At 41.1% G+C, this 144,179-nt stretch overlaps 3 protein-coding genes across 3 annotated transcripts; 1 reads left to right on the top strand and 2 right to left on the bottom strand.

Annotated features, from left to right (window-relative positions):
• Positions 1-34,573: 34,573 nt before the first annotated feature.
• Positions 34,574-38,007, bottom strand: LOC147897418 (putative metal-nicotianamine transporter YSL6). The gene is made up of 7 exons (XM_087379941.1): positions 37,370-38,007; positions 36,960-37,126; positions 36,749-36,846; positions 36,418-36,555; positions 36,105-36,297; positions 35,866-35,989; positions 34,574-35,707 (listed from the first exon to the last, which is right to left on the bottom strand). Exons 1-7 carry the CDS (start codon positions 37,839-37,841, stop codon positions 34,740-34,742), a joined length of 2,160 nt encoding a protein of 719 aa, XP_087236067.1. The 5' UTR covers positions 37,842-38,007; the 3' UTR covers positions 34,574-34,739.
• Positions 37,844-123,871, top strand: LOC147897417 (GDSL esterase/lipase At3g48460-like). Its single transcript, XM_087380874.1, has 4 exons — positions 37,844-37,939; positions 122,959-123,033; positions 123,236-123,500; positions 123,630-123,871. Exons 1-4 carry the CDS (start codon positions 37,844-37,846, stop codon positions 123,869-123,871), a joined length of 678 nt encoding a protein of 225 aa, XP_087237000.1.
• A 5,748-nt stretch (positions 123,872-129,619) lies between these two features.
• Positions 129,620-132,193, bottom strand: LOC147897416 (pentatricopeptide repeat-containing protein At4g38010-like). The gene has a single exon (XM_087380488.1). The coding sequence runs from the start codon at positions 131,818-131,820 to the stop codon at positions 129,754-129,756; it is 2,067 nt and encodes a 688-aa protein (XP_087236614.1). The 5' UTR covers positions 131,821-132,193; the 3' UTR covers positions 129,620-129,753.
• Positions 132,194-144,179: the final 11,986 nt, after the last annotated feature.

Below are 144,179 nucleotides of genomic sequence, written 5' to 3'. Positions count from 1 at the left end.
AGTGATGTAACAACAAGAATTGATGATATTAGTGATAATGATCATGTTGTTCCCACCGGAATGGAGGGCAATGATGGTAGAGCATATAAGACTTGTGACGTTAGTCCTGATGTTCTTACTCGCATGGAGCATCTAGATGTCATAATATCTAATTGTGAAGGAGAAATAGTTTAACCACACAATTCAAGAGGCATTGACAACATATTGACATATTCAATGAACTTGTCTACAGATTTCCATTTCCAAGATATTATAAAGCATCAAATAAGTCCCAAGGCTACTCAGCATTTGTTGCTTCTTCACACTCACCCATTGAATCTTACAACTGGGAAGTGCAAGACATTATTTACAAAAAGAAAGTATGTGAGTGTGAAGAGGCAACAAATCATGGCACCAATTGCAGAACCAAGATACATGTAATGTTATCCAAGGAAAATATGGAAAGGACTCTTATGCGAGTTTGTTGAATGAAGTTTGCATTAGAAAAATTGCAAAAGATGATTGTGTGGCCATGCACCTTGGTATTTGGATTAAGACAAGGTGTAATAGACATAACCCTTTTCTTTAAAATTTTTCTTTCTTTCTTCATCAAGGTGATCATGATTTTATGTTGAGTCTCTTTAAAACCTAGCTTAAAACCCATGATTAATGAGAGAGCCATTTGTGGTCGAGAATATCAATGGTTACCTAGACTATCACATGGCACATATAGGACCATCTACATAGAGGTGAAAGACAAAGTAGTTGTAATTCATTGAAATTATATCGTTCAAGATTTTCTTGCTTTCTTCATCAAGGTGATCATGATTTGAGTTCAAGTCTCTTTAAACCTAGATGAAAACCCATGATTGATGGGAGTGCCATTTGCGATCGAGAATATCAATGGTTGCCTAGACTATCACATGGCATATACCATCTAGGTAGAGGTGAAAGACAAAGTGGTTTATGTAATTCATGGAAATTATTACAATCTTAAATGCCATGGAAGCACTATAAATACAACTACAACATTAAAGAAAATCCTTGATGACCATGCATTGCCATAGCCATCTTCACCAAACAATGCTAGATGGAAGTGTGGAATGTCGATAGCATCTTTCTTTGGGAATAACAAAGAGTGTTGTCTGAAAAACTATTAATAAAAATTTACAAGACAGAGACGAGAGCATGATTTCAAGGTCAACCTTCTATTAAATTTGATGTGGATAGTTTTGCCATGTCAAGACATTATCAAATCAAAGGATGTCAAAATGTAAGACATGTGATGAATTGAAAGATGCCATTAAACATAGTAAATGTGAGCAACAGTAAGGGAGCTATATAAAATGGTGAACAATCCCTTTACATCATGTGCAAGATGCTAGAATGTTGTATGCTTCTAGGAGAGGAGAAGTTATTTCAGATGTTGATAAGCCCATGTGCATCACTATTGATATCATGGATCAAAATAGAACAACCTTTCCAAGATATAGACGTACCCTACTACCATTAGAGGGTAATATGGACTAAAAACACACTGTGTGGAGTATTAATACATGGATATCGACTCTTTTGTGATTATGGATTGATAGTTTGCATGAACATGATAGTAACCAAGTGGCAACATCATGAAAACAATACAAAAGGTCAGAGCAAGGGTCAGATATGCATGTGGATGTTTACCTCACACCTTGCATATACATGCTGATAATTGCTAGAGAGAAAACAAGAATAGATATATATTTGGTTTATGCTTTATGCTGGTTGGTTTGAAAATATTTGAAGAAGTGGAAGTTGGATTTCTTCTTGTCATCTGTACACATGAAGACATGGATCAAATATCTAATATTATCTATGGTGAGTTGAAGTCAAGGGATGCCTTGACAGTATATGATATGCTATTTTGAATCGGGAAAAAATGGGAGGTTTGTAAAAGGAAGAATCAAAAGTGGCTATCTTAGAGAGAATGGTAGATTGGAGAGAATTCATAGATCCGTACTTAAAACAAGGAGATGATGCACTAACAAGCCACATAAATCCACATCACATTGGCCTAGTATGCATTACAATACTCCAATGATGCAACAGAAGCAATACTCAGTTGATGGAGGTCATTTATGGACTAAGCCATATGTTTTATTACAACTACTAATCCCATTAGAGGAAACTAGATTTGTTCGTGCAAAAAACAAATCACTTGTCATAGATGAAATGAAAGACTTGGAAGTCTTTATTAAACACCTTGCAAATATGATGTAAAAATATCTTGAGCAGTCAAGTAAAAATTTGGAGATAATCAAGTCATTGTGGCACTTGTCAAATCTTTAAAGATACAAGCAAAATTGATGAGCATTGAAGGGTGTAATTTTTTAGTGAGCTTTTTGTCACGATCTTTTTAGGAAAGTCAATAAAATTTGTGAGCTTTTTTAATATCCTCTTCCTACACATACAAATCCCAGAGACATTTTATTGGTATATTTAATGAAATTTTGACCATGTTGTAGTATTTTTTTTAAAACATAAATCCCAATGTACCATGACCATTACTAACAACCCTTAGTAGTGTATAATGCTTTTAGAGACAAGGATTAAGATATAGATTAGCTACAAAATTCTCGTTACATTAATTTTTCCCCTTTAATAAGGATTGGTACACCCCTTAATCCAATATGAGCATGATCAAAACATCAACGTATATCATAATGAAGGCTATGGATATGCTCTTTTAATGCAATGATGTATTCAGTGACCTTGATGCCTCTAATGAATGGCTCAATGTTTCCATGAGAAATTATAACAAAATGGAATGAAATATAGTAATCATCATAAAAAACATTTGGAAGCTCTAATTTCTTTGAAAAAATAGGAACTTTCAATATGTACACAAATTGGCATTTTTAACCTGGAAATGAGGTCAGAAGGCCCAAAAACCCTAGAAACGACTAAGTATGTGTACGTCTTGATGATGTTTCAAAAGGTCGTCTGGTTAAAAAGTACACCTGTAGGGCCCGATTAGAGTCTGCACAAAAAGTGCACCTATAGCATCCGGATATAGTCTACACCAGTGCAGACTCTATTCAAGCCCTACAAAGGCACTTCTTTCCTGTGAGCTTTTGAAAAATCATCAAAAGGTACCCATGTTTATGTAAGAAAAGAATACAAAGTCTGTGCTCAACAGATAACAGGATCTCGTACGCAAGAGTGAAAACCAAATAGTATGGAGAATCAAAAATTTGATTACTGTAGAACTGATACAATAGATGGCACTGCCTCCCAACCGTGTGCTCCTATGAGAGAAGCTTCGATGGCATGCCAAAAACAGTAGAGGACGGAGGCTGGATGCCAAGGAATCAGGGTTGCTATAGCAAGTGATGAAATGGGCTTCACGGGCTTGCTCTTATATAGCCACCAGTCATAGTCGGTTGGGCTCAATTGGGTGACTGACCCAGTCCACCCAAAACGGTCGACTGGGGGTCGGCGAAATAGGCCACTGACCACACGATAGAATTGGTGCGCAAAATAGAGCAACTGACCTACGGACTCCGTTCGGCCCACAGCCATCCGGGATCATTTGGGACTCCAAACGGGCCCCACAACCCGAGAGTGGACTGCCCTGAGAAATGCTCCATCTACCCTCAATGCGGTCAATCATGGGATGCCATCTCGCACTTGCATGTAGCCTAGTTGGCAGTGTGCCAACTCCGTCCAGCCATCAGGCCACACATGGCCCCCATTTGGTGTCCAAACCAAGACCTACCAGGTAAGTGAGCTACTCAAATGCCTTCTCCTCATATGGGGGGCTTACAAGTAGAGTTAGCAGGTTCCCATGTAGTTACATGAGAGTGAAGCATTGATATCTTACACCCCCCCTCAATGTCCACCTGCAAGTGAACTTACTTTTTCGGTCCAATGCCAAGTCGATGAAGATGCCTCTCCAGCAAGTCTCTTCCAAGAGCCTTTGTGAAGATGTCCGCAGCATTCTTTGTAGTCAGACAGTACACTAAGTCGACCTCTCCATCCATAATGAGCTCGTGTACAAAGTGATATTGAATCTCAATGTGTTTTGTGCGAGCGTGGAACACAGGGTTCTTTGCAATCGCCATGCAACTCTGATTGTCACATGATAACTGCATAGGCTTGTTTTGCACTGCACCCATGTCCCCCAGAATCCTCCTCAACCACACTACCTCGCAAGAAGCAAAGCATGCTGATTTGTACTCATCCTCGGTAGAAGAAAGAGCAATTGTGGGTTGCTTCTTGCTGACCCATGACACAGCTCCAGATCCCAGTGAGAAACAGTAACCTGTCACTGATCTCCTGCTGTCCACGTCTCCTGCCCAATCCGAGTTACAGAATCTAGTCAAGATGTTGCCCTTGGTATAGGTGATGCCATAATCAAGTGTGCCTTTGATGTATTTTAGCACCCGCATCCCTGCCCTCCAATGGTTCTCCTGCGGCTTATTGGAAAAACTACTTAGTATACCAGTCGCAAAGCTGATGTCCGACCGTGTGTTGCACAAGTAAATCAAGCTGCCCACAAGCCTTCTGTACTTTGCTTCGTCCACCAGTGGTGATGAATCCTCATTTGAGAGCTTCACATCAACCTCCATAGGGGTACCAATTGTCTTGCACTCAGCCATGCCAAATGCCTTTAGTATCTCTCCAGCATACTTCAGCTGTGAAATGAAGATCTGTTTCAGCTCTTGCCAAACTTCAATCCCCAAACAGAAATGCATCAGTCCGAGGTCTGTCATTTCAAACTCTCTTCCTAGCAAATGCTTTGTCTGCGAGATCTTCTCTTCATGGTTCCCTGTTATGACAAGGTCGTCCACATAAAGGACCACGATCATACACTTGCCTCCTTCTCTAAAGATATACAAATTTGCATCTGATGGGCTCCTCCTGAACCCGTTTTGCAGAAAGTAGGCATCAATTCACTGGTACCATGCTCGTGGGGCCTGTTTCAACCCATAAAGTGCCTTCTTCAGTTTACAGACTTTACCTTCTGAACTAGGGATCACAAAATCTAGTGGTTGTTCCACATATACCTCCTCCTTGAGATCCCCATTTAGAAAGGCGGATTTTATATCCATCTAAAACACGGGCCAACTTCCCTGGGTAGCTAAAGCCAAAACATTACGAATTGTGGTTAGTCGAGCTGTGGGAGCAAAAGTATCCTGATAATCAAAACCATGTACCTGTGCAAATCCTTTTGCCATGAGCCGAGCCTTGTACTTATCCAATGTGCCATCGGACTTGTACTTGGTCTTGTACACCCACTTGGTGCCGATTACCTTGCGTTTTGGTGGATGATCCACAAGGTCCCAAGTGTTGTTCTTCATTATGGAGCCATGCTCTGACTGCATAGCCTCCATCCACCTATCTTCACCCTGTGCCTCTTCAAGACACTTGGGTTCATCAGCACGGATCACTTCTATCATCAAAGCATAGTTGACTAAGTGTTCCTGTGCTCTTCTTTGCTCCTCTAATCTCTTGGGCCGGCGGTGTTGGTTCCTCCTCAATGGCTGGAGGTTCTCTGTCGTCCAAAAGCTGCTTTACCCTCTTCAAGAATGGCTTTTGCCATTGTGATTTTGTAGGCTCTTCTTCATCTTCTTTATCTTGAATCCTCCCAAGCACCGTTGGGGGATTTCAGTCTACTATTGGTGGTGGTACTGGATGGATATCCTGGTCTTGTTTGTCTGGGAAGGAAGCATCCTCCTCCAATTGATGCGGCTGTTCTGAAAAGACCACATCCTGACTCTGATTACCTTCTTGGTAACAGGGTTACAGAGACAGTAACCCTTCGCCTCTTCATTGTAGCCCAAGAAAATACACTTTTGGCTCTTCGGTTCCCATTTGGTCCTGTTAGCATCAGGGACATGCACAAAACAGTCACATCCAAAAACTCTGAAATGTGCAGCTGAAGGTTTCTTACTAGAAAAGGCCTGCAGTGGAGTCATCCCGTTCATATATTTTGTGTAGCTACGATTCAGAATGTAAACTGCAGTGTTACATGCTTCAGCCCAGAAAGTCTTTGGCAAATCTTTCCCTTTCATCATACTCCTACCCATTTCATAGATGACGTGCATCTTGCGTTCTGCTACTCCATTTTGCTGTGATGTATGTGGTGGGGGTTTCTGCCTCTTCATCCCGTGACTTTTGCAGTAACTCTCGGATTCAGTTGATGTGAACTCTCCACCTCTGTCTGATCTCAATTTCTTCACCTTCTTCCCTGTTTCTTTATCGACCATCACATGCCATTCCTTGAACTTACTAAAAGCCTCGTCTTTAGTATTCAAGAAGTATATCCATATCCGTCTACTGTAGTCATTGATCAGCATCATGAAGTAGTAGGAACCACCCAAAGCTTCCGTCTCCATCTTTCCGCAGAGGTCTGTGTGAACAAGCTCTAGAGGAGCCTTTGCCTTGCTGGCCTATTTAGGAAAGGGCTATCAATGCTACTTGCCCATCATGCAAGCTTCACATACATCGGGCAGATCTGAAATTTTTGGTAGGTCTGCAATCATTCCACTTTTATGCATCTCCTTCAAAGAACTAAGGTTTAGATGACCAAACCTCTCATGCCATGGCTTAGTGTTCTTCACATTTGCTCGAGCGCTGAAAGCTGAGAGTTCGTAGATGTTGTTGCACCGTGTACCTTTATCAATGACCTTTCCTTGAAGATCCAGGATCTGTGCACCATTCTTATCGAATTGAACTTTGAGGTCCCGATCCGTGATCACAGAAATGGACAAGAAGTTCCTCTTGATATCTGGTACATAAAGAACATCTTACAACTCCATCTGACTTGAGAGCAATCGTACCTTTTCCTTTTGCTAGACATTTTGCATCATTGCTGACTGCTACTAGGATGTCATTGCCTACCGGTTCTAGAGAGGTATACCAATCCTTCCGACTGGTCATGTGACACGATGCACCATTGTCAATGATCCAAGGTTCATCCGTAGGTACATGAACTGCCTCCGTACAAATCTCCTCAATTGCTACGAATAGTTCTACTAGTGCTGCCTGCGTGCTATTGTTGGACTCTTTCTTTACTCCATTCTTCTCATCTGCAATCTTCATTCAGCACTCATTCTGCTTGTGCCCTACCTTGTTGCAATAGAAGCACTTGATCTTCTTCTTTCTCTTTTTATCATTAGAAGAAGATGGGTTACCAGAGTCCTTACCCTTTCCTTTCTTTGATCCAGCATAGAAAGCTGAATCTTCTCCAGTCCTCGTCTTTTGACGCATCTCCTCCTCCAGAAGCATCGCGCTAAAATCCTCAAAGTTGAGGGGTAGATTTCTGTTCTGTGTATTCAGCGCCGTAACAAGACCAACGTACTTTGGTGGGAGAATCTGTATACACCTTCGTGCTAGATTCTCGCTGGTGATGGTGATGCCAATCGCAGTCATCTAATCGCACAGATTCTTCACCTTGGTGATGAACTTCTCTACTGCTTCAGACTCATACAATTTCTCGTTTGCGAGTTGAGTCTCTAGATTCTGAATCCACGTCTGATTCGTGGTCTCGTACTAATTTTTCAAGACTGTCCATGCCTCCTCTACTGTGGTGACATGTTGAATTAAAGCCATGACAGAATCACTTACACTGCAAACAATAGAACACAATGCATCTGCATTTATTTCAGCCTATCCATAGGATACTTGAATCTGGTAGACCTGTGCAAAATAGGCTCACTACTAGGTGCTCTCAAAATATCCTTTGGTCTTCCTTACTTTAGGTGTAACAACAGAAGGAATACCCAACTCATCATCAATGCTATGTTCAGAGCCACTGGATTCACCATCCACATAAGAGTGACCTGCATTCACATCAACCATGGGCTGATCTACTTTCTCTTTTCCTTTTTGTGATACCTGCATACCACTATCTGCATTGCTTTGAGGAGATTCTCCTGATCTCAATTTGCCTGTCCATGGCGAAGTATGTGAACCACTGCTAGAGGACACTACACGTCCACTAATATTTTGTGATTGCTGCTATGAATTCTGTGCAACATTACCATTTTGTGCATCTACATCATCAACCACATTTACTGGTTTATACCAGCTGCTCATCTCATAAAAAACAACATCTTTGCTTACTGTAAACTTACGAGTAGAAGGGTTATAGCATCTATACCCTTTCTGCTACAGAGAATAACCAATAAAGATGCACTTCTGAGCTTTTGGATCCAACTTGGATCTCAACTCATCTGGCACATGAACATAGGCAATGCAACCAAAAATTTTCAAATGAGAAATATCTGGTTTCCTACCAGTATACCTCTCCTCTAGTGTCATGCCATGTATTGCTACAGTGGGAGTCCTGTTCATTATGTAGACTGTTGTAGAAACTGCTTTAGTTCAATAAAAATATGGAAGGTCTTTTTCGTTGAGCATGCACGAAATACCTCTCCAATATGCCTGTTTTTCCTTTTTACAAATCCATTTTGTTGTGGGGTATGACTGCATGAATATTGCTGCTTTATGCCATGCTCCTGCAGGAACCTCTTGCAAACGCATTTGAGAGGTACTCTCCCCCTCCATTTGACCTTAGGCATCTTATTTGCAAGCCTGTTTCTTTTTCAACCATAGCTTTAAAAGCTTTGAAACGGCCAAGCACTTCACTTTTCTTTTTCATAAAATACACCCAAACTTTTTTGCTGTAGTCATCAATAAAAGTGACAAAATAATGATAGCCTCCAATAGATGCAGCTTTAGTAGTCCATTCATCAGAGTGGATTAATTCCAATGGCCTGTTACTCTCTTGAACATTCTAGGAAATGGTTTCCTTGCCTATTTTCCAAATTGATAGGCTTCACATATCTTATGCATTTCTGGAACCTTGAACTTGGGCAATCCTGCAATAATATTTTGGGCCTGCATTAATTTAAGTCGCTATACATTAACATGACCAATGGGTTTATGCCAAATATCAATATCTGCAACTACACCGGTCCCATGTGCAAACATTGCTGCACTCAATTCAGGCATGTCTGCATTCAATGTAGACATCCTGCCCTTCTTCTTCCCTTTTGCTATCAAGCAACCTTTATTTTTAATATCCTCAACAAAGCGTCCATGAGGATTAAATCTGACATGAAAACCCTGCTCAACCATTTGACCAACAGAAACCAGGTTCTTGGTGATGTTCGAAACATAAAATACATCAGATAGGTATTTCTTTTTCCCATCCTGCATAGACAAAGGAATTTTACCAATCTGCATAATAAGATGTGCAGTATCATCACCAATCTCCACAAATCCTGGTTTTTCCATTTTCCTTGCATCCTGCATCCATTCTGCATGACATGTCATGTGGTTTGACGCACCTGAGTCAACATACCACACATCATTGCTTTCTTCTGCACTTGTCATAGAATTGGTCATGTGCTGCACCATAAACAAATGCTCATTTCTGTCATCACCCTGTCTACTAGAGGATGCATAATTGCCTTGCTGCAATTTTCCATTCATAATGTCAATCTGCTTTTTGTAGCAGTCTTTAGCCATATGACCAATTTTACCATAATAGTAGCATTCGACATTGCTGTTTGCATTTTGGCCTCTCTGCCATCCTCCACGACCTCTTTGGCTCCCCCTGCCTCTAAGGTTACCACATCCTCCTCCATAGGACTGGTTTTCTTGAATTTGCTACATTTTTTGATTTCTGCCACGGCCTCTAGATCGGCCTGCTCTACCTCTGCCTCTACCTCTTCCAGCATTTGAGTAGAAGACAATTTCTTTTGAAGTTCCTCCTGAAGACTGGTAAGGTGTTTCCAAGTAAGGGTTCATTTGCTACGCATACTCTTTCGAGACCCTCAAGGGACCATTCAAGAGGCAGTGGTTCTGATTTTGAGGGAGCTGACTGTGCAAGGTACAATTCAGCAATCCTTATTTGGACTCGGTTGAAATCATTGAAGTGCTTAGCCTTGGATTTTCTGTGATTTCCTCCTTCAGCTTTCTTGCGAGATGATGTTATTCAACTTTGGAGGTTTAACTTTTGGGAGCTCCACTGCCATTAGGGCATGCGAAATGGCTAAGTCATTATCAAATATTTGACCTTTAATTTCAGCATTCTTAGCCTCTATTTCAAGGTCCCAAGGAAAATCTAAGTCACCATTGGTATGGGTACCTTCTTCAGGTTCATTATCCCAGAGTGGAGGATCTACCTGTAGCACCTTAGCATCTATCTGTGAGAAGATGGGGTCTAATGAATGGCAGTTGCCGATGGTTGCCAATGTTTGTATCTAGTTATTGACATTGCTTTGTGAGTCACCTGCTATGGCATGCTGTTGCAAGGGAGCTGATTTGCTTGAGATTGTTGTTGAAGATGTGTCATCCAATGCTCTAGGCACAATTGGTTTAATAGCTCCTGTCCACACATTCACCCTAACTGCGGTGTCACGATTTTGGATTGCCAGTCTATCAGTTCCCCAGTCATGGAGGGATGATGCTTCCCGTAACCAAGGACATCCCAATAAGATTTGATAGGATTTTTTGGGGAGATCCAAGATTGTGAATTGAAGGGAAAAGTGGACTCCTATGATCTTTGTGCACCTTCCCAAGGGTTTCGCCCGTGAATCATCGGCAAGGCGTATGCTGAAATTAGCCTTTTGCATTAGTGGGAGACCCCATTCTTTGTAGGGCTCCTTTGATAGGACATTTACACCTGCTCCACCATCCACTATGGCTTGTTAGATATGCTCAATGCCCCACCCTCCTGGTAACCATCAGTGGTCCAAGGTGCTCAAGTTGTAAGGGCCCCATATGAGGAGAAGCCATGTGTGAGCCCAGGACACTGGATGGATCTTGACTTGCATGTCAGATGAGGTCAATCAATGATACTATTGATGGTAGAAAGGTGATTGTGTGGGAGCCCCTTATTCTTGCTGAGGCTTGGGGGCAAGAGCCCTCGAGGCGACGGTATAGGGAATATTTCTTGAATATTCCATGGACGACTAGTGAGTTCCATCGACTAGGTTGACTGGTCGGCTCCGTCGACTAGGTTGACTGGTCGACTCCACCAACCACATTGATCTGACTACCACCCTCATAGCTATAAAGAGGTGACCTCCCCAATCCATTGTATCAAATCAGTTCAGATCAGATTAGATCTTCTAGCTAGTAGCTCTTCTGAGTGTGCTCTCAACGGAAGCAAGAACGGAAGAAGGAGAGAGAGAGACAGAGAGGCACACAAGTTTTGGTGGGTGAAGAACCACCCTAATCTTCTTTTTCATTCATTTATACATGTGTTTGAGTATTGTACATAACCGGGGTAAAGGCACAGTGACCTTTAACCCCCACAACCTCCCACTTAAAGGACAATGTGCCTTTAAGGGAGAACAACCAGTGAGCATACTATCCAATGCCCATCAATACACGACAATACTCAAACCGCTGACTAGGTAGACTCTTCATCAGCATATCTGCAGGGTTATCATCTGTATGAACCTTGACAAGCTCTATGCGCTTGTCCTCAAGTACCTCCCTGATGAAATGGTACCTGACCTCAATGTGTTTGGTCTTTGCATGAAAGAATGGATTCCGTGCTAGCTGAATAGCACTCATGGAATCACTATGCAATGTCGGTACACCTGTATGAATCCCCAAATCTCCCACTAGCCGATCAAGCCATATAGCCTCCTTGCAACCCTCTGTGGCTGCAACATACTCAGCCTCTGTGGTAGACAAAGCCACGCACTTCTGTGCACGAGGCATCCACGACATTGCACCACCTGTAAAGGTGAACACATAACCAGAAGTGGATCTCCTACTATCCACATGCCCTGCATAGTCTGAATCTGTGTACCCAAGTACACGCATGTCTCCTTTACCAAAGCAAATGCACATCTCCTTGGTACCCTTCATGTACCTCATGATGCACTTAACTGCCTCCCAATGCCTCTTTCCTAGATTAGCCATATACCGGCAAACAACTCCCACTGTAAATGCAATGTCTAGTCTAGTAGCTATCATAGCATACATAAGACTCCCAACTGCTGATGCATAAGGAACCTTGGCCATCATGGCCCTCTCCTCATCTGATTTGGGACTATCTGTATGACTCAGATTCACATATGGAGGCAATGGAGTACTCACTGCCTTCCCCCCCTCCATATTGAAACGTTGCAATACTTTTGTAACATACTCTTTTTGTGAAAGCCAAAGGAGTTTCCTACTCCGATCACGCGTGATGCGCATACCAAGAATATGACCTGCAAATCCCAAATCCTTCATATCAAAGGCCTCATGCAACTTGGCCTTTAATGCATCGAGCTCATAAGTATTCTTGCTAGCCAATAGCATATCATCCACGTATAGTGCCAAGATTATCAGGCTATTATCCTTAGCCCTTTTAGTATAGAGGCAGTGATCAATTTCACTCCTTCTAAAACCTTGGGACCGAATGAAAGCATCAAACTTGTGATACCATTCTCTAGGCGCTTGCTTAAGACCATAGAGACTCTTCTTTAGCTTGCAAACTAAATGCTCTTTGCCCTTTTCTTCAAAGCCTTCCGGCTGCACCATGTAAATTTCCTCATGCAAATCCCCATGCGAGAAAGCTGTCTTGACATCCATCTACATAAGCTCCATATCCTCTGATGCCACTAATCCAAGCATGCATCTAAGTGTGGTCATCTTCACAACCGGAGAGAATATCTCATCAAAGTCCACACCATTCTCTCGCTTGAACCCTTTCGCAACCAAACGGGCCTTGTACCTAGGCATATCATCACCTGTGACCTTCATTTTGTAGACCCATTTACATGGCAATGCTTTCTTTCCATGTGGCAAAGAAACCAAGTCCCAAGTCTTATTCTTCATAAGTGAACTCATCTTTGATTGCATAGCATACTCCCACTTGTGTTGATCCTCGCGCATCATAGCCTCTTTATAGCAAGAAGGCTCCCCGCAATCAGTAAGCATCACATAGTCTACCCCTGGAATAAACTTATCACGCAGTCTAGACACTCTAGAAGATCTTCTCAAGGGCATTTCAGCTCGCTGTCCCACTTGCATATCAGCCACATTGGGCTCATCATTTCCACCAATAGATGATCCATCATCTACCCTTGATTGTATACTTGTGGGAGTACTCGGTGGTACCATTTCTTACATATTTGGTGCATGGACAGCTTGCTGCCTATCAACATATGCAGGTGGATTCACATCCTGGAAAGTGATTCTCCTCATTTCCACATCCCTCATGGATGCCTTATGTAGCTTCTTCTCATTGAAGACTACATCATGGCTACGTATGATCTTCTTTGCTTGTGGATCCCAGAGACGATAGCCCATCTCTCCACTTTCACCATAACCCAGAAAGATGCATTTCCTAGACTTAGGATCTAGCTTCTTTTGAAGCTCTTTCGGCACATGTGCATATGCCTCACACCCAAATATACGCAAATGAGAGTAAGAGGGCTTCTTGCCACTCCATGCCTCTTCAGGAATACCACCATCCAAACTCTTACTAGGTAATCTATTGATCACATGCACTGCAATCTTCATTGCCTCAGCCCAAAAACCACTAGAAAGACTTGCATTGGAAAGCATGCATTGCAACCTTTCTTGAATGGTACGGTTCATCTTTTCTGCAACTGGATTTTGCTCTGGAGTACGAGGGGATGTGAGCTCCCTCTTAATCCCACGTGTCTCACAGAAATGCTGAAAGTCATGAGAGAGATACTCTCCACCATTGTCAGTCCATAGGCATTTAAGCATTCTACCTGACTGATTCTCAACCAAGGCCAGCCATTTCTAAAATACATGGAACACATCACTCTTTCGAGCTATAGCATAAGCCCACACTTTCCTAGTTGCATCATGAATGAATGTCACATAGTATTCAGCCCCGCCTAATGACCGTGTAGGCATGGGACCACATACGTCTGAATGCACCAAATCAAGCTTTTCAAACTCTTTCTTTCCCCTTCTTTTATGGGCTGATTTAGTCTGCTTCCCATAGAGACAGTGCTCACAAAATTCAAAATCAGAGAATTCAAATGCGGTACATAACCCAAACGGCATAAGAGTTTCATTCCATTCTGGCTCATGTGCCCCGACCTGCAATGCCACAAAGAAGTGCTTGGCTGCTCGGTTATTGCAACAACATGATCAAATACCCCTGATACATGTAAGGGATACAAAGTCCCACACTTGGCACCCCTGGCCAAAAGCATAGAGCCCTTTTGAATTTTCCAACTCTGAAAGCCAAAAGTGGTGTGAAAACGAGCATCATCTAGCTGACCCACTAAAATAAGACTCTTGGTCAACTTAGGCACATGTCTCACATGTTTCAAAATAAATGCAGACCCATTTGCAAAAGAAAACTTTATGTCACCTACTCCCACTATGTCACATGCATAGTCATTTCCAAGATGCACACAACCTGTCTTTCCACTGTCATAAGTGGAGAACCATTCCCTATGGGGAGTAACATGGAATGAAGCACCAGAATCCAAAATCTGACTGTGTATGATGATTTGGCATGTGATGATGGGTACTTTGGGTCAGTGCAAAAGGCCTTCTAAATGGACAAGTTGCCCCACCTTAGCTTGCCACTAGGACTGGTGTCCTCCCAAACTCGAATTTCAAAGCCTAGGTAGCTTGTATTTGATTAACTGGGCTTTTTTCCTTCTATGGGATTTTTTTCACATATGAAGGGCCCAATTTACCCTTTCCTTACTCAAATTTCACCAAACTTTTTTTTCATAGCTTTATTTTGTCAAGGACTAGTATCCTTGTGAATATGGATGTTTACAAATCAATGAATTCATTTTCAATTTACTTCACCAACCCTCAAACAACTTGAGGGAAATTTTAAAAATAAATATCACAAGGCCTAACCATTGGATTATATATTTAACACATGGGAGGCACATAACCTTATCTGTATCTAAACCCCCTATATATTCAAATGTCCATAAATAATAGTTTGAGTTCCTTTGATTAGGTAGACAAAAAAAAATGCATATTTTTTTAAAATTTTCAACACTTCTAATTATAAATTCCCCAAAAACCAACAAATTGGGTTAAGCTCTATACTATGTGAGGTGTCTTCCTATAAAATTGAGATGGCATATGATATACAACAATGCAAGTGGAGATAACATTGGAATTAGTACTGAGTATGACAACAAGCAGAATGAGAAAGGGAGGCAAGATTTGCAATGGCAGGCTTCAAAGAGGTGGGGAGTGATGAAGATTCAAAATAAATAAAAGCTTTAAAATCACAAGATCAATCAAGTAGAACAAGTTACTTATTGATCTTGATTCACCTCTCTCAATTCTCATCATGTACCTTAAGATTCCCAAAATATGAACATCATACCCATATTCATCTTTGTTCAATGATAAACACGAAGATTTTTAAAAGAATATTAAGAATGAGACAATAAAAAATGTAAAGGTAGCAAAGAAAACAATGAAGAAGGCAACCACGAAGGTGTTGAAAACAATAATGAAATAGACGATGAAAACCAACTTGAAGTTCTAAACTCTTGTAAGGGTGTTTATAGACTAGAGTTGCCCATGCTTGTCCATAGTACCAAGGATGTTTTTATCGAAGCTATGCCTATGTATTAATATAAAATCTTGGCGAAAGTTTTCAAGCTCATTTTTTTAGTTTCACAATATTGGTAGAATGTAGTACTTTTTTATATTTTGAATTTTAAATTTTGAAGGAAAAAATGTAAATCCTGGCGAAACTTTAATTTTTTTTGCAAAAAAGTTTCAAATCTTGGCGAATTTTTCAAACGTTTATTTTTATTAGGGCATACAAACTTTCAAAGCCAATATAACATTTTAGTTTCTTAAGGAAACTAACTTGAAAAAATCATCCATGCATAGTACATTGAATGCATATGGACATGGGCGGGCAATCATACCCTTCCATGATTGTGGGTGGTCCCCATGGTGTGCTACTTTATAAACACCCATAGGATGTTTGTATGTATACACGCATAAGAGGTTTACAAACTGGAGCTGCCCGTGGTGCATTAAATGCATCTTAGCTGAGGGTTGAACATGGGCTAGCAATCTTGCCATGATTTGTGTGTGGGGCTCCACCTTAGTTCACCCATCACCAAATAAAAGTTCTTGAATCGTTCATCCTTCTACCATAGCTCTTGGGAAGTCTATGCACAGAGTTTCCTCCCAATGTCAAGATCCTAGGGCTAATGGAAAGAGAATCTAGACATCCGATCCTTTTCAAAAGTTGCATCCCCACGCCCGAGCTATCAACATCAAGAAGATGGACTGTGCTGTCGCCATCATTCCTTAAAAGATGGTTGAGAATCCCAAAATTCTAAGGTGGCAACAGGGAGTTGAATCTACCATTGCTATGTATGTGGGTCCCTAAAACCTTGACTCTAGGGAAATGCCCAAGGAAGGCACTTCATTTCCCAGGGGAGGCATTTCCTCGAAATCAAATGGCTCACAATGGGGTTCCGCCACTTGCCAATTGATTTGGGAAAAATGCCTCCCCTAGGCATTTCCCTCATGTCAACTCATGTTCAGAAAGTTCACTCAAAGATGACAAGCGAAGATGTCTTGGTGAGAAAGTTCATTCGAAGATTATGTGCTCAGATCTCCCTTACACAACGAATACTAGATCGACACAAAGGAAAAAAGGCTAGGCAAGCGAGGATGAATTTACATATTACTTTGGGTGTTTTCCTACTCCCCACGTTGTTGTCGGTCAACAATTTCTACAAAAATTCCAAGAAATGATTTCATCGCAGTCACCCAAGAGATTATCCATCCCAGAGGAGTTTACATCATCAAACAATACAAAGAGGCAGGGTGCCTCTTTCTAGGCACTTGTTCTAGTGCTTCGCTGTTTCGGAAGTACAAACCTATCACGTGGGAAAATGTAGTATCTCCAGAGGAGATTGAAGAAGGGCTTTCCAAATATAGCATATCAACTAATCTTGCTCACTACACGAGGCTGCCCTTCATGCTTTCCCTCACACCACTTGCTCCACACACCAACCACCTCTTGGGACCATACCCTATAATAATGGTATGATAAAGACTGTAAGGCTTTACATCGTCAATTGAGATTTGAAACCAAAAACAACCTTCCAAGCAAATAAGACGCTATGCGAGTATCGTGTACTCGTGCGTAGGAAGAAACTAGATTTTGTTCATCGAAACGAGGAAGAACTATTAAACATTTTGTTTAGTAACAACTCTAAGGACTTCTAGCGGACATTTTTAGAGGGATGATCTCCCTCCCCACTCACCAACACTTGGGTCTTATATAACTATGCACGCACATTATATGACACCTTAAACCAACCAACCCCTAACCTCTCACATATGCCACACCCCACATCTTAAACCAACCAACCCTCTTCACTGCAAAAGGGAGTGAAGGATGTCGTAATGAAACTTCATAATGGTTGAACAAAGGATCATGAGGGATTATGCATTGAGTTCATTGCATATGGGATTAACCTCCTAGCCCTGATCTTAGCAAAGCTATTTAATAAAGCTATTTGTTTATGCCTCATCATGCTATGTTATGCTCTAACTCTATTCTTTGATTGTAAAATCATAACTTCTTTGCATATAACTATTTTATTAATGGAGTGAATACAAATTCCAATGTTTTTACATTTTCTCCGGAATTGGATGCTTATACTGATGTGGACCAAAAATTATGGACCATGGAAAATATTTAATAAAGCTGTTTGTTTATGCCTCATCACGCTATGTTATGCTCTAACTCTATTCTTTGATTGTAAAATCATAACTTCTTTGCATATAACTATTTTATTAATGGAGTGAGTACAAATTCCAATGTTTTTACATTTTCTCCCGAATTTGATGCTTATACTAATGTGGACCAAAAATTATGGACCATGGAAAATATGTTAGTGATTGCTCCACTAATTCTAACTTGCTAGACTATTTTATTTCATCGCGATGAAGCAAAAAATGCCAAAATCTCACGTAAAAGCAAAAGAAACAACTAAAAGCAAGAGCATGGACTTTAATATAGGCAGCAAATGAAACTACTTTCACAACTCCCTCCATGACAACATTCTGTCTCGAAATGCATGCGGCCTACGCTGTGCTAATAAAGGAAGATTCAATAGCAATTCAGATTTACACCATGAAACATATGTTACAAATGAAGATTCAATAGCAATTCAGATTTACACTAATAAAGGAAGATGCAATAGCAATTCAGACATACACCATGAAACATATGTTACAAATGAAATCCTGTGAAAATCAATATTATACCCACGTCTTGGTTGCGTATAAGTGCCCTTATACTTACAAGATTAATAGTGTGAGAAAGGTCTCTTGATTTCTCTTGATTAATAGTGTGAGAAAGGTCTCTTGATTTCTCAAAGGTCTCTTGATTTCTCTTGATATCTCAAAGGCTCCAAATAAACGTCAAGATTTTGACTTTATGTTTCCCTGGAATTAGAAGGGACAACATAACATGTCTTTCTTAATAGCCATAGAGGGTGGAAGAATATAATTCACCAATATCACTGGCCATACACTGTAAGAGGTGCATTTGAGACCAAATGGGTTCACACTGTCCATACCCAATCCAAGTCTCAAGCTCCTAGGTTCTTCCTTGAAGCTTGGCCATGTGTCTTCAATATGCTTCCACGCGGGAGTGTCTACGGGAGTTCTCCACTTGCCATCGGTTGATCGATGGGAGGAATGCCATGACATGAGCTCTGCAATGGATTTGCACTTGAACATATGTTGGATGCGAGGGATTATGGAAAAATGTCACAGAACCTTACGAGGCACATCCAAAGTTTTGAGATCTGCTCTATATCTTGCCTCTCCACAAGTAGGACACTGTCTTGCATCCTTATGTGGTCCACGAAACAAAATGCAATCATTAACGCATGCATGGATGCGCTTGTGATCTAATTCTCCAAGAGAGGTCACATGTTGCCTTGCCATATCTCTTGAGGTCGGTAATTTATTCTCCCTTGGAAGCATTTTACACAATAGCCTGCACGTGAAGACCATAAATGAGGAAAAGTATTCGAGTAATTGACCCACTAGCATAATTCACCATGTTTGCAAAATAGAATTTAAAGCTTACTTGAGTAATGCATTCAAACTTGCATTGCTCCATCCATAGATGGTTTGCAAGTTTAGTAACTCAAGGGAGACACATAGAACAGAGAATGTGCACCCCTCAAACAATGGATTTGATGCTGCGGTAAAAAGATCATCCTGCTCCATGCTATCATCCCTCCCTTCAGATTGATGGACATATAAATCCCGCACCATATCATCAAACACCTCCTCCTCCATGGCTTCATGAGGTAATGGTGGAGGACTACTATCACCATCACTCCATGCATCTGTAACAGTCCCTCCTGAAGATCCCACCTCATATCGCCGATGCTTCACCTCCTCATGAAGAGCATAGGGCAACATATGTGGGTGTGGCACTGCATCCTGTATCAAATTAAAATGGGATCATAACTCGAACATATGAACACCCATAGGTATCTCAATCAACCTTAACTCTTTAACACTTACCATGTTTACAGTCGCATCCCATTCTCCATACTTTGAGATGTGATTAAGTGTAATCCTACATGCACGATACATGTTTCCTAGACATCGATCACACATACATTTGATTTTTTGCTCCAACCACATTTCACGATGGTGGATACAGAGGGATTCATCCTCACTGGAGCTACTTGTTGAAGATGAAGACATCTTGCAAACAAACAACCCGAAAAAATTTGCTTTTCTTCAAATATTTAATCTTAAAACTCTATGGTGCATCTAAAGGCACGTCTAAAACTGCATCTGTCTGTTCTGTGTACGCATCTATAGGCGCATCTAAAACCGCATCTACTCTATGTATTTAGACATGCAATTATATGTGTATTTAGATGCGTGTATAGATGCACCATTAGACGCGCTTATAGACGTGGCTTTCAAATCTACTTTTAGCACGGTTACTTTGCTTTTCTTCACATAAGCTTCACATGGCTTTCTTGCTTTGCTATTAACAGATCCATAGTTCGATACTTATCTCCAGGCACCCACACTTACTTCCAAGCTTACAGAATCATCTCCAAGCACATAAGAGAAGAGGGTGAACAAGGAAGAGAAGCAACTTTGAAGAAGGACAAGATGCTTCCATACCTCTATCCAAGGTAAGCCTCTTTACAGTTGATCTTCTTTGAAAGTTGCTCTCTTTGGATTCGTCCTTTGTCATATCCAAGAAACGAATGATTTTGGTATCAGTGTTATGCTTTTTTTGTGTCAGGCGCATGTCCTTTTTGACTTTTTAGAATAGTCCGTGTGTCAGAGCGCATGTATGGATGCGTCTCAGAGTGCATCTAAAACCGCATCTAGAGGCGCATCTACAGGCACGTCTACTCTGTTTTCAAAAACAGATAGTCGCATCTATAGATGCGCTATTATACACGAAAATAGACGTACTGTTCAGACGCGTCTATAGATGCGCTCCGATAGTTTGACCCTTCCCTTCCCTTCCCTTCTCTTCCCTTCCCTTCTCTTCTCTTCCCTTCCCTTTCCTTTCCTTTCTCTTTCCTCTCCCCTTTCCCTTTCCCTTTCCATTTCCACTTCCACTTCCAAGAAAAGGATTTGCCTTTCTTTTCCTATATTTGCCTCTCTTTTATCCTCTCTTTCCCTCTCTTTTCGTGGTAATTTCTCTCTCTCCTTTCCTCTTCTTTTTCTCTTCTCAGCTCATCAGTAATCTTCTTTTTTTCTTTTTTCCAGTTCATCATGTGGCTAGGAAGCTCTTCAGGATCACTTGATCTTCGGGAGACCATCTTTCGGGAGTTATATAACCTTTTAGGGCACCCTCCCAGTCTTGGGGAGTTATACAGCTACATGACGGGTACTCTAAACACCCCCCAGGAGTCGGCACTATAGAATCCAAACCACCCCAACCCCACACTAGTTGAGATTACCCCAACGGAGTCAACACAGCCCAGCCGGTTACACAGCCGAGCCCCTTCCCCCATGCTGTCTTATGCCCCTTCCCCCATGCCATCAAGAGGTCCTTCTGTCTCGCAGATCCATCGGCATACTCCTCTGCAGTTGAGACTCGATTCTCCAACTACACGTGATCCATGTAGTCCCGTGACCAGTGTACTAGCTCAACACAACATGGTAGTAGGCGTAGTAGTAGGGAGAGTAGTGGGGGATGCATGGCACAATGCTTTGGGAGGGGTGCTATTGGGGATGCGGATAATTCAGATAATATAGACGTGCCTCCGGGAGATGGTACGATCTTCTATGACAGCACTTAGAAAGGATGCATCTTGATGGATGCACAGGGGAAGGACATCATGGCCTTCATGCACTTTGTAATTGCTGACAATTACAGAGATTGCTTTATCCACTACAAAGACCAGCCAAAGAGGTTGGCTGATGAGACCCTCGCTTACAATTATGTTCCATCTCATTTTTCTATCAACATTTCATCAAAACTCCATTATTTATACCAAGGTCAAAATACATATGTCACCATTGCTTACTTAAAGGGATCAAAAAATACATTAGGAGACACTCATCATCATTTCCTTAACATTAATAGTTTGAGTAATGCCTCCTAGATCCATGAGCATAATAGGTATAATCATTCTTGAGAAAATTTGAGGTTATCTTTTACGTATCTGTGAGCATCAAGATATACAATTTCAAAGCAACACTCTCTTCCATACCACCCAGCCATGGAACATACTTTGAAACTTTTAAAAGATTCAAAAAAGCATATAGTCAATGACAGATACTATAGGCAGCTCATTGGATCTCTGATATATCTGACTATCACACCACCAGATATTCGTTATGCAGTAAGTTTACTAGCACAATTTATGGCAAATCCAAAACAGTCTCAAATGCAGCCAAAAGAGTCTTGAGATACATCAGAGGTACAAGATAGTTTGGGATAGAATACGTAGGAAGTCATCCACGGTTGCATGGATACCATGACAATGACTATGCCAGAGGTCATAAGACTAGGAATGCATTTTTCCTAGGTCAAGGTGCTATATCATGGTTGTCCCCAACAAATAGCCAACTATTTCTTTATCTTCGACTGAAGAACAATATAGAACACTCATTATAGGTGCGTGTGAGGCTATATGGCTCAGAAGACTATTGTCAAAAACATATTACTTTGACGAGTCAAAGCCAACAACAATATACTATGATAATCAATCGGCTCAAGCATTGGCCAAGAATCCCGTATATCACTCTAAGACAAAGCACATTGATGTCAGAGAGCACTTCATCAGAGAAAGAGTGTTACTTGGTGACATCACACTGTAGCATTGTGATACCAAAGAGAATGTTGCAAACATCTTTACCAAACTACTTGGTAAAGAGATTTTCGAGAAACACCGACAAGCTCTTGGTTTGACACAAAGGAGGGACATTCCCATTAAAGGGGTGTGATGGAATGTAATGCTCAATTCTTCTTCAATTTCATAGAATCACCATCTTGAGGAAAGGCCTAGTTCATGACGTTGATCCTGAGAGAAGGTGTTGAGAGATCACGCTCAACATCATGTGATCATATGTGCATAGCACTAACCCAATAGAGTTTTATTAAGGAAAGGGTTAGATGCCCTAACCCTAACCATAACCCTAAATGGGTTTGTATATATTCTACATTTTCAACTAAATCTAGTGTACAAATAGTCATTTTGTGGTGTGCTCTCTAGTTGTGCCCTCTCTCCTCATCTCCACTCTTCTCCTCTCCCCTCTTCATATTTTGTCATGCTGCACTAGTCAAACACATTGTTAACAATCCTCAAAGTTGCAGGAGGAATGAAATTGGCACTATGCATTCACTTCTCCACATGGTGGTGGTTGATTTTACCACCATTTAAGGTAAAGTAGAAGGACTCTGACATGTCGTCCTCCATGACCAATAGGAGTTCTTGCACATCCCTTAGAGTCCATTGCGATGTGATATTCACTTTCTTGACATCTCCCTCTTCAACATCAATAGACAAACTTACCCTCGTATTTTCTTCATCATTAGAGTCTAGTGGAAGCCACTGGCTATTTGTTTTCTTCTAGGAAAAGCTAAATACAACATTTGGCATGACAAATGGTATCCACTAACCTCATTGTCTTTACATGCGTGACATTGAAACACATCACCCTTTTGATCACCTGACCTGGTTCCCCAATTCATCCCAAGTAAATCTTCAAGAGCATTTTCATCTACACGCTTGCAGGACCACATAGTTTTTGTTCTATGCATATGTATACTCTGAAACAAAGAAGAAAAAATGTGTAGAGACATAAACCAAGATAACTTTGCCGATTTAAATCCAAATGTAGACTTCATGGCCATGCCCACATCCTTCGCAATCTTGTCCTTGTATGATTGCAATGTCCTCGAGTCCACATTGCTACAATCCATGTCTTGAAGTTGTGGTGGTGCAATGGTTTGCAGACAGTCATAGCTTGATGATGTCATTGGAGTGATGTATGTTGGATTATACCAATACACATTCTTCATTCGCAAGGAGGCCAACTTCTCCCATGCATGCATTTGCTTACCTAAATCCTCATGAATCATAGTGAACTTGCCTATAAATGACTCAACTAGCTCCCACTCCTCAAAGTCAGAAGGGGAAACATCTGCCATGAATAAGAGCTCTTAGAAACCAAACACAAAATTTCCAAGGACTCATTACACTTACAGGTGAAAAAGGTACATAGATAGAAAGGCTCACAGTGTGATGGTATCCTAGATTGATTGAATGATGGAGGAAGCCGCATATCTTTTCCCATATAAACATGGTTCACTTTTGCGAGCCATCCTTTCTACTCAAACTTGAACTTGAAGATGCGCCCCTTCCACTCATGCAAGATATCACCTCTCTTGCTCTTGGGAAGCTTATGTGGACCTTTGGCCAATCCTTTCATCACTATCCAATCATTTAAGCTACACGTGCAAGGGATCCACTCATCCAATCCATTTTTGGTGTTGTGGAAGACAGAAGAGGTCACAACATTGCATAATCTTGTAGCCTTGCTCGTCACCATGCTTGCAAAGGTTGCAACAACAAGAATGGGACTCCTACATAGGGTAATGGAGCTCTAACAGAGGCACAAAAGAGGGAGAAGGAGAGGGACAAAGTAGTACCAACAGAGGCACAGGAGAGGGAGAGGGAGAGGGACAGAGTAGCTCCAACATAGGCACAAAAGAGGGAGATGGATAAGGATAGAGCAGCACCAACAAAGGAACGCGAGAGAAAGAGGGGAGAGGGAGAGAGAGAGGGGGGGTTGGGGGGCAGGTACACAACAAATGGAAGAGGGAGAGAGAGAGAGAGAGAGAGAGAGAGAGAGAGAGAGAGAGAGAGGAGCTGTAGCAAGCATGCCAGAGCAGGAGGGAGCAGAGAAAGAGGGGGAAGAGGGCAAATGCAGGGAGGGCAGCCTCACAATTCAAAAATGGAGGTAATGGCAAGCTAGACCAGAACAATGGGGGGTTAGAGGCCCTAAAAAGATGGAAGGGAGAAGAAAAATTAACCACAAGGGGCCTACTACCTCATTGAAGGTAGATTTGGGCTCATGTGGGGGAGGTGTAGCTGAGTAGGAGGGTCAAACGTGGGTTAAGGGGGGGGGATGGTTTGGGTGGTCCCCAGGGTAAGGGGAGCAAACAATAGGGGCTCTTTGAAGGCTTTCCCACCCTCCACCTCAGCATGCCATTGCCCCACACCTTCTAGCACTCCCATTGGTATACCTCAAATCCCTCTCTAATCCCTTGAAATTAGGAAACGCTAATTGGAGGCCCTTTTGAGACCCCATTTCTCCCCTAATGCAACATCCTAAGAAATTCCCGACCATCATCATTGATGTGATGGATCAAAAGAAGACCAATCTTCCTCACTCCAAACGAGTGGCCAAGGATTTGAAAGAGAAGAACTCCATCACATATCACATGGTTGGTTGCATGATCCACCATGGTGTATTAATCCCCAAGGTTTATTTAGCAACAGCAAATGTAAGAAATGATCCTAATCTATCAGTTTCAATTTTAAATGATGAATTGAGGAATCCCACATGACCTCTTCCCAAAAGCATTGTAGGTCCAACTTGACAACACATCAAGAGAGAATAAGAATCAAGTTGTGTTGGTATATCTTTGCATGCTTGCAAAAAAAGGCATATTTCATAAAGTTAAATTAGGATTTATTTTGGTGTACACATGCATGACCATATTGATCAGATGTTTAGGTGTTTCTACATAAAGTTGAGAAGGAAAAGCATGGGATGGAGATGCAATGATCCGCATTTTATAGGATGCATACATGCCAAAACCAATAATTGCAAGCATAATACTATAGTAGAGAATTTGGGAATCTCCTAAGTCCCAATTTCAAATAAGGGGGTAAGATTTGACCATGTGGCTAAATCTTAACCCCTTATTGGGAAGATCCCCTAATAAAGTGTTAAGGGTGGATTCCACTTTCAAGTAAGGAGTCAAGATTTGACCATGTGGCCAAATCTTAACCATGTAGGGAATTCCCAAACTATCTAAAAATTACCAAGTTCTCTAATATAGTGTTAAACAACATTGAAAAAATAATTGACTTCAAATGCTTTGTATTTGGTGACCATGACTAAGCTGGTTGATGTATCAAGATGTTCTTTTTTTTTAAAGAAAGGAACCTTCTATTAATGCTTGAAAGACTTCATACAAGATAGCAGCCCCGAAGGTGCTGAGTATGGCAAAAAATTGGAAAAGGATCAAAGAATGATGAATCAAGATGTTGAACAAGCTAATCTTTCAATAGCTATTTTGAATCAAGAAAGATCTGTGTGGCATGACATTCTTGTGGTGGAAGTTCTATTCCAGATCGCCTCCTTGGGCTCCAACCAAAGGATCTAAGCTTTTCAAGTGTGTTCTATAGCATGGAATATATGTTGCACCATTACAACCTTTATAATCAGTGAGGGAGGTGTAATGAGCAAAAAAGGAGGGTAGGGATGTAGACAATGACATTAGAGAGACAATCCACCATGCTATTGCAACATATTTTAAAGATGTGGTGTGGACATGGTGGAAACATTATTTTCATCCCAATTTCATGAACGAGCAGACAAATGAGACCCAAGATATTCAAATTTTAGTTGGCCACAATGCATTGAAAGAAGTTTTGGAGATGCACATATGAATGCTTCTTGTAGTACCTTTGCTTGCACCCCCAAAGAAGAACTACCTTGGGGGGGAAAGAGAAATGAACCTTGGAGCAAAAAAGTCCAAAAAAGCCAAGGAAAGGGTTCAAGAAATATGTAGTGATAGCATCGAGGAGTTAGTGGTGGGTATGATGGTTGCTGTGTTAGCAATAGACGGCCTTAGTGGAATCGCTTTCTAGATTGCTAAAGTTTTAAAAGTAAAAAAGGAAGGATAAAAAACTAAGTCAATAGAGGTGTAATGTTTTCTTACCAAGTCCACGGATGCTTTCATGCGTCGCTATAACCCAAAGATGGTGGTAACAAGGAAGACAAACCTAGAGGTCCTGAGTTCGATCCCAGAAAGGAAAGAGGGCACCATAGAATTGTCCAAGACTTGATATTCTATAGTTGGACAAGGTAGATATTTTGGTATATGGATTTCAATTAACACAAGCAGAGTAATTGCCACAGGGGACACAATACTATTATCCCAAAAGATTCTAAAGACATTGATTGGATTGTTGGAGAGCTGAAAGGAAAGCAAAGAGTGGACACAAACTCAGAATACTTGCATTACTTGCTTGTAGAATGAAGAAGAGTGAGGTCCTTAAGTAGGCACCTCATACATGCTCACTGACATCACTGATGACTTTAGAGCTCGACAATCATCTCCTCAATCTGCTCCTAGATTCTCTCAATCATCCTATGTGGCTCTCCACCACCTAACTGTGCTTGTGGGCACCTAACTTTGCCTCTAGCACTCACACATAGAAACATAAGGTGTGCCTGAGGCATACACCTTGAGATATCCCAACAAACCCCCCCTCAAGGAAATGCCTCAAGCTATGTCAAGGATACATCTAGTCTCATAGTTTCTCATGCCATCTCATGGTGGTCAAGGATAAATCTATGGCTAGGTTCTCATGCTAGCAAGGGTTCCCTTGGGTGTAAGGTAAACAAAAAGGGATACAGAAAGACCTTCCAATAGTTATCTCCCCTGCATGTACATGCACACAATGTCTGCAGGAGGTACCATGGAACAAAACATACACATGGCCTACATCATAAGGTGACCAGAGGTGTTTACAAAACACACAAAACACAATAGTTTATTTTCATTCATTTTGGAGGACTATCTAGGCTGAGTACCTTGACGTAAAAAGAGAGATATGGAGCATACATAGAGATGTGTTTAAAATGCATAATCTTCAAAGGATGCCTCATCTTGTGGAGGCTCATTAACTATAAGTAGATTTGCATTTTTTGTCTTTGCTTTGGCTCTGCAAAACTTCTCATTATGGTTGTTCTTGCCACAGTGCTTGCATGGATTAATTTTGAAGCAGTTCTTTGAAAGGTGATTTGTCTTTCCACAGTGATTGCAAGGGGTTTACTTGCCCTTCTAGACTTTTACAGCATAAGCAGTGTCATTGCCTTTCCTGAGCTCCATATGCCTTTCTTCTTCTTGGAGAGCAGAGATAATACCTTCAAGATTAGGATTAGGAAGATTTTTCAAAGTGCTAACAATGTGATCATAATCTTCAGGCATACTCTTAAGTAACACTGCCATAGCATCATCTGGAGTAATAGGAGAGTTGATAGAAGCTAATTGAGTCATAAGACTCCGCATATAGTTGACATGAGCTGCTAAAGTAGTACCACTAGCCATCTTCAATTCAAAGAAAGAGATTTTAAGTGATAGTTTAGAGATGTGAGAGCTAGCACCAAAAATCATATCAAGCTTCTACCAAGCTTCCGAAGGAGACTCCAAGTCAGAGATATGGTGAATATAATCATCTCCTAAAGCAAGAGCAATGATACCATATGCTTTTTCTTCTCTAGCTGGATCCCTTGCCAGTCGTGTCGGAGTTGAGGATTCTCCAGCATTGGAGGCTGTAGAAGAAGCGGTAGGAGTCGGTTTGACAAGTCCCCATAAGTTCTCCCTCATCAATGCAAATTTCACCTTCATTTGCCATGTGTGGAAGCCCTTTCCATTGAACTTCTCGAGATTAAATAGGGTAGCCATGAGAGGGTCTAACCCAAATATTGGGCAGTGTCTATCTCTCTTACAAGGAAAAAATAACTGAAAGACTTCCAAAATATGAGCACTTGATGTAGCAAAGGCTAGTGACCAATATTCAAACAATGATGCTTCTTCTTACATGCTTCATAGAAGTGGGTAAAATAAATACTTTCCAATCAAAACCAGGTCTAGTAATTCAAAACAAAACTGAAGCCACACTTGTACTAAAGTTATTGAAAGCTTCAAAAAACCAAAAATGCTAGAGTAGCATTTTATGTAGCATCATCTTCAAAAACTTGTCCAAAACTGTCAAAACTGAAAAGCTGAACTTGGAGGGCTTGTAGCTCACTCTTCAAAGCAAGGAAAAGAGGGCTTTCTGAAACAAAAGAAAGCTCATATACCAGAGAAGGTCCAGCACAGAGATTGGACGAAATGGTGCGCACTTTTGCCCGGGAGAGTTGCTACAGTCTGAAACTGAGTTTTGACAATTTCTCCCTCGTTACTGAACCAAATGACCTGAAAAATGTCTCAAAATCTTCGTCTTGAGGTCGCCCATCTACTCGTAAGAGGGCTCAGGCAATGGCGGAGCAGGCAGAGAGTATTGAGCAATAGAAGAAATTCGTTTTTTGGAGAATGGCAGCCACCACAGACGTTTTTTCTTCAATTGCTTGCAAGTGGAAGTTTTCCCATACTAGAGGAGTTTCCAGCTCAGAGGGTTTGGGCAATGGTCGTTTGTAGGCGGAGAACCAAGCTCTCTAAGATTTTGGGAAGAAGGAGGAAGATGGGGAAGAAGAAGAAGAAGAAGAAGATGATGATGTGGTAGAAATGGGCTCAAGGGGGATCAAAGGGCTCTGATACCATGTTGGAGAGCTGAAAGGAAAGCAAAGAGTGGACACAAACTCAGAATACTTGCATTACTTGCTTGTAGAATGAAGAAGAGTGAGGTCCTTAAGTAGGCACCTCATACATGCTCACTGACATCACTGATGACTTTAGAGCTCCACAATCATCTCCTCAATCTGCTCCTAGATTCTCTCAATCATCCTATATGGCTCTCCACCACCTAACTGTGCTTGTGGGCACCTAACTGTGCCTCTAGCACTCACACATAGAAACATAAGGTGTGCCTGAGGCATACACCTTGAGATATCCCAACATGGATGTAGTGCACAAATGGAAGCTAGTGATGTTCTCATCATCGATGATGTTCTTCTCATATGAATGCTTATCTATGTCTTTTCCACCTTCATACCCTACAAGGGGACAAGAGCATGATACTCCCAACGCTCCACATGATGTCTCCACTAGTGCATCTCCACCAAACTCCTTGCATACAACCATAACAAAATCATGATAGTCTCTTGACTTTGATGCACATGTGTCACCTATAGAATATCCACCACTAATGCACTTCATGGAGCATGCATTTTTTATAGATTAAGGCTTCATATTGATATGATGCTCCATGAAAGCATACGTAATGTCGCTTAAGATTATTATCCTTGATCTTTTAGCCATTTTTCCATGTACTAAGAGACAATGCTAAATGAAAAATGTGTCATGGTTCTTATCATCTAAAATGAAAAAATGAATGGTCTCCTTCTCATCAAATGAGCCAATGTGGCGATATGATATCTGAACAAAACCAATCACTTGGACCAATGGATACCAAAAATTGAATTTCATTTTTTTTTAATAAGCAATTTCAGCACAGAGACCACCACACTATTAGGAAAACTCAAAAGATATTCCTTGCATTACTCTACTTGCCATCTATGTTTTCTTTATAAATTTAGCAAAGGTGTCTTTTGTAAAAGAAAAAGATCCCTATAAAATAAATTTTTGCATGGTAGTTCCTCTCTTTTCCTTTTCCCATTTCCATTATTTTAAAAGGTCTTAATTTGAGTAATTACAAGCCCTTGCATAGCATATGTCAATCAAAAACCATTTTGCACATCATTGTGTGTACATGCAAAAAAACACTCATCCGTGAGCTTCTTCCATATATCAAAGTGTTGAATTAGTGTGAAGCTTTTTATAGGTCTTTATTTACATAAATTTCATGCCCTTTCAAAGTTTCATGTTGTTCAGATGCCGTTTGTGTGGGCAAGCATCCAAAATTCCTAAAATTTGCACGTGTGGTTTGTATGTGCAATAAAATATTCATCTGTAAACTTCTTCCATATATCAAAGTGTCGGATCAATAAAATACACACAGTAATCAATACATGTGATTCTGAAATACGATATAGTGAGTCCTCAATACAATGATCTAGTAAATAAAATGAGCTACTCAATATAATGAATCCTAATCAAGTCATACATGTGAATCCTAAATCTAATGTGAATTTTCTATGCAATGAACTACTCAATACAATGATCTACAATGACAATTTCAATCCTTCATACATTGAATCATGATCTAATCAATACAAAGAATACACATGTGAGCTACTCAATACAATGAATCCTCAATGCAATGACCATGTCAATCCTCCACACAATGAACCAATGATCTACAATGACAATCTCAATCCTCAATACAATGAAAATGTGAATACATGACCATGTGGATCCTCAATGCAATGATCTACTCAACACGATGAATCTGCGAATACAATGAAAAATGTCAAGCCATATAATTATCCTATATGATTAAATCAGATAGGATAGATATAATATTAAATGTGGATTCTCAACACAATGATTTGCTCAGCACAATGAAAATATGAATACAACAAAAAATATGAAAGCCCTTTAACCAGTGAATTTATATTTTACTAGATTAAGTGGTTCTTATAATTTTTAATCAATCCATATAACCATGATACATGATTAAATCAAATTTTTGAGCGGGTCATATGACTAGATACGTATATTATGTTTTATAAATATGTAATCATTTTCATATTAGCATATCTTGCATGTATCCATAGAGGAACAAGGTAATGTGGCACATTATGATGCCTATGACTTTTATGTCTACATTCATGAGAGGATCTCATGTTTTCCATGCATGCATAATGATATGACATGCCTAGTGATGATATATCATCTCACCTTGATGAATTGGCACAACAATTGTATGGAAATGTGAAGGTGAGATGGCATATAGGCCTTGCATGAAATGATGTGGCACAGGTGATGTGGCACAATGTGTCATCATAGCTAATGTGAAAAATGACATGTACCTTCTGAGGTGTCACCGTGGACATATGGTGGAAAATGACATGCATTGATTACTTGTCTTTTTTTGGAGTGGCAATATGAGGTGGCAAGAGAAGGTGATAGCCATGCTGACTGTGTATGATGATTTGGCACGTGATGATGGGTACCTTGGGTCAGTGCCAAAGGGCCTTCTAAATGGACAAGTTGCCCCACCTTAGCTTGCCACTAGGATTGGTGTCCTCCCAAACTCGAATTTCAAAGCCTAGGTAGCCTTGGTATTTGATTAGCTGGGCTTTTTTCCTTTTATGGGATTTTTTTCACATATGAAGGGCCCAATTTACCCTTTCCTTACTCAAATTTCACTAAACTTTTTTTTCATAGCTTTATTATGTCAAGGACTAGTATCCTTGTGAATATGGATGTTTACAATCCAATGAATTCGTTTTCAATATACTTCACCAACCCTCAAACAACTTGAGGGAAATTTTAAAAATAAATATCACAAGGCCTAACCATTGGATTATATATTTAACACGTGGGGGGCACATAACCTTATCTGTATCTAAACCCCCTATATATTCAAATGTCCATAAATAATAGTTTGAGTGCCTTTGATTAGGTAGACAAAAAAAATGCATATTTTTTTAAAATTTTCAACACTTCTAATTATAAATTCCCAAAAAAGCAACAAATTGGGTTAAGCTCTATACTATGTGAGGTGTCTTCCTATAAAATTGAGATGGCATATGATATACAACAATGCAAGTGGAGATAACATTGGAATCAGTACTGAGTATGACAACGAGCGGAATGAGAAAGGGAGGCGAGATTTGCGATGGGGGGCTTCAAAGAGGTGGGGAGTGACAAAGATTCAAAATAAACAAAAACTTCAAAATCACAAGATCAATCAAGTAGAACAAGTTACTTATTGATCTTGATTCACCTCTCTCAATTCTCATCATGTACCTTAAGATTCCCAAAATATGAACATCGTACCCATATTCATCTTTGTTCGATGATAAACACGAAGATTTTTAAAAGAATATTAAGAATGAGGCAATAAAAAATGTAAAGTTAGCAAAGAAAACAATGAAGAAGGCAACCACGAAGGTGTTGAAAACAATAATGAAATAGACAATGAAAACCAACTTGAAGTTCTAAACTCTTGTAAGGGTGTTTATAGACTAGAGTTGCCCATGCTTGTCCATGGTACATTGAATGCATATGGACGTGGGCGGGCAATCATACCCTTCCATGATTGTGGGTGGTGCCCATGGTGTGCTACTCTATAAACACCCATAGGATGTTTGTATGTATACACGCATAAGAGGTTTACAAACTGGAGCCACCCATGGTGCGTTAAATGCATCTTAGCTGAGCGTTGGACATGGGCTAGCAATCTTGCCATGTGTGGGGCTCCACCTTAGTTCACCCATCACCAAATAAAAGTCCTTGAATCGTTTATCCTTCTACCATAGCTCTTGGGAAGTCTATGCACAAAGTTTCCTCCCAATGTCAAGATCCTGGGGCGGATGGAAATAGAATCTAGCCATCCGATTCTTTTCAGAAGTCACATCCCCACGTCCGAGTTATCAACATCAATAAGATGGACTGTGTTGTCGACATCATTCCTTAGAAGATGGCTGAGAATCCCAAAATTCTAAGGTGGCAGCAGGGTGTTGAATCTGCCATTGCTATCTATGTGGGTCCCCAAAATCTTGACTCTAGGGAAATGCCCAAGGGAGGCACTTCATTTCCCAAGGGAGGCCTTTCCTCAAAATCAAATGGCTCGTGACGAAGTCTACCGCTCGCCAATTGATTTTGGAAAAATGCGTCCCCTAGGCATTTCCCTCATGTCAACTCGTGTTCAAAAAGTTCGCTCGAAGATGACAAGCGAAGATGTCTTGGTGAGAAAGTTCATTCGAAGATTATGTGCTCAGATCTCCCTTACAACAACGAATACTAGATTGACACAGAGGAAAAAAGGCTAGGCAAGCGGGGGTGAATTTACAGATTACTTTGGGCGTTTTCCTACTTCCCACACTATTGTCAATCAACAATTTCTACAACAATTCCAAGAAATGATCTTGTTGCAATCACCCACGGGTTTATCCATCCCTGACGAGTCTACATCATCAAACAACACAAAGAGACAGGGTGCCTCTTTCTAGGCATTTGTTCTAGTGCTTCACTGTTTCGGAACTACAAACCTATCACATGGAAAAATGTAGTATCTCCAGAGGAGATTAAAGAAGGGCTTTTCAAATATAGCATATCAACTGATCCCGCTCACTACACGAGTCTGCCTTGCATGCTTTCCCTCACACCACTCGCCCACCACCTCTTAGGACCGTACCTTGTAATGATTGTACGATAAAGAGTATAAGACTTTACGTCGTCAGGTCAAATTCGAAACCAAAAACAACCTTCCGAGCGAACGAGACACTACGTGAGTATCGTGTACTCGTACGTAGAAAGAAACTAGATTTCGCTCACCAGAACAAGGAGGAACTATTGAACATTTTGTTTAGTAACAACTCTAAGGACTTCTGACGGACATTTTTAGAGGGACGGTCTCCCTCCCCACTCACTGACACTTAGGTATGGTATAACTATGCACGCATATTATATGACACCTTAAACCAACCAACCCCTGACCTCTCACATATGCCACATCCCACATCTTAAACCAACCAACCCTCTTCACTGCGAGGGGAGTGAAGGATGCCGTAATGAAACTTCATAATGGTTGAACGAAGGATCATGAGGAGCTATGCATTGAGTTCATTGCATATGAGATTAACCTCCTAGCCCTGATCTTCACAAAGCTATTTAATGAAGCTATTTGTTTATGCAAGATATATATGCTCTAACTCTATTCTTTTATTGTAAAATCATAACTTCTTTGCATTATTAATGGAGTGAGTACAAATTCCAATGTTTTTACATTTTCTCCCGAATTGGATGCTTAAACTGATGTGCATCAAAAATGATGGACCATGGAAAATATGGTAGTGATTGCTCCACTAACTCTCTTGCTAGACTATTTTATTTCATAGCGATGAAGCAAAAAATACCAAAATCTCACATAAAAGCATAAGTAACAACTAAAAGCAAGAGCATGGACTTTAATATAGGCAGCAAACAAAACTACTCCCTCCATGACAACATTCTGTACTCGAAATGCATGCTTTAGGACTGCCTAGGCCATGCTAATAAAGGAAGATTCAATAGCGATTCAGATTTACACCATGAAACATATGTTACAAAAGAAATCCTGTGAAAATCAATATTATACCCACGTCCTGGCTGCGTATAAGTGCCCTTTTAGTTACAAGATTAATAGTGTGAGAAAGGTCTCTTGATTTCTCCAAGGTGGCTACCAGCCTTGTGGTATAGTATTGCTGTTGGTCAGATCATTATATGAATTGCTGCTCATAAAATACATACAGATGGGAGCATTCTTCTTTGCTAGAGCCAACACAGCTGATACCACAGTCCAAACGCCATCGCCACAGATTAGACCTGATGCCACAGCAGGAACCAGGAGATCTGCCTTGCTTCTGTTTACTCGTTCCCATACATAGACAATTACAGTCCCCACAAACATGTCTACAGCGAAGTAGGGTCCGAGATAAAAGGGTATTGCCATTGCCATTGGAATTGGAATATAATTTGCCCACTTTTTCAGTGGCTTGTCTCGGAGGAAGTTTATGACTATGGCCAAAAAGAAGAAGCCATAGCAAAGCTGCAGGCAATGTTTTGGGAGAGCACTCAAGCCTTGCACTCCAACTGTGGCCATCTCTCTGTATATTATAGCATAAGGAGCCTTATACTCTCCATTCTGATCTCCTATAGGAAATGCAGTCCAGAAAAGCCAGAATGTGCAAGGTGCAATAATGCATCCCATTAAAGTTCCTACTATCTGGCTTGCGAACATGGACCTTGGTGAAGATAAAGTAAGATAGCCTGTCTTGAAATCCTGCATCAAATCAGATGAGGCGGCAACAACAATCATCATAACTCCACAGGAAGCAAGCCCAACTAGAACCCCACCGTGCTTTCCAGCCCAGGCTGAGAAGATAAAGAGGCCCAGTTTCCCATAAGTTGATGCCAAGTTCCAATCAGTCAGGCCACAACCATAGGCATTGCAAAAGCCCAGGACTGGTGCCACAATATAGCTCAGTAAAACATAATACCACTTCATTTGATGGAATATTTGTGGAACGACTCCAATGGATATTGCAGCCAAGGCAACGTAGCATGCTACAGCTACCTTGACAGGTATTCTATCCTTCAAAAATAAAGCATTTCTCCTCTGCTGATCATAAGGAAGCTCTTCTGTGACTGTTCAACAAGAAGCAATTACGAATAAGATACCAAAGAGAATAATAGCAGAAGCTTTGCATGAGCATAGCTGTAAGGTTGGGCCTTTCGTATAATATCAATCTTTCATACAACAAAACAAGAAAGCTTTCTACCACAATCCTAAAGTGAGGACTTACCCTCCTGGTGGCTTGATGGAAGTTTGCTTTTCTGGTTTTTGTACAGTGACGCTGCCGTTATTGAGGTTATCTTAACGAAGTTGTAAAGGCCATCCCCTAAAATCAGGGCAATCGCAACAAAAACCTGGGTTGCAGAAGAGCATTATTAGAAGGTCAGAAGGGGCAAATAGTATCTTGCCTATATCAACCTCCACATAACCCACAAAGGAGAATTCAGATGTGGAGGGCTACAAACGGACCTTGTAGCCGTAAAGACCTTCTAATTTTGAACCTGCAGCAGCATCTGCAGGATACCAATGGCCTGCTTTGTTCAAAATCAATGGCCACATAAGACCCCAAGAAAGGATACCCCCAAGTAGCAATGAGACATTGACAAGATGAGGACAAATCATGCCAGCTCCAACATACGTCATGCTGAAGTCGAAATAAAATCTGTACGTTGTGAGTCAAAACAACCCGTTCATCAGCATAGAATGCGCCACCCAGAAACAAAGATACAATTCACTGTTCCCAGAAAGAGTGGCAAGTGCTAAGGAAGTCCAAAAGACTTACCTATTGTCAAAGGCCTTCAAACCCAAGCTGGGAAAATTGTCAAATCCACAGCTGTCTCCGGGTCCGGAAAAAAACCACTTGAATAAACTAAAGAGAAAACTGAAAGTAAAATATTTTCCGAGGGCTGTAATCTGCTTCCTGTATACATAGGAGAAAAGAGGAAAAATCAGGTGGAGCAATAGAATTTAAAGACTGTTCATTTAAAACGCCTCCAGAAAAATTAGGAAAGATGGGATGAAGCTACAGAGCAGCTACCCTCTGTCATTCAGTCTTCAAATTACAATACTTGGGCACAATGGTGAAGAATAAGCTTTAGCGAAAAGACAATTACATGGCTTTTTTGGATCCATGAGGTGTGTGGAAACTGTTGATAAGCACTGCGGTTGCTGTACCGCTGGGATATGTAAGCTTGTAATCAATAATCATTACCTGCGTTTGCGGAGGAAACCATACGAAGGGTTTAGAGGTCACTTGCTTTAGTCTTACGCTAACTGTGACAAAAACAAAGCTTGAAAATTGTAGAAATTAGGGGAGAAGCATACCTTGCGTAGAGGAACAACGGCAACAAGACCGAGAAAACCAACTGCAAACAGGTATGCAATTATCCAACCCAACTTTGGGTTCTTCACATCTGACTCACTATCGCTGGGACTTTGAATGATGCCAAAAGTTCTCTGATCCATTCCAGTCAAATACGTGCCAAAGCCTCCTGAAATTCCAAAGAGCGAATAGATGAGAGTAACAGATAATGAGGAGGATCGAAGAACGAAAACGAATCTGGAATGAGCCGACTTGTGCTTAAAATTTTTCAAAAGCTGAGGTATCTGTGGTTACACCAAATAGGGTAACACACCAGCACAAGCACCTCAAGCAGTGAGTGTCCACCAGAAAACGGACCACGAGTCCTATTCATGGATCGATCTGTAAAAGGAGCTGTGAAGCAACTGCTTACCGCTAAAAGCGAGGCCAGAGCAGGCGACCACGCAAGTTTGGATCACGGTGTTCTCCTGCCTGGTGAAAGGACGATGTGGGATACCCAACTTGGTGAGGAAAGCCGTGTACAACTTGAGGAACAAGAATCCCAAGAGTCCGGCAGAGACATTGAGGGAGGGTATGACGCCGGTGGTCAAGCCCAATTTGAGGCTGATGACGCAGAACAAAACGCCCAGGAAGGCACTGATGACGATTCCACGGGCGGTAATCTGGGAGCGCCAGGGAGGAACCTCGACGTTGGCGAAGAGCTCCTCGACGCCGGCCTGGGAAAAGAGGTATCGGTGGCCATCAGGTTCCTGCTGGAGCTCGGGGAGATCTGTTTTGAGCTGGGTGACGGAGGGGTCGATTGGGGGGGCATCGGTCTCGAAAGGGTGGAGATCGTGGACATGTCTGGTGTGGGTGCCATTCTCGGCCTCGAGGGAAGCGGCCATGGATGGAGGTAAAGGAAGGAAGGGAGCTGGAAGGCTACATGAAGGATGAAGAAGAAGCAGAGAAAGCTATGGCGGACGAAGGTGATGAAACAGAAACAGTTAAGAGTTTACAAGCACGCCATGCACAAAATAAGAGAAGAAGATGATGACCTTTCAAGCCGTGCACCTTTCACACTCTACCAAGTAGAGAGATATACATTAACGTCTCTAAAAGGCCAAACTGCGTCTGAGACTAAAAGAGTTGATACATCTGCTAGAGAGAGAGAGAGAGCAAGAGTAAGAGAGTTTTGGCTCTCCAATATAGGACGCTCAGTTCATGACATGCATCGATCGTTGTCTCAAGCCGGAGGCAGTCGCTTGGACCCCTTCGAGAGGGCAACAATGGATTGAGCAGCACATGCCCTAAGAAGTCATTTGGCCGTGCTTGTCGCCTATCTACCAACCATAGAAGATTACATACTTCTTCTAGATGGGTGCCCATGGGAGTGTACCCATCGGCCCTTAGTTGGAGAAAATGAAATGGGAGGTGCCACCACTACACAGAGGGAGACCTTGAGACCATATTCCCATTTCAAGCACTAGAAAACAAATGATTTCAAGCCTCCCTAACGTAGGTGTGAAACGCTAAACAAAAAGTCAAACTATATGTAAAGGATGCATCAATTTATGTTCCAACATTATGTAGAAAACAAATGATTTCAAGGCTCTCTAGAAGTGGTGTGAAATGCCAAACAAAAAGTCAAACTATGTGTAAAGCATGAGCTTTACATAACCTATCAAACTATATGTAAAGCCTATTTTCGTCACCATAACCTTTTTGTAATTTTACTCATTTTACCTTTTTGTAGAAGAGCAAACCGAGGAGGATTACCAAAAAGTGAGCGGAGAAAAGCGAGCAGCCCCAAATAAGCGAGCAAGATTAAATAGGTTTCAAGCGAGCGAGAACCTCATCAAGCATCTTATTCCCCTCAATATCATTGGAACAATTGATGTGATCATAAGAAAATCAAACATATTCCAACAATGAACGCATGCCTGAAACTCACAATTAACTTCTCTTTCATCCCCATACTATCAATTTGAGTCGTCGTGGAGAGGTCACGAGACATAACAATACATAAAATTTGCGATAAAAAAAGCAAACGCTACTCAGATTGAACATCCACGATAGATCACAAGGTAGAATATATGACTGAAAATATGTAAACATGATCATGTGCTACATATACATATCATGTCTTTTATGCTTGCAGAAGATTATCCATACATTCGATCCAAAAACATGGAAACATAACTAACTATGTCAAAGAAAAAAAACACATTTTCATCATAAGGATTAATTTTGCTTAGTGAAAATACCTATGTAATCTGGACAATACCATGCTTTAAAAAACTTAGGGAGCCAAAAAAGGATTTTAGCCCTCCATACTTCTTTTATGACCAATGTCTGAATGATAATTCTATCGGAACTAGAAATGAATGCATCTAACCACTATGTTGAGTGCTCATCCAGTATCCTGTAGACTATTATGTTAAACTCAATACGTGACCATAAACTCAAGCATAAGAGGAGCATGATTCAAGTGAAATAATTGGCCGACACTCTGTAACTAGTATCCTGCTGCATCTAACAAAAAATATGTACCAAGCGTTAACAAGCTTCTATTTCCAACCCTATAAGCAAACTCGTATCCTGTAGTATGAAAAACTTTAAGGAAAACATTGCACTTAATGCATCAATTAAGCCAGTGACTACTCATGATGCACAATCGAACAATCATCAAGGAAAGTCTAGTCAAGCAAGTTGAAGCAAAAAACCAAATATCTGTTTGGATCTATGCCGTGGTATATCTGCCAACCATGAGTAGCAAAAAAACCTATGAAAAAAGCAAAATAGGGATTATGCCACTCTACCATGATCACTTCCGTGCTACAAATAAGGGAATACATAGTCGTTTTAGGGTACTTTTAGGGTTCATTCCCAACCACTAAAAAGAGAGCCAATGCTATCTATTTGTATTCATAAAATCTTTATGAACATTATCATGTTCAATATAAGGATAGGAGCCAGCTCAATGGGTAGTCTTAAACAAATATAAATACTATTCGAATTTTAACCTTATGCAAAAGCTTTTTTTTAAACACAAAGTAAAACTTGATTATACATATAGATGGGAATCAGGTCACCATTGTAAGTATGTATTTAGTAATTAAGTTGAAAATATTCCCTTAGAAAAATAGCTCAATCAACATAGTACCCATATTATATATCCAAAATTTATAAGATCTCATTCATACCATTAGATTGTTTTCATCACTTGTCATGAGTACTAACCTCAATTGGCATTATGTATTTGGGTCAAAATAGTTTTTAGTATAGGATATAATGGAGCAATACATTTATGTAATATCTAGTGATCATAGTTTCTAATATAGGATAAAATGGAGCATAGAGTAATCTTGTCATTCAAAAATGATAATATACCTTCCTTGACCATATACAAGTATCATGCATTCATAAAAAAAGTTAGTCATAAACTGCAATATAATGTGCCCATAATGCATGTACATTAAATCTTCACATGTTAGAATGTGAGAAAGGGAATAATTTAACTATGAAATCAGGGATCAATGTAGGAAATGGTCTTCTATGCACACATATATGCTAAGGGTCCATCTAATACAATATTGGAAATTGATGTGAGTATAAGTGTATGCATCCATCGGTGATGTATATGAGTGTATGCATCCATTTGTGATGTATATTGTTGTACTAATCCATGGTGCTTTACCGCTTGAGTTGTTTGTAGCGCAATTAATCACAACAATGTTGTAGTTTTTAAAAGAAAAATGCCATAAAAATTTCATGCTGCAAAACACAAAAAAAAAAAAGGCATTTGTAGCATTAATCCAAGCATTTCCTACAAGCAATCTCCATCCCTCCCTTTCCTGCTTACTCTTTTGGCCACCTCCACCCTCTTGTTTCCCTTCAAGACTGCCTCTTGCCTCCTCGCCTCCTTGCTTCCTCACCTCCTCACCTCCTTGCTTCTTTGCCTTGTCACCTCCTTGCATCATGCTTGTTGCTGGCAATTCCAAGGCTGTCCCTCCCCTCATTCACCAGCTCCTCTACTCCTCACGTCATCCTTCTCCTCATTTTGGTGTCTCCAATGAATAGCTTGGGGGTCTTGTTTTTGGAGGGGGGAAGCATAAGAATGGCAAAACCTTAATGCGCTGTCATTTTTCGTGCTTTTGCCACCCAAAAACAAGACCTGCAAATCCCTTGCTTAAGCTTGAATGAGCCTCTTGATTTTGGGCGTGTTAAGCCATTTTTGACCATCATACCCCCAAAATCAAGAGGCTCATTCAAGCTTAAGCAAGGGCTTTGCAAGCATTGCAAGTCCAGTAAATGAAATCAATCAGATTAGGAATTGGCAAACTCAATTTGGGAATGGTCAGAAATACTTTACCTTTGAATAATGCCTTGGATCATGGGATGGGGTCCCATGAACTTGCTGCCTGTGATGACGAATGGTTCTGCCCTCGACTAAAGGTGATGTGTGTAGTAGTAAAAGGATAGCCCTCATGGAATCTCTAAGGGGTCTTGATTTTGGCCATGATTTGCACATTCTAGCACTTGAGCCATACATCAATTTCCAACACTTGAGGCATATAGTGGCTTTGCCCACGCAACGTTTCCAGCTGCAATCCAAGCATCAAGCAATCTCATATTATGTATCCAGAGACATCATGAGGGGTAGAGCCTCTTTTTGGTAGTCTCACTAGCAATATGTATTGAAAAAAAAATGTATTCAATTATTATATTCTTCCTTGCTATATGAATGCTCTTAATGCATCCAAATTGTAGAACTACTTCAATACTACTTCTTAGTTATATTGTATAATAACCTCCATATGTATGCTCGTGAGACAACAAAAAGAGACCTGGCAACCCAAAAATGATAGCGCATTGATGCGCTGCCATTTTTGGGCTACCAGGCCTCTTTTTTAATGTCTCCTGAACATAAGAACAAGCACTTGTGTTCATTACCTTTCTTTCCAATGGGGGTCTTGATTTTGGGGGTGTATGCCAAAAATTGATAAACAACATTATTTGATGCATATACCTTTATTAAATCGATAAAATAGACATGAAAACATCTAAATTGGCTCTTGCCATTTGATTTGGTGTATGACATGACCCCATTTGGATTTGTAATTCCAAAGATACGGGGTCTTACTTTTAGGGCTTGAATGCCTGAAATAGGCAGCGCGTCAATGCACTGCCTATTTCATACATTTAGGCCTCAAAAGTAGGACCCCATGTAGGACGAAATGAGGTCCTACTTTTGAGGCCTAAATGCATGAAATAGGTAGCACATTGACAAGCTACCTATTTTAGGAATTCTGGCCCTAAAAGTAGGACCCCGTATCTTTGGACTTACAAATCCCAATGGGATCATGTCCTATATCAAATCGAATGGCAAGAGCCAATTTAGATGGTTTTCATGCCTATTTTCTCCATCAATCAAAACTGTATGCATAAATATATACATCAAGATATGCATCAATATATACTTATGTATGTATGTATGTATATATATATATATACATACATACATACATACATACATGTGTGTGTGTATACACACAAACACACACACACACACACACACATATATATACATATAGATATATATGTATGTATATACATACATACATACATACTTACATACATACAGCAAAATGGGGGTCTTGATTTTGGGGGGGGGTATGCCAAAAATTGATAAACAACATTATTTGATGAATATAGTTTTAGTTGATGGAGAAAATGGACATGAAAACCATCTAAATTGGATCTTGCCATTCGATTTGATATATGACATGACCCCACTCGGATATACAAGTCCAAAGATACAAGGTGCTACTTTTAGGGTCTGAATGCCTAAAATAGGCAGCGCGTTAACGCGCTGCCTATTTCATGCATTTAGGCCTCAAAAGTAGGACCCCATTGGCAACACAATGGGGTCCTACTTTTGAGGCCTAAATGCATGAAATAGGCAGCGTGTTAATGCGCTGCCTATTTCAGGCATTTAGGCCCTAAAAGTAGGACCTCGTATCTTTGGACTTACAAATCTAAATGGGGTCATGCATATATCAAATCAAACGACAAGAGCCAATTTAGATGATTTTCATGTCCATTTTCTCCATATATCAAAATTGTATGCATCAATATATACATATATGCATCAACATACACATACATACATACATACATACATACATACATATATATATATATATGTATGTATGTATGTATGTATGTATGTATGTATGTATGTATGTATGTATGTACATGCATATATATACATACATACATACATACAAACATCAAAAGTAAGACCCCATTGGTTTCCCATGTCATGCATTTTGTTGTCTCATGAGCATAAGAACAAGCACTTGTGTTCTTTACCTTTCTTTGCAATGGGGGTCTTGATTTTGGGGGGGTATGCCAAAAAATGATCAATAATATTATTTGATGAATATAGTTTTAGTTGATGGAGAAAATGGACATGAAAACCATCTAAAGTGGATCTTGCCGTTTGATTTGATATATGACATGACCCCATTTGGATATGCAAGTCCAAAGATACGGGGTACTACTTTTAGGGCCTGAATGCCTAAAATAGGCAGCGCGTTAACGCGCTCCCTATTTCATGCATTTAGGCCTCAAAAGTAGGACTCCATTGTGTTGCCAATGGGGTCCTACTTTTAAGGCCTAAATGCATGAAATAGGCAGCGCGTTAACTGTAAGTCCAAAGATACGAGGTCCTACTTTTAGGGCCTGAATGCCTGAAATAGGCAGCGCGTTAACGCGCTGCCTATTTCACGCATTCAGGCCCTAAAAGTAGGACCCCGTATCTTTGGACTTACAAATCCAAATGGGGTCATGTCATATATCAAATCAAATGGCAAGAGCCAGTTTAGATGATTTTCATGTCCATTTTCTCCATATATCAAAATTGTATGCATCAATATATACATATATGCATCAACATATACATACATACATACATATATATATATATATATATATATATATATGTATGTATGTATGTATGTATGTATGTATGTATGTATGTATGTATGTACATGCATATATATACATACATACATACATACAAACATCAAAAGTAAGACCCCATTGGTTTCCCATGTCATGCATTTTGTTGTCTCATGAGCATAAGAACAAGCACTTGTGTTCTTTACCTTTCTTTGCAATGGGGGTCTTGATTTTGGGGGGGTATGCCAAAAATTGATCAACAAAATTATTTGATGAATATAGTTTTAGTTGATGGAGAAAATGGACATGCAAACCATCTAAATTGGATCTTGCCATTCGATTTGATATATGACATCACCCCATTTGGATATGCAAGTCCAAAGATACGGGGTACTACTTTTAGGACCTGAATGCCTAAAATAGGCAGCGCGTTAACGCGCTGTCTATTTCATGCATTTAGGCCTTAAAACTAGGATCCCATTGGCAACCGCGCTGTCTATTTCATGCATTTAGGCCTCAAAACTAGGACCCCATTGGGTTGCCAATGGGGTCCTAGTTTTGAGGCCTAAATGCATGAAATAGACAACGCGTTAACGCGCTGCCTATTTTAGGCATTCAGGCCCTAAAAGTAGTACCCCGTATCTTTGGACTTGCATATCCAAATGGGATCATGTCATATATCAAATCGAACGACAAGAGCCAATTTAGATGGTTTTTATGTCCATTTTCTCCATATATCAAAATTATATGCATCAATATATACATCAATATATACATATATGCATCAACATATACATATACATATACATATATATATATACACACACACACACACACACACACACACACACACATATAGATATATATGTATGTATATACATACATATATACATAATTACATACATACAGCAAAATTAAGACCCCATTGGTTGCCTATTTCATGCATTTTGTTGTCTCATGAGCATAAGAACAAGCACTTGTGTTCCTTACCACTCTTTGCAATGGGGGTCTTGATTTTGGGGGAGGTATGCCAAAAACTGATAAACACCATTATTTGATGAATATAGTTTTAGTTGATGGAGAAAATGGACATGAAAACCATCTAAATTGGATCTTGCCATTCGATTTGATATATGACATGACCCCATTCGGATATGCAAGCCCAAATATGCGGGGTGCTACTTTTAGGGCCTAAATGCCTAAAATAGGCAGCGCGTTAACGCGCTCCCTATTTCATGCATTTAGGCCTCAAAAGTAGGACCCCATTGTGTTGCCAATGGGGTCCTACTTTTGAGGCCTAAATGCATGAAATAGGCAGCGCGTTAACGCGCTGCCTATTTCAAGCATTCAGGCCCTAAAAGTAGGACCCCGTATCTTTGGGCGTACATATCCGAATGGGGTCATGTCATATATCAAATCAAATGGCAAGAGCCAGTTTAGATGATTTTCATGTCCATTTTCTCCATATATCAAAATTGTATGCATCAATATATACATATATGCATCAACATATACATACATACATACATACATACATATATATATATATATATATATAAATATGTATGTATGTATGTACATGCATATATATACATACATACATACATACAAACATCAAAAGTAAGACCCCATTGGTTTTCCATGTCATGCATTTTGTTGTCTCATGAGCATAAGAACAAGCACTTGTGTTCTTTACCTTTCTTTGCAATGGGGGTCTTGATTTTCGGGGGGTATGCCAAAAATTGATCAACAACATTATTTGATGAATATAGTTTTGGTTGATGGAGAAAATGGACATGAAAACCATCTAAATTGGATCTTGCCGTTCGATTTGATATATGACATTACCCCATTTGGATATGCAAGTCCAAAGATATGGGGTTCTACTTTTAGGGCCTGAATGCCTAAAATAGGCAGCGCGTTAACACGCTGCCTATTTCATGCATTTAGGCCTCAAAAGTAGGACCCCATTGGGTTGCTTACAAATCCAAATAGGATCATGTCATATATCAAATCGAACGACAAGAACCAATTTAGATGGTTTTCATGTCCATTTTCTCCATATATCAAAATTGTATGCATCAATATATACATATATGCATCAACATATACATATACACATATATATACATACATACATACATACATACATACACACACACACACATACATACATACATACATACATACATACATACATATATATATATATACACACACATATATATATATGTATGCATGTATGTATGTACATACATATATACATACATACATACAAACATCAAAAGTAAGACCCCATTGGTTGCCTATGTCATGCATTTTGTTGTTTCATGAGCATAAGAACAAGCACTTGTGTTCCTTACCTTTCTTTGCAATGGGGGTCTTGATTTTGGTGGGGTATGCCAAAAATTGATCAACAACATTATTTGATGCATATAGTTTTAGTAGTTTTAGTACACATACATACATACATGTGTGTGTGTGTGTACATACATACATGGATGCATGCATGCATGCATACATACATACATACATACATACATACATATTGATGCATATAGTTTTACTAGATGGGGAAAATAGGCCCCACTCCGATTTTTGTGGAGAGACACAACTAGACAAATAGAGCAAGTCCAAGGGGTTGCTAGGGACACCCCCCCGCAAATGGAGATGCCCGGTATGCAATTTTAGCACCAATTTTGGGATGTAAGCTGCATAGTCATGTCGAAAAAAAGTTGTCAATTCTTGCATTAAATGTAGGGTGGTGAATATATCCTATTCCGTCATGGGGCCGGAGAAGACGGAGGCAAAAAATTGAACCTCCAAAAAGACTTCTTTTACCGGTCTATGGGGACCGGCTCTTACTAGTGTTGAGAGTGGACAAGACAGCTACCATTGGTGTGATATGGGAATCTCCCAGTCTGCAATTTTAGCACCAAGTTTGAGATGTAAACTACATAGTCAAGTCCAAAAAAGTTGTGTCAATTCTTGCATTAAATGTAGGGTGATGAATATATCCTATTTTATCATGGGGCCTGCAGAAGACGGAGGGAAAAAATTGAACCTCCAAAAAGACTTCTTTTACTGGTCTATGGGGCCTAGCTCTTACTAGCATTGAGAGTGGACAAGATAGCTACCGCTGGTGTGATATGGGAATCTCCAAGTCTCAAGTTTTGGGGTACATGAAATAAGATCATCCTAAGGTTTCCACAAAGCTATGTTGAGTACCTCGATAAGGAAATTACAGAAAAGCTCGCTCGCTTTTTTGGGCCCGCTCGCTTTTCCTCGCTCGCTCTATCGACTGCCTCCAAACCGAGCTATCCATAACAATCTACGGCTCAAGAAGAGTGTAGGGTTTAACCCTAAACCTAAACTCATTTCCTATAAAAACCCACTCCACCCCCTCATTCTTCATCTTTCACATTTTGCCTCCATCCTCTTCTTCATTCCGAGCCCTATTGAAGACACTCCTCCCTCTCCATCGACCACCACCTTACTCCCATCCTCACATTGTAAGTGACTTTGAGCCCATCTTGCAGTGATAACCTAGCCATCCACCCATCGTCCATTGTCCTCAACAATCCCGTTACATCGAGAAAGACTTGGAGAGCGTTCAGGTCACCACCTCTTCCTCCCTTGGGATTTTTGTCCGTCAAGTTTTTTTCTTCTCTCTTTTTTTTCCCCCTCTCATTTCCACCACCCGCCCCCCCTTCCCCATCTCCCCCTCCATCTCCACCACCCCCTCCCCCCTCCATCTCCTCCACCACCCCCTTCCCCCTCCCCCCCTCCATCTCCACCACCCCCTCCCCCCTCCATCAACACCACCCCCTCCCCCCGTCCCCCCTCCCCCCTCCATCTCCACCACCCCCTTCCCCCTCCCCCCCTCCATCTCCATCTCCACCACCCCCTCCTCCCTCCCCCCTCCATCTCCACCACCACCCCCTCCCCCCTTCCCCCCCTCCATCTCCACCACCCCCTCCCCCCTTTCCCCCCATCTCCTTCCCCTCTCCCCCTTTTTCCCTCTCTATCTCTCTCTTTCCCTCCCCCTCTCTCTTTCTTTCTCTCTCTTTTTCTCTCTATCCCTCCCCCTTTCTCTCTCTTTCTCTTTCTCTTTCCCTCCCCTCTCTTTTTCTTTCTCTTTTTCTCTCTCTCTCTCTCTCTTTCCCTCCCCCTTTCTCTCACTTTCTCTCTCTATCCCTCCCCCTCTCTCTTTCTTTTTTCTCTCTCTTTCCCACCCCTCTCTCTTTCTCTCTCCCTCTCTATCTCTCTCTTTCCCTCCCCCTCTCTCCACTCCCTCTCTCTCTCTCTCTCTCTTCCCCCCCTCTCTTCTCTCTCTCTCTCTCCCTATCCCTCTCTCTCTCTCTCTCTCTCTCTCTCTCTCTCTCTCTCTCTACCCCCTCGCCGGCCGCTCTCTAAATAACCTACTAAACTACCTAATATAAGCAAGGTCCTTAAGGCCCTTGCTGCCTAGGTGACGACCACGGATAGGCGGCGCCTCGCCCCGCCAGCGATGGTGCCCGCTGCCCAGTGCCACCTCCACAGCACCTCGCAATAAGCCTCCCCCTCACTGCCCTCCACGCACACCCCCTCCCTTCCCCTCCGCCCCCCTCTCCCCTCCGCTTGACCTTCCCCTCCGCCACCCTTCCCCTCCGTGCCCTTCTCCCTCTGCCGCCCTTCCTCTCCCCTCGACCCTCACCCCTCCCCTCCCCTCCCCTCCCTTGCACCTCCGCGCAAAACCCCCCTTGCGCAGCCGCCAGGGAAGCCCCCCCCCACAGTTTAAAAGGAAAAAAAAAAAGCCTAACCACTAAACTAACCGTAGGTTAGACTAACCCTGATTAGGTTCATCACACCTAGGTTAGGTTAGATTACCTTAGTTAGTTTAGTTAACCTAGGTTAGGTTAGTTGGTTTTGTTAACCTTGGTTAGGTTAGGTTAGTTTAACCTCGATTAGTTAATAACAGTTAGGTTAGTCTAAGTAACCTCTAGTTAGTAACTAACTATAGTTAGTCATCTTAGTTAGGTCAACCTCCCAGTTATAGTAATTGGGAGGATCTAGGTTAGTTAACCTAACTAGAGTCACTTGGTTCCAACCCCTCAGTTGGACTTAAAGTCCATTCACACCACCCTTAGGACCCCCCTCCATAAAAAGCAAAATTTACCCCTACTTTAACCCCTCATATCTCATCCGTTTGGGACCCAAACTGAACCCGGTTTGAACCTAGATTTTACACATGGAAACATCATGTTACGGGGTATTTTTCCAACCCATTGCACACCATTTTGGCATCCCTAACACTTGCTCATTCATGCCCCCGTGTGGGCCTCGTTTCACACAAATTCACTTATATCTTCATGCCGTGACCTTCGATTACAAGCGCCCCTAGCTCTGAGGCTAAATCTTGTTCCCATTCAGACACAAGTCCCACAACTACTTAAAAATCAGAATCCATGAGCATATCCAATAGCACCAAATCCAGCTCCTCAGGTAGTTCCAATACATCAATTACAAGCCAAAGAAGTAGACTCGCCATTTGAGTATGAAGCAGAGTACCCAGTGTACTATGTAGAAGGTGCAGAGGGTCTAATACCAGTTTATGCAAATCAAGTACGTCCCAAAACATATTGCACACCAATCAAGTGCTACGGTTGTGGCAAAAATCATCAAATCGCAGAGTGCCCTCATCGTGGTAGCCCAGCTACTTTCCAACCGCTCTATAGAGATTGTGGCATTTGACATGCCTGTATGGATTGTCCCATGAAAAATAAAGGCCTAGAACAAACAGAGGTTAATCCTAATGTCCCAATCAGCATCATTGGGGTGGACCATCAAAGTCTAGGTCTGGGCAAGTGTAATATCACAACCTGTAAATGTAATTACACGCCAATAGAAAGAGGCCACCAAGGACCCTAACATTCCAATCCAACCAAAGTGACTTCTAAAAAAGAAAGCACAAGTGCCTCCACCTCTGTCAAGCAATGAGTAGCCGAGCTTATCACACTCCCAAGCCTCAAATAAAAGAAGCTCCATACCCAAATGCAAAGGTGGAGAAGGCTTGTTTTCAGGCACTTCAACAATGGGTACAAAACAAACAAGCTCAATTTGAGGCTGAGAAACAAGCTAAAGACCCAATCCATGACTTGGCACCACAAAGCAATGATACTATACTTGAGCTTTTGTTCCAACAACAAACTCCATAACATAATGTACCGCCATGTCAACTTGAAGGAGCCACACTCTCTAGCATCTTGAGTTGCCCTGTGTCAATTCCCATTGGAATCCTCCTATGAAATTGTCCCAATCTTGGAGAGTTTCAAAGGATGGATTGCACTCGCAAATCCCCCTCCACCTATGAATGACATCGAAGATATCCCTATGCGGATGGGTGAGAGAGATGATATACGCAACATTACTGTGCCTTTGATCCACAAGGCATATAATGAAGTCCAAGCCATGTTAAATTACACAGCGCAGCAGAACAGAAACTGAATAAAGAATAGAGAGTACATAGCAAACTGGAGAGGAACAAACTTTTCCTTCAATACTGATGTAGTACAGATGATGGCTCCGTCCACTCGTTCGCTCCCACAGTGGAGCTTAGATGGTGATCTAAACAGATACTAGGTGAAGAGCTACTAGCTAGAAGATCTAATCTGATCTGAACTGATTTGATACAATGGACTGGGGAGGTCGCCTCTTTATAGCTATGAGGGTGGTAGTCAGATCAACGTAGTTGGTGGAGTCGACCAGTCACCCTAGTCGATGGAGCCGACCAGTCAACCTAGTCGGTGGAACTCACTAGTCGTCCATGGAATATTCAAGAAGTATTCCCTATACCGTCGCCTCGAGGGCTCTTGCCCCCAAGCCTCGGCAAGAATAAGGGGCTCCCACACAATCACCTTTCTACCATCAATAGTATCATTGATTGACCTCATCTGACATGCAAGTCAAGATCCATCCAGTGTCCTGGGCTCACACATGGCTTCTCCTCATATGGGGGCCTTACAACTTGAGCACCTTGGACCATTGGTGGTTACCAGGAGGGTGGCGCATTGAGCATATCTAACAAGCCATAGTGGATGGTGGAGCAGGTATAAATGTCCTATCAAAGGAGCTCTACAAAGAATGGGGTCTCCCACTAATGCAAAAGGCTAATTTCAGCATACGCCTTGCCGATGATTCACGGGCGAAACCCTTGGGAAGGTGCACAAAGATCATAGGAGTCCACTTTTCCCTTCAATTCACAATCTTAGATCTCCCCAAAAAATCCTATCAAATCTTATTGGGATGTCCTTGGTTACGGGAAGCATCAGCCCTCCATGACTGGGGAACTGATAGACTGGCAATCCAAAATTGTGACACCGTAGTTAGGGTGAATGTGGGGACATTATTAAACCAATTGTGCCTAGAGCATTGGATGACACATCTTCAACAACAATCTCAAGCAAATCAGCTCCCTTGCAACAGCATGCCATAGCAGGTGACTCACAAAGCAATGTCAATAACTGGATACAAACATTGGCAACCATCGACAACTGCCATTCATTAGACCCCATCTTCTCACAGATAGATGCTAAGGTGCTACAGGTAGATCCTCCACTCTGGGATAATGAACTTGAAGAAGGTACCCATACCAATGATGACTCAAATTTTCCTTGGGACCTTGAAGTAGAGGCTAAGAATGCTGAAGTTAAAGGTCAAATATTTGATAATGACTTAGCCATTTTGCATGCCCTAATGGTAGTCGAGCTCCCAAAGTTTAAACCTCCAAAGTTGAATAACAGCAGAAGATCCCATAAGAAAGCTGAAGGAGGAAATCGTAGAAAATCCAAGGCCAAGCACTTCAATGATTTCGAACGAGTCCAAATAAGGATTGCCGAATTGTACCTTGCATAGTCAGCTCCCTCAAAATCAGAACCACCACCTCTTGAATGGTCCCTTGAGGGTCTGGAAAGAGTATGCGCAGCAAATGAACCCTTACTTGGAAACACCTTACCAGTGGAAAGGTTACCCCACAGTTCCCAATGTAAGAAGTTTTAGAAATATAAGCCACATGTATGGATGAAGCTCGATCAAGAGACTTCAAAAAAAGAGAGTCAAGAAGAGCCTAACAAATTAGTAAATGCAACTACGCCACCCAGCACACATGACACATGTCAGGCTAGTTCAACACCATCAGAGGCCGATCTTCGAGAAGTGTTGGACTCAGGGGGTCCACCTTACATAAGCCAGCTATACAACATGCGTTCAAAAGGTATTTAAAAAACCCCTCTGTAACCAATTTTAATCTATTTTATATACCCCTACTGTGAATTTTCGGATCAATAATTATATCCCTTCAATAAATGTGAAATTTGAGAAGCCTATATTTTTTACCTCCTCTTGTACATTTGAGTGTAAGTTGAAATAGATGCTACTTATGAGAAATTGTAATGTATAATCAAATAAAACGCTTTCATTTGTATGTCACGGAGATGCATGCTTTACACCCATACTAGTACCTAATAGAACGTATTTTCAACTTTTGATCATTTCAATTCCCAAAATCTCATGTATTTACCCCACCTTATCTAATTCTGTTTCCCTTGCATGCTTCCAAACTATCACTAGCTACTAAAGTGTTGCATGAAGTAACTTGAATTGGACCATGAATAAAATAGAACAGACTTATAACAAGATGGCCCAAACTTTAACCTTATGTTAATCTAATGGGAGTATTTATATTAAATATGATGCATGTAGTAGCATTATGTTGATTTAGTGCAAGTGTTTATATTCAATATGATGCATGCACTAGCATCATGTTGCATCTATGCCACTTTTCCTGTTAGGAAAAGGTAGTGTTTATCATCTCATCATAAAGGCTCCATGTTACCTTTTGCACATAAAACAAAATTAGTTGCTTCTATAATATTCTCTCTCTCTCTCTCTCTCTCTCTCTCTCTCTCCCCCTCTCTCTCTCTCCCTCTCTCCCTCTCTCCCTCTCTCTCTCTCTCTCTCTCTTTCTCTCTCTGTCTTTCTTTCTCAACTATACGATTTGATTCTTGTGAGCATGTAGATGTGTTTCCAATCATTGACTGACGTGCGAGGTCAGAGGAATGAAGGCAAATCCCTAGGTCTAAACTTTTTTTCGATCATCATGAGAGACATGCACACCAATAAGGATAGCATAGAGGTGGTTTAATCAATCTCCCATTGTACACTTCTTGGATTGACACCACACAATACAAAGCCATCATCATTACTAAAAATCTATCGAGAACATATACATTAGATATACACACATTAGTGAGCTTGAAATTTATAGAAGTAATAGAAATAGATATACTTATATTGCTATGCATTGTACGACTTGATTCTTTAAGTATTCTACCAGGGGAATTGTATACCATGTCAAAAGACCGATGTGCTCTTGAGGTTAGATTTCCTAGATATTAAGCATTGCATGACTTGTGGGCTTTCTGCCAAGGAAATTACAGACTATGTCAAGAGACTGGAGTGCTTCCGAGGCTAGATGGCTTACATAATATAAATCGCGTGACTTGATTCTATAAGCATTCTACCAAGGGAAGTGCAGACTGTGTCAAGAGACCGGAGTGCTCCCGAGGCTAGATTGCTTGGATACTATGCATTGCATGACTTCATTCTCTAAGCATCTGCCAGGGGAATTGCATACCATGTCAAGAGACCAAAGTGCTCCTAAGGCTAGATTGCTTACATACTATATATTGCATGACTTGATTTTCTAAGCATTCTACCAGGGGAATTACAGATCGTGTCAGGAGACCAGAGTGCTCTCGAGGCTAGATTGCTTACATAATATACATTGCACGACTTGATTCTGTAAGCATTTTTCCAAGGGAATTAAGACCGTATCAAGAGACCCGAGTGCTCTCGAGGCTAGATTGCTTCCATTTTATACATTGCACTACTTAATTCTGTAAGCATTCTGTTGGGGGAATTGCAGACTGTGTCAAGAGACCGGAGTGCTCCCGAGGCTAGATTGCTTACATACTATACATTACATGACTTAATACTCTAAGCATTTTGCCAGGGGAATTGCAATCCATGTCAAGAGACCAAAGTGCTCTCGAGGATTACACAAGTGGTAGTGTGCCAATAGCAATGCCAAGACCACTAAGAGAATCTAAAGTTCAAGAAACTGATAGCATTGGAGAAACTCCAATCTATGAGGGACTGGCAAAAACATGCACAATAAACCTCGCCCTTGAAGGGGAGGAAGAAAAACTAGTTTTCATTGGGAAACGGCTTCGTCAGGAGATATCATTGTGTACTTGATGGCAGGAAGACCACCCCCTAAAATGAAAGAAGTAGATGCCAGAAAATTGATTCTAAAGATTGCACCCTATCAACTCATTGCAGGACAACTATATAAGATGGGCAAGGACTAGATATTAAGAAGATGTGTAATGAGATCATGCCAATCCAAAGTCAATTCCATGAAGGCACTGCAGGAGGACACTTCCAAGGGGAAGCCACAGCAAGAAAAGTTCTCCTTGCAGGCTACTAGTGCCCAACACTGTGGGCAGATGCCTATGAATATGTAAAAGGCTGTGATGTATGCCAACAGACTACTAAACCACAACACAAAGACTTCAATCCCCTAACAACAATTGTTGCACAAAACCCATTTGAAAAATGAGGGATTGACTATGTGGGTACCATACATCCAGCAACAAAAGGAACACAGGCATGCTGCATCATTGTGGCCACTGATTACTTTACAAAATGGGCTGAAGCTAATAAAGCAGTCAAAAAGTCAGATGCCAGAAGCATAGCAAGATTCTTATACGAAAATGTGATCACCCGATTCAGATGCCCCATTGAAATTGTGTTGGATAGAGGCACACATTTTGTCAATGAGGTAATCCAAGAACTCTTGTCTAGCTTTATGGTAATCCATAGAAAAAGCACACCCTACTACCCCCAAGGGAATGGACAGGACAAATCCACCAACAAAATAATATGCATTATCCTCACCAAGGAAGTAGAACCACAGTGTTCTGATTGGGTCGAGAAACTGTTCAATGCAGCCTTATGGACATACAGAACCACATTCAAGGTCAGTACAAGGAACACACATTTTCGATTGGTGTATGGCCTTGAAGCTGTGATCCCACTCAAATTTGTAATACCAAGTCTATGCATAGCAGTATAGGAACACATGGGAGACCATGAATCCTTGCAAGAAAGGTTCTATTAGTTGGAGAAGCATACAGAGACAAGACTAGTCACCTACCATGCCATGACAATAGAAAAACACAGAAGAAAGGCATGGTTTGACCGAAATATGAAAGCTAAAGACATCAAGGAAGGGGACTTAGTCCTGTTATACAATGCCAAAGTATGAAAGATGAATCCCATCGGAGTTGTACTGCTAGAAACATTGGATGGAGTCCAATTCAACACCAATAAACGAGAGCTGCCAGCTGAAGCGCTACTACATCAACACGCAATCCATCCCCGACAAAAATGAAGATTTGGGAAACCGTCTTCCTTAGTTAGGATTAGACTGTATCACGAGCACTCTCTTGCATATGTACATCTTCTCACATATAGGTAGCATCATTCAATTTTAACCGAGGGCTCAGAAGTGATGCCTGAGTTCTAGTTGCCCTATGAGAATCCCAGCAACAAAAAAAGCATATAGTTAGTCCATACCTAGCTCCTACGTCACGTGCACTTGCACGCTTTCGCTTAGATACATAGATGATTGCATGAATAATTGTACCACACACTTTCATTCCACACTCTCAAAGCATGTATAGAAATAAGATCTCTCACACACCCACAAAAAGGTCATACCAGTACGCCAACCAATCTAATGATCATTGGTACACCACATTCACATGGATGCAGGTTCAAAAAGATGTCGCCACTAAAGAGGATGCGTAGAAAGAGCCCACCGCCTCAACCACGAGAACCCCTCTAGAGTTCATAGCCATGTACATCCTCTCAACCATGGTGACCACATCCATTTGTGGTCCACAGCGATAGCTCCAAAGAGGACTCAGTGCATGACCAAGAAGAACAAATGCCACTCTAGTCACCAATGACCTACACAGCCATTGAAGGGGCCCAGTCACACTGGAACTTGTTTGGCCACCCACATCGAGTTCAGCTCTTTCCCAAGAAGCAACATCTTACTTAGAGCAAAGGTGTCTAGGCAGTTTGCATGAGAACCTAAAATCCTTGGAGGACAGTCCTATAATGACCACATACATCAAGGATTTTCTCAATTCTTACCACTCCAATAATGCAAAGGTTGGCACATACAGTACAATCACTGTACATCAGAGCAAACCAAACATTATCCTCGATAGTACAGTCATTCAAAGGGCCTTCTCACTACCAACATAAGGTGCCAAATACCCTAAACAGCCTGCCGATGCAAAGTTTATCGAAGTACAGTCTCTCCTCACCAAGGGCACTTTGATCCATAGAGATGGCATATTGCTTCGCACAATCCTTGACCATCACCTCAAGGAAGCAGTAGAATTCCTATCCACAATCCTGGGGGTTAAGTTCAGCAAGAATCGATCCCTTCAATGCTACACATTTGTTTTACTGAGTAGAAAGCTAAAACAAGATTGGGTCCAACACGTAGTTATCTTCTTTACAAAGAAATTGGAGGGTTCTTTAGGCCAAAAATGTAAAATTCCACACTTATTGGCTATAATCATAAAAAAAGAACTACAAGAAAGAGAAATGACTCTGCCCTAGTCACCAAAACCAATTGAGGAGTTGAACATACCCTTCTCACTAGTATGGGAATCGTCACCAACTTCTCCTACTATCACATTAATAGGTGCAGCTGCCTTAGAAGAAATACCTATTTTGGATGTCAAGATTGCGGAATTGCCCCAAGAGATGCTACAGCTCGATGCACAACTGCAACCAATATATCTCCAACAACAGCAGCAACTAGAACTTGAGGAAAGATTGGCACCAAAGCCTGAGGCTACATCAATACTAAAACCGCCCATCGACGCCATGCCATTCGATGAGCCACAAGGAGAGCTAGTGCCAGATCAATAGTATGACTATTGTACACAAGGGACTGAAATACCATTGGAACAACCTCCCCCAAGTACTACAGAATCATCGGGCTAGCTACATGGGCACCACTTGTATCAGCAGTATCACCAGACCTCATCACTGTCTATCATTCTCCAACATTAAGCTAGCCAAATCATCCAAATGTCAGAACTATTCACTAGCTTGGCCAAGGAAGAATATGCAAGGGAATTGAAAAGATAGACTGCAATAGAAATCGAAGATCAATTCCATGAAATTGCCATAGAGGTCAAGGCACTTCGGGCACAGATAGATGCGAAGGAGGTAGAAGAAGTGCACATGAACCAAGCTCTCCAAGCTCAAGAAAAGGCAGTGAAGGATTTGACCTCCAACCTCCACCAAAGTCAAACAAAGCTAACAGCAGTAGTACAAGCAACGGCAATCGTATAGACCTACTATAACTCCTTGACATCTGCACATGCTCAATAGATGGAGGTAGTGGCACAGGCTCGACTCACTCTAATTCACAAAGAAGAAGAGCTCCAGGATTGCAAAGACAAGCTTGAAGAAATGAAACAATCTTTGGTAGAGCATGCCTTCAACATTGACGAGCTTACATGGGAATGCAGAATCTTAAAGGACCAACTTGCTACTGCTCAAGAGGCCAGCACTTCACAAGCACAAGTCTTGGACCAATGGTCCAATACCATTGAAGACATTCCTCAATAGGAAAAGGTCACCTTGCAAATGAGAAAGCTTAAGGAGGCCCATACAACCATCTACCATCAATACAAAGAAAAAATGAATGAGATGCACTCCCAAAAGATAATCATCTCCAAGCTCAAACTCCAATTGCTAGTGCACAACAATGAGGCATTGGAAGACAGCACCAATGAAGCCCCACTTCAATGCATAATAGTGGCCTACCAAGAGCTTGTGGCTACTCTACAAGTGGAAACTCACCTCAACACATGCGTGCTTATTTAATGGAAGCAACTCCAAATCAGAATCATATTTGCTCATCCAACAATCAAATGGGAATGTTCTATTGGGACCAAAACCCTATGCATAATTTGCCAAGACTTGTTCGAAGATGAGAAAAATATCTTCCCTCAGGATTATTGCAGGTTTGTTGCCATTGCTACAAAGGCCATCCCTATTATTTGCAAGACATGACATAACCAACATCCCACCCATGCAGCTAATCATCCCATCACACTAGCAAAAAGAAGTGTTGGAAGATGACAGGGCCTATCTCACATTTAACTTCCCATATCTAACCACTCTTTCTACCAACATCATAACCTCACTTACCCTTGCTGCTACCACCCTCTTAACCTTCCCCGAGCTCCATCCTAACATCTATTCCCTCCATCGTCTCTTTGCTCATGCCTCTCACCATTTTCAACTAACCCAACAGTCACAAACTTATGAGCCCCTCACACCCAGCTTTTCCCCCTCCCTTGCTTATCCTACCCTTGAGGATTACCAAGCTGCTCAAACCATTTGCCCAGTTCTTTCCCCCCTCCCCTTTGCTCACCCTTCTACAACTATCACTCTGCCATATTTCTCCCCCATGTCCCCAGATTCTCTCCCTGCCCTTTCATCACCTCTGACACTTCTTGTGGTTCCATCAACAGAAAATGACACAGTATTTGATTTTGAATATCAGGATCTGGATAATCCAATTCGTACACCCGTGCCAAGTTCCAATGATGGGTATGATTTTGATGAGATACCACTTCCCAGTAACCCCATCAAGGATTTTTGGAGCAAATATTTTGATATGAAATCTTGAGGTGGACCCTGGACAACAACTTTCCTACCAACCTTCGTTAGCATTAAATTAGTGAAGGTTGGATTAGCAAGTTGGATCCACAACTTGATTTGGCACCATCCAAATCTCTTTGATGTAATCTTCTTAAAGGAGTACCTACAAGCACCTCCATGTCTCAGAACCCATCCCAAGTTCTATGTAGTTCCACGGCATAAAAAATTGAAAGCCAACATACACACTTTGGCTGAAGATCAAACCATTATTTGGCCAATGATCGAACCATACTCTAGTGTAGAATGGAATATCCAAGGCACAATGGTCTGAGCACTTCAGCAGCATGAGCAAATAATGCATGGCAACATTGATCGCTTCCTTCGCCTAAGTGCTATATTCTATAAAACATTGGAATTCATTCTGGAGGTCCCATGCTACCTTGATTCCCATTTGCCTCCACTTAGCTTTAATCCCAATGAAAGGGTCGATGCTCAAATTACAAGCCGCGACTCTATCAAAGAGTGATCTTCTTAGAAGCACGCCACGTATCTCTGTTCAAGCAAATGGTGGATACAAGCTACCTAGAAATTGTGCAAAAATTGTATGGTGCCAAGGCTTTACAGTAGGATCAACTGGCATGACACAAGTTCCATAGCCACTAGACAAAAAGCATGGCAGTGTGCTCGCAATCAGCCGTAACCCGAGGACGGGTAATAAAATGGATGTGGGAGAATGTTGTCTCTGTGCCAACATGGACTTCGGTAGAACAGAATGTGTGTGTAGAGTAGCAGCAAAGCCTCACTTGCACTTGCATAAGGCTAGAAATAATCCCTCTTAGAAATCCAACTTGCATGTTCTACATTCAAGTTCTACATACAACTCCTACATGCAACTCCTACATGCGAGTTGTACATGCGAGTTCTACATGCAAGTTCTACATACGACTTCTACATACAACTCCTACATGCAACTCCTACATGTGAGTTGTACATGCGAGTTCTACATGTGAGTTGTACATGCAAGTTCTACATGCAACTCCTACATGCGACTTGTACATGCAAGTTCTACATGCAAGTTCTACATACGACTTCTACATGCAAGTTCTACATGCGACTTGTACATGCAAGTTCTACATGCAACTCCTACATGCGACTTGTACATGCAACTTCTACATGCAACTCCTACATACGACTTGTACATGCAAGTTCTACATGCGAGTTCTATAGGCAAGTTCTACATGTAGAGAGAGAATGTGCTACATGCAGAGAGAGAAGCTCTCCAACTTGTATAAATACTCCATAATGGAATGAAGCCCACACTCTTTTGGGCATTGTGTTGAGTTCTACTTTGGTATTCCAAGCAATTGTCTCAAGTGTTCATGCTTCCTTGCACTCCACATCCAAAAGCATGTCCTAACCTTGCAACTCCTCCTCCCCTCTCCTCCAACCTTGCAACCCATCCTCTCCCTCTCCTCCTCCCTCCTCCTCCTCCCTTCTCCTCCTCCCTCGTCCTCCTCCTCCTCCCTTCTCCTCCTCCTCCTCTCTCCTCCTCCTCCCTTCTCCTCCTCCCTCTTCCCCCTCCTCCTCCCTTCTCCTCCTCCTCTCTCCTCTCTCTTCTTTCCCCCATGCTCTTACACCTTCTTCCTCTCCCACTCCTATGCTCCCCCTAAACCCTTTGTTCTTCAACCCTTAAACTCCATGATCTACAAGGGAGACAAGCTCTCCACCATGCAATCTACCCTAGACCCTGGAACCTCCTTCTAAACCTTGGAACTTCTTCTAACCTTGGAACCTCCTTCTAAACCTTGGAACCTCCTTCTAACCCTAGAACCTCCTTCTAAACCTTGGAACCTCCTTCTAAACCCTGGAACCTCCTTCTAACCCTGGAACCTCCTTCTAACTGTTTAACTCCTCCTAAACCCTGTAACCTTGGAACCTCCTTCTAACCCTTAAACTCCTCCTAAACCCTAAGGATTTGTGGAGATTGGTGCTGACACTACACATCGTATTGTGCAGATTGGTAAAGTTCCTTTGTCTATGCAGGATGGGAAAAAGAAATACCTGTTTAACGTATTTCATGTCCCGAATATCATCAAGAACCTGGTTTCTGTTGGTCAAATGGTTGAGTAGGGCTTGTAGGTTAGATTTAATCCTCATGGATGCTTTGTTGAGGATATGAAAAATAAAGGTCGCTTGATAGCAAAAGGGGATGTGCATAGTTTTCGAGCAAAAACCTACGAGCAGAAAAGTCTGAGTGATAGTTTTTTACACCAACCATGCTTATATATTTCTCAAACGAATATACAATTCTTTCTTAATTTCTCATTTATGGAACCATATATTTACTTATTTTTCATTATAACCCTCATTTTAGAGAACATCATCTATATATGAACAAATAGTTGACACTTTAGAAAATCCTGTAAATGCCTCCCTACCATACTGTCTTTTGAGTATTATGGTAATTCAATCAATTTAAAAGACTTTCCCTAATCTTTAGCAATCCCATATTTGAAGCTCTCATATAACAATGTATACCATATTCCATGGATGAGTAGGAAAAAGATATTAGAAACCTCATACTTGAAGCCATTATAATCGATCATAAATTAATCTCTAATACAGTATCAAATATGGGAAGGCAAGGTAGGGATTTTTAAAAAAATCCCAATTCTCTAAACTTAAGTGCTTTTAAGGAAATGTGGTCTCTACTGAACTCCTTCCTACCATAATATGAATTAGGGAGAAGTTGTAACTCTCATATACATCTTGAAATTTTTAAATTTTCTCTTTTATAACTATAAAAAGTATAATTTTAAGCCTACCATTGCATAGATCATTAAATTTTGCACATTTTTCCTTTTTACAACTTCTCAATCTGAGCTAAGGAGCAAAAGTTATGACCCCTTCTACGTAGGCTCTCCAAGGGTATTTCGCCAACGGAATAGGGTTGGGGGACAAGCTCTTCAAACCATATTCCTCTAGCAAAATACACTTAGACCGACTATTAAAAAGGCACTATTTATTTTTCCTAGGTCATCCCGAGGAACCGTAAAGAGGATATTTGCTCAAAATTTCATGATCCAAGCAATGGTGAAAGGAAAAGAAAGGATTTTTAAAAGTCATAAAATAAGTCACCACTTGGACATGGGTATATTTATATCTATATCTATTTATCAATGGTTCATATTTACTTACATATTCCTTGAAATAATTTGGAATTTTTTGCTACCCAAAAATGACTTGAGCCCGCTCATCGCTAAGGATTTTCTGCTCGAAAAATGAAAACCCCCATAGCAAAAGGGAAGAAGAAGGGCAAGATGTTTACATTGGATGCAGACATGCTTGAATTCAGTGCAGCAATGTTCGCACATGGGACCGGTGTAGTTGCAAATATTGATATTTGGCATAAACACATCGGTCATGTTAATGTACAGTGACTTAAATTAATGCAGGCCCAAAATATTGTTGCAGGATTGCCTAAGTTCAAGGTTTTTGATGAGATGAGCAGCTGGTATATACCAGTGAATGTGATTAATGATGTAGATGCACAAAATGGTAGTGCTACATAGAATTCACAGCATCAATCACAAAATATTAGTGGACCTGTAGTGTCCTCTAGTAGTGGTTCACATACTTTACCATGGACAGGCAGATTGAGATCGGGAGAATCTCCTCAAAGCAATGCAGATACTGGTATGCAAGTATCATGAAAAGAAAAAGAGAAAGTAGATCAGCCCATGGTTGATGTGAATGTAGGTCACTCTTATGTGGCCAGTGGCTCAGAAGCGAGCCTTGATGATGAGTTGGGTATTCCTTCTATTGTTACACCTGGAGTAAGGAAGGCAAGGGATGTTTTGAGAGCGCCTGGTAGTGATCCTATTTTGTGCAAGTCTACCAGAGTTAAGTATCCTATGGATAGACTAAAATATGATGGACTTATAGCCATTCACTATGCCTATATGGTCAAAGTGATACAAGAACCAAAACCCACTTCTTTTGCAAGCCATGGGAAAAGAAAAATGGGAGAAAGCCATGGATGAAGAAATGGATGCCTTGGAAGCAAATGCTACATGGGAATTGGTGCCTTTGCCTAAATACAAGAATGCAATTGGCTACAAGTGGGTTTATAAGGTGAACCACAATGCAGATGGTTCTATGAGCACATACAAGGCAAGATTAGTTGTCAAGGGGTATGCACACACATATGGCATTGATTATGAAGAAACATTCAATCCGGTTGCAAGGATGGCAACCGTAAGAGCAATCGTTACTATGGCTGCATCAAAGGGATGGTCTTTACATCAGATGGATGTAAAGAATGCTTTCTTGCATGGTGATTTGCAAGAAGAGGTCTATATGGAGCAACCACTAGGTTATGTTCATGCTGTTCATCCTGAGTTTTTTTGCAGGTTGAAGAAAGCCTTGTATGGCTTGAACCAAGCACCCAAAGCACGGTCTGACAAGATAGGACAGTATCTTGTCACTATTGGCTTTCAGATTTCCAAGGCAGATTTCTCACTTTATGTGAGAAAAATAGAGAAAGGTATTATGCTGTTTGTCATTTATGTTGATGATTTGATCATCACAGGTGATAGTGATGAAGATATCCTTCATGTGAAAATGCTATTGAAGTAGAAGTTTGTGATGAAGGATTTGGGAGAGCTGCACTATTTCTTGGGCATTGAGGTGATTAGATTTACAAGTGGGATATGGCTTTTGCAGAGGCAGTATGGATTGGACATGTTGTCCAAATATGGGATGATAGGCTGCAAGCCTATTTCAGTTCCTTTGGAGCAGAATGTGAAGTTGAGCGCAGATGCAAGTGAGCTTTTGGAAGACCCTACTATGTACAGACGCATAGTAGGAAGTTTGATTTATATGACTATTACCAGGCTAGATTTGAGCTATGCTATTGGGTTGGTAAGTCAGTTTATGTAGGCTCCAAGGAAACCGTAGTAGGATGTGGTTAGACACATACTGAGGTATGTGAAGCCCACATTGCAGTATGGACTATTTTATGAGACTGGGCTCGGATACAGTTGCATCGATACACTAATGCTGATTGGGTTGGTAGTATTTTGTATAGAAGATCTACCAGTGGATATGTGTTTTCTTTTGGGAATGCTACAGTCACCATGAGCAGCAAGAAACAGCCTACAGTTGCCTTGTTGAGCACAAAGGCTGAGTACAGGGCTGTAGCAATAGCTGCATGTGAGGCAGCTTGCTTGCATAAGCTACTTTATGATATGCATCAGTCTACAGATGGGCCAATTGTCATTTATTATGACAACATGAGCAGTATACACTTGGCAAATAACCCAGCCTATCATGCTAGAACAAAGCACATTGAGGTGCATTATCACTATGTGCTACAAATCTTATTCCAGGGATGGAGGTGATTCTATGTTGCAAAAGAGAAGTAGTTACATTTACTACAATCCATGAAAGTGATCAAAATTCTATTTGTCACTTCAAAAGACTTGGCGAGAAGATAAGGTGGTGGTTATCATATCAAAGATTCTTAGTGCACATGTTGAGCTAAAGCATAAGTGTGGCGATATGGAAATCCTTGGAGATGTTATGCCCTATAATACTTCTAAGAAAGCATTTATTGCATGGGACAGAGATGAGACTTATCCAACACATGTCATCAGGAATACAAAGTGCATATCTTTGGATTTTAGAGTGGGACATATTTTACAAATGTTATCATTTGTAGAGGGTTATGGATTGATTCATGTATTTACATGATAGCAATCAAGATGAAAGCAATTCACAATGTACATGCAGAAAAAGGTCACTTACCACAGCAACTTTGAGAGTACAGGTAGACAATTATGAACGAGAGAATAAGAATGTACTCTTCTTTGCATTTTGCTCAATGCTAATTGCTTATAGAATCTTCAATGAGATTGAAGTTGGATTTTTGTTGGTTGGGCACACACATGAGGATATCCATCAAGTATATAGGACGGTCTCAAGAGAACTAAAACACAAGGACATGGAGACGATGGATGACTTGATAAGAAAATGAGGGAGGCAAATTGGTGGCTGCAAGGAAGGAAAAGTATGCTCAATGGTTGAAAGGATGTATGATTGGAAGAGCTTTATTCTACCTTTCATACAAAAAGGTGGTGATGCATAGGTCATGATGCTCCATACTATCTTTGCTTTTTCTTAAAGGATGAAAAACCAGTCATGCAATGGCAACACTATCCTCTTGATACAAAATGGGAACCTGAAGAACCTTACTCTCTCTTAACTTTGATTCCAAGCAAAGAAATGCATCCAACATGGGCTCCTATAAAAGAATTCAGCGAGAAATCCAAATGTGAAATAGAATGCTTAAAAGCTTTTATTATATACAAAGAGGAAATGCTCCAGATATTTCCTGATTAGAAGCCCGCTTGGAAGGAACACACTACTGTTGTAATTAGCAAGACTACCAATTGATAAAAGACCTTGAAAAAATGCGAGAAGATGATATTAAGGCAGAATGACCTTTATTTTGGCCAAATGTTGGTAACGACTTGTGCCGAGCATGTGTTCTCTTTGAAAATGAGTTTGAATGGCTACTCCCATGTCCATATTGTGGACCCAAGAAGAGAGATTTTATGCCAAAAATAGACATAGACATCCTTTTTTTTGTTGTAGTTTGACCATTGGATGATGAACATGAGAATGTGAAGTTTTGGGTTGCAAAAGTAGTGGACGTGAGCATGGAGGACCAAGGGAGAGCTACAATATTTACACCGGTATGGTATGAGCCAAGGGGTAGGAAGGAGAACCAAGGTAATGATACATTGTATAGTAGTTGTCTAAAAAAGAAATGGGCCCCAAACCATGATGCACTTTCAAAGCTTTCCCCACATAGACAGTCATAGTATCTTGGAAATCAAGGACAAAGAAAACAAAGAAACACATGGGGTTTGATGTAGAAGAAAAAATAAAATTACCACAACCAATTATTATGCACATTACAAAGTTCATAAAAATGCTCTCCAAGGAGGAAGTAGAAGGAGATATCGCAAATGAAGAATGCCGATGATAACACCTTTCAAATATTGGACTAAAGGTGGTGGTGGTGGTCAGATGAGAGTGAATGAAGATGGCACCCAAGCGACAAGTGATGACAGAAAGGGCATTCGAATAAGAAAATGTTTGGATCTTCCATTTTTGTGATGATAGAAAAGGACATTCGAACAAGAAAATGTTTGAATAACCCATTTCTACTTAAGTCACTGTAAAAGCATAATTTAATTATTGAAAAGGCCACGGTAGATCCTTTCATGTTTGGATCGCCCATTTGTACTTAACTCACTGTAAAGGTAGAAATAAATTATTGAAAAAGGCCACAGTAGATCCTTTGTACAAAGACTCTCATCCAGAGCAATATTTCTTGTAAACTTATGATAATGTAAAATTTCAAGCATAGCTATTGCTATTTTTTAGAGTACAAAAGAGGCTTCCATCATGTCTCATGTCTATATAAACTTGTTAATTTCTTGAATGTTCAAGAGTGTTATAGTTTTTTGCATTAAAAGTAAAATGAGTCTTGCAAGTCTCTTGTATATACCTTTTTCAAATTTTGTGAATCTTCATGAGCGTGGTTTTTCATGGATTTAAAGTAATAACTCAAGGGGATTTTTAATTTAAGAATACGATTCTTAAAAACAAGAAATACAAAATTAGGATTTAATAGTAGTTTTTGCATTATTAGTGCAACATTGTAGAGGGATGTTCTGAAATGTATTATGTGGAAATGACAGTGCTAGAAAGTAAACTTTAGATTCTCGAATGACATTTTCATAAAGTAAACTTTTCATTTGGGAAGGATTTTAAGGAATAGTCCAAATGTAGACATATGAGTCCAAAACTAATGAAATAAGTGTTTCTCATGACTCTCAACATTTCTGTGATACACGTGGGATCAAAAGAGAGCTCACATCTCCTCTTACTCTAGAGTAGAATCCATTTGCAGAATAGATGAACTGCACCATTTAGGAAAGGTACAATGTTTGCTTAGCAATGGAAAAAGGGAAGAGACACTCAAGAGAGAGAGCTTGAAGTGACATTCATTACCAATAGAGTGAGACTCTACTCCAATGTGACTTAAAATACTACAAACACAAGGGAGAGGAAGAGGTTTCATATGTACAAGAGGGAGCGAAAGCTCCAAGACTACTCATACAGAGAGAATGAACTAGAGAGAGATGGACTCAAGAGTCTACATGAGAGAATATCTACAAGAGGGAGAGAAGGCTCATCGAAGAGGCTTGAGGAGACTAGAGCTACAACAACATGAGGCCTAATGGTGGAAGAGATGTTGAACAAGGGAGAGGAGGGCTCCTTTTATAGAGATTTTCTCACCCTCCTTCACTCGTTTACAATTGCTCCCTGTATATTCTTTTCCCCATCAATCACATAAGCCTGTATGTCACCATCCATGTCCTTTTTGGCTACTCTTGCCATGTGTCCCATCAAAAGATGCTCAAGACTCTTAAAATATTGAGAAAGTCAAGAGTCTCCCTACATGGAGCCTATAGGGACCCTCTCTTTTCCATATGTCCACATCCTCCTTATTCCACATAGGAATTCTAGAAGGATTCCTCTTGACTCCACACTCCTCCACATGCCTTTCACACGCTTAGCATGTGATCTCTCTTATATTATTGGAATACATGGACATGAGCCCACCTCTTTATATGACTCTCTTCCTATTTTCTAAAAACCCCATAATATCCCATACACAAATAACTCTCACCCCATACCAAGGTATTTATAATTCATACATATGGTATTTACAATGATCCATTCCACTCATCCTCTCAATCCCATGCAATATCTTAGAAAATAGAAATTAGTGAGAGCCGCTAGGCTATCACTTGATACTCAAACTCTTATCAAACATAGAAAAAAACAATACCAATTCCAAATTAAAAATATCAATTTTTGGCATCACATCTTCCCCCCCCCAACAGATCCTCTCTACTGACAGAGAGGGTCTACTCGCTCTCAAGGTGGTCGAGCATAGAAGAATTTAAGGTGATACTCATTGGTGCATGTGGGTATCACCATGCCATCAACATCCTCAAGCTAATAGGTTGCATTCGTGAACTTCTTTTTGACTCGATATGGTCCCTCCCATCGGTCGATAAACTTTTTGTCTAGCCGCTTGTCCAGACGGCTATCAAATCTCATGACCAAATCTGCTTCTGCAATATCTTTCTTCTTGCGTAATTTGGTGTCAAAACAGGCCTTGCCCTTTTTTGAGAAGCTTCCAAGCTTTGTAAGGCCTGTAATTTGCATTCATCCAAGGCTTCTAATTGTGCCAAGCATTGAGCATAGGCCTCCTATCCTTCTTTTCTTGCAATAGCAATGCCTCAGCAATGCGAAGACTATGTATCTCCAATTCAATGGGCAAAATGGCTTCTATTCCATACACTAGTTGGAATGGTGTAAACCCAATAGCTAGCTTGCGTGTGGTTCTATAAGCCCATAAAACTTCTGCCAAGTGCCTATCCCAATGCCTTTTCTTGGTGTCTACAAGCTTTCCCATTGAATTGCGCAACAATCCATTTGTTTTCTCAACCAAGCCATTACATTGGGGATAGTATGGCATGGACATGCTATGATTTATCTTTAGCTTATGCACCACATCTTCAATTAGTTCATTTCTATAAGAGGTTCCTCCATCAGTGAGAATTTCCAAAGGACAACCAAAGCATGAACAAATTTGATCAAAGAGAAATTTCGCAACTGTGCTTGCCTTTCTATTAACTGTGGCCTTAGCCTCTGACCAGATAATCTGTAGCCACCAATAAATAATGCTTGCCCTAAGATGAGCGAGGGAGTGGTCCCACAAATTCCAACCCCCACCTCTCAAATGGTCCATATGCTGGAATAGGCTTCAAGCTTCAAGGGCCCAGGAATCAACTGTCGCCTTCCAAACTTTTGGCATACTTTATAACTTTGACACCATTCATATACATCCTTATGGAGGCGTGGCCAAAAGTAACTTGCATTAAGAATTCTCCTAGTTGTGCTCGTTGAAGCAAAATTACTGGAGCATTCATGACACATTTCTAGGATTCTCCTAATCTCCATGGGATGGACCACCCAATGGAGCACCTTATCTTTTCCCAATTTATAAAGAATGTCATCAACAATAGTATAGGGACAAGCCTTCCTTACCAATCTCTGCTTCTGTTGTGGAGTTAACCCTCGAGGAAACATGCCTTCTTCCACATATCACTGAACATCAAAGTCACCTACCACCACAGGGATGAGGAGAAGTGGGGATGAAGGAAAGTGACCACCCTAGGGATGAGGAAGAGTGGGGGAAAAGAACTGGGTAGAGCCTAAGAAAGTGAAGCTATATGAAAGAAAGTATATATTGATGCAACTTGAGGATTTTGATTCTTCACATTGGACCTAGATGTCCATGATGTAGATTAGATTGAAGCATTCATAGATGATGTTGTATAATAATGATCACAAGTCCATAACACTTTCAAGATCACAAGCCCAGATGTTGTATAATAATGATCACAAGCCTAGAACACTTTTACAATGGTTACAAAGCTTGAAGACATTTCTCCCCACATGATGCCCTCTAGATGAGTAAAGCTCAAATTTATAACACTACTATTTGATGATCAATACCTTTTGTGGCTTCAAGCTATTGCAAAAAAAGGTAAGAGCACTTTTTCCTCTAATTTTGATGAGATATGGTCATAAACTAGGATAGGCTTGAACCCCATAGATGAAGAGATAGGGTTTCGATATCAGGCAACAAGGGCTAGGTTAGAATATCAAAGGGAAGTCAACCAGGCAACAAAAGCTACAAAAAACAAAGTGCAAATAAAAGGCAAGGGTTGGTTGTTGACATGAGGGTACCTCTACCAGCAAAGCCATTGATGGGAACTTTGAACTAAACATCTTCTCTCAAGAAGTCGAAAAGTAGCTCAAGGTGAAAAACATGATGCGACCTCCTTTCAAAATTTGTATGGTGGATCAAAAGTTGGCGGTAGGGGATTAGGAATGGTGGAGCACTTCATAGTCATGTTCATCATGGTCTCAAGATGGAGAATGACAAAGGGTACATGTGGGTGGGAAGGTTATGGATGAAGGGAGCCAAGATAGTTCAAGATTGGGGTGGTGATATGTTCACCCTTGCAAGTGATGGGAGGTGCATGTGAAGATAGTGGGAGAGAGGGAAGGAGTCTCACTTGCGTCTTTGTCACATGCACAATGGGGGAATACACACAAAGGTGGAGGCTAAAAACATTTTTCATCTTCTTAGTTGTGAAAGCCAAAAGAACTCAAGTACAAAGAAATAGAAGAACCCTATATGTGGGTCTCAAACCAAACTCAACTAACTAAGGTGGCATACTAACTAAGCCACGAACTAGAGTAGATAAGGATAGCTGTCATCCAGCTATTATTCGTGGGTGGAGTACCAACTACATCTGCAACTAACAAATCAGTGACATAAACACACAACGGTCACCCTAGCATATCACGAGTGGAGCTCGATATCTCAACACTCCCCCTCGAGCTCAATCCCAATTCTTGCACACCAAGCAAGTCTCTGAACTTGCGCAACTTCTCTGTGCCCAATGCTTTTGTGAATATGTTAGCTACCTGATCCTCTGTGCTGACATAAACTAGATCAATAAGACCTAGTAAAACCTTCTCCCACACATAGTGATAATGCACCTCAATGTGCTTTGTTCTAGCATGATAGACTGGGTTATTTGCCAAGTGTATACTACTCATGTTGTCACAATAAATGACAACTGGCCCATCTGTAGACTGATGCATATCATAGAGTAGCTTATGCAACCAAGCTACCTCGCATGCAGCCATTGCTGCACCCCTGTACTCAGCCTCTGTGCTCGACAAGGCAGGCTGTTTCTTGCTGCTCCAAGTGACTACAGCACTCCCAAAAGAGAACACATATCCACTGGTAGATCGTCTATCAAAAATACTACCAGCCCAATCAGCATCAGTGTATCCATGCAATTGTATCTGAACCCCAACCTCATAAAATAGTCCATACTGCAATGTGGACTTCACATACCTGAGTATTCGTCTAGCCGCATCCAAATGTGGTTTCCTTGGAGCCTGCATAAACTGACTTACCAATCCAACAACATAGCTTAAATCTGGCCTGGTAATAGTCATATAAATCAAACTTCCTACTATGCGTCTATACATAGTAGGGTCTTCCAGAAGCTCATTTGCATCTGTGCTCAGCTTCACATTCTGCTCCAAAGGAACTGAAATAGGCTTACAACCTATCATCCCATATTTGGACAGCATGTTCAATCCATACTGCCTCTATAAGAGCTGTATCCCACTTGGTGATCTAATCACCTCAATGCCCAAGAAATAATGCAACTCTTCCAAATCCTTCATCTCAAACTTCTGCTTCAATAGCATTTTCACATGAAGGATATCTTCATCACTATCACTTGTGATGATCAAATCATCAACATAAATGACAAGCAGCATAATCCCTTTCGCTGTTTTTCTCACACAGAGTGAGAAATCTGCCTTGGAAATCTGAGAGCCAATAGTGACAAGATATTGTCCTATCTTGTCAGACCATGCTCTAGGTGCTTGCTTCAAGCTATACAAGGCTTTCTTTAACCTGCAAACAAACTCAGGATAAATAGCATGAACATAACCTGCTAGCTGCTCCATAAAGACCTCTTCTTGCAAATCACCATGCAAGAAGGCATTTTTTACATCCATCTGATGTAAAGACCATCCCTTGGATGTAGCCATAGCAATGACTGCTCTTACAGTTTCCATCCTTGCAACCGGACTGAATGTTTCTTCATAATCAATGCCATATGTCTGTGCATACCCCTTGACAACTAATCTTGCCTTGTATCTATTCACAGAACCATCTGCATTGTGCTTGATCTTATAAACCCACTTACAGCGAATTGCATTCTTGTCTTTAGGCAAAGGCACCAATTCCCATGTAGCATTTCCTTCCAAGGCATCCATTTCTTCATCCATGGCTTTCTCCCATTTTTCATTTCCCATGGCTCGCTCAAAAGAAGTGGGTTCTGCTTCCTGTATCACTTTGACCATATAGGCATAGTGAATGGTTGTAAATCCATCATATTTCAGCCTATCCATAGGATACCTAGCTCTAGTAGACCTGCGCAAAATAGGCTCACTTCCAGGTGCTCTCAAAACATCCAGTTATGTTAACCGTAGTAGGGTCAGAATGAATTTGGTTCTTCATATGAGGGAAGTACTACACGACCAGAGGCGTAATATGTGCGGTTGTCAAAGGGCGGCGGGAGTTTTCGGAGGCCTTCTCGTTGTTTTTTCCTAGTAATCTCCTCTCTCCCTTCATTTTTTGTATCGCCCCACGGCCTGTGAGATAGAGTCAAGAGTCCACCTGCGCCTAGTGAGGGGAGGGCGGGCGGAACCCCGCTCTATTGGCTTGAAGCACAAGAAAGGCCTTCGGGGGCGCGGCGGATTTTGTGCAAACGGCCTGTATTTCCTGTGTTCCATCCCCCTCCTGTAACTGGTGCTGGTCTTCCTTACTCTAGGTGTAAGAATAGAAGGAATACCCAACTCATCATTAATGCTCTGTTCTAAGCCACTGGATTCACCATCCACATAAGAGTCACCTGCATTCACATCAAAATGGGCTGATCTACCTTCTCTTTTCCTTTTTGTGATACCTGCGTACCACTATCTGCATTGCTTTGAGGAGATTCTCCTGATCTCAATCTGCCTGTCCATGGTGAAGTATGTGAAGCACTGCTAGAGGACACTGTAGGTCCACTGATATTTTGTGACTGCTGCATTGAATTCTGTGCAGCATTACCATTTTGTGCATCTACATCAATCATCACATTTACTGGTTTATACCAGCTACTCATCTCATTAAGAAGAACATCTCTACTCCCTGTAAACTTACGAGTAGAAGGGTTATAGCATCGATACCCTTTCTACTGTAGAGAATAACCAATAAAGACGCACTTCTCAGCTTTTGGATCCAACTTGGACCTCAACTCATCTGGCACATGAACATAGGCAATGCACCCAAAAATTTTCAAATGAGAAATGTCTGGTTTCCTACCAGTGTACATCTCCTCTGGCGTCATGCCATGTATTGCTGTAGTGGGAGTCCTGTTCATTATGTAAATTGCTGTAGCAACTGCTTCAGCCCAATAATAATCTGGTAGACCTTTTTCATTTAGCATGGCCGAGATACCTCTCGAATATGCCTGTTTTTCCTTTCTGCAAGTCCATTTTGCTGTGGGGTATGACTGCATGAATATTGCTACTTTATCCCATGCTCCTGTAGGAACCTTGCAAACTCATTTGAGAGGTACTCTCCCGCTCCATCTGACCTTAGGCATTTTATTTGCAGGCCTGTTTCTTTTTCAAACATAGCTTTAAAAGCTTTGAAGTGCCCAAACGCTTCACTTTTCTTTTTCATAAAATACACCCAAACTTTTCTGCTGAAGTCATCAATAAAAGGGACAAAATAGTGACAGCCTCCAATAGATGCAGCTTTAGTAGTCCATACATCAGAGTGGATTAATTCCAATGGCTTTTTACTCTCTTGAACATGCCTAGGAAATGGTTTCCTTGCCTGTTTTCCAAATTGACAGGCTTCACAAACCTTATGCATTTCTGCAACCTTGAATTTAGGCAATCTTGCAACAATATTTTGGGCTTCCATTGATTTAAGTCGTCGTATATTAACATGACCAATGCGTTTATGCCAGATATCAATATCTACAACTACATCGGTCCCATGTGCAAACCTTGCTATGCTCAATTCAGGCATGTCCGCATCCAACGTAAACATCTTGCCCTTCTTCTTTCCTTTTGCTATCAAGCGACCGTTATTTTTCATATCCTCAACAAAGCATCCATGAGGATTAAATCTAACCTGCAAGCCCCGCTCAACCATTTGACCAATAGAAACCAGGTTCTTGGTGATGTTCGGGACATGAAATACATCAGACAGGTATTTCTTTTTCCCATCCTGCATAGACAAAGGAATTTTACCAATCTGCACAATAGGATGTGCAGTATCATCACCAGTCTCCACAAATCCTGGTTTTTCCATTTTCCTTGCATCCTGCATCCATTCTGCATGACCTGTCATGTGGTTTGACGCACTTGAGTCAACATACCACACATCATTTCTTTCTTCTGCACTTGTCACAGAATTGGTTATATGCTGCACCATAAATAGATGCTCATTTCTGTCATCATCCTATCTACTGGAAGATGCATAATTGCCTTACTGCAATTTTCCATTCATAATGTCATTCTGCTTTTTGTAGTAGTCCTTAGCCATAAGACCCATTTTACCACAGTAGTAGCATTCAATATTGTTGTTTGTATTTTGGCCTCTCTACCATCCACCATGGCCTCTTTGGCTCCCCCTGCCTCTAGTGTTACCACGTCCTCCTCCATAGGACTGGTTTTCTTGAGTTTGCTGCATATTCTGATTTCTACCATGGCCTCTAGATCGGCCTCCTCTACCTCTGCCTCTACTTCTTCCAGCATTTGAGTAGAAGACAGTTTCTTTTGAGGTTCCTCCTGAAGAAGATGCACCCCCATTTCTCTTCTCTTCAGAAATTAGAAGAGCAAACAACTCTTCAAAATCAAGAAATTTTTTACGGACGGCAATGGATGTCCAAAACTGTCCATAATCCTTTCTGAGACCATTCAAGGTCACAGAAACTAGATCGTCATCTTCCATTGGCGACCCAATGGAAGCAAGTGCATCTGCAATTTTCTTCACCTTCATAAGGTAGTCATTTATGCTCAAATTTTCTCTCTGCACATTGTGCAACTCTTGTTTGAGTTGCATTTTCCTGACTTGCATATTTGTGCTATACATTTTTGCCAAAGTATCCCATGCCTCCTTTGGCATACTTGCATCCTGAATATGCACAATCATAGAATCAGAAATACTGATAGACAGCCAGTACATAACTTTCCTAGCTCTCTCATGCCATCCTTTAAATGCCTGCATTTCCTGTTGATTGGGAACATTAGGAAGAACTGGTTCTTCTTCATTTCTTGTAATGAACTCCCAATAGCCTTTTCCCATAAGGAAATTTGTCATTCTAAACTTCCATGCCTGGAAGTTGTTCTTGTCAAGCTTTTCTGTGACAATCTGTGAAAGAGAATCAGATGCCATTACAAAACACTGCAAAATATTCTGTCACTGTGAAAAACATAGCTTTTGCCTCACACGGGCAAATCTACAAAGCTGACGAAAGTGGTATTTGACCACACAGTCACTTCCTAGTGATGATTTTGCATCAATAGGCAACAAGCATGATTCTGCAACTTCCAATATCTCTGCACATAGGCATACGATGCAATTTCTACGGTAATTTTTCCAAGCAATGGTCACAGCAAAAACAGGGCCTTTTTCTGAGTGCCTGCGAAGAAGTTCCGCCTTCAAAACAGGCCTCGAAATGGCCTTGAATCAGAAAAATAAAGTCACCAAGGGCTTTGCCCTTGCCCACAGCATATACTGCCCTCTTGCCACACCACAAAGGGCGTCTCAATCTGAGACAGTGCACTCTTGCACTCTTGGCTATGCTACCTGCAAAGATTTGCTCCCAAACTCGAAATAGGAAAGCAACACTGGTCCTCTTACCAGGACACTGCGAACTTGGTTTGCTTTCTTGAGCTCCTTACCATGAACAAGGCTCTGATACCATGTGAAGATAGTGGGAGAGAGGAAGGAGTCTCACTTGTGGCTTTCTCACATGCACAATGGGGGAATACACACAAAGGTGGAGGCTGAAAACAGTTTTCCTCTTCTTAGTTGTGAAAGCCAAAAGAACTCAAGTACAAAGAAATAGAAGAACCCTATGTGTGGGTCTCAAACCAAACTCAACTAACTAAGGTGGCATACTAACTGAGCCACAAACTAGAGTAGATAAGGATAGCTATCATCTAGCTATTATTCATGGGCGGTGTACCAACCGCATCTGCAACTAACAAGTCAGTGACATAAATACACAACGGTCACCCTGGCATATCACGAGTGGAGCTCGATATCTCAACAGTGCAAACACCAATGCAAAAGAGTGCCATCCAAAAGGAATGGAAGCCCAAGTGCTAAGAAGTAGAAGAAGCATTTGCCTCAAATATTGAAGATAAGCTTCTCACACTCAACATCTTCAAAACAACCACTATTGATGCTATGAGTATAGATAAAGAGCCAAAGATAACATTACCAAAGGGATTCCCCAAAGATAAATAGGGACAAAGGGTAGTCCAAGAAAATGTACCCTATCATAGATGAATCATTAGTAGTGTTGAAATCATAGAAGAAAAATTCATAAGAGAAATCAATGTGGATTTGTAGGAAGAATTGATGAACTAGTCCACACAAATCAATTGGATCTTGAATGCGCAAGGTGAAATTGGACTTGATAGAACGTATTTCTCCCTTCTCCTCTTCTTAGACCAACCCTAAGAGTGTACTCCTTCCTGTTGCACTCCACCAACTCAATGATGAACCGCTCCAAAGATGAGATGGAGAAGTTCTTGATTACCTTGGTTTTGAAAACGGTAGTCCTCCCTCCATATCACATTTCCATTTCCGATAAATTCTCTATTTATTGCCTCACCTCTTCCTCCATTTAAAATATTTTGGACTTCTTGAGTGTTCCCATCAGCGCTATCGATATTTACACTACTGGCTCAATCTCCAAGCTCTCAACTATAGCACTGTCACTTGGTAGCTTCCACTACCTTGAAGAGCTGTGACATTTGATTTATGCAAGCATGCATTCATGAATGAAAAGTGTATCTCAATGGTTAGCTGATGGCTGCTTATCTTTCTCTTTCAGAAGCAACCTTAACTATCTAGGACAAAAGGAAGATGATGATAAGAATAATTAAAGAAAACTTATGGTGTATGTCTCCATGGTGATTAGAAAAACATTTGCAGATATGAGAAGATCATCTCTCAAAGATGGTGCACAGAATGGAGAATTGCGAGGATACAGGGTGTCATCAAGCCTTGAAAATGGGTGATCACAAGTTGGTAAGCATAGCTAAGGTAGCATCATTTGCTCGATAGGATGCTATACAATCACCTAATGGGAGAGTAGGGAGTGGCTAGATAAGAGTGATTCCTATGGGGGGATTTCAAAGAGATTAATTTAAAGGTGATTAATCACTCCAATGCAAAATCAAAGTGATTCCTATGGAGTGAATTCCTATGAGAAGATCATCTCTCAAAGATGGTGCACAGAATGGAGAATTGCGAGGATACAGGGTGTCATCAAGCCTTGAAAATGGGTGATCACAAGTTGGTAAGCATAGCTAAGGTAGCATCATTTGCTCGATAGGATGCTATACAATCACCTAATGGGAGAGTAGGGAGTGGCTAGATAAGAGTGATTCCTATGGGGGGATTTCAAAGAGATTAAATTAAAGTAAAATCAAAGTGATTCCTATGGAGTGAATTCCTAAGAGTGGCTAGATAAGAGTGATTCCTATGGGGGGATTTCAAAGAGATTAATTTAAAGTCACACCGAGTGATTGTATGGAGTGATTCCTATAGGAATCACCGAGAGATTAATTTCAAAGTGATTCCTATGGAGTGATTGCTATGGGGGAATAAAATCAAAAAAATAAAGGGATTCGAGGCCATTTTGGGGCCCGTTTTATATTTCTCATTTGAAAATTTTTTGTTGCATTGCCTATGTCCATGTGCCAAATGAGTTGAGGTCCAAGTTGGATCCAAAAGCTGAGAAGTGCATCTTTATTGGTTATTCTCTGCAGTAGAAAGGGTATAGATGCTATAACCCTTCTACACAAAAGTTCACAGTGAGCAGAGATGTTGTTTTTTATGAGATGAGCAGCTGGTATAAACCAGTAAATGTAATGATTGATGTAGATGCACAAAATGGTAATGCTGCATAGAATTCACAGTAGCAATCACAAAATATTAGTGGAGTTGGAGTGTCCTCTAGCAGTGGTTCACATACTTCGCCATGGACAGGCAGATTGAGATCAGGAGAATCTCCTCAAAGCAATGCAAAGAGTGGTATGCAAGTATCACGAAAAAGAAAAGAGAAGGTAGATCAGCCCATGTTTGATGTGAATGCAGGTCACTCTTATGTGGATGGTGAATTCAGTGGCTCAAAACAGAGCATTGATGATGAGTTGGGTATTCCTTCTGTTGTTACACCTAGAGTAAGGAAGACTAGGGATGTTTTGAGAGCACCTGGAAGTGAGCCTATTTTGCGCAGGTCTACCAGGGTTAGGTATCCTGTGGATAGGCTGAAATATGATGGATTTACAACCATTCACTATGCCTATATGGTCAAAGTGATACAGGAACCAGAACCCACTTCTTTTGAGCAAGCCATGGGAAATGAAAAATGGGAGAAAGCCATGGATGAAGAAATGGATGCCTTGGATGCAAATGCTACGTGGGAATTGGTGCCTTTGCCTAAAGACAAGAATGCAATTGGTTGTAAGTGGGTTTATAAGATCAAGCACAATGCAGATGGTTCTTGAATAGATACAAGGAAAGATTAGTTGTCAAGGGGTATGCACAGACATATGGCATTGATTATGAAGAAACTTTCAGTCTGGTTGCAAGGATGGCAACCGTAAGAGCAGCCATTGCTATGGCTGCATCAAAGGGATGGTCTTTACATTAGATGGATGTAAAGAATGCCTTCTTGCATGGTGATTTGCAAGAAGAGGTCTTTATGGAGCAGCCAGTAGGTTATGTTCATGCTATTCATCCTGAGTTTGTTTGCAGGTTGAAGAAAGCCTTGTATCGCTTGAAGCAATCACCTAGAGATGGTCTGACAAGATAGATAGTATCTTGTCACTATTGGCTTTCAGATTTCCAAGGCATTAGGGAAAAAGGGAACTCATTTTGGGGCCCTGTAAGAAATTCACTATTTTTTGATTTATTTCTCTCCTAAAAGACCTCAAAAATAGTAAAATACGGAAACGTGGCTCAGAACTGTCAGTAAGGACTATAGAACTGTCAATTCAAAAAGGAATAAGATAATCTTTTGTCTGACTAACATGATTTTGCATTAAATATCTCCTTAGATTTTTTTTTGTTTACCAAAGATTCCGCATCTCTTTGGCCGACGTGTGCAGGCCTTTCATAAAGAGTCCATCATTGAACTTGGTGATTGCAAGTTTTCAAAATATTCACATGTATACCGCCACACTTCCACGATTCATGTTACAAAACGACTATGAGATTGAAAAACAAACTTCGCAACCTCAGAAGCACAAAAAATGGCCGATACTAGTGAGTCACTATCTCAGAAGAAGCGATTACACCATCTTCACATCGACCTAGAAGAACAATATGCTCTAGCACAAAAAAGACGAAAGGATACGGTGCTGAATGCTCAACAGCGGGAAAATATGAGAAGAGAAGGGCTTCAACATATTGACTTATGGTGCGATGGAAGCATATATCCAAAATGTCAAGTAAAAAACTCTACACCTCCATTTGTCAATCCCACCACATTACTGAGGTTTGCCGGCGATGGACAAAATGGACTTCTTGGTTATATTTCAACACAGTCTGCATTTGCGGAAACGTATAAAATGATGTACCTACAAGAAAAGGGGGCCAAGATGCAGGAGATAGCCATTCGTGCAAAATTGGAGCAGCAGTTGCAGAATGAAATTGAGGAGCATTCAAAGAGTAAAAAAGAGTTGACAAGAGCAAGAAAGAAGAGAACCGTGCTTGGAGACAGACTACGTAGCAGGAAGATTAAAAACATTGCAAATTTGAAGGCTGGGACTAGTGGATGCAAGCGACGAATTCAGGAAGCAAGGTTAGATTGAAATTTATCATTTTGTATACTCAAAAAGGCTCTCTTCTAGACTATATCTATTTCGTCGATTGTCGCAAAATAAGAATGGAGGTGCTGAATGATATAGTCATATTGTGTTGTTACTACAGGAAATTATTGGAGCCTGCAAAAGAAAATATGGACCTAAACCTTCTTCCTGTTAAACAAATGAAAGGATTGCTTTCTTGCGGTGTAGCAAAAGGTTCGATTGAGGAAAAAAAATACAAAACAGTCAAACACAATGTTGTAGAGGACTTTGTATCCAATAATCAAGTTGATGGCACTATAATCCAAGAGGCTCTTGATGTTAGTGGAGTTAGCAGGAAGGGATATAGTTCGATTTTCCATACGATATCCTCAACTTTGAAAGATCAAAGGACTAAACGAGTTTTACTGCCAAATCCAGCAACCGTGTGGAGGATAAGAGGTCATTTGAATGAAAGTATAGATGAATTTATTGGGCAATATATCCATATTGAAGAAATATTTCATGGTGTTAAAGGAACCACTGTGTATGATCCTTGGAACAATATATTTTTAGATCTGCAACAACTTCAAAAAAGAATGGTCGAGTTTTATGGAATAACATTTGAGGAGTGCAAAGGCATTTTGAAATTTGTTATCAAACTGGATGAGTGTGAGGTTGTAAAGGAAAAGAAAATGGAATGAGTTACTATTACATTGATGAATGGAGCAATTGATACATCATTTATTGAAGCGAGTTCGAAGTATTTCAGTGTGCAGTCAGAGAAACACATATGGTGGTTAGGCTCGTTCCAGGTATGATCATTTTTTGTTTTATACTTGATTTTGGTCATTGTTTTCAAATTTGTTATAGTAATACTTTTGTTTTCTATAATCTGGCAAGTGAAGACCGAAGACCATGAAACACTAGATTGGGTGTTTCACCACACGGAAATACCAAGAATAATCAAAAGACAAGTGCAAGGTGAGAATCTCCATGTTGCAGGAAAAGGTGATTTTCAAGTAGAGTGGCACATGGCCGGGGATCTTAAAACACTTAAGTGCATGTATAACATTAGTAAAGGAGGCAACTCAAAGTCTCCTTGTCTTTACTGCAAAGAATCAGCTCAAGTAATGGATTCAAAATGGTGGAAGAGAGCACCTAATAGAGATAAAGTTGACCCTGACTTCAAGGCCATTCTGGACATTCCACTATGTAATGTTCACATCTGCACATTGCATGGTCTATGTTGAATTATTGAGAAATGGGTATTTTTATATATTGGATTTGCTTGGAAACTCCGTCCCGAAAAAAATAGAAAGGATGCTCTTCAAGCATTGGAAAAAGTGTTATTCGATATAGGTCTGCATGGCGGAGATGTTCAAATCACAAAGGATTTTAAAAAGTCTACCAATGGCAAGGAGGTACCAATCAAGCCCTCTATTGGTGGTGTTAAGGCAAGAAGATTCTTGTCTCAACCCAAACACAGTAAGCAAGTAAGGCAAGGTAGAACAGTTTCAAAGATTAATTATGGATTGTGCAAGCAAGTCCATAATGCTGTGAAAGATCATGAGGCAGATGGGGAAGCACGAAATAGGAAGGCAGAGGTGTGGAGGTCTCTTGATCAACTCTTCATGTTCTGTGACAAAGTAACATGGACAAAGAGTGATTACAAGAACTTTGAGGAGGCAATTAAACATTTTGGGAAGTCAATGAAAGACGCGTGGATAGCCTGCAATATAACTCACGACATGGTAAGGTTCTGTCTTTTTCTTTTACTAAGTGTGATCCTCTTTTTTTTATTACTTACTATGCATTCTTATGTCTTACAGCATATCATATACAGCCAACTTCCCTATTTTGTCAAAAAGTATGGATGCCCAGCTTTTTGGTCTACCCAATGCATGGAGAAGTCTCACTGCATGGCACGTAATGCATTTTTTAGACACACACAACATATGGAGGGAGTCAGAAGGCAAATAGTCTAAAGGAAGTCTTCCAATGGTTTTACCGAGGCATACTACAGAGGCTGCATGCTAAAAGAAAAGTTGCTAGCTCCAAAATCAAGCTTGCTTTTCTTCAAATTTGATATAATGTTTGTGCTATATTTGATGACTAAATCCTATTTCTCCCAGGGCCTGCCGATCGGAACTCTCTTTTTTATCTTGATTGGAGTCTTTTTCTTCTTTATTGGCTTGATGTCGATTGTCTGTTTATCCTTTTCTTCAGCTCTCTCCACCTGTTCCTCTTCTTGGACTGTGTGGCCTGATGCAATCATGGGTGGCTCTCGAAACCTTACGAGCTGGTGCTTTCCATAGCCCTCCAGATATTTGGGCTCCTTAACACCACATGCTAATGCATAAGAAGTGTAAGACAAAAAGTAAGCGGCCCTAGAGGCCTGCTTATTCACATAATCTCCAAATATATCTATGGCAGACAACCTCTCTATCAAAATGATCTTTTCCTTTTGCCATGAAAGAACATGTCCACCTAAAGCCCTGGACAAACATTTTAAGAAGTAAACAATGGCTTCTCCATTGTTGCTCAACTGCCTATGGTAACACAAGATCTTGGCACTGCCTAGATCATGAATATAATGAGCTAGGCCTGACATTTTGCGAAACCCAACCTGCCTGCTTCCACTTGATCTCTGGAGGAATGTGTCATCCTCAATTTGTAGCTGCCACATATCAAAGGATTGGAGTGAGACAATACACAACCTACAAAAACAAAGTTAAGCAAAAGTCAAAGTATTTGATTTGAAGTACCTTCTCATTTTCATCAGCAATAAGCAGTTCATCTTTCCAAAGATTTATCCCTCTCCCCTCTTGTCCAGCCTCTTCTTTAGGCTTTTCTGTGTATAGTGCTGAGAGATTCATAGCTTCCTGTGTGAGCTGGAAGGCAGCTTCATCTGGCTCTTGGAACTTTTCAGCCTCTTTGAAACAAAATGAAAGGGCCTCTACAGGATCAAAAATTGTTTCCAAAGCCAGTAGTGAATGGTCTGACAAGAAAGTGGGATCATGCTAAGCCTAGTGTACATAAGATCGATGTAAGGACTACGGAGGCTCAAAGCATATAATGAAAAACATGAGGAGAGAGATACCAAATGGGAAAGACTCAATCTATTTCAATCTATATATGATCAAAAATACATGATAGGCTTCTTATATAGAGAGAGCCTTTAGAATAGTCAAACCATGTGGGATCCTCTCATCCACATCTCTCCTTGTGGATATTCTCAATCCACATCTCTACATCATGTAGTCCACATCCTAGGGTGGCTACTTTAATTCTTTCCTATACCATACCTTAGCCCTTTAATCTATGTGCTCATGGCACCATATCTCAACACCTCCCCTTGGTGCCATGATCCTTTGGCTACTGCAAGGTGGTCAGATGTGAGTTACAAATCCATCACCTCCCCTTAGTGCTTGCATTTCTACTTAAGGTGGTCAAGTGTGGTTTTTACATGTCAATACCTCCCCTGGGTGCTTTCATAGCTACTCTCAGGTGGTCAGGCTTGATTACAAAATATAGGCAAGGTTGGCAAGGTTTTTGTTTCTTAATACATTCCATTGATGTCACCATTTGGCTCATGGCTTGATGAGGATGCTATGTAGTTGACCTGCTGGTTCTTCAATCTGCAATCTTCTTCCTTGTGTCCCAGCTTCTTACAATGGTGACACTTTGGTTTGTTCTTCAGTCTACAGTTACTTTGATAGTGACCCATCCTTCTGCAATGGTAGCACTTCGTTGATGTTTTACTGAATAGTGCTTGTTCTTCATTATAGCTGTTGTGTGTTGATGTCAATGTCGATGTCGATGCCTTCAACTCTCTTTCTTTTTCGAGAAGAGAGGATACACATTCTTCAAACCTTGGATCTGGCAAATTCTTCAAAGTGGTTGTCAATGCACTATACTTTGCAGGCATGCTTTTAAGGAGAATTGCAAGTGCATCTTTCTCTCCTACTTTTGCATTTATGCCCTCTAGTTGAGTCATAATGCTTTTGATTTTGTTGACAAATTGTGCCATGGATTCATTGAAGCCCATGTGCATACCATAGAATTCAATCTTAAGATGGATTTCTTGGTTTTTGGCTTTTGCACCATGTTGAGATATCAAGCTCTATCCCCGACATATCTCCTAGATGACTATCATTTATGTCACCGTCTATGTTAGTTGTACTCGTGGTGTAGTTAGACTACCACGTATGTTTTGGTTTGGGTTCACATATGAACCACGTATTCTAGGTTTTGACATATAGGGTATTTCCCTCTTCTATTGTATTGTTGTTGTGTGCAAAAGTGAAGAAAGGCTTCACCCTCCAACCTTGTGTCCTCTCTCTTTTGTGTGTTGTGAAGAAAGCTGAACTTGAGTCTCCTATCTCTCTCCCTCTTTCTTTACATGGTATCAGAGCCTTGTTCATGGTAAGGAGCTCAAGAAAGCTAGCCAAGTTTCTGGTGTCCTGGTAAGAGGACCAGTGCAGCTTTCCTATTTCGAGTTTGGGAGCAAATCTCTGCAGGTAGCACAGCCAAAAGTGCAGGAGTGCACTGCTTCAGATTGAGAGGCCCTTCGCGGTGCGGCGAGAGTGCAGTATATGCTGCGGGTGTGGGCAAAGCCCTCAGTGACTTTATTTTTCTGATTTGAGGCCGTTTTGGGGCCCGTTTTGAAGGCGGAAGTTCTTCGCAGGCACTCAGAAAAAGGCCCTGTTTTTGCTGTGCGACCACCGCGCGGCTAGTCGGTGGAAAGGTGCCACAGAAATTGCATCGTATGCCTATGTGCAGAGATATTGGGAGTTGCAGATTCATGCCTGTTGCCTGTTGATGCAAAATCGTCACGAGGAAGTGACTGTGTGGTGAAATACCACTTTCGTCAATGTTGCAGATCTGCCCCTGTGAGGCTTTTCGCAGAAGTTTTGCTATTTTCCCTTGTGAGGCATTTGCTATCTTTATAGGTTGCTGTTGCAATTCGTGATTTGTAAAATGTCTGAGAATCTGTCTACCATTGTCAGTGAGAAGCTTGACAAGAACAACTTCCAAGCATGGAAGTTCAGGATGACAAACTTCCTTATGGGAAAGGGAGTTTGGGATTACATCAGTGGTGAAACTGCAGAACCAGTTTTGGGTACTGCTCCCACTCCTGCTGAATTGAAGGCCTTTAAGGAATGGCATGAAAAAGCCAGAAAATGCTTGTATTGGCTATCTGTTAGCATTTCAGATTCTATGATTGTGCATATACAGGATCTAGAGACGCCTAAGGAAGCATGGGATACATTGGTGAAGCTGTATAGCACAAATACCAAAGCACGAAAGATGCAGCTAAAGCAGGAGTTGCACAATGTGCAAAGGAAAAATCTGAATATAAATGAGTATTCCTTGAAGGTGAAAGGCCTTGCAGATTCTCTTGCCTCCATTGGAGCACCTGTTAATGATGAGGACTTAGTGTCCGTGACCTTGAATGGTCTTGGGAAAGATTATGCACAATTTTGGACATCCATTGGAGTCCGTGAAACATTTCCTGATTTTCAGGAACTTATTGCTCTCTTGCTGAGTGAAGAGCAAAGGAATGGTGGTTCAGCACCTCAACTTCTCAAGAGACTGCTTTCTACTCGAATACAGGTAGAGGCAGGGGTAGAGGAAGAGGCCGTTCTGGTGGCCGTGCAGGAAATCAAAACCAACAGCAACAACAGGAAAACCAGTTCTATGGAGGAGGACGTGGTAGTTCTAGAGGCAGGGGGAGCCAAAGAGGCCGTGGTTCATGGCAAAGGAACCAGCAAGTAAATAGCAGCACAGAATGCTATTATTGTGGAAAGCCTGGACACAAGGAGAATACATGCTATAAAAAGCAGAATGACATCAAAAGTGGAAAGTTGCAGCAAAGCAACTATGCATCATCAAGTGGGCATGGTGACGACAGAAATGAGCACCTTTTTGTGATGCAGCATATGGTTAACTCCATGTCAGGAGATGCTGCAGCTTGCAATGATGTTTGGTATGTTGATTCAGGTGCCTCTAACCACATGACCAGTCATGGTGAGTGGTTTCATGATGTCAGAAATTTGGATAAGCCAGGTTATGTTGAAACAGGTGATGATACTGCGCACCCAATTACGCAGGTTGGTAAAGTGCCATTGGCTATGCAGGATGGCAAAACAAAGTACTTGGCAGATGTACTTCATGTTCCAAAAATCACTAAGAACCTGGTTTCAGTTGGCCAGATGGTTGAGCAAGGTCTGCAGGTTAGATTTAACCCTGATGGATGCTTCATTGAGGACTTGAAAAATAAGTGCCGCTTGGTTGCGAAAGGCAACAAAAATGGCAGAATGTTCACCTTGGATGTTGATATGCCTGAGGTGAAAGCTGCTATGTTTGCGCATGGGAGAGGTGTCATTGCAGATATTGAGATATGGCACAAGCGCATTGGGCACGTGAATATACAAAGGCTGAAATCTATGCAAACGAAAAACATTGTTGCAGGTTTGCCTAAATTCAGAGTTGAGGGAATGCAAAAGGTATGTGAAGCATGCCAAATGGGTAAGCAGGCCAGACATGCATTTCCCAAAAATGCTAAGGTGAGCAAAAGACCTTTGGAAGTGATCCATTCAGATGTTTGGACAACCAAAGCTGCTTCTATTGGTGGATGCCATTATTATGTGACGTTTATTGATGACTACACTAGGAAGGTGTGGATTTATTTTATGAAGCACAAAAGTGAAGTGTTCAGCCATTTCAAGGCTTTTAAGGCCATGGTTGAAAAAGAGAAAGGTGTGCATATTAAAGTGCTAAGATCTGATGGAGGGGGAGAGTACTTTTCAGAAGAATTTTGTGAATATCTGAAAGAACAGGGAATTCAAAGGAAGTACTCATGCAGGTCTACCCCTCAGCAGAATGGGGTTGCAGAAAGGAAGAACAGGCATATTGCAAAAGTAGGACGGGCGATCCTAAATGAGAAAAACATGCCTGATTATTTTTGGGCTGAAGCAGTAGCAACTGCTGTTTATATTATGAACAGAACCCCCACTGCAGCTGTCCATGGCATGACGCCTGAAGAAATGTATACAGGCCAAAAACCAGATATTTCTCACTTGAAGGTATTTGGTTGCATAGCTTATGTTCATGTTCCTGATGAGAAGAGAACAAAGCTGGATCCAAAGGCAGAAAAATGCATCTTTATTGGATATGCTCAGCACCAGAAAGGGTATCGCTGTTATAACCCTTCCACCCGCAAAATGCAAGTGAGCAGAGATGTTGTTTTTGATGAAATGAGCAGCTGGTATGCACCAACTGTTATGGTAGGAGATGCAGATGCAGGAAATGGGAATGCTGGCAATAAATGCAGAGCAGCAATCTCAAGCCTTGAGTGGACCCAGAGAGTCCTCTACTAGTGGATCTAATGCATGGACAGGGAGATTGAGATCTAGTGAATCGTCACATGGCAGTCCTGATAGTGTTGTGCAGGTATCACATAAGGGAAAAGAAAAAGTGGACCATGCTCCAGTATTTGATGTGTCTGCTGGTAGCTCTCATGTTGATGGAGAGTCAAGCGGCTCTGAAATGAGCCTTGATGAGGAACTTGGGATTCCTTCTGTTGTTACACCTGGTGCAAGGAAAAGCAGGCATGATTTAAAGACTCCTGCAACTGATCCAGTTGTACGGAGGTCCACTCGTATTAAGTATCCAGTTGACAGGCTGAGATATGATGGGTATACAGCACATCACTATGCTTATATGGTCAAGGTTCTAGAGGAGCCAGAGCCCACATGTTTTGAGGATGCAGCAGGGCATAAAAATTAGGAAGCAGCTATGGATGAAGAGATGGCTGCCTTGGATGCAAACCACACTTGGGATTTGATGCCTTTGCCTCATGATAAGAAGGCTATTGGCTGCAAGTGGGTTTACAAAGTAAAGCACAATGCTGATGGGTCTGTTAGCAGGTACAAGGCAAGATTGGTTGCCAAAGGTTTTGCACAGACATATGGAATTGACTATGAGGAAACTTTCAGCCCAGTTGCAAGGATGGCAACCGTGAGAGCAGTAATTGCTATGGCTGCTGCAAAGGGATGGTCTTTGCATCAGATGGATGTGAAAAATGCCTTCTTGCATGGTGACTTGCAGGAAGAGGTTTATATGATGCAGCCAGAAGGTTATGAGGATAAAGCACACCCCGATTTTGTATGCAGGTTGCGCAAAGCCTTGTATGGCTTAAAACAGGCGCCGAGGGCATGGTCAGACAAGATAGGGCAATATCTTGTCACTATTGGATTTCAGATTTCCAATTCAGATTTTTCACTTTATGTGAAAAGGACAAACAGAGGGATTGTGCTTATAGTCATCTATGTTGATGACTTGATTATTACAGGTGATAGTGATGCAGACATTAATGAAGTGAAGCTGCTGTTGAAGCAGAAATTTGAGATGAAGGATTTGGGAGAGCTGCGTTACTTCTTGGGCATTGAGGTTATTAGATCCCCGAGTGGGATATGGCTGTTGCAAAGGCAATACGGTTTGGACATGCTGTCCAAATATGGGATGACAGGCTGTAAGCCTATCTCTATTCCATTGGAGCAGAATGTGAAGCTCAATGCAGAGTCAGGTGAGCTTCTTGAAGATATTACTATGTACAGGCGCATAGTAGGTAGCTTGATTTACATGACTATAACCCGACCAGATTTGAGCTATGCTGTGGGGCTGGTGAGTCAGTTTATGCAGGCACCGAGGAAGCCACATTTGGATGCGGCTAGGCGCATACTGCGGTATGTGAAGTCCACATTGCATTATGGACTGTTTTATGAAGCTGGGTGTGCATTACAGGTACATGGATACACAGATGCTGACTGGGCTGGTAGTGTCTCAGACAGGAGATCTACTAGTGGTTTTATGTTTTCCCTTGGGAGTGGTGCCATCAGTTGGAGCAGCAAGAAGCAGCCAACAGTTGCCTTGTCGAGTACAGAGGCAGAGTACAGGGGTGCAGCAATGGCTGCATGTGAGGTAGCTTGGCTACGGAAGCTACTTGCAGATATGGGACAGTCAGTTCATGCAGCAGTTGTCATTCATTGTGACAACATTAGCAGCATCATGCTTGCTAATAACCCAGTTTATCGTGCTAGAACGAAGCACATTGAGGTGCATTATCACTTTGTGAGAGAGAAGGTTCTAGCTGGTGAGATTGATCTTGTCTATGTCAGCACTGAGGAGCAGGTGGCTGATATCATTACGAAGGCATTAGGTACCGAGAAGCTTCGCAGATTTAGGAGCTTGCTTGGTGTACATGAGATGGATTTGAGCTTGAGGGGGAGTGTTGAGATATCAAGCTCTATCCCCGACATATCTCCTGGATGACTATCATTTATGTCACCGTCTATGTTAGTTGTACTCGTGGTGTAGTTAGACTACCACGTATGTTTTGGTTTGGGTTCACATATGAACCACGTATTCTAGGTTTTGACATATAGGGTATTTCCCTCTTCTATTGTATTGTTGTTGTGTGCAAAAGTGAAGAAAGGCTTCACCCTCCAACCTTGTGTCCTCTCTCTTTTGTGTGTTGTGAAGAAAGCTGAACTTGAGTCTCCTATCTCTCTCCCTCTTTCTTTACACACCAAACACTGTGTTCAACTCATCCCATGCATCCTTGGCATGATCCTTAGAGTCTATATGATGAATTATGTTTGGACCCAAGTGCAATCCAATGAGTGATAGTGCTGCTTCATCTTTTTCCTTCCAAGCATCATTTTGTGCAGTGGGTATGTCTTCTTTTACAGTCTTCCAAAGCTTTTGGTGCATCAGGACATATCTCATTTGTGTAGACCATGTGTGAAATCCTTCCCCGGTGAACTTCTCAACAGTTGGGGTGCGGATTGCCATTGCAAAGGTCTTACCAGTTGATGATACTTTCAAATCTGGCAGTGTCTAATTGCATACAGAAAATTTGAGTTGACAGGCACGTCAAGCTCGAAAAACTGGTTATTTTTCCTTTTTGGAGCGTGTGCAAATTCTTCCTGGATTGGAAGTTATGGCTTGTCAAAGATTCCGTGAAGAAGAGGGGGGCCTTGATGATGTGGCACAGGGATTCACATGCTGAATTCCATACTGTGCTTAGTAGGGGACTGTATGCTTAGGTGGCACTTGGTAATGTGGCACTTTTAACCCAAGGCTACATGAACTTAACCATGGTTCAAATAAACCAAGCAACTGAACCTAACCATAGTTAGGTTAACCATCCTTATCCACTGGTGAACCAAGGTTATCTTAACCTAACCAGACAATAACTTAACCAACCCTATCTCATTGGGGTTTTAAAAACGCCACGTGTCAATTTATGAAGACCTTAGAGAACTTTGTGGAAAAACTGAGAAACAGAGATGGCGCGTTTGGCCGATTTTGCAGAGATGCGATGAGTTGCTGGGAGTCGAACGAAGCCATGCTGAAGGATGGAGGCCGTTTGCTGCGTTGGAGATGCAGAATCTCGTGGAGAGGGAGCCTGCCATCTAGTGATTGGAGGGAGTCCATCGGCCGTGCGCTAGCAGTGGGTACCAAGAGCCGTCTGTAGAAGGCGCTCTATGCTATAGTCACTGCTGTCGTGCTAGAGCTAGGTGCAAATGACATTTCGTGATGGAGGCAGTTGATGGAGCAATCGTCTCGAGACACGGCTGTGATGCGCCGTTGAGGTTGAGTGGCTTCGTGTGTGTGTGGCAGCTGCTGCTACTATGATATGGCCACCCGATAGAGCTCGTTGGAGCTGCTCTTGATTGAATGATTGAGAGTCGCCTTGGAGCCGCTTATCCATGGAACTTAGAACTGCGTTGAGCTTTGTTTGACCATTTTTGTCTATTCTCATCGCCCTTCTTTTGCATCTTTGCCTATTATGTAGAGGTCGTGGCCGGTTGATGGAGTCATGGCATAGTAGATGTTGAAGGTGGAGGCACACGGGATCTCATAAGCTTGTAGAAGCTTTTGTTGAAGCTCTAACTAGACTCTCACACCTCTTATCTCTCAATGTAGAACCTAGTGGAAGAATGACGGAAACTAGCAAGCCAACATGAACAGAAATCACTCAAGAACTCTCACAAAGTATTCTCAACTCTATCTAAAGCTAGTCTAGACCTAGCTAAACCTACTCTGATACCATGACAAGAAAGTGGGATCATGCTAAGCCTAGTGTACATAAGATCGATGTAAGGACTACGGAGGCTCAAAGCATATAATGAAAAACATGAGGAGAGAGAAACCCAATGGGAAAGACTCAATCTATTTCAATCTATATATGATCAACAATACATGATAGGCTTCTTATATAGAGAGAGCCTTTAGAATAGTCAAACCATGTGGGATCCTCTCATCCACATCTCTCCTTGTGGATATCCTCAATCCACATCTCCACATCATGTAGTCCACATCCTACGGTGGCTACTTTAATTCTTTCCTATATCATACCTTAGCCCTTTAATCTATGTGCTCATGGCACCATATCTCAACATGGTCATCCTCTATGCCAACCTCCTTGTCAAGCCTTGAAGCCTGGGCAATAAGGGAAATGGCATAGTCCTCCCTCAAATTGAACATAAACTCTATATCATGGAGGAAAACATAATCCTTTCCACCAATCAACACACCTGGAAGCATGGGCACTGCATAGTTGCTGCTCTGAACATCAAAATCTTCAACTGGCTCTGCTCCCCTCAGAGTTTTTGTCCTCAGTTGAACAAGGTCAAGAGCAGCCACTTGCAGCCCCTAATCCTGAAGGTTGATATCTTCTTCTTGCTCTGCCATTTCTGTGACCAAAGAAACATCCTCCTTTTCCTCTGCTTCAGATGTGTCTTCTTCTTCTATTTCCTGCCCTTGTTCATCCAAAGACTCCTGACTGAAGACAATGTACATAAGAAACGCCATGGTTTACTCTAGCACTCTGCACTTTCTGGTGTGCAAAGTACAGTTGAATTTATATTGATTAGGCAATTAGGCAGGCTGTCAAATCTTCTGTTCACATGGTACCTCAACCTGTCATTGGAGACAATATGATTTATATGCACAAAAACCTTTTCTCCTTCCACAATTCTTCCTGCCTCTGTCAGTTCTTTGAAGGTATCCCAATAGTCTGAAAGAAAATCTTTGTGCTGCTCCAGTATAGAGCTCATTGTGAACTCCATGTTGAAAATACTGTGGTATATATGGAAGTTACTCTGAGCCTTGCATTTTTGAAGAAACTCAAATAGGAGCAAATCTGGAGAATTGTCCTCTTCTGGTTCCATTTGTTTTTTGATGGAAGAATCAGCACTCTGCTCCAGTCTCTTCTTTTTGCCTATTCAAAAGCTTATATACTATGAATTCTATATGCTGACATATGCAATCAGTGAATGCATTGTATATCACCAGATAATTCCTTCATGACATCTCATGGCTCACCTGGTGATTGCTGTGGTCTAATAATAGCAGCAGAAAAGTCCAGCTTCCTCTTGAAAGATGGGGCCTGGGAGCCAGCTGTTCCAAAGCAAAAACATTTCTCATCATCAAGGAAGATTTCCACAGGGCTAAAGATAGCAAATTAATGAGGTAGAAGTGAGAACCAAATTAGACACAAGAATTTGCAGCAAAACGCGATGGGAGACCATTTGGAAAATATAAAGCACTCTCCTTGCATTTTGTTGCAAATTCTCCAGTTTTGTTCATGTGCATGTCAAATCAAACACTAGGTTCATCTCAGTGATTCCTGGACACTATGATCTCATATGCAAGAGAAATGCTGGAGCTGAGTGAAACTTTTCATGAGGAATGTGTCAACAATAGGAATTTGCAGCAAAATGCGATATGGGCTATTTAGAGATTTATAAACCACTCTCCTTGCATTTTGTTGCAAATTCTCAAGTTCTGTTCATGTGCATGTCAAATCAAGCACTAGGTTCATCTCAATGATTCCTAGACACTATGATCTCATATGCAAGAGAAATAATGGAGCTGAGTGAAACTTTTCATGAGGAATGTGTCAACAACAGGAATTTGCAGCAAAATACGATATGTGCTATTTAGAGAATTATAAACCATTCTCCTTGCATTTTGTTGCAAATTTCTAGTTTCTATCTCCAATCTAATTCCTGGGTGATTTACCACATTCTTGGACAGTATAAATTGAAAATGTAACAAGAAGGATGGAGCTGAGAGTGAAGACATTTGGACATCAAAAATCCAATGGATGGAAGAAATATATGTTAAAAAACATTGAAACCAATCTAGAATTCTGACCTTTTTTTTCCTTTTCCATGCTGATGGAGTTGCACTGGTAAATCTCCTGCTCTTTCTCTAGCTTGAACTCTGCACTCTAGGTAACCTGGAGATCTGGCAGTAGTAGTAGACTTCAGGCAGGTTGCAGTCTGGATGGAGTGTGCTGGGTAGGAAAGGATCAGAGAGAAGGAAATGGAAGATGAAAGGGTCGTGGTAGGGATGAAAGATTGGGAGGTAGGGGAGGGAAGAGTGGTTGTGGTATTGATTATGAAATCATGCATGGCACAAGTTCCAAGGCATAAAGTGTACTTTCACACGTGCCAAATTTCAAACTCCAAGAGATCTGGGTCCCATCCACATGTGTGAAAAACAACTATATTCCACACGTGTGGGATTTAGAAGATGCCTTATTTGTATTTGCACTTATTTGTGGTATCCTGTTTTGGACCTCTTGCCCTCCAGTCTCTGCTCTCTTGCCTCCCTACCTCCATACCGTGCAACATCAGCATCCTGTCCAGCAGCACAGGTTCATCCTCAGGACAGGTTACTCATTAGCAGCATAGCACATCCACAGATAGATTCCAGGTCAGTAATAATGGGTTCTCCCCTTAGTCTCTGCAATCTTCTTGCCTACAATAGAAAAAATCCATCCTGCATGGAAATGCATAGACTCAAGTCAAGACAGAGAAATCACTGTAGGAATGCAGATCTTCAAGTGTGATATTTGCATGTGAGGGTAAAACTGTACTTATGGGTTCTCCCTTCAGTCTGTGCACACTTCTTGCCTTCCATAGACTCAATCCATCCTGTATGGTTATGCAAACCCTTCAAATGACTGAAGGCATATTCCAGCATGCTGCCTCATGAATTTGCAGCAAAACGCAAGGAGAAGGTCTTAGGAATTTCAAACAGCTGAAATCGCGTTTTGTTGCAAATATTGAAATATTGCTTCATCAACCCCTGTCATTCTAGTTTTGTGACTTCCATAGCTATCCATAACTATAATCTTCTTGCATAAACTCCATTCATACTGTATTTAGTTGTAGAGACAGAGAAATCACTGTAGGAATGCACCAGCATGTCATTTCAAAAATTTGCAGCAAAATGCGATGTGGACCTGTTTGAAATTTCAAACTGCTCATATCACATTTTATTGCAAATTTCTCTATATGGCTTCATCCACCCCTGTGATTGCCTTTTCTTTGTTAAAACTCCATGTCTGTGATCTCTTTCCAATCCTTTGTATGCAGTTTTTCAGAGTGATGGCAAGAACCAAGTCAACTACAAGGAAAGTTGGCAAAGGGCCAGGGTTTGCAGCAACAGCAGCTGGGGCAGGTACCAAGAAATTTAGTGTGCCTCCAAAGGGAAGAGCTGCACATGGCAGGAAGGGTAAGCCAATGAGCCTGCTCAAGCAAAAGGCCAAAAGATTGAATCATGGTGCAGGTGTGCTAAGGGAGATCAGGAGGCAACAGAAAGCTATAGGCTTTGCAATACCCAAGGCACCTTTTCAAAGACTGGTGAGAGAAATTTGTGACAGTTGGAACCTTGGGTTCAAGTGGAATAGAACTGCCATTCTTTCCTTACAGGAAATGGCAGAGGATTACTCGGAGAAATATTTTGAAGATGCAATGCTTGTAGCAGCCCATGCTCATAGGGTGACTTTGATGGCCAAAGACTTCAACACTTTGTCCAAAGTGAGATGGAGGTATGACAAGCTTGTTCATCCTGTGGAATGGCAGGACATCAAAATGAGAGACATATTGCTAATTCCACCTACAAGGAAGCTGAAGGTTGATGAGGTAAAGGTTGTTGAGGTAACGCACTCATAGAACACCAGAGGGAAGGCTGCTTATGAGGACTCATTGAAGCAGCAAATAAAAGAAACAAAATCTGTTACAGATGTGGGGACTGGAAAGAAGGAGCTATAGATACATAGAAGGTTGCAGGAGCTAGGCCCTGATGTAGTTGTTCATATTGAGGATGAAGTTTCAGTGAATGATTTTGACTTGACAAAACAATGCTTAGTAGCATTGGCTCATAAGCATGAGTATTGCTCAGATACTATCATTCTTGCAATGCTCTAGTAAGTGTCTATTATTTTACATTTTTTGCAAATCAATCCTCCTTGTACCTCCTTTATAACCTACCCTAATTATTTTCTAGTCCTATGCAACATGACGAGAAGCTGGCTTCACCCCTGTGTACAGCATATAGTCCATATTATTGATCCTACCATTTCTTCTAAATTAAGAGATGCAAAGGAGACTCCCATGATTATTTCCAGCTGGTTCAAACACTACAATTTTGAAGTAATTGATGTTTTGCTACTTCCATACCATAGCAGGTATGTGGGTGACTACTTCTTTTAAGATTCTTCTTTAAGATTGGGAACTCTTGTAGCCTTTGATTTCCTTATGCTTTTTTCCTTATGCAGTGACCATTGGAGTTTTGTTTCTATTGACATCCAGCAGAAGCAATGCTTTCTATTCAACTCTCTAAAAAACACACACAGAGAGCTGAAATTGTAAGTTCTATGTGTGCTTTTTGAACTTAAAACTTCATTATTTTGATATCATACTAACTAAATTATACATATTGCAGTTGTATTAGAAGGCTTTTAGATGCATTGGATCACTGTCCTCCAAATGTCTCTCTTTTGGATTCAATAGAGCCAATAAGTCTAGAGGTAAAAAGTCTATTAAATGCTATGTCTTTGAACTTATTGAATAATTTTGTTTTGTGTTGATGCTAACAGTTTCTAACATATCTTTCTAATTGTACAGACACCACAACAAAATGATTCAAGTAGCTATGGATGGAGAGTGCTGATCAATGCAAAATATATACTTTCAAGCTACTTTGAGAAGGAACAGCCAGACCTTGTAAGGAAAAATACTTTTCATTTAGCTTGAAGATAATTCATAATGATATAAAGTGTTCTAAATTATCCTCTGCCATTGCAGATGAAAGAGGATAGCTTCAGCTCCAACTATGTACATAATTTTAGAGCTCATACAATTTGGAGGTTTTTGAGCTATGCCTCCCCCAAACCTATTGTACCAACTACTGTGGAGCTAGGTGAAAGCTCTAAAGTACAAGAAGGTGTCATACACCTTGATGCCATAGATGAAGCACCTAATGCTGAGGACCAGAAACCACAGGAGCAATCACATAGTGCTGAGGAGGAGCAGACATAGGAGCAAAGACTTGCTGCTGATGTTGTTGAGGAGAAGGTGGAGAAGCAGCAAAGAGATGCTCCTGGGGCAGTGGAGGAGATAATGGAGCAACACAAACATACTGCACAGGACAGGATGGAGCAGCAAAGAAAAGATCCTCCAAAAAATGTAGAGCAGCCTTTGGATCAAGCTGTACATAAATAGAAAATGGATGTCAGAAATATGTTCTACATATTTAACTAAACAGTTCTGTACAAAATCTTACTTGACTGAATACAAAACCTTTGTTTATGGAGTCTGTGTTATCTCAATTTTTAAATTTTTGATGTCTTTGCATTTTATTGAGCTCTCTCTTCTTTTGAGCAACTGCAAAAAAGAAATATGAATCAGAGTGATAAATTAAACTAATAGCAATGCTTAATGAGACTAGGATAAATCAGATGGTGTACCTTTCTGTTGTTGTAGATAAATAAAAAGTCGTTTGAGATAGAACCTTCTGTCTCAAATAGAATGTCACTATGCAATTGAGCTAGGGAGCAACATTCTCTTAATGAGATATTGACTAGCACATCACCATTCTCAACAACATCAATATCAATAAGTTTATTTTCTGCACCAAAAGACTCTTCATCTTGATCCATTGGGACTAGTTTTGTGCCTAGCATTCGACTGCGCTTGTAATAAAAAGAGAAAATAAAATTTTGTGATGCAACCATGTACTTTAGTTGCATAGAAGGTTGGACAACCTCACAAAACACTGAACTACATGTCTTCTTATCCCAACCTTTATCCAAAAATTATGGCATGCATGCCGAATTTGTTGCTTTAACTGTGAACATTGTTTTTGAAACCTTCACTGGAAAGTTATTAAACAAGTCCACAAAAACTGTGAGAGGCATGGATAAAGAAATTTTTACTATCCTAGTGGCAATATTGGGCCTCAGAGCTTTCTGTACTTTTGTAAAAAGCTTCGCCCTATATGCCTCTGTAACACTAGAATGTGGGTGAGGCCAATCCACTGAATTCCACGCCGGAAGCTCTTGTTTTATTAATACACCATGTGTGTTAGCTTTGTCCAGCAACTGATAAAAATGATTAGTAAAAAATATACCCGATTGAGCTAGCTCTGTTGCACATCGACCTTGGTATTGTCGTTCTCCTATCGATCCATGAAAAACATCTATAAATCCCAGAATACAATCGATGTTTTTCCATGTCTCATACGATCAAGGATATAAATCTGAAATAAAACAACACAAGAATGTCAATAAGCTAAGAGAGAAAGCTTCATCTTAAAAATCCATACACCTTGTAAAGAAAAAAACCACAATGGAAAAATATACAATTAGGCCTGTGTTGCGGAAGATTTTTTGGATAGTCTCGCAAGACAAGTTCTTTATGCATGTACATGTGCTGAATCAAAACTTCTTTCACGGATATCTTCCCTTTGGTGATTTTAAAATCTCGTACTCTTCCCTTCCACGACGCCAAGAAAATGTTTTTGTCTTTTTCTTTTGCTAGGTTGCATGAGCACCCATGCTCCTTTCGAAACACTAAACCTTTCCCAAGTTCCTTCCGTTTTGACTATACTTGAATTCTCTACTGACGAAATAGAAGAAGCAGGTCGATGGGGTAAGGATGTTTGGTATAATTCTGCCTTCGTAGCATTATCATCCACAGAGCATCTTCCACAAGAACGACCGTGGTTTTGGTTCACCATGGAGATTTTCTGAATCTGTAACAATAGCAAAGTAATGTAACTAAGATAACAATTTGAAGTTTCAAGAAAGAGAAAGTGGGCAGACAGACAGTTGACGAGAAACATCTTACTCTACGATGCCAAACAGGATCAAAGGAGTAGTTTTAGAAAAGAAAGGCTGCTGCACAATGAGGCAATGGTGTAGAATGGTAGATCTTTCGCACGAAAGGCGGCACAACATTTCAAAGTTCAAAGGAAGGTGGAAGCGGGAAGGCCCTTGTCAGATAAAATGTCAGTTTAGATTCTATATTCTTGTCCAAAGATCTTCTGAGAATAAAAAACCAATCTCCACATTAATGTAGCACGCTTGTACCTACATAAAGTATTGTTTCTTTTTTCTATTTTCTCTTATTTTCGTGAATTTTCAACGTTACGTTGGCCCTCTATTGATTGGTTGAGAGCTTATTTTTCCAAACTGTAAAAGGCCCCAAAATGAGCTCCCTTTTTTCCTAATGCAGATTTCTCACTCTATGTGAGAAAAACAGAGAAAGGGATTATGCTGCTGGTCATTTATGTTGATGATTTGATCATCACAAGTGATAGTGATGAAGATATCCTTCATGTGAAAATGCTATTGAGGCACAAGTTTGAGATGAAAGATTTGGGAGAGCTGCGTTATTTCTTGGGCATTGAGGTGATTAGATCACCAAGTGGGATACAGCTCTTGCAGAGGCAGTATGGATTGGACATGCTGTTCAAATATGGGATGACAGGCTGTAAGCCTATTTCAGTTCCTTTGGAGCAGAATGTGAAGCTGAGCACAGATGCAGGTGAGCTTTTGGAAGACCCTACTATGTACAGACGCATAGTAGGAAGTTTGATTTATATGACCATTACCATGCCAGATCTAAGCTATGTTGTTGGATTGGTAAGTCAGTTTATGCAGGCTCCAAGGAAACCGCATTTGGATGCGGCTAGACGCATACTCAGGTATGTGAAGTCCACATTGCAGTATGGACTATTTTATGAGGCTGGGTTCAGATACAGTTGCATGGATACACTGATGCTGATTGGGCTAGTAGTATTTCTGATACACGATCTACCAATGGATATGTGTTCTCTTTTGGGAGTGCTGCAGTCACTTGGGGCAGCAAGAAACAGCCTATAGTTGCCTTGTCGAGCACAGAGGCTGAGTACAGGGGTGCAGCAATGGTTGCATGTAAGGTAGCTTGGTTGCATAAGCTACTTAATGATATGCATCAGTCTACAGATGGGCCAGTTGTCATTTATTGTGACAACATGAGTAGTATACACTTGGCAAAGAACCCAGTCTTTCATGCTAGAACAAAGCACATTGAGGTGCATTATCACTATGTGCGGGAGAAAGTGTTACTAGGTCTTATTGATCTAGTTTATGTCAGCACAGAGGATCAGGTAGCTGACATATTCACGAAAGCATTGGGCGTAGATAAGCTGCGCAAGTTCAGAGACCTGCTTGGTGTGCAGGAATTGGGATTGAGCTCGAGGGGGAGTGTTGAGATATCGAGCTCCACTCACGATATGCCAGGGTGACTGTTGTGCATTTATGTCACCGACTTGTGAGCTGGAGATGCGGTTGGTACACCGCCCACGAATAATAGCTAGATGACAGCTATCCTTATCTACTCTAGTTTGTGGCTCAGTTAGTATGCCACCTTAGTTAGTTGAGTTTGGTTTGAGACCCACATATAGGGTTCTTTTATTTTCTTTGTACCAGAGTTCTTTTGGCTTTCACAACTAAGAAGAGGAAAACTGTTTTCAGCCACCACCTTTGTGTGTATTCCCCCATTGTGCATGTGAGAAAGCCGCAAGTGAGACTCCTTCCCTCTCTCCCACTATCTTCACATTTTGCAGGTCGGTAAAAAAGTTGATGCAAAAATTGCATCGTATGCCTATGCATAGAGATATTGGGACTGACAGAATCGTTCTTATTGCCTGTTGATGCAAAATAGTCACTAGGAAGTGACTATGTGGTCAAATACCACTTTCGTCATTTTTGCAGAATTGCCCTTGTGAGGCAGAAGTTGTGTTTTTCGCAGTGATAGAATATTTTGCAGTGTTGTGTAATGGCATCTGATGCTCTTTCATAGATTGTCACTAAAAAGCTTGACAAGAACAACTTCCTAGCATGGAAGTTTAGAATGAGAAATTTCCTTAAGGGAAAAGGCTATTGGGACTTCATTACTAGAGCTGGACAAGAACCAGTTATTCCTAATGTTCCCAATCAATAGGAGTTGCAGGCATTTAAAGGCTAGCATGAGAGGGCCAGAAAATTTATGTACTGGCTGTCTATCAATATTTTAGATTCTATGATTGTGCATATTCAGGATGCAAGCACGCCGAAGTAGGCGTCGGATACTTTGACAAAAATGTATAGCACAAATAGAGAGAAAATATGAGCATCAATGACTACCACATGAAGGTGAAGAAGATTGCAAATGCACTTGCTTCTATTGGGTCACCAGTGAAAGATGATGATTTAGTTTCTGTGACCTTGAATGGTCTAGGAAAGGATTATGCACAATTCTGGACATCCATTGCCGTTCATGAAAAATTTCCTGATTTTTAGGAGTTAATTGCTCTTCTAATTTCTGAAGAGCAAAGAAATGGTGGTGCATCTTCTTCAGGAGCAACTTCAAAAGAAGTTGTCTTCTACTCAATTAATGGAAGAGTAGAGGCAGAGGTAGAGCAGGCCAATCTGGAGGCTGCCGTGGCAGAAATCAAAATATGTAGCAAATTCAAGAAAACCAATCCTATGGAGGAGGACGCGGTAACCTTAGAGGCAAGGGGAGCCAAAGAGGTCATGGTGGATGGCAGAGAGGCCAAAATGCAAATAACAATGTTGAATGCTACTACTATGGTAAAATGGGTCATATGGCTAAAGACTACTCCAAAAAGCAGAATGACATCATGAATGGAAAATTGCAGCAAGGCAATTATGCATCCTCTAGTAGACAAGGTGATGACAGAAATGAGCATTTGTTTATGGTGCAACACATGAGCAACTCTGTGACAAGTGCTAAAGAAAGCAATGATGTGTGGTATGTTGACTCAGGTGCATCAAACCATATGATAGGTCATGCAGAATGGATGCAGGATGCAAGGAAAATGGAAAGACTAGGATTTTGTTGAGACTGGTGATGATACTGCACATCCTATTGTGCAGATTGGTAAAGTTCCTTTGTCTATGTAGGATGGGAAAAAGAGATACCTGTTTGATGTATTTCATGTCCCGAATATCACCAAGAACCTGGTTTTTGTTGGTCAAATGGTTGAGCAGGGCTTGCAGGTCAGATTTAATCCTCATGAATGCTTTGTTCAGGATATGAAAAATAAAGGCCACTTGATAGCAAAAGGGAAGAAGAAGGGCATGATGTTTACATTGCTGTGGATGATGCCTGGATTGAGTGCAGCAATGTTTGCACATGGGACCGGTGTAGTTGTAGCTATTGATATCTGGCATAAACGCATTGGTCATGTTAATGTACAACGACTTAAATCAATGTAGGCCCAAAACATTGTTGCAGGATTGCCTAAGTTCAAGGTTGCAGAAATGCATAAGGTATGCGAAGCCTGTCAATTTGGAAAACAAGCAAGGAAACCATTTCCTAGACATGTTCAAGAGAGTAAGAGGCCATTGGAATTAATCCACTATGATGTGTGGACTACTAAAGCTACATCTATTGGAGGCTGTCATTATTTTTTCACTTTTATTGATGACTACAACAGAAAAGTTTGGGTGTATTTTATGAAAAAGAAAAGTGAAGTGTTTGGGCATTTCAAAGCTTTTAAATCTATGGTTAAAAAAGAAACAGGCCTACAAATAAAACGCCTAAGGTCATATGGAGGGGGAGAGTACCTCTCAAATGAGTTTGCATGGTTCCTGTAGGAGCATGGCATAAAGTAGCAATATTCATGCGGTCATACCCCATAGCAAAATGGACTTGCAGAAAGGAAAAATAGGCATATTGGAGAGGTATCTCGTGCCATGCTCAACAAAAAAGACCTGCTAGATTATTATTGGGCTGAAGTAGTTGCTACAATAGTCTACATAATGAATAGGACTCCCACTACAGCAATACATGGCATGACACCAGAGGAGAGGTATACTGGTAGGAAACCAGATATTTCTCATTTGAAAGTTTTTGGTTGCATTGCCTATGTTCATGTGCTAGATGAGTTAAGATCCAAGTTGGATGCAAAAGCTGAGAAGTGCATCTTTATTGGTTATTCTCTGCTATAGAAATGGTATACATGCTATAACCATTCTACTCATAAGTTTACAGTAAGCAAAGATTTTTTTTTTTTAATGAGATGAGTAGCTGGTATAAACCAGTAAATGTGATTGATGATGTAGATGCACAAAATGGTAATGCTGCATAGAATTCACAGCAGCAATCACAAAATATTAGTGGACCTGTAGTGTCCTCTAGCAGTGGATCACCTACTTTGCCATGGACAGGCAAATTGAGATCAGGAGAATCTCCTCAAAGCAATGCAGATAGTGGTATATGCAAGTATCATGAAAGGGAAAAGAGAAAGTAGATCAGCCCATGGTTGATGTGAATTGGGTCACTCTTATGTGGATGGTAAATCCAGTGGCTCAAAATAGAGCCTTGATGATGAGTTGGGTATTCCTTCTATTGTTACACCTAGAGTAAGGAAGACAAGGGATGTTTTGAGAGCACTTGGTAGTGAGCCTATTTTGCACAGGTCTACCAGAATTAAGTATCCTATGGATAGGCTAATATATGATGGATTTATAGCCCTTCACTATGCCTATATGGTCAAGGTGATACAAGAACCAGAACCCACTTCTTTTGAGCAAGCCATGGGAAAAGAAAAATGGGAGAAAGCCATGGATGAAGAAATGGATGCCTTGGAAGCAAATGCTACATGGGAATTGGTGCCTTTGCCTAAAGACAAGAATCCAATTGGCTGCAAGTTGGTTTATAAGGTGAAGCACAATGTAGATGGTTCTGTGAACAAATATAAGGCAAGATTAGTTGTCAAGGGGTATGCACACACATATGGCATTGATTATGAAGAAATATTCATTCTAGTTGCAAGGATGGCAACCGTAAGAGCAGTCATTGCTATGGCTGCATCAAAGGGATGGTCTTTACATCAGATGGATGTAAAGAATGCTTTCTTGCATGGTGATTTGCAAGAAGAGGTCTATATGGGGTAGCCACCAGGTTATGTTCATGCTGTTCATCCTGAGTTTGTTTGTAGGTTGAAGAAAGCCTTGTATGGCTTGAAGCAAGCACCCAAAGCATGGTCTTACAAAATAGGACAGCATCTTGTCACTATTGGCTTTCAGATTTCCAAGAAAGATTTCTCTTTTTATGTGAGAAAAATAGAGAAAGGTATTATGCTGCTTGTCATTTATGTTGGTGATTCGATCATCACAGGTAATAGTGATGAAGATATCCTTCATGTGAAAATGCTATTGAAGCATAAGTTTGAGATGAAGGATTTGGGAGAGCTGCGTTATTTCTTTGGGCATTGAGGTGATTAGATGCACAAGTGGGATATGGCTCTTGTAGAGGAAGTATGGATTGGACATTCTGTCCAAATATGGGAGGATAAGCTGTAAGCCTATTTCAGTCCCTTTTGAGCAGAATGTGAAGTTGAGCGCAGATGCAGGTGAGCTTTTGGAAGACCCTACTATGTACAAACGCATAGTAGGAAGTTTGATTTATACGACCATTACCAAGCTAGATTTGAGCTATGTTGTTGGGTTGGTAAGTCAGTTTATGCAGGCTCCAAAGAAACTGCATTTGGATGTGGCTAGATGCCTACTGAGGTATGTGAAGTCCACATTGCAGTATGGACTATTTTAAGAGACTGGGTTCAGATACAGTTGCATGGATACACTGATGCTGATTGGGTTGGTAGTATTTCTAATAGAGGATCTACCAGTGGATATGTGTTCTCTTTTAGGAGTGCTACAGTCACTTGGAGTAGCAAGAAACAACCTATAGTTGCCTTATCGAGCATAGAGGCCGAGTACAAGGGTGCAACAATGGCTGCATGTGAGGCAGCTTGGTTGCATAAGCTACTTTATGATATGCATCAGTCTACAGATGAGCCAGTTGTCAGTTATTTACACTTGGCAAATAACCTAGTCTATCATGCTAGAACAAAGCACATTGAGGTGCATTATCACTATGGGTAGGAGAAGGTTCTAGTAGGTTTTATTGATCTAGTTTATGTCAGCATAGAGGATCAGGTAGCTGACATATTCATGAAGGCATTGGGTGGAGAGAAGCTACACAAGTTTAGAGACTTGCTTGGTGTGCAGGAATTGGTGGGATTGAGCTCGAGGGGGAGTGTTGAAATATTGAGCTCCAATCATGATATGCCATGGTGACCATGCAACCATCGACAACTGCCATTCATTAGACCCCATCTTCTCACAAATCGATGCTAAGGCACTATAGGTAGATCCTCCACTCCAACATGAAGAACCAATCGATCTAGAGATGCCATTGTTTATGGCTAACCTCGAGTAGGAGAATGAACCTGAATAAGGTACCCATACCAATGATGACTCAGATTTTCCTTAGGTGGGTCCTCCATGTACCACCCCTCCACCTAGGCGGCAAGGGTGAGATATGGCCCAAGGACCATGGGAGAAGTAATATAAAATAGGTGGAGATGGATATTATGTTGGATTATTCCCTCCATGTAGGATTGGCCCATGTGGGGGGGGGGGGGTGTAGAAAGTCCAAGAATGCAAGTTAAATAATGGGAAAGTAGGATGAGGTGGCAAGATTCCTTGTGCCAACCATCCACTTGTCCTCCTAAATGTTTAAACGTATTATAAAATTGGGAAGAGACTAAGGGAGTATCTTAGACTTGGGATATGGGGGTTTATTTATGTGGAAAAATGAGGCAAAGGGTTGTCGCACACAATTGAGAGTGCGTAACCACCAAGCCCACATGGGAGACTCTTCCACACACATGATGCATATGGGAGGATGCATTTGTTGGGAGAGACCCCCTCTCTTGGCTATAAAAGGAGGGGGCTATTCCTTGATGGGACACGCTCATTCTTGTAAAGCCACCTAGCTAGTACTTTGATTTCTTCCCCCCATCCTTCCTTTCAAATAAAGCATGACCCTCCTCCCTTGATGTCTCCATCTCTACATTCCTCGTCCCATTATGTACATGTGCTCCTCTTTCCCCTCTCCCTCTCCCATTGTGCCATAGTCTCCCTCTTCATTCCCACCCCTCTTAATCCCTTTTTCCCACCCATGTTAGCACGTCTCCCCTCACATTCCCTTTTCCTATATGGCCCTTGAGCGTCGCCATGCCTAGTGTGTCTAGCCTCTTGTCTCGAATTATTTTCTAGTTAACAGTAGTCTTGGAGCTTCCGCTCCCTCTTGTACATATGAAACCTCTTCTTCTCCCTTGTGTTTGTAGTATTTTGAGTTGCATTGGAGTGGAGTCTCACTCTATTGACAATGAAGATCACTTCGTATTCCCTCTCTTGAGTCTCTCTTCCCTTTTCTTCCTTTCAAAGCCTTAAAAGTTCTTTCTATTCAGCTGCTCATTGCACACACATGGTCCATCCATTTCCCGAGCCACCAAGGGAGTTACCCTATTCTAGGTGAAATCTATGAGAGATGGAATGTTGATGAAGGTGGAATCTTGAGGGAGCATCCTGCTCAGGCAAAATAAGCATGGGTGTGTTGAGATATCGAGCTCCACTCGTGATATGCTAGGGTGACCGTTGTGCATTTATGTCATCGACTTGTTGGCTGCAGGTGCGGTTTGTACACCACCAGTGAATAATAGCTGGGGATGACAGCTATCTTTATGTACTCTAGTTAGTGGCTCAATTAGTATGCCTCCTAGGTTAGCTAAGTTTGGTTGAGACCCACATATAGGGTTCATCTATTCCTTTTGTATTAAAAAAAGAGAGAGTTCTTTTGGCTTTCACAACTAAGAAGAGGAAAACTATTTTCAGCCTCCACCTTTATGTGTATTCCCCCATTGTATATGTGAGAAAGCTGCAAGTGAGACTCCTTACTTCTCTCCCACTCTCTTCACATGGTATCAGAGCTCGGGGAAAGGAGCTCAAGAAAGCAAACCAAGTTCGTAGTTTCTTAGTAAGAGGATCAATGTTGCTTTCCTTTTTTGAGTTTGGGAGTAAATCTCTACAAGTAGCATAGTCAGAAAGTGCAAGAGTGCACTGTCTCAGAGTGGGACGCCCTTGCGAGAGGGCAGTATATGCTACGGCATAAGGGCAAAGCCCTTGGTGAAATTATTTTTTTGATTTGAGGCCATTTCGGGGCCCGTTTTGGTGGCAGAAGTTTTTCGCAGGCACTTACAAAAGTGCCCTATTTTTGCTATGCAACCGCTGTTCTATAGGTCGGTGAAAAGTTTTGCAGAAATTGCATCCTATGCCTATGTGCAGAGATATTGGGAGTGACAAAATCATTCTTATTGCCTGTTGATGCAAAATCGTCATTAGGAAGTGACTGTGTGGTCAGATACCACTTTCGTCAGTTTTGCATATTTGCCCTTGTGAGGCAGAAGTTGTGTTTTTAGCAATGACAGAATATTTTTACAGTGTCCTATATTGGCATTTGATGCTCTTTCATAGATAGTCACTGAAAAGCTTGACAAGAACAACTTCTAAGCATGGAAATTTAGAATGATGAATTTCCTTAAGGGAAAAGGCTATTGGGAGTTCATTACTACAGTTAAACAAGAACCAGTTATTCTTAATGTTCCCAATCAACAAGAGTTGCTAGCATTTAAAGGTTGGCATGAGAGAGCCAAAAAAGTTATGTACTGGCTGTCTATCAGTATTTCAAATTCTATGATTGTGCATATTCAGGATGCAAGCATGCCGAAGGAGGCATGGGATACTTTGACAAAAATGTATAGCGCAAATATGCAGCCAAAGCAGGAGTTGCATGATGTGCAGAGAGAAAATATGAGCATCAATGACTACCACATGAAGGTGAAGAAGATTGCAAATGTACTTGCTTCCATTGAGTCACTAGTGGAAGATGATGATTTAGTTTCAATGACCTTGAATGGTCTAGGAAAGGATTATGCACAATTCCGAACATCCATTGCTGTCCGTGAAAAATTTCCTTATTTTGAGGAGTTGATTGCTATTCTAATTTCTGAAGAGCAGAGAAAGGGTGGTACATCTTCTTCAGGAGGAACTTCAAAAGAAACTATCACTTCACCTGTGCCACATCATTTCATGCAAGGCCTATATGCCATCTCACCTTCACATTTCCATACAATTGTTGTGCCAATTCATCAAGGCGAGATGATATATCATCACTGCGCATGTCATATCATTATGCATGCATGGAAAACATGAGATCCTCTCATGAATGTAGACATAAAAGTCATAGGCATCATAATGTGCCACATTACCTTGTTCCTTTATGGATACATGCAAGATATGCTAATATGAAAATGATTACATATTTATAAAACATAATATACGTATCTAGTCATATGACCCGCTCAAAAATTTGATTTAATCATGTATCATGGTTATATGGATTGATTAAAAATTATAAGAACCACTTAATCTAGTAAAATATAAATTCATTGATTAAAGGGCTTTCATATTTTTTGCTGTATTCATATTTTCATTGTGCTGAGCAAATCATTGTGTTGAGAATCCACATTTAATATTATATCTATCTATCTGATTTAATCGGATAGGATGGTTATATGGCTTGACATTTTTCATTGTATTCGTAGATTCATCGTGTTGAGTAGATCATTGCATTGAGGATCCACATGGTCATGTATTCACATTTTCATTGTATTGAGGATTGAGATTGTCATTGTAGATCATTGGTTTATTGTGTGGAGGATTGACATGGTCATTGCATTGAGGATTCATTGTATTGAGTGGCTCACATGTGTATTCTTTGTATTGATTAGATCATGATTCAATGTATGAAGGATTGAAATTGTCATTGTAGATCATTGTATTGAGTAGTTCATTGCATAGAAAATTTACATTAGATTTAGGATTCACATGTATGACTTGATTAGGATTCATTATATTGAGTAGCTCATTTTATTTACTAGATCATTGTATTGAGGACTCACTATATCGTATTTCAGAATCACATGTATTGATTACTGTGTGTATTTTATTGATCCGACACTTTGATATATGGAAGAAGTTCACTTATGAATATTTTATTGCACATACAAACCACACGTGCAAATTTTAGGAATTTTGGATGCTTGCCCGCATTCGAACAACATGAAACTTTGAAAGGGCATGAAATTTATGCAAATAAAGACCTATAAAAAGCTTCACACTAATTCAACACTTTGATATATGAAAGAAGCTCACGGATGAGTGTTTTTTTGCATGTACACACAATGATGTGCAAAATGGTTTTTGATTGACATATGCTATGCAAGGGCTTGTAATTACTCAAATTAAGACCTTTTAAAATAATGGAAATGGGAAAAGGAAAAGAGAGGAACTACTATGCAAAAATTTATTTTGTAGGGATCTTTTTCTTTTAAAAAAGACACCTTTGCTAAATTTATGAAGAAAACATAGATGGCAAGTAGAGTAATGCAAGGAATATCTTTTGAGTTTTCCTAATAGTGTGGTGGTCTCTGTGCTGAAATTTCTTATTTAAAAAAAAATGAAATTCAATTTTTGGTATCCATTGGTCCAAGTGATTGGTTTTGTTCAGATATCATATCGCCACATTGGGTCATTTGATGAGAAGGAGACCATTCATTTTTTCATTTTAGATGATAAGAACCATGACACATTTTTCATTTAGCATTGTCTCTTAGTACATGGAAAAATGGCTAAAAGATCAAGGATAATAATCTTAAGCGACATTAGGTATGCTTTCATGGAGCATCATATCAATATAAAGCCTTAATCTATAAAAAATGCATGCTCCATGAAGTGCATTAGTGGTGGATATTCTATAGGTGATACATGTGCATCGAAGTCAAGAGACTATCATGATTTTGTTATGGTTGTATGCAAGGATTTTGGTGGAGATGCACTAGTGGAGACATCATGTGGAGCATTGGGAGTATCATGCTCTTGTCCCCTTGTAGGGTATGAAGGTGGCAAAGACATAGATAAGCATTCATATGAGAAGAACATCATTGATGATGAGAACATCGCTAGCTTCCATTTGTGCACTACATCCAATCAATGTCTTTAGAATCTTTTGGGATAATAGTATTGTGTCCCCTTTGGCAATTACTCTGCTTGTGTTAATTGAAATCCATATACCAAAATATCTACCTTGTCCAACTATAGAATATCAAGTCTTGGACAATTCTTTGGTGCCCTCTTCGCTTTTTGGGATCGAACTCAGGACCTCTAGTTTTGTCTTCCTTGTTACCACCATCTTTGGGTTATAGCGACCCATGAAAGCATCCGTGGACTTGGTAAGAAAACATTACATCTCTATTGACTTAGTTTTTTATCTTTCCTTTTTTACTTTTAAAACTTTAGTAATCTAGAAAGCGATTCCACTAAGGCCATCTATTGCTAACACAGCAACCATCATACCCACATCAGCTCGAGCATCGAAAGTTGAGAGTTCGTAGATGTTGTTGTGTCGTGTACCTTTACCAATGACCTTCCCTTGAAGATCCAAAATCTGTGCGCCATTCTTATCGAATTGAACTTTGAGGTCCTAATCCGTGATCGCAGAAATGGACAACAAGTTCCTCTTGATATCTAGCACATACAGAACATTGGACAACTATTTTACAACTCCATCTGACTTGAGAGCAATCGTACCTTTTCCTTTTGCTAGACATTTTGCATCATTGCCGACTGCTACGAGGATGTCATTCCCTACCGGATGTAGAGAGGTATACCAATCCTTCCGACTGGTCATGTGGCGCGATGCATCATTGTCAATAATCCAAGGTTCATCCGCAGGTACATGAACTGCCTCTGTGCAAATCTCCTCAATTGCTTCGAATAGCTCTATTGGTACTGCTTGCACGCTGTTGCTGGACTCTTTCTTTACTCCGTTCTTTCCATCTGCAATCTTCTTCCAGCACTCATTCTGCTTGTGCCTTGCCTTGTTGCAATAGAAGCACTTGATCTTCTTCTTTCTCTTTTTGTCATCAGAAGAAGATGGGTTACCAGAGTCCTTACCATTACCTTTCTTTGATCCAGCCTAGAAAGCCGAATCTTCTCCAGTCCTTGTCTTTTGACGCATCTCCTCCTCCAAAAGCATTGTGCTAAAATACTCAAAGTTAAGGGGCGGATTTCTATTCTACGTATTCAGCGCCGTAACAAGACCATCATCCTTTAGTGGGAGAATCCGTATGCACTTTCATGCTAGATTCTCGTTGGTGATGGTGATGCCAATTGCAGTCATCTGATCGCATAGATTCTTCACCCTGGTGATGAACTTCTCTGCCATTTCAGACCCAGACAATTTCTCGTTCATGAGTTGAGTCTCTAGATTTTGAATCTGTATCTGATTCGTGGTCTCATACTGATTTTTCAAGACCGTCCATGCCTCCTCCACTGTGGTGACATGTTGAATTAACGCCATGACAGAATCACTTACACTGCAGACAATAGAACACAGCGCATCTGCATTTCTTCTTGTCCACGCGAGAATCTCATCCGCAGTTGGTACTATCTGTTGTGCTGTATTGGCCAGATTTGGTCTCAAAACCGGCTTCACGTCCACCCAAGTAGTAGTATCCCAAAGCTCATATGTGCTTAGGATGGTCTTCATCTTGAACTTATAGAGTGGATAGTTAGTGCCATCTAACTTTTCGCTTTCGCCGAATGGTGGGATTCACAGTCTTGCAGGCTGGGCCATCTCTCACAATCTGCTCGCAAACAGAAACACACTACCAAATCTTCTTGCTAGAGCCCAAGCTCTGATACCATGTAAGAAAACAATACAACATCTGTGCTCAATAGATAATAGGATCTCGTATGCAAGAGAGAAATGCTGATAGTATGGAGAATCAAAAATTTGATTACTATAAAACTGATACAATAGATGGTGGTGCCTCCCAGCCATGCGCTCCTGTGTGAGGAGCTTTAATGGCATGCTGGAAACAGTAGAGGACGGAGGTTGGATGCTAAGGAATTAGGGTTGTTGTAGCCAGTGATTAATATTGGCTTCACGGGCTTGCTCTTATATAGCCACCAGTCATAGTCAGTTAGATCCAATTGGACCCAGTCCACCCAAAACGATCGACTGGAGGCCGACCACACGATAGAACCGTGGTGCAGAATAGAGCAAATAACCTACGATTTCGTTCGGCCCAGAGCCATCCGAGATCATCTGGGACTCCAAGCGAGCCCCGCAACCTGAGAGTGGGCTGCCTCGAGAAATGCTTCGTCTACCCTCAGTGCGATCAGTCATGGGATGCCTTCCCGCACTTGCATGTAGCCTAGTTGGCAGTGTGCCAACTCTATTTGAAGCCATCTAGCCATCAGGCCACACATGGCCCCCATCTAGTGTCCAAACTAGGACCTACCGGATAACTGAGCTACTCAAATGCCTTCTCCTCATATGGGGGGCTTACAAGTAGAGTTAGCTAGTTCCTGTGTAGTTACATGAGAGTGGAGCATTGATATCTAACATATTTTTGATAGACGATCTACAAGTGGATATATATTCTCTTTTGAGAGTGCTGTCACTTGGAGCAGCAAGAAATAGCCTACAGTTGCCTTGTCGAGCACAGAGGCTGAGTATAAGGGTGCAACAATGGCTGCATGTGAGGTAGCTTGGTTGCATAAGCTACTTTATGATATGCATCAGGGGTCAGTTGTCATTTATTGTGACAACATGAGGAGTATACACTTGGAAAATAACCCAATCTATCATGCTAGAACAAAGCACATTGAGGTGCATTATCACTATGTGTGGGAGAAGGTTCTAGTAGGTTTTATTAATCTAGTTTTTTTCAACATAGGGGATCAAGTAGCTGACATATTCACGAAGGCATTATGCAGAGAAGCTGCGCAACTTCAAAGACCTGCTTGGTGTGCAGGAATTGGGACTGAGCTCAAGGGGGAGTGTTGAGATATCGAGCTCCACCCGTGATATGCTAGGGTGACCGTTGTGCATTTATGTCACCGACTTGTTAGCTGCAGATGCGGTTGGTACACTGCCCATGAATAATAGCTGGATGACAGCTATCTTTATATACTCTAATTAGTGGCTTAGTTATTATGCCACCTTCGTTAGTTGAGTTTGGTTTGAGACCCACATATAGGGTTCACCTATTCTTTTGTACTTAGAGTTGTTTTGGCTTTCACAACTAAGAAGAGGAAAACTATTTTCAGCCTCCACCTTTGTGTATATTCCCCCATTGTGTATGTGAGAAAGCTATAAGTGAGATTCCTTCCTTCTCTCCCACTCTCTTCACACTCCACCAAGTTGAGTTCTCTCTCAGTGCCTGACAAAACAATGATGATATGCTGCCAAGTTGAGTTCTCCTCTCCCTTGTCCACCATGGACCTCCAACCTAACAAAACAATGATGGTATGAGAGATGCCAAAAATCTTCTGACCCTTACCTTTGGTCAAAAGAAATTGGATAGGATTAGAAAAGGCCTCGTATGATCAGGTAGGTTATCTGCCACTATAGGCTGGGTCTCCACCTCTTCATTGTGGTCTCCAAACACAGCACCAATTCCAGCTTGTTTGCTATCGAGCTTACTAGCTAGAAGAAGGGCACAATGTTGGAAAACCTTGGCTACTTGAATAGGTCGAGACCTAAAAACGAAATCCTCAAAGGGTCTTCAACATGAGGACATTCACTAGCTGAGAATGAGATCAAATGCAACGGACCTAAATTCCATTTTGCAATCCCCCCCTTAAGACCCGTTTCCCTTGGCTCCCCATCTTGCAACTCGCTTGGTCATGGGGCTATGGCTAATGGAGTGTTGCAAGATGGAGAGCCAAGGCAAATAATGGATCCCATGACTTGGGTAGTATTATGTAGAAGGGGCATCAAGGTTGTAGTAGAAGATTCATCACATGGGTGGAAGGGGGCTTGGAGAGCGTGGAAGGGGGTAGGAGAGGGATTTTCCTAGGTGCAGTGAATTGTTTCTCTACCCTTAAGTCCTTTACATATCTAGACTTACCGCCCTCCCACTCTTTTCCCCTTCATTTCTTATGTCAATTTGTGTAACTCTAGGTGCCTAGCGCTACTGCTAGATTTTGCTTGTAGCACAACCTAGCGTAGGTGGTCATATAAATCATTGTCTAGCCATGATGTGCAATTAGATGTTTTCCATGGGAGAATTTCTTGATCATTGGAGCCAAGATCATAACAATTCAATGGGACGAGGGGGGAGGAGTGGTGTCACATGCACCCAGCTTGTTGGTGGCCAGGAAGTCATATACATCATTGTCTAGAAATGACACACGATTAGATGGTTGCCATGGGAATTTCTTGGTCATCGGAGATAATATTATAATAATTAAATGGCCATTATAACTAGAAATTCCAAAATTCTAATAGTCTGATATGTTCTTATAGTCTAACTCTAGCTTAATGCTAATCTGAGTGTGCAAAGTAGATGGTCCCTCATGCAAAGTCATTGTTATTACAGTCTGATTCTGACTCAATGTTAAGCTGAGCCTATGAATTAGATGGTCCCTCATTGAAATTCATTTTTATTATAGGAAACTACCTTGAAGAAAGGCAAGATCAAAACAGGACATCAGATTAGCATCGAGTCAGCTCATTAGACTGTAATAAAAATAGTTCTCAATCATAAGAATGAGAACTATTGTTATTACAATCTGATGAGCCATTCCAACGCTAATATAAGCTTGTGAACTAGATGGTCCCCCATGCAAAGTCATTGTTATTATAGTCTGATTCCATCTCAATGCTAATTTGATTATGTGAATTATATGGTCCCTCATGCCCAATCATTGTTATTATAGTGTGATTCTGACTCAATGTTAATCTGAACCTATGAATTAGATGGTCCCTCATGCATAGTCATTGTCACTAAAACAAGAACAGTGGTTGTTTAGGATTAGTATACTATTTGGGATTTATATTTTCCCTTGTTTGGGATCACTTTGGGATTTATTGATTACGATTTATTAAAACAAGCGTAGTGGTTGTTTGGGATTTACTAAAGGTTATATTTTGTGAGGGTCACAGTTAATCCTAAACCAAGAAAAATGTATTTCCTTGCCAGTCCCTACCTCCTCTAGCCTCAACTATCATACAACTAACCTATCATATTCATCAATGTAATGTGTGGGGAATATCGGCGGTACACAGGTCTTCAAAGATGGCAAAGATATCATTGGATTACATCATTGAGCATGTCAAGATGGCTTGATTTGATAGATTAGAATATGTGAACAATTACAGCTTGGATAGCAAGAGAGCAAACTAGGTTAAAAAACCCGACAAGGCTCGAGTGAAGGAACAAAGATGGAAAGCCACAGTAGCAACACCATTTTTCTACCGCTTGTCCTGAGCTTCATGAAGCCATTTTGCAAGGGGTCCCTTGGTAACCCAAGATTGTCATAGATGAGATTGATCACTTGGATGAGGAACATAGAGTTCCCAAGAGTATCATTCACAAGATGGATCTATCGCAAGAGGAACTGTGGGAAGGCCTTCATTATCAAAGAACTCACAGTTTGTGAAGTATGTTGCTGAAGGCTCCTAGTATGCAAAGTTTCGAGCCCTTGTACTGGAATCCTTGTGTAAATATAAAGTCCTTCAAAGATCTCGGACTTGATCTCTAGGAATCTTGGATATATATTACCCGGGACTTTTTTAGGGGCTGACCACCCCTCTAATACAGTTGGCTTTTCAATAGAACTTGAGTTAAGTAGAAAATTGTCTTTGTATTTATCCATCCTTAGATATGATGGTGGTGTCTTTTCAAAACATAGAAGAGTAGAACTTGGTTGTATACTACCCGAGTATATAATTTTAGGGGATGACTACTATACATTTGGCTTTTCTATATAACTTCAGTTTTAAAGTAATAATTTTCCATTTACTTATCCTTGGATACCTCTTTTATGACTGCTTCACTCAGCTAGACTTTATAATTTGAAAATGTTACATTGATTTGGATTTGAAGGTTCTATTTTTTTAATGACTGCTTCACTCAGTTGGACTTAATGTTTTGTTGCATTGGGCTTTATAATTTGATGGACATTTTTCAATAATACACTATGACTCTATAGCTTGCAATTCATTTAGGATTTGTGGTTACCAACCTAGTGGGGCTAAAATATGATAACAGATAAAGAGAACTAGGTGACTGTTTTAGTATAGTACTTTGCAACAATACAATCCATTTTATGATAGAAAGGCGATAGTGCACGATAAATGGTTAGGATAAGTGGTCGCCCGTGCAATGGTTGATTGCACACTAGGATATTAATTTCCACTAGCGTGGTGGTTTGCTTCTATTATTACAAGATGAATTGGTTGGTTTCACACTAGTATATTCACTGCCACCACCATGGTGGTTTGTTTCTATTATTGCAAGATGAATTTGTTGGTTGCACACTAGCATATTAGCTGCCACCAATGCTATGGTTTGCTTCTATTATTACAAGATGAATGGCATGCAATCCATTCATTTAGGATTTATGGTCACCCATGGATTTGTGGTCACAACCCGGTGGTTGAAATTTGACGATAGTTAAAGAGAACCAACCTAAAGGGGATGCCATAAAAAATGCATTTTCTAATATTTCACCAGCCCGATGGTTGAAATTTGACAATAGTTAAAGAGAACCAACTTGTTTATGGGAGCTATTTGTAGACAAATGCTACTTGGGTACTCGTGATATATATATATTTGCTAAGTAATAGAAGGACTATACAAAACCTTGGTAGGGGTAGCTAGAAGGCAACCGCTTCTTGAGCTTGTATCCTAGGAGTTGCAACTGATATATGGATGAGGGAGTAGTTCGCTGATCTATCTTGATTCAAAAGTTTAGAAGTTCCGAATGAGGAAACATTCTCTATTTTATAAATCCTTATTTTTTCTAGTTTGATTATGTTTCCTATCTGATTTACTGAGTTTGCAACTGTAACAAAATGGATATCAAGCAATATTACTTATTTTGATCTTCACTTGTTCCAAATACACTGGTGATTGTGCAAATCAATTGGGCACTTGGATTGTGAGAGATGTATGAAGAACACACATGGCTTCTCTTTGCAAGCATTGTGGTGACAATGCACATGTTGTGAAGTGTAGCGAGGCACCATCGAAATAAAAGGAGAGAGTCCAATGTTTACACAGCAGCAAATCCAAGTCTCACGAGGTGATGTTCAAGTGCTCAAGTCCATGCAACAAATGTCGGATGTCAAGAGTGCATGCGGTAGAATTCAATTCCCTATTGCAAACTTGTGATAGAGGATTCATAATTTCCAATGGATTATACATGAAATTGTCAAAGGTGGCACTTGTGATTGAGTTGCATCCAATGTGTGGGGGAAGATGAAAAATTACGAGAGCAGTGAATTCTTATAGAAGTTTCATAGAGGCGTTGGTAGTAGTGGATGTTGAGACATAGAAGAACTTGACACATCTCCTCGATAAATTGGCCATCCATACTTCACTAGAGCTTGGGCTAGAGGTCAAATAAGTGCCTTTGAAGAGGTTAGGGGGGAGCAAGCACAAGGTCATGAAGAGGTCAAAGAAGCATCTAAATACCAACAAGGTGGGATCAAAATCACCAACAGTTTGGAGGACGAAGATTGGGTTCCTGGCTATACTGTGTCATGGGAAGAGCCTTCCACCAATTTGACTAGTAGTTATGAGTACCACGATGTAGATAATCCCAAAGTTCCTCATAATTCATGGTATCCTTTGGAAGCTTTCATTCGTGCAACTTATGGTTATCATGTAGCGTTTTGACTATATGTAGGAGCCCGAAGGTGGTTGTATGATCCGGTCTCACCCCGCGACCCCGTTCAAGGATAACACCATTGATTGTTCTGAACTTCCCTGTAGTCAACATGCAGAACCCCAGAGTCTGCTCTACTAAATTCAGTGGCAGATCAAAACAAGACCCTAATAGTCACATTGGACAATTTGAGACTCGATGGGTAGCAAGTGGTTCCGAAGGATAGCTTGATGATGCTGTGAAAAAGGAATAGTTGGCAGCCACTTTGGTGGGTAAGGGAATGAGTTGGTTAATTTAGTATGGCATGGGACATTTTGCAAAGTATGAGACTTTAGGCAAGATTTTCTTGCATGGTTTTGGAAAGAAAAAGCACCAAAAGCAATTCTTCTAAAGCTCCAACAATTGAAACAGAAGGATTTGTTGGTAGAAGACTACACCCAAAAGTTTTGGAATTTGAACTAGAGGCTAGCCACTCCTCAGAGACCGAATCAAGAGCAATTGGGAGATTAATTTTGTAAGGGAGTGAATACCGAATTGAGAAGTGTTGTTGCTGGGAGGGACACCCGAACAAGAGCTAATGATTTTGACAATATGGTAGAAGCTGCACAGTGAGCTAAACAAAGAGTTGGTATGACCAAAAGAAAATAAAAAAAGAGTAGAAGGAAGGAAACAGAGAATTCTGATTTGGACATAGATTCAGATGGAGACTTTGACACAAATAGTGAAAATGAAGATACGGATTCTAAGTCCAATGATGATGATTTAGATGATTCCAATAATGAAGACAAGAAGACCAAATGTAAACCAAAGAAGCAATCAAAGAAAGGGAAATCTAAGGAGAGCCCGAAGTCTAAGAAAAAAGTCAAATCTTCTAATGAAGATGAGAAGTTGGAGAAAAAGATCAAGTAGCATTTGAAAAGCATGGTATTGTCATAAGCTACTGCATCTGAGAAGCCTAAATGTGAGTTCTATGGTAAAAGGAATCATGAGAGCACCAATTGTTGGTATAATCCAAATTACAAGGGGAGATTGCCTCCTCATCTGCAAAACACTAGGGCCATGTCACAACCATCTGCAGTCAATCAAGAAGGGGTGAATGATCTTGCTAACCAAGGAAGAAGACATGCATATCAAAATTGGGAAAATAATCCTCGACAATCCAATCAAAACAATGATTCTTAGAATTGTGCATATTATGGTCATGTGGGACATCGGCAAGCCCAGGTTGTGAGTTATGGTGCAAACACTGCAATAAGAGTTGTGCAGTACCAAACTCAATCACAAGCACATCATCCACCTTATCAACAACCAACAACTCAAGACAATGTTGTGCTTATTCAACTGGAAGAGAGTTGTTCGAATGCTGCACCCATGGAGGTAAAGCAACCAGCCAGGCATGCAGGGATAGGGAGTCAATGTTGGCAGTGTCCTATCATGATAAGGGTTTCAAACCAGAAGGGGAGATGCCAGAGAAACAAAGTTATCTGGAATCACTTGCCATCACAAGATCTAAGGGCCCTATATTGGTTGAAAAGAAGTTGCCTGTGATAGTCAAAGGTAAACATCCAATTGATTAAAATTAGCAAAATAGAGTTTGTTAAGATGTTCTTAAAGCTCTTGATAAGGTGAATGCAGGAAATGAAGTTAAGTGGGGAAAGATACCTCACATTCTCAATCTTTAGAAAGAAAGATTGATACAGAAATAAAGATGATGGAGGAGAAGAATTTACCCCCACGTGTGTAGCTAGCCGTGAATAAGGAGGAATGAGTAAAAGAAGGTGACCAGCATGAACGATTTCCAAAAGATATTGATGCACTCAAGGAGCAGCATGAAGGCCCAAAGCTTGAAGATCTGAAGGGACAGACTCTTTCTAGTGGGTGTTATCTGGTTGGCGACATATGCAACAAAACCAAACTTGGAGATGCAGTGAACCAAGGGCAATTGTTTCACAATTTGCTGAAGGCTCAAATAAATATCACATTGGACCAACTTCTTAATCTAGTACCAAAATTCAAAGCACAGTTGCTGACAAATTTGTCGGATGGTGGTGTGAGCCTAATGAATAGGGGAAAAGAGGAAGATGAGGAGATTCAAGAACTTGACCTCGAAGTTAATGCATCACAAATTGAAGTTGTAGATTATACTGTTCCACTTATCCACATGGAATAGAAATCATAGATCATACCAGAGGTCCTTTTGGATGGTGGATCTGGTGTGAACATTCTGTCGAAGGATCTTTACCAAAAATTTGTCTCAAATGAGTTAGAGCCAGGTCCTTTTCAGGTCAAAAAGGCCATCCAACCTCTTGGGATACTAAGAAATCAGCCGTTCAGAGTTTGTGGTTTGACTTTCAAGGTCAATTTTGTTGTTCTTCGAATGGAGGGAGATGATAGATCTTATTCCATGTTACTTGGCAAGCCATGGTTTTAGGTAGCCAAGATTAAGCAAGATTGGGGAGTTGATAGGGTAATTGTTCATAAAGGGAATATATATTTTTTAATGGCCATGGTGCCAACAAGAAGTGTTCCAAAAAGTGTTCAACCCTTGGCAGAGCTAAAGCCATGAACATGGTGGCCGAAGCTGAAGATGATGAGGAAGAGTATTTTATCAAAAGGAATACCTCTTTAATCCACTTTTTGAAGTGAATGTGCAGGCCATAGTGGACCAATACAAGAAAAATAATCGGAGTAGTTCTTCATCAAAGAAAATAGTGTAGTTTTGAATTCAGAGGGAGACAGTCTGGAAGCGAAGTAGAGGAAATACAAAGAATAGAAGTCAGATGAAGTAACTTTAGACCAGTGGGATGCTGATGAAGAAAAAGACAAATTTTATATCAAAATAGATATTCTGGCAATCATTGAAGCATAAACAACATTTAAAGATTACTTAAGAAGGTGTGCAAGAGTTTAGGAGGATCATGGATGACCTCAAAGAGATGAATCTGTGAGCAAAACAAGATCCAAATATGGTGCATGTTAGTGCTTTGTTGGATGGAAATTTTCATGAAAATTTGAGACAGTTGTTGCTAAGATTCAATGCTTGGCATTATACAGACATGAAGGGGGTTGATCCATCTTTTTGTCAACATAGGATCAACTTAAAGATGCTATCCCCATGATCTAGCAAAGATACATAATTAATACAAATTATGCTCAAAAAGTGAAGGAAGAAATTGACAAATTGCTCACCGTACCTCTCGCATGTGAGACATTCCTCAGAGTACGGACCATCGAACTTGGAACCTCAAAATTTTGGATCATTAGAACATCCTCCAGCATTCCGCACTTGAACTTTTTGGGTATTCAAAATTGCAGCACAGTCAGAAAACTCCCTTCAGATTTGGTAATTAAGTAGCCATAGCATGGGGACGAGCATTTTCTGAGCGAAATCTTCCGAGCGTCCGAGCGAAGGAAAAAAAAAGCTTCCAACTATGCATAAATATGGCAAAAATCGATCAGAAGAAAACATAGTTTCACTTAGAAATATGCAAAGTATTATAGCAATGCCTATTTTATACAAAAATCTTTAGGTGAATCTGTCGGAATGGTGAGAGCATAATGGGATGGCTTTTGAAGAAACCCACATGTAGAGTAGACTTCTCTGTGAAAATTCCCTTATGATCCTTCTTACAACTTTTACTTAATAGGGGGTGACATTGAAAACCCTCTCTCAACCTATCTTCATGAAAGAGTTTCTTCAAAGAAAACTCATTGAAGCAAGCCATCCAGGTAGTTTCGCCAGCGAAACCCCTTTGAAGCAAGTCTCCCAAGGTAGTTTCGCTGGCGAAACTACCTTGGACAGCACTTTTAAAAGTGACATAACTTTCATATCCAATGTCCAAATATAGTCATTCAACCACTCAAATTGATCGGAACACCTCATTTGAGCACATCTATGGAGTTATATTTTGGAAAATCTTTCATATATAGTATTAAATATTACATGTATTTTATGAGAGTGATATATAAGCCCAAGTTAATACTTATTTATAGTAATTTAAACTTCTTTAGAAACATGTCCATAAATATGCTATAAAAACACTAAAAAGATATTGCCATATGATATAAATGTGTTAATAAGTAATTATATATGCATAGTATTATTACATTGAGAGTGATTATGAGGAATGTTTCTTAAAGGAATCAACAGTTTTTTAAGGTAATAACAGGGGTACAAAGGGATGTCTCTAAATAAGAAAATTATGTTGTGTAAAAATGAATGAGTGACTAGTCTGTATATTTTTATGATAAAGGGATATAGTTCTAGTGAAAATAAAAGTGTAAAAACCATGTTTCCTAAAGAAAAACATTTTTAAAAATCTCTTGAAAAACACGCTCGGATAAACCTGCTCATAGGTTTTTGCTCGTAAAATTGACGCATCCCCATAGCATACACCATTACTACTCCATCTTGAAGTACTAATTCATCTCCCACAATATTTATGGATAATGTGAGTGCATGGTATCATTTCAATCTATAACCATTCACTGGTTTCAAAACTGCTTTGCCATACATATCCTCCAATCTACATGTTCCTTCTCCCAACACCTCCATAATTTTGCAAGGACCATCATATCTCAACTTAAGTTTTCTTGGCTAAGGACCTAACTTAGAATTAAACATCAACACTAGATCTCATTTTTGAAATACTTTAAACTTAATGTTCGTATTTATCCAAGCTTGTCTTCTCTTTTGAATTACATCTGAAATATAGGAACTTGCCACCCTAATATCTTCCTCCAACTTCAACAACTATTGAATCCTATGATTAACTTATTCCTCTGGAGACCATCTATGCTCAGCCGCGTTATTCAGAGACTAGTAGGTACAAAAAACTCCATTAGTACTACTGCTTCATATCCATTAACAAGGAAAAATGGTGTCATGCTAGTAGTTACCTTATAGGATGCCCATAATGTTGAATGTAATTTCCGATCCCAATCAGTCCAATTTACTCTGCTACAGCAATTAGAAAAAATTATTTACTCCAGCTATCACTAAAAATTATTTACTCTGCAGCATAAATTTCTTCCTCTGATCTCTTGATAGTTTGATTGAGGTACCATCCCTTATGTTAGAAAAAGAAGCATTCTATCATACCAATCTTCCCACCATCCAAGTTGACAAAAAACAAATGTGCATTAGGTAAATCATCTTGAACTCCCAAAGGTGCCTCACCATTCATCGGCTTAAATAATCTACAACCACATGCTGATTACCAGGTGTATGAAAAATGTCATAATCATATTCTTGGAAGAGTAATATCCATCTAGTTAGCCTTCTAGAAAATTGTGGTTTTTTCACCAAATAGATGAGAGCTTGATGATCCACATGTAAGATCACTTTATTCCCCAACAAATAGTGTCTAAATTTTTGAGAGCATAAACCATACCCAATGCTTCCCTATGAGTAACACTATAATTCTGCTCTGGCTTTGCTAATCTTCTACTGGCATAATATAAATTGGCTGAAACCACCCTTGAACAAATTTATGCATCAATAGTGCACCTATAGCCATATCTGAAGCATCAACAAAAATATAAAATGGTAGTTTCTAGTTAGGTGGTTTGAGAATTGGTCCCACAACTAACATCTTCTTCAATAAAATGAAATGGTAGTTTATAGTTAGGTGGTTTGAGAATTGGTCCCACAACTAACATCTTCTTTAATAAAACGAAAGCCTTTTATTGCTGCTCCTCCCATCTATAAGCTTCTCCTTTCTTGGTAAGTTTTGTCAATGGTGCACAAACATGGGAAAGATAGTGCAATGACCTACTATGCCATTTGATCTGCCCAACAAAGTGTGATAATTGCTTAAGAGTTCTTGGTGTAGGAGCATTCTTAATAACTTCGACCTTTCTTGGATCTATGGCCATGCCCTCTTCTGAGATTATATGACCCAATAGAAAACCCCTCTTAACTGCAAAAGCACACTTTTCTTGATTAAGACTAAGCCGTGCAATTCTACATCTCTCAAGACATAATCTAAGATGTTGCAAATGCTCCTCCTTCTTTCCAAACACAGAGTGCAGCCCTGAGGGTCAAGAGTTCTGGAATGGTATTACCTCATTCTCCTCCAATCGTGATCATCACCCCCATCAAAATCAACTCTCTCTCTCTCTCTCTCTCTCTCTCTCTCTCTCTCTCTCTCTCTCTCAAGCTATTAGATACAGCACCTGCAACAGCAGTGTGTGGAGAGTGACATTTGAGGAGGTACCTTACTCAAAAAGTGCTCCTTCACCTGTGGGAAGGACTTGTTTCTTCCATGTCTCTCTCCCCCCCCCCCCAACCCCACACACACACAGCATGAATCATACTATATAAATTGTGAAAGGAAGGATCAATGCTGGCAGATGTGGCAAAATAATAATCCGTTGTATTATTTTCTTGTCAGATGTACCATGCTCTCCTGGAGTTGAACACCACGTTTGTCCCCCTCGTCATTCAAAAGATCAGATCCCTTACGGAGGTATGCACTTGCAAACTAAGAGAGCGATCCCATGCTTTATGAGCAATTTTCTGAGAACTTAGTATATCACTTGCACACAAGATATAACATGATAGAACTTAAGCCATTAGATGGCATACAACTCAACAGATCATGCCGCCACAGGATTAGTGTATGGATATCCACAATACATAACTTGTTTTCTTTTCTCGTTGTGTGTCAGGTATTATATAACAATGGGGCACAGAACTTCTTATTTATCGGCATCACTCCACTTGGTTGCTCCCCCTCTGTCCTTGCCACGTACCTCGAAGCCGCCAACGACACTTACAGTTGCAGAAAGGACTACAACTCTATAGCTTACAACCATGGAGTCCAGCTCCTAAATGAGATTAAGAGCTTGCGCATGGTGCACCATGATGCACAATTTCTTTTCGCAGATTACTATGGCGCATACATACACGTATTGCAAAACAACGTGACTTATGGTAAATCTTCCTTTTAGCTTTCCTTTCTTATAGCGACGATAAATCCATCTTCCATATTGATCATGAGATGCTCAATCTAGTGCTCAACATAATTGCGCTTCAACTCATTTATGCTTGTTTGCTTAACAGGATTTAGAGATACCCTCAACACATGTTGCGGTGCGGGAGTGCCTTTCCCTTACAAGTACAACATTTTGTTGTTCTGTAGTAATATGACGTTGCCAATGAATCTTTGTTCAAAGCCAAACACTTATCTCAATTGGGACGGCATCCACTTCACTGACAAGTTCAATTTAGCAGTAGCAGACCTCTTCATCGATGGTTCCTATCTGGATCCTTCCACTGGATTGAGTTGCGCTACAAAGCAGTAATACTAAAATGGCATAGTAGCATGAATGCTCTATCGCACTACCTCAATGATTGTTGAGAAGTTGTATATTTCTCTTTTTAATAACTACAATGACATAGTAATAAGAGAGCATGAATACCCTATGACAGTACCTCTATGATTAGACAACGTATGCTTGAAAAGTTTGTACATTTTTATTTGTAATACTTAAATGAGAAACTAACTACACATTTAATTAATGACCATCAAAGGCACGCTTGATTATGGCATCACCTATACCAAGGGCAACATCTTGACCAGATTCTATGACTCGAATTGTGCAGGAGAAGTGGACAGTAGGAGATCAGTGACAGGTTATTGTTTCTCACTTGGATCTGGAGCAGTGTCATGGGTCAGTAAGAAGCAACCCACAGTTGCTCTTTCTTCTACCGAGGCTGAGTACAAATCAGCATGCTTTGCTTCTTGCGAGGCAGTATGGTTGAGGAGGATTTTAGAGGACATGGGTGTAGTGCAGAACAAGCCAACGCAGTTATCATGTTATAATCAGAGTTGCATGGCGATTGCAAAGAACCCTATGTTCCACGCTCGCACAAACACATTGAGATTCAATAGCATTTTGTACGCGAGCTCATCATGGATGGAGAGGTCGACTTAGTGTACTGTCCGACTACAGAGAATGTTGCGGACATCTTCACGAAGGCTCTTGGAAGAGACTTGCTGGAGAGGCATCTTCATCGACTTGGCATTGGGCCGAAAAAGTAAGTTCACTTGCGGGTGGACATTGAGGGGGGGTGTTAAATATCAATGCTCCACTCTTGTGTAACTACATGGGAACCAGCTAACTCTACTTGTAAGCCCCCCATATGAGGAGAAGGCAGTTTTACAGTAATCAAATTTTTGATTCTCCATACTATCTGCTTTTCTCTCTTGCATACGAGATCCTGTTATCTGTTGAGCACAGATGTTGTATTGTTTTCTGATAGGAAAGAGAAGGCAAGTGGGAGCCTAGTCGGGACCAAGGGATGTCTCTCCACCAATGAGAGGCCAATATGGAATCCTCCATTCTTTTAATGCCCAAGCCTTCCCATTGGCTGGTTTACTAATCACAAACCTTAAGGGACTAATCCAAGAGGCCCTTTTTGAGTCCAAAATTCCCCTAATGTCATGATTTGCATTTTTGGTAATTACTGCCACCTTTCGTCAATGGTGGTAGCTAAGATTTCCACTGAGGTGGCATCTGCCTTCATGATTACTAGCCACATCTATGGTGGTGGCTAAGATTCCACAAGGCTAGCAGTTAATGACCAGCCACCGCAGTGGCCTGCAATTACTCACCTGCCAGTTACCACCACCAAGCTTGCAGGATCAGTAGAGTGCAATTAATTACCAGTCATCGGGCTTGCATGCTCAGCAGAGTGTAGTTAATTACCAGGTTGGTGGAATCTAGTTCATGATTACTAGCCACAGGTAACTAATTACGACTGGCGGTGGTGGCTAAGATTCCACCGAGGTGGCATCTGGGGTGGTGCCTAAGATTCCACCAGGCTGGCAATTAATTACCATCCACCACCACGGTGGCCTGTAATTAAAATGCGACTGTCGGTGGTGACTAAGATTCCACCGAGGTGGCATCTGAGGTGGTGCCTAAGATTCCACAAGGATGGCAATTAATTACCAACCACCACCGCGGTGGCCTGTAATTAAAATGGCTCATGATTGTTTGGATGGAACCCCCTCCTTGAATTTTGATTAATGAAGGTAGTGGTTTAAAATGGCTCATGATAATTTGGATGGCACACCGGGTAGAACTCTCATTTCTTTTCCTTTGGGCCTCCAGTCACGTGGTGTCTTGAACTTTGATTAATATAAGGTCCATGGCATTTGGCATTTGGCTACTTTGATCTCATCCACCCCTGCTATGCTAATTTGCTCCATGCACCCTCCTCCAACTCTCTTCTTACCCTACTCTACTTTGCTCCATGCTCCCTCCTCCAACTCTCATCCACTCATCTGCTCCCTTGCTCATCTGTTCCACTGCTCATCCACTCTTTTCACCATGCCTATTACTACTATCACCGTGCGATATAACATGATCCCAATCTTGTCTACCTTCTCATATAAGGTCATTTTGTTGCACTCGTTAGGACTTGAAATGCTCGCTCTTGTGAAATCTCTTTGTTCCCTTGATCGATTCCCCCCACATCTACATGTCACCACCTTGAATGGCATGCACACCGCTAGCGTCTATATGGCTATGCTCTATGGGTTCCCTAGAGACATTGACGAAGGGCTAAGGACTTTTACAATAGAGTTCTCTTGTCTTGTTGGGAAGGGTGGGGCATATTTTGAGTCTTGCATTTGTGCAATGTGCATGGTCTTCAGCCTCTCCATCCTCTCTTCCATCGGCTCCCTAAAAAATTTGAATGTAACAAGCTAGGCTGGCGGCAATACTGAGTTGTACAAATATCCTCTTGCTATCAGCAATTGGCAATACTAAGTTGTATAGATATCCTATTGCTCAACAAGGCTCATAACCACTCAGAAATGGTTGGATGTAATCTTTTGGCCTCTAAGGCTCTCAATGATCTTTTGGCTCACTAGATGTAATCTACTGGCCTCAAACGCTCTCAGCAGCAATTGCTGAGTTTTTATAAATGTAATCTCTTTTGTTTAATTTTTGCTCCATGAGACACACAGTATAAACTGTTGTTAAATTTTATATTAACCACTCACGCTTGCTCTTTTGGAATCTCTTCGTTCTCTTGATCAATTCCCCCCACATCTGCATGTCACCACCTTGAATGGCATGCACACCTCTGGCCTCTCATTAGGAAAAAAGGGAGCTCATTTTGGGGCCCTGTAAGAAATTCACTATTTTCTCTTTTCTCTCTCTACAAAAGCAAGAAAATATGGATACTTGCCTGAGAAATGTCAGTGTGAAAAGGAATAAATATATTCTTTCACATGCTTTGCATTCAATGTTCACATAAGAGCAACACTTTTCTGTGCAGAATTTGGTGATTCTGACACCCGCAAACGCGTCCGGAAGGCCCAAAACCCCAAAAACGGCACTGAAAACGCTGGAATCGGAAACGGCCAAATAAGGCCAAAAAGTGAGATTTGCTGCAAAATGCGATTTGGCACCTTTTGAGATTTCAAAAGGTGCCAAATCGCGTTAATCTCAAAAGGTGCCAAATCGCGTTTTGCTGCAAATCTTACTTTTCGGCCTTTTTTGGCTGTTTCTGGGATCTTAAAAGGTGCCAAATCGCGTTTTGCTACAAATCTCACTTTTCGGCCTTTTTTGGCCTTTTCCGGACCTCCGGATGTCCGATTCCAGTGTTTCCAGTGCTGTTTTTGGGGTTTTGAGCCGTTCCGGACGCGTCTGCGGTGTCAGAATCACCAAATTCTGCACAAAAGATAAATTTTTAAAAGATTCAACTTAGATCACCTCATTAATGTGACATGCTTCTATGAACATATAGTACTATTTCTTTTTCTTATTTTCATCTTCTTTTGTTGAATTTTCAACGTTACGTTGGCCCACTCTTGATTGGTTGAAAGCCTATTTTCTCTCTCTTCTAAAAGGCCCCAAAATGAGCTCCCTTTTTTCCTAATGATATAGTTGTGCTTTATGGATTCCCTAGAGACATTGATGAAGGGCTAAGGATTTTCACAGTAGAGTTCTCTTGTCTTGGTGGGGGTGGCGTATTCTAAGTCATGCATTTATGCAATGTGCATGGCCTTCGGCCTCTCCATCAACTCCCCAAAAAATTCAAATACATCAAGTTGGGATGGACTCTGTGAATATCAGCAATTGGCAATACTAAGTTGTACAAATATCCTCTTGCTATCAACAATCGGTAATACCAAGTTGTACAAATATCCTCTTGCTCAAGAAGGCTCATAACCACTCAGCAACAATGGCTGGATGTAATCTTTTGGCCTCTAAGGCTCTCATCAATATTTTAGCTCGCATTTAATCTCTTTTGTTCAATTTTTGCTCCATGAGGCTCTCAGTATAAACTGTTAATTTTTATATAAACCACCCATGCTCACTCTTATGGAATCTCTTCATTCCCTTGATCGATTCCACCCACATCTGCATGTCACCACTTTGAATGGCATGCATACCTCTCGCCTCTATATGGCTATGCTCTATGGATTCCTTGGAAACGTTGATGAAGGGCTAAGGATTTTCACATTAGGGTTCTCTCGTCTTGCTGGGGGGGTGTATGCAATGTGCACGGTCTTTGATCTCTTCATCGCCTCCTCCATCGGCTCCCCAAAAAATTTGAATACAGCAAGCTAGGATTGCCTCTGTGAGTATCATCAATCGACAATACTAAGTTATAATACCATATCTCAATTAATTTTATATGGTTATATTAAGCATACCTAATCCTCAATAAGTATCCCTTTAGGCCTTAGGGTTATCCTCTTACTGTTATGGCCAATGGCCAACCTTGAATGAAGCCAACGGACAGCAATGGGCTGACCAAACTGGGCTAGACCAAGTCGGCCCAATTGGCTGACCAACCACGTCGGCCAGTCGGCTGACCGGTCACATCGGCCAATCGCTTGACCAGGTCAGCCCTGGCCAAGCCCTATTAATGGGGCCTCAGCCCCCGATTTGGGCATTCAACCCTGAAGTTTCCAAAAGCCAGTTCCAGCCTGCTGCCACGCTTATTTCCATGCCTCTGCTCCCTGCTGGTTTCTTATCTGCCCCTGTTTCGCTGCAGATCTGCCCCTGTTTCTTATCAGTTGGCGGCCAGACTTCGAGTTCACCGTCGCCCAGCTCCAGCCAGCATCCAGGGGTTGGGTCTGCTCCAAAACGTCTATCATTCAGGAGCAGACATCCTGGACAAGCAGTGGTGCATCCTAGAGAAGCAGCACGAAGAGTTTTCCTAGGACCTATTTAAGTATTCTCTCTCTCTCTCTCTCTCTCATTCTCAGTTCTCTCACTCATGCAGACATATGCATGCTCATGGACAGCACAAGCTTCATTCCCAGCCTCGCAAATTGGTCTACATTGAAAGTGTGGACAGCATTGAGGCCTCGATCATTGGCTGAAGCTGTTTCTCGGGTTTTTGAGCATTGTTTGGCAATCTGAAGTCTCCCTTCAAGTTGCAATCAGTGTTTTTCAGCATTGTATTTCAGATCTCCATAAAGTAAATTCTCCTACACATTGTAGGAAGGGCCCTCCGTGGGTACAAGGACCCAATCATTTGCACAGCTCCTTGGTCTCTCTCTACTCTTCTCTCTCTTCCAAGATACGCCTCTCTGTGGTGTAGACTCACTAAAGGTTTAGAGAAGGTCTTGCTGTGCAATTAACACAATCATTACAGGTCAAGTCAGAAGGCCAGGTTGGCTGAGCAAATGTCTTCTTCTGACAGATAGATTGTACGTTTGCATCTGGGAGAAAGCCTACGAGGGGAGCTCTATAAGAATTTGGATCCTTGCGATGCTGAGAATATCACTTTCAAAATCAGGTAGGAATTAACTTACTGTCTGGAATTGATTTCTGTTTTAAATGTGGATGATATTAGAGAATATTCCCAGTGCCGATCATCTCTGGCAGATAGAGGACCTATGACTGGTTGGATGGAGCTTTTAAAACAAAACCATGTCCACAACTTGAAAATTTTTTCCTGGATGTTAATTTATCTCACCTGTTCATATTCATAGCAATACTTTCCAACCTGTAGTAGCATGAGGGGCTCAGTTCAGTACACACTACAGTTCATGGCAATGTCTACGTCATCACTTTGCATCTCTAACAAGAATAGTTTGCTGCTCTATCTCAATTGTAAGTTCCACGCATGAGTCATCACAAGCCAGGAGATTTTGGACAACACGTGTGTCCCCTTGGGTGCGTTGATTCGGGCACACATGTTATAAAGCTTCTCACTGTGCCCAAAGATATTCTTGCTTTGCATGTAAATTCTCCTCTACAATGTTTTGTGTTCCCCACCAAAAACGAATCAACAATTCTGCTTGTCCTGGCTTCTTCAATGCTTGTTTTTTCACTCTCATTGCCTCGACCTTCTTCTTGTCATCCTGCATGTGAGCATCTGCATAGATGTTAGACATCAAAGCATAAGTTGCAGCATCTGCTTCACCCAATTGCACCGCATGTTCAAAGGCCTGTCTTCCAAGCTCCACATTGCCCCACTTTCGACAAGCGCCCAACAAAGTATGCCACACCACAGGAGTAGGATGGAAAGGCATCTTCTTCACTATTGCCACTGCATCCTCTAATTGGCCTGCACGGCCAAGGAGATCAACCATGCAAGTGTGATGCTCAATAGTTAGAGTGATGCCATAGTCGTTGCTCATGGCCATGTCCTCAAAATACTTCTGACCCTTGTCCACTAGACCCGTGTGACTGCATGCAGTAAGAACACTGAGGAATGTAATCCCGTTTGGCTTTATCCCTTCTCCTCTCATTCTCTCCAGCATGTGGAAAACGATCTCACTTTCTCCTAGCTGGGCATATCCTGCAATTACGGCACTCCATGAGACCACATCGCGAACTGGAAGCTTGTCAAACACTTCCCGTGCTTTTGAAAGCGAGCCACATTTGGCATACATATCTACCAAGGTGTTGCCAACAAAAAGATCTCTATCCAACCCCTTCTTGGTGATCTCAGCATGTATTTTTCGGCCCTTCTCTACAGCTCCGATGCTGCCACAAGCTTTCAAGCTGCAAATAAATATTGGACCATCTGGGGAGACGCCTTCCAGTTGCATCTGTTCAAAGCAGTTCAGTGCTTCCTCACCAAGCCCACATTCCACATATCCTGCAATCATAGCAGTCCACAAGACTACATCCCGAACTGTAAGCTTGTCAAACACTTCCCGTGCTTTTGCAAGTGAACCGCATTTGGCATACATATCAACCAAGGTGCTGCCAACACTAAGATGTATTTCCAACCCCTTTCTGGCAATCTCAGCTTGTATTTCTAGGCCCTTGTCTATGGCTCCTATGCTGCCACAAGCTTTCAAGCTGCAAACAAATGTCACAGCATTCGCAGGGACACCCTCCAGTTGCATCTTTTCGAAAGAGTTCACTGCTTCTTCAACAAGTCCATGGTCAGCGTATCCTGTGATCAGTGCATTCCACGAGACTACATCTCGAAGTGGAAGCTTGTCAAACACTTCCCATGCTTTTGCAAGCAAGCCACATGTAGCATACATATAAACCAAGGTGTTGCCAACAAAAAGATTTGTTTCCAACCCCTTTCTGGCAATCCCTATATGTATCTCTTGACCTCTTTCCATATCTTTCAGCCTAGAACAAGCCTTCAGTAGAGCCACGAACGTATACTCGCTAGGATGTACACACTCCTCTTGCATTCTCTGGTAGAGCTTGAGTGCATGCTGTGATTCCCCACGGTGAATATAACCCTTGATGAGATGATTCCAAGAATAGTCATTCCGATCAACCAACCTGTTAAAAACCTGCTGAGCATCGCACATGCTTCCAACTTCCACCAACATTGGAACTAGATAGTTCCCAAGTGATTTATGAGCTTCTAGTCCACTTTTGCACATGTAGGCATGCAAGCGCTTGGAATGCGCTAAGTTTTTCTTTTTTCTGCACTTCTGCAAGATGCATGTAAAGTTGTCGACCGAAGGGGGCTCGGGCATCCGTTCCAAAGAAGCAAGTGCCTCCTCTAAGGGAAGTATCTCCCAGCCACAGTTCACTTGCAGTTCCTGTGTTTTAGATGCATTCAATTGTAGTCCGGAGCTAGCGCCAGCCTTGCCACACTCCTCCAGCAAACCACGATCTTCACAGTTTGCGCGGGCTTGACCACTGAAGCTTTTGGCCTTGTGCATTCCCTTGCCTCTGGGCTCCTTTTTCTCAAGCATGTCTTTAATACAGCTTGGAAGGCCGACTATCCAAACTGATAGCCTGCGCCCACGAGCTGCCAACGAGTGCGGATCTCCGCTACGAAAAGCCCTCATCATGCGAGCCAACAGAACGGTGTCAGCTTATGTGGGCAGGGACGAGGAGGGAGTTCTTCTGATGTGAACCACCTCTCGACCCGAAGAGATTTTCCTCACTACTTTCGCTGAGGCCAATCTATGACTGCAATTCGTTGGGTCTCTCAAGCATTTCTTGTCCTCCATTCCTCCTCCAAAGTCGCATCGGATCAGCATTTGCATTGTCCAAACCAAGCTTTCAGGGGAAGGGGCGGATATGGGAGGGGAAAGCCTCTCTTTCGGAATTGCAAGCTCCATACCTTTTCTGAAACTCAATATTGAGCATGGGAACAAGATGAACTGAACTCCATTCATAAGGCCTGCAAGTAAGAAATGGCAAACACATTCAATTGGAGGAGGACCACCCTTGAACACTAAATAGGATTGGAGGATGGTTGTCGGGTGTACCAACGTGTAGTCATCAGGATGCTAGTTTGTCACCAATTAACTCGTCGGTCAAAAGATGACTCCGTGAAGAACGGTGTGTAGCTACATGCCGAATATGTCAAAGTTGAACATGTCTTGTCATCATGGATTGTGCAGCTGCTTTGTAGAAGAGACATCCAGATGTGAAGCTAGTCAATGTAGCTATGAAGAAAGAATCCGGTAGGTTGACAAACAAGGGTATCACCAACTCGAAAAAAACTGACGATAATGTCGGAGGCATGCTACAACAGAGCAATCTCTATCATATGATGCAGGGTCGTAGAAGACTGCATAGTCGGTGTGGACAAAGTGATCTAGGGGCTGCAAAAAAGCTGGGCCGAAGGTGCAAGTGTGATACTCTGCTCTGCTAAATAAGAGACCCGTACAAATGGCAAGGTATAGGAACCAGGTGTCTAACATGTATGCTCAATTGTCATGAGCTAATGGTGATCTGATGTGTGCATGGCTAAACATCCATCGGCATGGGATGTAGCATCTATCAAATGCTCAAGGTGGAGCTAACAGTATAAAGGCCTAGAAGCCTGAAATATCACTGAAAATGTATAAGATGTCCCTAAAGTGAATGAGGTGCTGAATGCTGATGTAGCGACTGATCTGAAGTCTTGGATCCAACCACTAATCTGCATCAAGTAAGGACTATATACTACAGCCATAACTGCATGCTGAAACACTAAGGTTCCTCAGGTTGCGCATGGTCGAACTTGATGATATACACTACACTGGGACAAGATTGCACTGATACATAAATATCCACGTGCTAAGGAATGATCTACTGATTAAAGGTTGTGATAACTGGATCCAAGCATGATGGAATGCGGCTAAGCCAATGTTGGAATGTCCTGAAGACTGATGTGCTGATCTATACTACTCATAGGAATCGTGTCCAAGGATATGATAAGCTCTGTGTGAGAGGTGAAAGCATCAGGAATCAATGGTGGAATGAAATCACTTGAAGAGTTGAATGCACTGTGGCATGTATCTCTGCGTACTGCTACAGATGTGAGTGCCTCATATTGAGGAATTACCTGTTGTAAATATGCATGATCACTGCTACTGAACTCCTGCTGTATATGCATCTGGTGTGATAGTGGATGGAGTTGGATCCATGCATGAAAGTGATGGCTATACATCACTAGAATCAGATTGTGCTGACGTAGATGGGAGTGCCTCATGCTAAGGGCTTACCGTCAAATATGCATGATAAGAATGTGAAGGTTGATCCATGCTCATCTGCGCCAAATTGAATCTAAAGGATTTTTTAAAAAGATTAAAATTTGCAAATACTTTGAGATTGTTTGCTCCTTGCATTTGGTTTCTAACTCCTCGTGATCGATTCCTCTTTCTTTGCTTGCTATCAAATGAATGAAAGGCCTTGATTGTTTATGTAGGGAAGAGCCTTAGGGTAGGGTTTCGCCCTCCTCCCATTGTCCTCCTTCCTCACTCCTCTCCCCTTTCCTCTCTCCCTCCATGTGGCCAGAGCTGCATTGCCCCTCCTCTCTTCTTCCTACCCTCCCACTCCTCTCTTCTTTGTACCCTCCCTCCCCTTTTCTCTTACTTTGCAGTCGTGGCTCCCCCTCCTCTCTCTACTCCACTCTCCTTGCCCTCCCCCACATACTTTTGTGGATGGTTTCCCTACCCTCCCTCTAGATACTTTCATGGTCACCATGGCCACAAATAACTTTTAACAAAAAATTATGATATACTTTCATAACGCCTACAACCATAGAGAACAAAAAAAAAGATTGTTTGCGACATGCTTTCATGGCCGCGACTACATGGGAATCGAAGTTAAAGATTTTTTTTCAATTTTAAATACCTTGAGAGTGGTTGCTCCTTGCATTTGGCTCCTTGCTCCTCGTGATCAATTCCTCTTGCTTTGTTTGCTATAAAATGATTGAAAGGTCTCAAGTGTTATATAGTGTTTATATAGGAAAGAGCCTTGGTGTTAACAGCCATTGAGCATGTTGGCAGATCTCGTTGGTCCAAATCCATGGTCCAAACCATATGGGTTTTTAGCCACAAATGGCTTAGGATCGAGGCAACCACCAGGATCGCCCAAATTGGCAAGGATAACACAACAGCCATTTGGATCCCATATATGGATAACACAAAAGCCATTTGAAGACGGAGGGAAGGCTGCGAGAATCATCATATGCCTTGGCGCCATATGGGCCCAAGTGGTTCTAACAAAAGAGAGAGAGTGTGTGTGTGGTACAAGGAATAAGGTTGACCCTCCCTTCAAAAGGTGACTTGTATAAAAGGCCAAGTAGTTGACTTTGGTCTTCATTGTTGTATGCAACCTTTGAGAAATACAAGCTCTCTTATCGCTCATCTATTGACATTGAGGTTTGCTTGCTGTCCATGTTTGCCTTTGGTGTTTGCCACGATTCTCCTTTACCTTTATCTCCTTCTCTATCCCCTCTCCTTCTTCCCTCTTAGGCACTTGAGTGACACGAGTGAAGGCTTCACTATGCAAGGCTCCCACAAGGAGTAGCACGGGAGTGATGAGCTTTGTTGACACACTTCTAGAATCCCCATGACATGTGTGTCTCTGCCAAACAACACATCTTTGGTGATGTTGCTGGGGAGATACGAGGTATGCTTTTGCGTTTGTTTAGCTTCCTCCCATAAACAACCCATTATACATGACCTTAGGCTTTGTTAGTGAAGATTAGGAGTGGATTTGAAGTGGAAAAAAGTGAAGAAATAGTGATTTTAGAGTAGGAAAGCGTACTTGTCAACTTCTTGGCAATAAAGACATTTTCATGCATTTGAGCTTGTTTTTTTTATTATTTTTTTATGTAGCTACAAGAAGGTAGCTAGAATGATTGATAACCTGTTTGTAGCATTAGATCCAACTAAAAACACTTGAAAATGAATATTGGAGTGGAATTTTGAAGTGGTTTTGGGTGCTTGATAGTCTAACTTATAGAAATCACTCGTTTGTGTGCCAAAAGTTATTGTTTTGTGATGTTTTTTGTTTGTGGTAAGTAGTTCCTTAACAAACCCCTTATGCACACAAACCTAGAACATACTTGAACTCTCTGTGGGCATATCAGCAAAATGGTTCTTTATTTATGTTGAATTCGTTCGGCCTAACCGTCCGAGCATGTTGGATATAGTCCCCCTTAATCTAGAGGCTACAAAAGGTGTGGGAGAATGAGGCAGAGCTATGCTTGTGTTGGGGGCTTTGGAGGCCCTCGAGCTAGTTGGTTCTTGCATTTCCTCGTTCACGCTCTCGGTCTCATCTGAACTAGATGAATCACTACATTGGGGCACTAACACTAAATGAGAAATGGGAATTGAATTTCCTATTGGAGTTGAACCAAAACTACAGTAGTTTGAAATGTTATCCTCAAGCTCACGTTCCTTGGACAAAATTCTCATGGACCTCAAGTGCATGAATGAGATCCCTACGAAGACTCACCAGCTGGAGGGTTAGCCTTATGACAACGGTCGATGGGATAGCAATGACATGTGTCGATGGGTTGGGTTGGGTTGGTATGTCACCGGGTTAGTGAATTAACGTTAAAGCACCGGGCGGAGGGATATCTCAAAATGCCAGGGTGGAAGGATGGCATTGGTCCTAGGGTTAACTACTGCCAGGATAGCTTTCCTCGGAGGGATACCAGAATGGCACCAGTTGGAGGGATCATGGTTATGTTAAATTACACAGTGCAGCGAAACAGAAACTGAACAATTAATAGAGAGTACACAGCAAATTGGAGATGAACAAAATTTTCCTTCAATACTGATGTAGTAGAGATGATGGCTCCGTCCACCCGTACACTCCCACAATGGAGCTTAGATGGTGATCTAGACAGATACTAGGTGAAGAGCTACTATTTGGAAGATCTTTGCAAGAAGATCTAATCTCGGTACAATGGACTTGGGAGGTCGCCTCTTTATAGCTATGAGGGCGGTAGTCGGATCAACGTACTCAGTGGAACCAACCAGTCCACCTAGTTGGTGAAGTCGACCAATCAACCTAGTCGGTGGAACCGACTAGTTGTCCATGGAATATTCAAGGAATATTCCCTATAGCATTGCCTCGAGAGCTCTCGCCCCTGAACCCCACCAAGGGGGCCGTTGGCCCCTCTAGGACCCCCCAGTTGGCGGCCAGCTGGCCCCCCAAACCCCAAGGAGAGCAAGGGGCTCCCACACAATCACCTTTCTACCATCAATGGTCTCATTGATAGACCTCATTTGACATGCAAGTCAGGATCCATCCAGTGTCCCGGGCTCACACATGGCTTCTCCTCATATGGGGGCCTTACAACTTGAGCACCTTAGACCACTGGTGGTTACCAAGAGGGTGGGGCATCGAGCATATCTAATAGGTTATGGTGCCGGGTCAACTCTTATCAGGCCGGTGGGATAGCAATCCCTGACAAATCATAATTAAGGGGAGGGTTAGGTGACTGACATGTGTCATTCAGTGGGACAGAGACTAAGGCATCAGGTCAATGGGATAGGAAATGTCTGGGAACACATAGTGTTGCCAACTCTCTTTTAATGATTTGTGGTGGTTTCGTAGCCTCTAGATTAAGAGGGACTATATCCAACATGTTCGGATGGTTAGGCCGAACGAATTCAGCATAAATAAAGAACCATTTTGCTAATATGACCACAGAGAGGGGAGGCTAGTGACAACTAGTCCTTGTGCTACAGGGAGGGACTGAGGCCATTTTTGTGGACTCAAGACCCACATTCTTCACTGTTGACACCTTGACCCAGAGCACATGGAAAACGAGGGCCCATGGATGGGGGACTTTGCTAGACTCACGGTACTTCCAAGAGGGAAACTCTTATGAGCCCCCGACCTTCCAGGTGCTCCCAATATTTGCCGTTAGGCCACAAGCCACTGACTATGTGCCTTCCAAGTTCCACCCTATAGACCAATGCAAGGAGCGTCCATGCAGATGCCTGGTAACCCACTCCCTCAGGGAGTCTGACAATTTACTACCTCGATGTTCGAGGGAGTAAGCATCACAGCCCCAATGTCGGCACCAACAAACCAATGGATCCCACTACTAGGGCAAGGCCTAAGGCCACCGCCTCTACATTTTATTACGCCCACAATAGTGCTGCCTCCTCAAGCTTACATACTTCTATACATTTGAGTCATCCCCAAGACACAGTGGAGTGGAGGAGGAGCTAGTCGACACGAGAGCAACCCGGATCAGTAGCCGGTGTGGTACCACCAAGAGAGGGATGCAGAGACCACATGTGCAGTAAAGGGTCCTTAGAGTACACTCTATTGAAGTCTGACCTATCACAGCCTTCCTCGAGGGGGACCAACAAAGATGAGGGGTCACTCTAGACATAGCTCAGAGAGTGAGGAGAGTGAGGAGACCGCATCCCCAATTGTAGTGCGAGATAGCTCAATAGACATAGATACGAGACATCTTTGCAGCCCACCAGAGAGTAGAAGAGAGATATTTGCAGATTTTCTTACTGAGTCCAATTATGCAATGGCGCCCATGTTTTGAGGCATCTCAGGTTTTATTTTCAATAGTGGTCTTTTCCATGGGACCATGATTTCTTGAGCATACCTTATGCAGATCACTCTGGTTGCAATTTGAGCCATGTGCACTCATTTGTGGTGTGCATTGGGTTGCAGTGGATGATTTATAGGCCATTTGGATGCATTGCGGTCCTTATTGGATGCGATGATAGGCACAAATCGCCTTGTGGGATGCTATTTTTATGGATGCTTTGCACATGGATGCTATATTATGCTGAGGGATAGCTTTGACACATTGCAGGTGATGGACTGATAGTGTTATGCTCTCTTGAATGAGATATTATTGATGCATATGCCCATGGATGGTGTTTATGCTTGAGCCATTTGGCACCTATTGGCATTTTGGATTGCCATTGCAATTGGCATTTTCTTTTGGGCCAGATTTGCTCATATGGATGCATAGTACATGCACATGAGTCAGCTGCATCTTTTGATGCTTTGAGCTTTGAGTTTTGGTGATATTTCAGTCTATTGTGGCATACACATTTGGGTGCACCTGGTATTTGGTGTGATTCTCTCTTATAGGCACTAGCATTTGGGATTTTTCTTTATTTGCATCATGGCATCCTCTTCCATGTCTAAAAAAGAGTTTTTCAGCATTAAAAAGTTAAGTGCATTGGGAGGCAGTTAAGTGCATCATGAGGTACATGAAGGGTACCAAGGAGATGTGCATCTGCTTTGGTAAAGGAGACATGCGTGTACTTGGGTACATAGATTTAGACTATGCAGGGCATGTGGATAGTAGGAGATCCACTTTTGGTTATGTATTCACCTTTGCAGGTGGTGCAGTGTCGTGGATGTCTTGCACACAGAAGTGCATTGCTTTGTCTACCACAGAGGCTGAGTATGTTACAGCCACAGAGGGTTGCAAGAAGGCTATATGGCTTGATCAGCTAGTGGGAGATTTGGGGATTCATACAGGTGTACCGACATTGCATAGTGATTCCATGAGTGCTATTCAGCTAGCACGGAATCCGGTCTTTCATGCAAAGACCGAACACATTGAGGTCAGGTACCATTTCATCAAGGAGGTACTTGAGGACAAGCGCATAGATCTTGTCAAGGTTCATACAGATGATAACCCTGCAAATATACTGATGAAGAGTCTACCTAGTCAGCAGTTTGAGTATTGTAATGTATTGATGGGCATTGGATAGTATGCTCATTGGTTGGTCTCCCTTAAAGGCACATTGTCCTTTAAGTGGGAGGTTATGGGGGTTAACGGTCACTGTGCCTTTACCCTGGTTATGTATAATACTCAAATGCATATATAAATGAATGAAAAAGAAGATTAGGGTGGTTTTTTGCACCCACCAAAACTTGTGTGGCTCTCTATTTCTCTCTCTCCCTCTTCCATTCTTGCTTCCGTTGAGAGCACTCTCAACCTCTTCTTGCAAATCACCATGCAAGAAAGCATTCTTTACATCCATTTGATGTAGCCATAACAATGACTGCTCTTATGGTTGCCATCCTTACAACCGGTTTGAATGTTTCTTCATAATCAATGCCATATGTCTGTGCATACCCCTTGACAACTAATCTTGCCTTGTATCTATTCACAGAACCATCTACATTGTGCTTCACCTTGTAAACCCACTTGCAACCAATTGCATTCTTGTGTTTAGGCAAAGGCACCAATTCCCATGTAGCATTTGCTTCCAAGGCATCCATGGCTTTCTCCCATTTTTCTTTTCCCATGGCTTGCTCAAAAAAAGTGGGCTCTGGTTCATGTATCAGTTTGAGCACATAGGCGTAGTGAATGGCTATAAATCCATCATATTTCAGCCTATCCACAGGATACCTAGCTCTGGTAGATCTGCGCAAAATAGGCTCACTACCAGGTGCTCTCAAAACATCCCTTGTTTTCCTTACTCCAAGTGTAACAATAGAAGGAATACCCAACTTATCATCAAGGCTCTGTTTTGAGCCACTGGATTCACCATCCACATAAGAGTGACCTGCATTCACATCAACCATGTGTTGATCTACTTTCTCTTTTCCTTTTCATGATACTTGCATACCACTATCTGCATTGCTTTGAGGAGATCCTCCTGATCTCAATCTGCCTATCCATGGCAAAGTATGTGAACCATTACTAGAGGACACTCTAGGTCCACTAATATTTTGTGATTGCTGTTGTGAATTACATGCAACATTACCATTTTGTGCATCTACATCATCAATCACATTTACTAGTTTATACCAGCTGCTCATCTCATCAAAAACAACATCTCTACTCATTGTAAACTTATGAGTAGAAGGGTTATAGCATCTATACCCTTTCTCCTATAGAGAATAACAAATAAAGATGCACTTCTTAGCTTTTGGATCCAACTTGGATCTCAACTCATCTGGCAGATGAACATAGGCAATGCAACCAAAAACTTTCAAATGAGAAATATTTGGTTTCCTACCAGTATACCTCTCCTCTGGCATCATGCCATGTATTGCTACAGTGAGAGTCCTATTCATTATGTAGACTGCTATAGCAACTGCTTCAGCCCAATAATAATATGGTAGGTCTTTTTCATTGACCATGGCACGAGATACCTCTCCAATATGCCTGTTTTTCCTTTCTGCAAGTCCATGTTGCTGTGGGGTATGACTGCATGAATATTGCTACTTTATGCCATGCTCCTGCAGGAAACTTGCAAACTCATTTGAGAGGTACTCTCCCCCTCCATCTGACCTTAGGCATTTTATTTGCAGGCCCGTTTCTTGTTCAACCATAGCTTTAAAAGCTTTGAATTGCCCAAACACTTCACTTTTCTTTTTCATAAAATACACCCAAACTTTTCTGCTGTGGTCATCAATAAAAGTGACAAAATAATGACAGCCTCCAATCGATGCAGCTTTAGTAGTCCACACATCAGAGTGGATTAATTCCAATGGCCTCTTACTCTCTTGTACATGTCTAGGAAATGGTTTCCTTGCATGTTTTCCAAATTGATAGGCTTCATATACCTTATGCATTTCTACAACCTTGAACTTAGGCAATATTTTGGGCCTGCATTAATTTAAGTCATACATTAACATGACCAATGCGTTTATGCTAGATATCAATATCTGCAACTACACCGGTCCCATGTGCAAACATTGCTACACTCAATTCAGGCATGTGCGCATCCAATGCAAACATCTTGCCCTTCTTCTTCCCTTTTGATATCAAGCGACCTTTATTTTTCACATCCTCAACAAAGCATCCATGAGGTTTAAATCTGACCTGCAAGCCCTGCTCAACCATTTGACCAATAGAAACCAGGTTCTTGGTGATATTCAAGACATGAAATACATTAGACAGGTATTTCTTTTTCCAATCCTGCATAGACAAAGGAATTTTATGAATCTGCACAATAGGATGTGCAGTATCATCACCACTCTCCACAAATCCTGGTCTTTCCATTTTCCTTGAATCTTGCATCCATTTCGCATGACCTGTCATGTGGTTTGACGCACTTGAGTCAACATACCACACATCATTGCTTTCTTTAGCACTTCTCACATAATTGGTCATGTGCTGCACCATAAACAGATGCTCATTTTTGTCATCACGCTATCTACTAGAGGATGCATAATTGCCTTGCTACAACTTTCCAATCATGATGTCATTCTACTTTTTAAAGCAGTCTTTAACTATATGACCCATTTTACCATAGTAGTAGCATTCAACATTGTTGTTTGCATTTTGGCCTCTCTGCCATCCACCATGACCTCTCTGCCTCTAAAGTTACCACGTCCTCCTCCATAGGATTGGTTTTCTTGAATTTGCTGCATATTCTGATTTTTGCCATAGCCTCTAAATTGGCCTGCTCTACCTCTGCCTTTACCTCTTTCAGCATTTGAGTAGAAGATAGTTTCTTTTGAAGTTCCTTCTAAAGATGATGCACCACCATTTCTTTGCACTTCAAAAATTAGAAGAGCAATCAACTCCTCAAAATCAAGAAAATTCTCACGGGTGGCAATGGATGTCCGGAATTGTGCATAATCCTTTCCTAGACCATTCAAGGTCATAGAAACTAAATCATCATCTTCCACTGGTGACCCAAGGTAGTCATTGATGCTCATATTTTCTCTCTGCACATTATGCAACTCCTGCTTGAGTTGCATTTTCCTGGCTTGCATATTTGTGCTATACATTTTGTCAAAGTATCCCACGCCTCCTTCGGCGTGCTTGCATCCTGAATATGCATAATCATAGAATTTGAAATACTGATAGATAGTCAGTACATAACTTTTCTGGCTCTCTCATGCAAGCCTTTAAATGCCTACAACTCCTGTTGATTGGGAACATTAGGAATAACTGGTTCTTTTTCAGCTCCAATAATGAACTCCCAATAGCCTTTTCCCTTAAGGAAATTCATCATTCTAAACTTCCATGCTTGGAAGTTGTTGTAGTCAAGCTTTTCACTGACAATTTGTGAAAGAGCATCAGACGCCATTATAGAACACTGCAAAATATTTTGTCACTACAAAAAAACACAACTTCTGCCTCACAAGGGCAAATTTGCAAAACTGACGAGAGTGTTATTTGACCACACAGTCACTTCCTAGTGACGATTATGCATCAATAGGCACTAAGAATGATTTTGTCACTCCCAATATCCCTGCGCATATGCATGTGATGTAATTTCTGCGATAACTTTTCACCGACCTACTAAACAGTGGTCGCACAACAAAAATAGGGCACTTTCCTGAGTGCCTATGGAAAACTTATGCCACCAAAACGGGCCCCGAAATGGCCTTGAATCAAAAAAATAATTTCATCACGGGCTTTGCCCCGGGCTTTGCCCGAACTCATAGCATATACTGCCCTCTCGCCACACCACCAAGGGTATCCCAATCTGAGACAGTGCACCCTTCCACTTTCCGGCTGTGCTACCTGTAGAGATTTACTCCCAAACTCGAAAGAAAAGAAAAGCAACACTGATCCTCTTACTAGGACACCGCGAGCTTGGTTTGCTTTCTTGAGCTCCTTACCATGAATTGAGCTCTGATACCATATGAAGAGAGTGGGAGAAAAGGAAGGAGTCTCACTTGCAACTTTCTCACATACACAATGGGGGAATATACACAAAGGTGGAGGCTAAAAATAGTTTTCCTCTTCTTAGTTGTGAAATCCAAAAGAACTCTAAGTACAAAAGAATAGGTGAACCCTATATGTGGGTCTCAAACCAAACTCAGCTAACTAAGGTGGCATACTAACTGAGCCACTAACTAGAGTACATAAAGATAGCTATCATCCACCAGCTATTATTCATGGGCGGTGTACCAACCGCATCTACAGCTAACAAGTCGGTGACATAAATGCACAACAGTCACCCTGGCATATCACGAGCTCGATATCTCAACAACAGTTTTAGTATAGCACTGTGCAACAAATTTTAAAATAGCATAGTAGTAGTGTAGGGATAGCACGGTAGTAGTTCAGGATAAGTTATCGCCAGTGCAATGGTTGGTTTGCATTAGGATATGAATAGCCACCAGTGCGGTGGTTTGCTTCTATGATTACAAGATGAATGGATTTATGGGATGTGTGGATTTGTTATGGAAAACTAGCGCGGTGGTTGTTGGGATATACTAAAAACAAGCATGGGTTTTACCATTTGGGATTTCCAAAAATAATTTAATAGAACCAGCACGGTGATTGTTAAAAAGAAGCAGTCTCAATACAAATTCCATTTTGTAGGACAAGTGGACATATTGTTTCCCTACAATGAGACTACATACATTTTCTTAGTACTATCTCAGTCATCCTCATTCACCGCTCCAAGACACTCCAAGATGTGCTCATGCGTGTTTAAATCCAATTTGAAGACACTCTTGCCCTTCTTTCATTGTGGCATAGGTTGCATCTAGAACTTAATAGCTCTTACTATAGATAAGAGTACACACATGTTTATGGACTCTTATGTAGCAGTTCGTAATTGCGGCCTATCTTGGATGTCTTTGGTACCAAAAAGCTCGGACTACTACATCCCACTTCTCATAAGTTGTTCCCCAATTATCCTTAAATGTTTCCTCAACCTTGTACTTAGGTTTTGTGCATTGTAAGAGAAAGTATGGGTCATCTTCCTCGTTCTTCCAAGAATCTGTGACAATTACAAAGTTATCCCCCTCTTCTAGACAATCAATGAAGTCATCAAAACTCTCCCCAAACTATAGCGAGTCATTTGTCTCTCCATTGTTTGTCACTCCATCTAAATGTAGAGGAAAAACTTAAACCCATGTCTTCGCAGTCGTAATGTTCTGATCACAATCATCATGATCCCCTATGATGCATGCACTGTAGAAACAATAAAGTTTTCTCGTTTTAATCAGTTGGTTATTTGAAAAGCCCCATATGCTGTGCAAACCACAAACTCCTTTAAAT

This window comes from Dipteris shenzhenensis, chromosome 10 (assembly GCF_047967505.1).
Source record: "Dipteris shenzhenensis isolate YYH24624 ecotype China chromosome 10, Dip_SZ_1.0, whole genome shotgun sequence".
NCBI lineage: Eukaryota > Viridiplantae > Streptophyta > Polypodiopsida > Gleicheniales > Dipteridaceae > Dipteris > Dipteris shenzhenensis.
The sequence above is the reverse complement of the archived record's forward strand: the minus strand, read 5'-3'. Positions and strand labels throughout refer to the sequence as shown.

Coding starts and splice junctions, on each gene's coding strand:
- LOC147897418 (XM_087379941.1), bottom strand. CDS start 37,841: ATGGCCGCTTCCCTCGAGGCCGAGAATGGCACCCACACCAGACATGTC. Junction 36,556..36,748: donor CATGGATCCAAAAAAGCCAT/GTAATTGTCTTT, acceptor CTATGTATACAG/GAAGCAGATTACAGCCCTCG. Junction 35,708..35,865: donor TCCATCAAGCCACCAGGAGG/GTAAGTCCTCAC, acceptor CTTGTTGAACAG/TCACAGAAGAGCTTCCTTAT.
- LOC147897416 (XM_087380488.1), bottom strand. CDS start 131,820: ATGATGAGGGCTTTTCGTAGCGGAGATCCGCACTCGTTGGCAGCTCGT.
- LOC147897417 (XM_087380874.1), top strand. CDS start 37,844: ATGGAGGTAAAGGAAGGAAGGGAGCTGGAAGGCTACATGAAGGATGAA. Junction 123,034..123,235: donor AGATCAGATCCCTTACGGAG/GTATGCACTTGC, acceptor GTTGTGTGTCAG/GTATTATATAACAATGGGGC. Junction 123,501..123,629: donor GCAAAACAACGTGACTTATG/GTAAATCTTCCT, acceptor TTTGCTTAACAG/GATTTAGAGATACCCTCAAC.